This window comes from Eumetopias jubatus, unplaced genomic scaffold (assembly GCF_037043125.1).
Source record: "Eumetopias jubatus isolate StellerSeaLion01/CBP00866 unplaced genomic scaffold, mEumJub1_p1.0 scaffold_7, whole genome shotgun sequence".
NCBI classification, from domain to species: domain Eukaryota; kingdom Metazoa; phylum Chordata; class Mammalia; order Carnivora; family Otariidae; genus Eumetopias; species Eumetopias jubatus.
The window spans coordinates 98,674,046-98,818,224 of record NW_028274813.1 but is presented as its reverse complement, the minus strand read 5'-3'; the positions used below and the strand labels follow the sequence as shown (position 1 = coordinate 98,818,224).

At 42.1% G+C, this 144,179-nt stretch overlaps 1 protein-coding gene across 3 annotated transcripts; it reads left to right on the top strand.

Moving 5' to 3' along the window:
- The first annotated feature begins 32,278 nt into the window (after window positions 1-32,278).
- On the top strand, window positions 32,279-124,656 carry ALDH1A2 (aldehyde dehydrogenase 1 family member A2). 3 transcript variants are annotated; one of them, XM_028100351.2, is made up of 13 exons: window positions 32,279-32,556; window positions 70,136-70,240; window positions 70,427-70,567; window positions 73,439-73,568; window positions 85,754-85,815; window positions 88,052-88,180; window positions 88,307-88,420; window positions 110,532-110,634; window positions 112,525-112,709; window positions 114,075-114,239; window positions 114,873-115,030; window positions 115,354-115,428; window positions 122,810-124,656. In XM_028100351.2, the coding sequence occupies exons 1-13, from the start codon at window positions 32,302-32,304 to the stop codon at window positions 122,880-122,882; spliced, it is 1,695 nt and encodes a 564-aa protein (XP_027956152.1). In that variant the 5' UTR covers window positions 32,279-32,301; the 3' UTR covers window positions 122,883-124,656. The 3 variants fall into 3 exon arrangements, with proteins under 3 accessions (XP_027956152.1, XP_027956153.1, XP_027956154.1); XM_028100352.2 differs by lacking the exon at window positions 122,810-124,656 and adding an exon at window positions 115,690-118,087; XM_028100353.2 differs by lacking the exon at window positions 32,279-32,556 and adding an exon at window positions 32,705-33,078.
- The last annotated feature ends 19,523 nt before the right edge of the window (window positions 124,657-144,179 follow it).

Here is a 144,179-nt window from a genome sequence, read left to right as displayed (position 1 = left end):
TGCATCCATAATACATGTACACAGAGCCATCAGCACCACCCATCCTAATTGGCTTCTCTATCTCCTTTATTAAACTGGGAGCTCTTTGATAGTAGAAGCTACAACTTACTTCTCCTGATAGCTAACTTTTTCTTAGGACCCTGGCACAAAATTTAGCTCATTTAAAGTAGCTGCAACAACATAGCTTTTATCTTCCCAATTCACCACATAAAAGCAGAGAGAATGACTGGACAGCAAAACCAAAAGTCCATGATCAACAATTATAGCAAAAATAAGTGACAAAGCCTTCCCACAACTTCCAAAATATAAAGAGGAGGGAACAAACCACCAATATCTACAAAACATGAGTTCTATTGACTTCTTCTGCAGAGGGGAAATCATACCAGACTTTTTGACAACAAAAAAAAGTGTCTAAACTTATTATTGGGTTCAACCTTTCAGGCTGATGAGTTTTGAGATTTTCAATTAGCATTCTAATGAGTTTCTTAAAAGAAGGCTTTTAAAAAATCACTTTATTTCCATACAAATCAAAACCACAATGAGATACCACCTCACACCAGTCAAAATGGCTAAAATTAACAAGACAGGAAACAACAAATGTTGGCAAGGATGCAGAGAAAGGGGAACTCTCTTACAACATATTACTGTCATTTACAACTTTGAAAAATGCCCACTGTTGCAAAAAGAACTTGCCAGCACATGTTTTGAGTCTCTCATATCATACTTTTAATTATCTTAAAGAATGTAAACCTTTCACATTTCTAGCCCTCACTTTTATTTTTGGTTCCTTCTTTAATTCCTGAAATGGAATGAGTGAGTATGCCAGGGCCCAGAGAGTTAAGAGGATTAGAAGAAACACAGTGGTCCTAATAAAAAACAAAACAACAACAAAACCCATTTCAAATTCCAAATCAAGAAGAGCAAGCCCATGCCAATTTAATGTATGCACATCCAAATTCTTATTTTTGGCCAAGACCTATGTTCATACACCTGGTAGGAAATTCCAACTCTGACCCAAGAAACTTAAGTTTCTAAACTGTTTATATTGGTCTCTATTAAGTAACTACCCAAATATCATCAACAAAGAGAGAAAGACAACTAATTCAATTGAGTAGAACTGATTTCAAGGTCCTGAAACACATAGATTTATAGCACAAACAAATAATGAGACAAATAGACAAGTCCTTAAAATGGAACCATGTTTGGAGACTAAACCAAAGGCCAACAACCTCTCTCCAGCATGAACTGAAAGAGAAGAGGAAGTGAATTAGGAACTGACAAAATTAAAGTGTCTGCAGAGGAAAATTGTCGCCAGAGTCCGAGGAACTGCCCAGGTGTATTCTGGAGAAAAGAAGAACAGAGTGGGACATGATAACTGTCTTTGAATGTATAAAGGGATTTGATATGGAAGACAAAGCAGATGGCTCCAGAGGCAGGACTAGGATCAAGGGGTGGAATTAATAAGGAGGCATATTTGAATTCCCTTAGGAATGGAACATTGATTTGTTCATACCATGCCTGTCTTGGGCTTAATGGCAAAGATGTGTGACTTGACCCATTTAGGAGTCACAGAAGGGTCTGTGACCCTTTGCGGTGGGTTTGGAGGCAGCTTGCTCTTGTTACCTTCATCACCACTTCCTCCCTAGCACTACAGGTGCCCCAAAGCTCTGTCTCCTGCTGCTGCCACCGCTGTGAGTGGAGGCACTTCTTTGCCATCATTTCCTTGGGGACTCTGCTTCTCACGAGCTAGGGTAGAGTTCTCCCCCAAGGAAATACAACTCTTGACCAATTTGAGACTGTTCAGCCTTTGAATGACCTGAGGGCGACTGCTGGTTTCAACTCGAGGAAAGCCAAAGGTCAGCCCTTGCTTAATCTAGTCCTGTATAATAAATAATTAGCAAAAATTTCTCTACAATATCTGATATTTGAATGCCACCCTTTGTAAGTTTCTAGTGCTGGTTTATTTTATAATATTTATATCCCGTTGACCATCAAGGATCCAATCACTATCTTACCAGGAGTTCATATTACTTATCTTTGAGTCTTGTTGCCCAACATATAACCAGTCTCTCAGGCCTATAAATGCTGAGTGAATGAATGAAGGCTACAGGCAAATATGAGGTGCAAACGGGTAAAGAAGAAATGAAAGGTAATGTGGGTACTCACTTTCCACTATTTATCTTTGTTTCATGGTCCTGTTTTTGTAAAAATTCCACTCACCCTTAGAGATGTAGGTTTGTTTGCCTTTTTTTTTTTTTTTTTAATGAGAGGGAACTTCTAAATTTTTTTCAAGCAGGTAAGTGACTAGACTGAAAAGGACACTTTGATGGAAATCCATTAAATACTCACTCAGTGGTAAGGACTGGAAGTGAACTTATATGCCATGGGTCAGCTCAGGGAACATAAAGATAGTCTAGCTTCTGCTTAGATGAAGCACCTGGAGGGAGTAGGTGGCAGCACTTTGATTCACATACCTTCCAAACAGAGGCCCTGGCCTGCTTAATGCTTGGCTTTCTTCTGAAATGCAGTGGGCACCAGCTCTCTCCCTACCTTCCCTAGGCTGCTGTATATTTAGAGTAATAAAGAGAAAAGATGAAAATTTAAAATTCTTTATTCTTCCTTTATCTCCGTACAACATAGCTCATCTTAAAAGTTTGGACAGGGGCGTCTGGGTGGCTCAGTCGTTAAGTGTCTGCCTTCGGCTCAGGTCATAATCCCAGGGTCCCGGGATGGAGCCCTGCATCGGGCTCCCTGCTCAGTGGGAAGCCTGTTTCTCCCTCTCCCACTCCCTCTGCTTGTGTTCCCTCTCTCACTGTGTCTCTCTCTGTCAAATAAATAAATAAAATCTTTAAAAATAAATAAATAAAGTTTGGACAAATATAGCCAACTTTAAGGATACATTAATAGAAAGCAAAATAAAATCATCAGGCATATGAGAAGATTCTCCTCTTAAAAAAATCATTTTATGCAATAGGAGCAAATGTCTTCTTATAAAAAAATTAGTTTCTTATTTTAAAAAAAAATAGATAACTTTGGATAATTTCTAATTCATGATTTCAAGATGACCTAAGAGCAAAAGGAGGAATTTCTGAGATCAAGAAATAAATGCACAGAGATGAAAACTTAAAAACCACAGTGGAAGACTTCCAGGTGAACCTGGCGGACTGAAGTAAGATCACTTTTTCCTCCCCCAATTCCTTAGGAAATTAACTAAAAATAAAGGGTCAAAGATTCGTGAGCAGCAACCAGTCAAGGAAGGAGTACAACACTCAACAAACGGTACTGAAGAAAACATGGAGAATATGAGTGTGAGGCAGTCCAGTGTGGGTGTAACCTGGCCCCCACCTCTCGGAGGCCCAGTGAAGGGAGAAGGTGAGTGAACTCAACCCTGAGGATCCTCACGAATAGTCTCCAATTTGTAAGGAGGATACTGACAAATCAGGAACCTTCGTAAAAGCAAAGCAAAAACCCTAAAAGCAGATGCTCTACCCTGTCACCACGGAACCCTAGCAAAAGTTGGAGGGACTGGAGGACTTACCATCATCAGGGGCATGCTGCTGGGTTTGGCGGGGGTCAGTTGGCATCCACAGAAGTGGTGCTCCCCGCTGACCAGGAGGATGGGCCCTGGTGGATGATGTGTGCGTTCATTTCCCATAGCTGCTGTAGCAAATTACCACAAATGTAATGGCTTGAAACAACATAAATTTATTATATTACAGTTCTGGAGATCAGAAGTCTTAAGCTATTCAGAGTGAATCAAAAAGAAACAAACAAGCCAAAAAAAAAAAAAAAAGAGGGGAAGAGATTAAAGCAATTAGAGAGAAGGAAACAGAGGAGACAATCCAACATAAGGATACTTGCTATCTCTATTAGAAAGCCCGAAAAATAAGACAGAAAAAAAAGAGTTCTCAGAGAACATTTTAAGTATCTCTAAAGTAAATGAAAAATTGAATCTTCGAATTGAAAAGACAAACCATACATACCAGTAAAAATAATACAGAATGATAAATAAGGGCATTTCTAGTTGATGAGGAGAGAATTCTTCAAGCAAACAGGCAGAAAATGAGACCTATATTTATATACACAACACACATATCCAATTAGTTGTTTATATAAGGTATAAATATCTTAAGTCTAAAATATCATGTAGTGGTTGAACCTTCTGGGAGCATCCATGTGAGGAAATAGAAGACTTCAGGGGTTGAAGTCACATGGTTTTTACTTTTGATGGTTTGAGGGAATTTGTAGGTTAGCAAGTTTTTATAACTATGTAGTTATTTTTACCCGGAGAGGGACAGCATGGCCTTGATAAGTGCATGTAATATGTGAACCCTCATATAACCTAGGTAGGTATGACTTTGGCCTACACAGATTCAGTTTAGCTTCAGCCTGGTTGGAACAAGGATTAGGTTATCAGGAACTACATCATTAACTCCAGGAAAATTTTACCTCAAAATAGGCAGAGCTTCAAGGTACAGGTGTTTTAGGCATTGGTTTATGGAACAATTTTCATTGCTTTTATTTGGTTTATCAGCAAAGTTAGCAACCATGACTTTAGACTGTAAAGATAGCTAGGCCCATTCTACTTGGGCTACAAAGCATTAACATGTGAGTTTCTCACCAGGCCGAGTTAGGAAGAACCAGATAAGCCCCTTTGTGTTTGAGCTGTTGCTAGGGCCAAGAGAAGTAATGGTGAATGAATTAGCTTTTTAGAATTACAAAGTTTGTTCAGAGGCTAAGGTGCTCTCAGGTTGGCCCTGGTTTTGTTTGTTTTGTCAGCTATGACCATGGTTTGAGATCTGGTTTCTTCTACAAAATTGTCCATCATTTAATTGTATTCATGAACAAATCAAAAAGAATAGAAGCTTTTATTATAAAGAGACTATGGTATTCTTCTTGTGCTCCAGAAGAGAAATTTCTTCATGATATTATTACAAACATAAAAGTGAAGGAGAAAATAGAAAAGGTCTATATCCAGAATATTGTTTTTGGGAATAAATTATGCTTAGGAAATGAAGAAGATATTGCTTGAAAGGACTAGATATGGATGCAGGTTTTGTGGGGAGTGAAGATATACAATTTGGGTGTTTTCTTTAAGAAAAAGAATACAACATTTTAAATGCCAAATTAATGACTCAACGTTCTTAACTTTAAATGGAATCCAACTTATCAGTCTTTTGTGTGTGTGTGTGTGTGTGTGTGTGTGTGTGTGTGTGTGTGTGTGTGTGTGTTTACATCTTGTTTAAAAAAATCCTTCCCAAATCCTAAGGTCATGAAGATACTCTTCTATATAATCTTCTTAGAGAATTCTAATTTTGCCTTTTATATTAGATTTTTAATCATCTAGTACTGATTTTTCTGTATGGTGTCAGGTAGAAATCTAACTTCATTTTTCCTCATTTGGATCGGTAACTGTTTCAGCCCCATTTGTTTAAAAAGTCTTTCTTTTTCCCCACTGCCCTGTAGTGATAGATCTGTTTCTGGGCTCATATTCATTCCAGTAGTCTATTTCTTTATCTCTGAACAACTGTCACACTAGCTTAATTAGTATAGCTTTATTATAAATCTTGGTACATGGTAGCGCAAGTTCTCCCAACTTGTTCATTTTTAAGAGTATCTTTGATCTCCTGGGTATTTTGTATTTCCATATACCTTTTAGACCCAGTCTGTTAAGTTCCATGAAAATTTCTACTGGGATTTTTATTGGAATTGCATTGCGTATATTAATCATGTGGGCCAAACTGGCATATTTACAATATTAAGTCTTTTAAACCATGAACATTAAATATCTCTTGTTTATATAAGTGTGATGCTAATATTAGATAAAAACCAGTTTCTCTTTGGTATTTGCCAGATGATTTTTGACTTTGTGTTTTTTTTTTTATAACTATTGATTGTTTTTCAACAATTCTGGAAAAATTCTCAGCCTCGTGGCTCTTCAAATACTGACTCTTCCCAGTTCTATTATTCTTCTCTGAAACTCCAATAACACATTCATTAGTCCTTCACAATCTAGCCTCTGTGGATCTTTACCTCCTTCATATTTTCCATCCTTTTATCTCCTTGAACTATATTCTGGAAATTTTCTTTGATACTATCTTCAAGTTCACTAGCTCTCTCTTGAACTATGTCTAATCTTTTCTTTAATATCAAATTTAAAATTTTTACTTTCAATCATATTTTTATTTTCTAGAATTTCTATTTGGCTCTTTTTTTTTCAAGTCTTCTTCATTGTTTTTATAGTCTCCTGTATATGTTAAAATCTTCTTTTTACCTCCTAAAGCATGTTAAACATATTTTTAATACATATTGAGAATGAATTTTCTATTTTTTGCTAATTCCAATATCTGAAGTCTTTACAGCTCTAATTATACTATATATTGTTTCTGCTGGCTTTTTCTCATAACTTATTTTCTTGTGTTCTATGATTTTAACTATGACTTCATAAGTGGAAATTTTTTGAGACCTAGGCTAAACTTTTGTTCCCTCAGGAAGGATTTGTGCTTACTTATGCAGGTTGCTGGGAGGATTATCTTTCCAGGCTCGTTTTATTTTTACTTCACAACGATACTTATATTTATATTTTTGAAACAATCTCAAATTTACAGAAAGTTGCAAGAATTATACAAAGAACTACATCCCTGAACTCTTTGTAAGTAAGTTGCCAAGTGATGTTCCATTGCTTCCATTTACCCTAGTGTTGCCTACACACAAGGACATTCTCCCACATACACGTGATACAACCATCAAAATCAGGAGGTTAACATTGATATATTACTATTACCTAATCCTCAGACCCCATTCATGTCTCAGCAATTGTCCCAATAATGTCTTTTATAACAGAAGAAGCCAGTCTAGAATCATGTGTCACATCTAGTTATCACACTAATTCTTCAGTCTCCTTCAATTAGGAAGGGTTCCTCAGTTTTTCTGGACTGTCTTGATCTTGACACTTTTAATCATGACAGAACAATTTACTTTGTAGAATGTCCCATAACTCGGATTTGTATGATGCGTCTTTGTGATTAGACAGAGAGAACACAACAAACCAGGCAAGATTCTGGGACTGAGAGTAGAAAATAAGCTCAAGAACTAAGGTAAAAGGTAAGCCCCGGCCCAAAAGAATGGTTTTCCTTAGAAATAACTAATATTAATGAGATGACTTTAAAAAAATTAGATGTTGAGGCTGAGTAGGGGGAAGTTGAAGCAGTCATGTCCCATGGCCTTACTCCGTCGGGCCAAATATTTAAAAGGCAAGTCTCCTTCCACTTCCTCTTCACCCACTCACTTCAACTCCCACCATTTCAGAGAAGAAATTCCCCTTTAAAGGTCACCAATGAACTTTTAATCATCAAATTCTAAGGTCACCAATGAACTTTTAATCATCAAATTCTATAGCCTTACTATTTATTCTCCTTGACCTTCCTGTAGAAAGTGATACAATGGACCACTTCCTTCATCATTTTTTTTCTTAAACAGCTAGACTGAGATATAACTCACATACCATACAATTCATTCAAATAAAGTATACAATCCAATAGCTCTTAATATGTTCACAGAGTTGTGTATTGATCATCACAATCCATTTTAGAACACTTCATTACCCCCAAAAGAAACCCCACTCTCTGGAGTTGTCACCCTCCAATCCTTCCACCTGCCCCCAAGGCCTAGGCGGTTGCTTTCTGCCTCTATGGATTTGTCTATTTTAGACAATTTATATAAATAAAATGTCATATGTAGTCCTTTGTGACTGGCTTAGCATGTTTTCAAGGTTCATTCATATTGTAATGTGTAACAGTCCTTCATTCCTTTTTATGATTGAACAATATGCCATTGTACGGTTATACCACATGTGTTTATCCATCCATTAGTTGACGAACATTTGATTTGTTTCCATTTTTGGCTATTTTGAATAATGGTGCTTCTCTTCATCTTAAAACTCTTCCTTCTTGGGGCACCTGGGTGGTTCTGTCATTAATTGTCTGCCTTTAGCTCAGGTCATGATCCCAGGGTCCTGAGATCGAGCCTTGCATCAGGCTCCCTGCTCTGCGGGAAACCTGTTTCTCCCTCTCCCACTCCCCCTGCTTGTGTTCCCTCTCTCGCTGTCTCTCTCTGTCAAATAAATAAATAAAATCTTAATAAAAAAAACAACTCTTCCTTCTTTTGGCTTTGACACCACTGTAGTCATAGTACTTTAATGGGTTTTCTGTTACCTTCTGAAGAAGGAAGGAAGAAAGGAAGAGGGAGAGAGAGAGAGAAAGAAAGGAAAGAAAGAAAGAAAGAAAGAAAGAAAAAAAGAAAGAAAGAAAGAAAGAAAGAAAGAAGGAAGGAAGGAAGGAAGGAAGGAAGGAAGGAAAGAAAGAAAGAAAGAAAGAAAGAAAGAAAGAAAGAAAGAAAGAAAGAAAGAAAGAAAGAAAGAAAAAGAAAGAAAGAAAGAAAGAAAAAGAAATGGATTTGTTTTTCTGTCTCAATCTCTGCTCATCTCTTTTTAAGATTTATTTGTTTATTTTTAGAGAGAGACCATGAGTAGGGGACAGGGCAGAGGGAGAGGGAGGAGGAGAGAAGCAGACTCCCCACTGAGCACAGAGCCTGATGGGGGGCTCAATCTCATGACCCATGAGATCATGACCTGAGCCAAAATCAAAAGTTAGACACTTAATGGACTGAGCCACCCAGGTGCCCCTCTGCCTATCTTTTTAACTGGAGGCAAACCATATCCAATGATTTCAAGCCTGGATTTTTATTTTTAAAAAAGATTTTATTTATTTATTTGTCAGAGAGAGAGAGACAGCACAAACAGGGTGAGCGGCAGGCAGAGGGAAAAGCAGGATCCCTGCTGAGCAAGGAGTCTGAAGCAGGACTTGATCCCAGGACCCTCGGATCATGACCTGAGCTGAAGGCAGACACCCAACCAACTGAGCCAACCAGGCATCCCCAAGCCTGGATTTTTAGATGCTTTTTCATATGTTCCATTCCTGCCAAAGCCACCATTTTACATCTTTCAAGGACCAAATAAAACCTTCCAAATCTTCACAGTTCATCTCAAATGCCACCAAAAAATTTCCCATAACCTTTCTAAACTAAATTTATGCATGCTTTGTTTTTGCCACTCTTACAACACATACTTTACATTATAAATATGTGTGTTTTCACTATGTTCCCTAACAAACTTAGTCTTTGAGGGCAGAAACTAAGTCTTATCTTGTAGCCCCTTGCAAACTCGACTTATTCAAAGTAGGGCTAGATAAATATTTATTTGTGAATCTACTTGAAGGAAATCATGTGATTGACTCAATATTTCCAAAAACTATCTAGACAATTGGGGGAGAGCTATTTTGGCATTCTCAATTATCCAGAATCCAAAACTTCAGTTATTTTAATTAAGGGCATGACCATAGAGAAGATAATTATTGTTTTCTGACTAATTCCTATCATATATTTTTTAAAGGTTTTACTTATTTATTTATTTGAGAAAGAGAGAGAAACCATGAGTGGTGGGAGGAGCAGAGGGAGAGGGACAAGCAGACTCCAGGCTGAGTGTGGAACCCATCATGGGGCTCGATCCCAGGTTCCTGAAATTATGACCTGAGGTGAAATCAAGAATTGGATGCTCAAAAGACTGAGCCATGCAGGCACCCCTTCCTATCATATTTAGAGACAATGACTCATTTTTTTTAAATGTAGTGTCACTCAACACTAACTAAACCTCTAATTATTTATGTATTTGAAGTGAATGGTGAGTGACTTACAAGAGTAGTTGATTCACTAGAGTTAGGGGCATCATAGTTTCTAAAACAGTGCTAGATCATAGTCTTTTATATATAAAAAAAATAAACAACAACAAAACAATACAACCATATTCAATGGCAATGTAAGCTAACAGAATTCTGTGGTGAAATGAATAGAACTACCACCATGTTCACTGTATGTCTGGGTCTGTGGCAGAGGAAGACTTTTGAGACTGATGGTAAAATAGCGAAACAGACATCATTAGTCATTCTCAAAAGACTGCTAACTCTGCACCCTTTATGAAGCATTCTTGTCTATAAAATTTGGACATGAACATAATCAAGCCTCTAGATCCAACCACCAGTTTACAGGAAATGCAGGAGATAGGGAAACAACTTAAATAACACCATGAATCCAGAACAACAGCTGAATCCAGAATGTAGATAATTCTATAACACAAATAACATCTTTGTTTTTAACAAGTCAGTGGCATAAAGTAAAAAAATACAAGAAATTTGGGACTATTTAAAAAAAAAGAAACTTCAGAGATATTATAAATGCAGTATGTGGGTCTTGTCTGAATCCTTATTCCAACAAATTGACTAAAAACAGTCACTTTAAGATAATCAAGAACATTTGCATATTGACCAGATTATAGATGATATTAAGGAATCACTCTTAATCCCATTAGGTGTACTAATGGTATGGGGGTAAGTTAGAGATGCATGCTAAAGTATTTACATGTAACAGAACAGAACGTGTTGAGAAATGGGTAAAAGGAGTTTGACAAACTGTTGACATGTGTTGAACAGTGGGTAATGGGTACATTGGGTTTGCTAGAATTCTCCTTTTCCTTCTGTGTATGTTTGAAGATTTTCATAATAAAAAGATTTTTTTTAAAGATTTTATTTATTGATTTGAGAGAGAGAGAATGAGAGATAGCGAGCACAAGAGGGAAGAGGGTCAGAGGGAGAAGCAGACTCCCTGCTGAGCAGGGAGCCCGATGTGGGACTCGATGCCGGGGTTCCAGGATCATGACCTGAGCCGAAGGCAGTCGCTTAACCAACTGAGCCACCCAGGCGCCCATAATAAAAAGATTTTTAAAAAATTCCTAATACAGCAGATGTGGATTTAATGAAGGTATGCCATGTACTTTCTATAGGTAAGGGCCTGTACTAGGTGTAACACTTTTATAAGTTATACCTTATGTAATTCTCAGTATAACCCTGAGAGAGGTATTCCTCTCCTGATTTTATATATGAGGAAGCAGAGGCTCAGAGAGAGTAAAGAATGACTAGGCCTCCCAGGGTTGGTAAACAGCAGATTCAGAATGCAAATCCAGATCCTTTGACTGCAAATCCAAAACTCTCATAGCTAAAAACACAGCTATTTCATTATCTTATCAATAATTTTAACATGAGTTTTAGCCACATAAATTAAACTGATCATTATTTTATGTTATTTATCTTTTAAAAAGATTTTATTTATTTATTTGAGAGAGAGAGAGAGAACAGGAGCAGAGGGAGAGGGAGAAGTAGACTCCCCGCTAAGCAGGGAACCCTACACAGGGCTCAATCACAGCATCCTGAGATCATGACCTGAGCTGAAGGCAGATGCTTAACAAACTGATGTTTTATGTTATTTGTGATGGGAAGACAGAGCACAAGAGAAGATTATGGAAAAATTCAAAAGTTCATTTTTTTCTTATAAGGGAATAAATTATTTTTTGTAGAAATTTTATCTTATTTTATTTTTTAAGATTTTATTTATTTATTTGACGGAGAGACAGAGAGAGCACGCACACGAGCCGGGGGAGGAGCAGAGGCAGAGGAAGAAGCAGACTCCCCACAGAGCAGGGAGCCTGACCGGACACAGGGTTCAATCCAGGACCCTGGGATCATGACCTGAGCCCAAGGCAGACGTTTAACTGACTGAGCCACCCAGGTGCCCCTAAGGGCATAAAATCTTAAAAAGAAGGTGAGGAAGTGTTGAGTATTACTGATCAAAGGGGAAATCTACTTTAGGAGAAGGAGAACAAGAAGGAGAGACAGCAATGCATTCTGGGAAAACGGGAAATCAGACAAGATAGTTCTGGAGATCGCTGATACTGAACTGCACTGACTCTATTCCCCATTGCCCTGGTTGTGCCTCCCTCTCCTTATGTTAATGATATTTTATTGAGAAAAACCACTTGCAAATGAGCAACAGCATGATTAGAGCTATTTGATTATGCCCATCCATGCAGGAGCATGTCCCTCCACTTCAACCTCCCAGTGCCTCCAGGGCTGACTGATCGAGGAGATGTGAACCTAGTTTTCTTGCCCTGTCAACACATGCTTAGCTGCTCCCTCCAACCTCCCTCCTTTCTTTCTGTTCCAGTCTTCTACTGACTGCCTCCTTGAAAAAGCCAAGTTACAGCTATTTTCAAGTTCAATGGTCAAAAACTTTTGAAGTAAACCCAGGGAAAATACTCTGATTGATCTTGGCATTTTCCGGTAGATCCACTTTCTGGGTCCCACCTGGTTCTATATCATGTAAGTAAAACAGCACCTGGCAGGTCAATGACAAGTCAAAGAGGGGGCTCTCCGGTGTGGCTTTACTTCTCACTTACCTTCCCAGCAATCCAGCTGAATGCCCAAAAGGATTTTTTACAAGCTGTCACACTTCAACCAGCAGTCTATGCAGGTCTCCAACTGCCAGGGACAATATCTTTGGGAAATTCTGGGGATTTACATAATACTAGTAAGAGACCACAGCTCCTACCCAGTAGACAGGTTAACATAAAATAATCTAAATAGACACGCGATGCCTCCCCATCCCTGTCCCATTCCCATGTTGAAGTCCTAACCAACCTCCCCCTCAGAGTGTAACCATATTTGGAGATAAGGCCTTTTTAGAGTTGATAAAGTTAAAATGAGAAACTAATCTAATCCGACTGGTGTCCTTATAAGAAGAGGAAATTTGGACACACAAAGACATACCGGAGATGTGCTCACATGGAGAGAAGACCATATGAAGAGGCAGCCAGTGGGCAGCTACCTTCAAGCCAGGGAGAGAGACTTCAGAAAAAAAGCAAACCTCCTGGCACCTTGATCTTGGACTTCAGCCTCCAGAACTGTGAGAAAATACATTTCTATGTGTAAGCCATCCAGTCGATGGCATTTTGTTATGGTAGCCCTAGTAAACTAAAGCAGGTCATCACCTATTGTTTGTGTCTAGATACCATGATGACTGAAGAGAGAGAATTTTTTCAAGTTCCAGACAATGGGATTCTTAAATTTTGGTTGGAAAATTAGACTGTGAAAGAAAAAAAAACACAAAAAACCCAGCTATCTACATATTCACACATAACCACACATATATGTGTGCTACTAAATTGCTAAACTGATTCCATACTGATTCCTTTGGGTTCCTGGAATTGTAATAATAATAATAATAATAATAATGTTTAAATAGCATTTACTATGTTCCAGGCAATGTTCTAAGAACTTTATTTACATTAATTCATTTAACACTGACCGCAAACTCACACAATACACACTGTTATTATCTACATTTTGAAGGTGAAGTAAATTAAGGCACAAGGAGGTTAAATAATTCCTCAAGGTCACAGAACTAACAAGGGGCAGAATTAGGATCTGAATCCAAACAGTTGGCTCCAGTTTTTAAGCACCAGAACTGTCTGCAAATTCTCACAATGGAATGGAAAGTGACTGAGTGCTCACACAGGGCTAGTGAAAACCACCCCATATTAAAAGGCTTAGCAGCCCAGATCTGAACATCCAGCCATATGGGTACAACCTGTCAGTTTGTCACTGTGTGGATAAATACAAATTAAGTGATCATAACCGACAAAAGCAGTTTGCCTTTCTTTGACAGCCGTTGTAAAGATATGACCTTAGTCCATACTTTCTGGTACAGTGAAAAGCATTTTGAATTTGAAAACTAAAATACCTAGCGTCAGGGCTCTACTTTATCACTGAGAGCCATTTAACCTTGAGCATGTCGCCTAACTTAGGATCAGGAAAGTTTTCCTAACTATAAAGTAGAGATAAAATACTACTTTGCGGACTTAGTGCGAGGATTGAGTAAGGTCATGAATATGAAATATCCTAGCAGAAAGAAATTGCTCAATAGGGGAATTCTGAAAAAGTTGAAACAAAAATTGTTAACAAAATGAATATAATTGCACAACAGTTCACGTAAGATATTATTGCCAACTACTTCTAGATAAATTTAGAGATGAGTCTAATATTTAGCAGGAAGAATGAAGCATAAATGAAGTGCAAGAAAAATTTTAATTCGTTTTATTTTTGGCCTGTATTGCTTTTCTAAATATCTCTGAGATTTTACATTCTACAATATATACTTGGCAACTGGCAATGGTTAAAGAGTCTTTCTTTAAGCGGTGAATGATATTATACAGTGAACACTATATGACCAAATCATATATATTAAAAAACACATCGTTACTCCTTAAGTATTCACAGTCATCTTTGGTGTCAAAATAGTACTCAATAGTATAAATCATTTAAGTGTCTGGATTATCATTATTTCACTCATCTATATTGAAAAAGCCAGGCTCTCCTTTCCTAACACTTGAGATCCTCTTTCCCCTAAACATGTCCTCCCATGCCCCCTACAGACCTCCAGGACTAACGTCTCCTCTGAACCCAGATGCCCAGGAGCTAGAGGCAACAGAAACTCTAGATTAGAAGACAGGCACCATGACCTTCATACTTGGAGAGAAAGCAAGGAGAAGATACCAGCTAGGAGGAGTGTGCTATTGACCACCAGACATCATTAGGAAGGAATGAGGGCACCATGAAAATACACTCTAAAAGTCTAGGATCTGGATATAAGAAAGGAGAGAAAATGGCTGGGATCAGGGAGAGAGAAAGAGAATCAGTTCAAGCATTTTGCTGTCTTACTGACTGTCGCCATTTGGGTACATAGAGAGCTCCTAAACCGAACTAAAATTAAGAAAGTTTGCCTAGAAGATCGAAAATGCTTTCCTGCCCTACCATTCCCTCTGGACTGGATAACTGTAATAGCCACCTACCTGTTTCCCCAGCCTCTAAACCACCCCTTCCCCATTATCCTATTTCCATATCACACCAGGGCTATCTTTCTCATTTGCAATTCTTAACGCCACCTCCTTGATGAAAACACCTTCACTGGCTTAAAACCCAAGTGGCTTAAAATTATAATAATCATTTATTGTCTCTCAGGGTCACCGTGGATAGAAATTCAGGCAGAATATAGCAGGGATGATTTGTTACTGCTTTGCAATGTCTGGGGCCCTGCCAGAAGACTCACTGTCCAGAGTCATCTGAAGGCCCGTTCATCCCACATCTGGGGCCTAGCTGGGACCAGGAGCCAGAACACCCACACTTGGCTTCTCCATTTGACCTGGCCTTCCTCACACATGCTGACTTCTAAAGACAAGGGTCCAGAAAGAGAGGGAGGGAGGCAGGAGGAGAGGGAAAGAAGGAGGGAGGGAAGGCGGGTGGGGTGGAAGCCACCTTGTCTTCTATGAACTAGCCTTAGAAACCTTGGAAGTCATGCAACATCACTCCTGCCACATGCTATTGGTCAGGGAGGTTTTAAAGGTAGCCCAGGTTCTAGGAGAGGGAACTGAGATCTCACCTCTGGCTGGTGGATTATAGATCCTGTGGGATGGGATATGTATTGGTGAAGTCATTTTGAAAAATGATATCACTTGAAAAATACAGTCTTCCACATGGTAGACCCTTCACCTCCCACCTACCCTTTCAGCACCACTTCCTTCTACTCCTTGCCACTCACTCTACACTTTCCATACTGACCTTCTGTTTTGCTTAGTTTTTCCCTTTGAACATGACAAACCTTTCCACGCTACTGTACCCTTGTGTATGCTGTTCCTTATCCTCGGAATGTCCTTCCTTCTCCATGTTAACTCCCTAGTAAAAACCTTCCCACGCTTCAAGTCCAAATTCAAGTGTAGCATCTCTGCCCAGCCTCCTTGTCTCAGCCCAGGGAGGGTTAATTATTCTGTTCCCTAGGATCCTATGTGTGTTAAACTTTTCTCTGTCTTACAGTATTATCTGGCTGACTTTTCATCCTCACCAGACTGTGAGCAAGTCAAAGAAGAAGACCAAGCCCTGGTATTTATTATTATTATTTGCATATTTCCCTGTTCTCTTCTGGTTGCCAAATATTCAAGACGGGGCTTACATAACACAAAGTCCCCACTCATTAAATGTAAGTTGAATGGCTGAAGAAAACTTTAAGGCAAACTTTGGAAAAAAATACCATTTCAAGGGCAAGGTGGCTTCCTTGACCTTCTGGTACGATTATTTTTTTCTACTTCTACTGCTGCCTGAAATAATTTACTTTTTTCACCTTAGAGCGATAAAGAGAGAGAAAGCTGGATAGTACAAATGCCTGGTGAAAGCAAAACACTGCCTCAGTCAAAGTATGGCTGATGACAACACAGCCATTTCTATGTATCTAGAGAAGAAAGGGTTGAGAACAAGTACTCACTGACGGGATGAAGAGGTGAGGACACTAACAAGCCAGGAAAGAGAGCAAAAAGGGAAGGCTAGAAACACTAGCGACAAATTCTGCTGCACTTGTAATTCTGCCTTCAGTCAACTCTTGCTCACTTTCAGCTGTCTCTGAACAACTAAAAGCTGGGGGCAAGAGTATCATGTGTTCAGCCTCTCTCCTGCTCTTCTTCTCCCTTCTCCAGCCCCTGCTGCCCAAGAGTTGCTGCTGTTGTGGCTCCACAGGGCTGATGGCAGTGGGAGATCCTACCTGCCAGCACTGCACACTCCCAGGAGCCTCAAGGTGGACCTTAGATTAGGCTCTGGCATGGGCACTTTGGTGACATGATAATGAGGTGTGCAGTGTCATTCACAACTCTCCTGCTTTTGTGCCCCTCCATTCTGGAATATGGCCTATCCTCATCTGTTGTAAAAGGTGGTGGGCTCTTTCACTGTTTCCCCAAACCACCTGAAGATAAGAATGCTCTGGGAGAGTTCCAATTGTTCAAACACTCCCCCCCCACTCCACCCCCCCCCACACACACACACTCACACACACACTCCTGGACCCTTCCTTGGGAGACCGATCCAGTGGGCCTGGGAGGACCCTGTGAGTCTAATATATACATGAGTGATGAGGGGAGTTTAGGAAAGCACAGACGAGATGACCTCAAGTTCTCTTGTTAGGTTTGAATACTTCTCTCACACATGGTTATACAGTTAACCCTCCAAAGTCACAACTCTGATCAGCTAAGGCCACATCAAGGAGTTTGGGCTTCATCCCGTAGGCACTGGAAAGCCACTATGCAGAAGAGTGGCATGATCATAGTTGAGATGTCGAAAGGCTACTCTATCAGCTGCGTGAAGGGTGGTACAAGACCAGAAGCAGTAAGGACAAAATTATTATACGAGCCCAGACATCCTCTTCTCCTATCAGTGGCTCAGAGCATTCCCGCTTCCCACATCCTACAGGAAATGGCCTGGTATCACTTAACTTTAACTGAAATTCATTCTTGTCAGTGTAGAACTTTGCAGAGCTACCTATGCTATTCAAGAGATGGGGAGGAGCAGGACCAAAGCAGTAGCCTAGAGGTGGAGAGAAAGGGCAGGAGAACGGTACTGAGCTAGAAGATACAGAAATTGGTGAGGAGAGGGTTAACACAGAGACCAGCCTGTACCTTGCAAGGTATTGCAGTCAGTGAGGTGGGAGTGACTCTTACCCCCTTCTTAGCAACACCTCCAGGCATCAAACAACCCTTTCCTTTTCATCACCTTGCCTCCCCCTCCTGTGACCCTAGGAATTTCCCTCATATCGGGGAATCCTTTGATTTGTGCATAGACCTTTTGGACTTTTTCTGCTTTTGCCTAGCTATTTACAATATTGAATGGCAATAACTTATACATCACACTTCTCTAGGATTTGCTATCATCTATCTAACCCAGGTAATATCCTCATGTAAAGAGGTGTGTGTGTGTGTGTGAGAGAGAGAGAGAGAGGAGAGAGAGGAGAGAGAGGAGAGAGAGACAGAGACAGAGACAGACAGAGACAGAGACAAAGAAAGAGGTATTTTACTTTAGCTCCCTGTTCTACTAAATTGATTTCTTAGCTTATCATCTAGGTATGTCCTTACCATTGGTCTACAGATATGTTACACTTTTCCAAAATTTGCTCCAGTCTTTCTGCCACCATACTAGTCTTGCCTATGTGCCCTACCAGGTAGGTACAGCTCAAATGCCATCTTCTGGTTCCCATGGAGACGTAACAACTTTCTCTTCTGATCTCTGTAGCACTGCACACCTGTTAGAGCACCACTACGCTCCCTGCTGGCTTGAACACAGAGCTTTCATCTGAGTCAACAGCTTATGCATCTTTATAGCCCTGAGTTCCTAACAGTGCTGTAGTTATTTTTGTTGGATTATGAATATGTAATGTAATAATCATATTTCACATATACCATAACTTGTTTAGCTCAACCATTTCCTAATTCTCTATTCCACAGTTTTGAAAGTGGCTTTGTAACATAGAAAATTGGCATTGTTTTCCTTTGTAGTTTAAATAAAATGCTGACCTCCTAATACAAACTTCGACACTTTCTCATGAGGATATACTCACGTTAGCATAAACATTTTCTCCTGGGGGAAGCAGGCGACGTTCAATGGCTAAAGCATAGTGAGTAAGGGAATATTCACAAATAGAAGATAGGTTTCTTGAATCCTGATCCAGTGCCCTTTCCATATTGAAATAAGGTAGAAACAAACAAAAATTTATCATGAAAATAAACACCAAAATTAAAAGCTTTTGCACAGCAAAGGAAACCATCAATGAAACAACAATGCAACCTAACAAATGGGAGAAGATATTTGCAAATGATATATCCAAAAGGGATTACTATCCAGAATACATAAAGAATTTATAAAACTCAACACCAAAAAACTACCAAATAATCTGATTTTAAAATGGGCAGAGGATTTGAATAGACATTTTTCCAAAGAAGACATAAAGATAGCCAACAGACAAATGTAAAGATGCTCAATGTCACTAATCAACAAGGAAATGTAAATCAAAACCACAATGAAATATCACTGCACATTTGTAGTATGGTTAATATTGGTTTTGATGAATGGTTAATATTAAAAAGACAAGAAATAACAAATGTTGACAAGGACATGGAAAATAGGGAACCTTTTTGCACTGCTGGTGGGAATGTAAATTGATACAACCAGTATGGAAAACAGGATGGAGGTTCCTCAAAAGATTAAAAATAGAAATACCATATGAAATATGGTAAATTAAATAAGTAAGACAGAAAAGGCAAATACCATATAATTTTACTTACATGTGGAATCTAAAAAACAAGAATAAACAACAACAGCAACACACCAACAGACTCAAATACAAAGAACAAACTGATGGTTACTGGAGGGTGATTGGTAGGGGGGTAGGAGAAATAAGTGATGGGGATTAAGAGATAAAAGCTTCCAGTTATAAAATAAATAAGTAACGGAGATGAGAAGTACAGCATGGGGAATATAGAAAAAAAGAAAAAAATTATCATGAGATAGAGAAAACTTCAGTAACAATTCAATCTGTTAACAACACATGAAAACCACTTGTGACTAAAAAGGCAGTTAACATATTCAGTTCAAATTCAAACAATGTTTCTGGAAATACTTTACATGCTTTTTCAGAGAAAACTTTAAAAATATGCAAGGGCATTATCACAGGATAGTCAACAAAAGAAAACAGTTGTCAATTAGCCGAGGGTCTCTGAGAAGTCATGGGGAATCAGGACACAAAAAAACATCAATCTCTTAAGCCCCTAGAGAAAAGCAGCTCCTTATATGTGGGCCCACCCCTAACATAAGTGGGGTCCAGATAAAGAGGACAAATGGAGACCCAAATACCATACGTTTAAATATTTTATAATTTTTAACTAAACTTACCAATTGTTAAATATATTGTTCTTTTCTGCTTTAACAAATAGAACTTCATGATGGCAACATTATCAAATATGTAAAGCTATACTTTTTATTTGACTGAGTGTCAGCAAAATATCAAGGCTACTGAACTTCATTATCAGTAGCTCTCTAGATCCAACCATGTTGTCACAAATGGCAAGATCTCGTTCTTTTTTATGGCTGGGTAATATTCCATTGTATATATACTACATATTCTTTATCCATTCATCTATTGATAGGTACTTGGGTTGTTTCCATATCTTGGCTATTATAATTAATACTGCAGTAAACATAGACATATTGTACATGTCTTAGTGTTCTGTTGACATGCCAGCAATGTGTGGGTAACTAATGAAATAAAGACTTGCATGGTTTTAAATTATATATGTATTCCACAGAATGCAAAATGCAGCTTTTGCCCTTTGTTTCATCAAAATCACTATATTGTTATAACCAAGATTTTCACATAATTTGATGATATTGATAGTAATGATTTAAAGTTTAAGAAGGAATTATATTTGAAGTATACAATTTTTTTTTAAAGATTTTATTTATTTGACAGAGACAGAGACAGCGAGAGAGGGAACACAAGCAGGGGGAGTGGGAGAGGGAGAAGCAGGTTTCGCGCCGAGCAGGGAGCCTGACGCAGGGCTCGATCCCAGGATCCTGGGACCATGACCTGAGCCGAAGGCAGCCGCTTAATGACTAAGCCACCCAGGTGCTCCTGAAGTGTACAAATTTGACTATATTTCATCAGACATATGAGTTAAATAAAAATAGAAACAGTAAAATATTTCTCATAGATGCTTTCAAAAGTTATTTTTTCTAAACTATTTAAAATTTTCTATTAAAAAGGCAAAATAGAAATTAATGAGTATCGGGCGCCTGGGTGGCTCAGTTGGTTAAGCGACTGCCTTCGGCTCAGGTCATGGTCCCGGAGTCCCGGGATCGAGTCCCACATCGGGCTCCTGGCTCAGCGAGGAGCCTGCTTCTCCCTCTGACCCTCCCCCGTCTCATGTACTCTCTCTCTCTCATTCTCGCTCTCTCAAATAAATAAATAAATCTTTAAAAAAAAAAAGAAATTAATGAGTATCAAACTTAAATAAAATTACCCAGTTTTTAAAAATATAATTACATCTCATAAAATATTTTTATTAAAATAAAACTATTAGACTCAACATAATAAAGGCCATATATGAAAAACCCACAGCTAACATCGTACTCAATGGGGAAAAACTGAGAGCTTTTCCTGTAAGGTCAGGAACAAGACAAAGATGTCCATTCTCACCATTTTATTCAACATAGTACTGGAAGTCCTAGCCACAGCAATCAGACAACAAAAATAAATAAAAGGCATCCAAATTTGTAAGGAAGAAGTGAAACTTTCACAGTTTGCAGATGACATGATACTATATACGCAAAACCCTAAAGACTCCACCAAAAAACTACTAGAACTGATAATGAATTCAGTAAGGTCACAGGATACAAAAATCAATGTGCAGAAATCTGTTGCATTTCCTACTGGGTATTTACCCCAAAGATACAAATGTAAGGATCCGAAGGGGTACATGCACCCCGATGTTTATAGCAGCAATGTCCACAATAACCAAACTGCGGAAAGAGCCAAGATGCCCATCGACAGATGAATGGATAAAGAAGATGTGGTATATACATACAATGGAATATTATGCAGCCATCAAAAGGAATGAAATCTTGCCATTTGCAATGACGTGGATGGAACTGGAGGGTGTTATGCTGAGCAAAATATGTCAATCAGAGAAAGACATGTATCATATGACTTCACTGATATGAGGAATTCTTAATCTCAGGAAACAAACTGAGGGTTGCTGGAGTGGTGGGGGGTGGGAGGGATGGGGTGGCTGGGTGATAGACATTGGGGAGGGTATGTGCTATGGTGAGCGCTGTGAATTGTGCAAGACTGTTGAATCACAGATCTGCACCTCTGAAACAAATAATACATTATATGTTAAAAAAAAGGAAGAAGAAGATAGCAGGAGGGGAAGAATGAAGGGAGGGAAATCAGGGGGGAGATGGACCATGAGAGACGATGGACTCTGAAAAACAAACTGAGGGTTCTAGAGGGGAGGGGGGTGGGGGGATGGGTTAGCCTGGTGATGGGTATTAAAGAGTTCTGCATGGAGCACTGGGTGTTATATGCAAACAACGAATCATGGAACACTACATCAAAAACTCATGATGTAATGTATGGTGATTAACATAACATAATAATAAAAAAATCAGAAATCTGTTGCATTTCTATACATTAATAATGAAGTGGTAGAAAGAGAAATTAAGAAAACAATCCCATTTACAATTGCACCAAAAATAATAAAATACCTAAGAATAAACCCAACCAAAATGGTGAAAGATCTGTAATTTAATTTTATAAAACATCGATGAAAGAAATGGAAGATGATACAAAGAAATGAAAAGACATTCCATGCTTGTGGGTTGGAAGAACAAATATTGTTAAAATGTTTATACTACCCAAAGCAATCTACACATTTAATTCAATCCTTAACAAAATACCAACACCATTTTTCACAGTACTAGAACAAAAAAATCCTAAAATTTATATGGAACCACAAAAGACCCTGAATAACCAAAGCAATTTTGAAAAAGAAAAGTAAACCTAGAGGTATCACAATTCCAGATTTCAGGTTATATTACAAAGCTATAGTAATCAAAACAGTGTGTACTGACACAAAAAATAGACACCTAGATCACTGGAACAGAATACAACACCCAGAAATAAACCCACAATTATATGGTCAATTAATCTTTGACAAAGCAGAAAGAACATCCAGTGGGAAACAGACAGTCTCTTTACCAAATGGTGTTGGGAAAACTGGACAGCAATGTGCAAAAGAATGAAACTGGAAAATAATGCTACATGGAAAATAAGGAAATGGACCACTGTCTTACACCATACACAAAAATAAATTCAAAATGGATTAAAGACCTAAATGTGAGACCTGAAACCATAAAAATCTTAGAAGAGAGCACAGGCAGTAACATCTCTGACATCATCTGTAGCAACATTTTTCTAGATATGTCTCCTTCCTTAGGCAAGGGAAATAAAAGCAAAAAGAAACTATTGGGACTACATCAAAATAAAAAGCTTCTTTTTTAAAGATTTCATTTATTTATTTGAGAGAGAAAGCGAGCGAGAGAGAGAAAGCATGGCGGGGGGGCGGTTTGGGGAGGAGAGGTAGAAACAGACTCCCTGCTGAGCAGGGAGCCCGATGTAGGGCTCCAACCCAGGGCTCCGGAATCAGGGCCTGAGCCAAAGGCAAGTGCTTAAATGACTGAGCCATACAGACACCCAAAATAAAAAGCTTCTGTACAACTAGGGAAATAATCAACAAAACTAAAAGACAACCTATGGAATGGGAGATATTTACAAATGACATATTCCATAAAGGGTTAGTATCCGAAATCTATATGGAACTTATAAAACTCAACACCCCAAAAAAACAAATAATCCAGTTAAAAAATGGACAGAAGAAATTAATAGACATTTCTCCAGAGAAGACATAGAGATGACCAACAGACAAATGAAAAGATGCTCACCATCATTCATCATCAGGGAAATGCAAATTAAAACTACAATGAGCTATCATCTCACATCTAGCAGAATCGCTAAGATCAAAAACACAAGAAACAACAAGTGTTGGTGAGGTTGTGGAGAAAAAAGAATTCTCTTGCACTGTTGGTGGGATTGCAAACTGGTGTAGCCACTGTGGAATGTATGGAGTTTCCTCAAAGGGTAAAAATAGAACTACCCTACGATCCAGTAATCACATTACTGGATATTTACCCAAAAAATACAAAAACACCAATTTAAAGGGATACATGTACCTCTATGTTTATAACAGCATTATTTACAATAGTCAAATTATGGAAGCAGTCCAAGTGTCCATCGATAGATGAATGGGTAAAGAAAATGTGGTATATCTGCAATGGAATATTATTCAGCCATAAAAAAGAATGAAATCTTGCCATTTGCAATGACATGGATGGAGCTAGGAAATAAGAAATAAGTTAAGTGAAATAAGTCAGAGAAAGACAAATACCATATGACTTCACTCCTATGTGGAATTTAATAAATGAAACAAATGAACAAAGGAGGAAAAAAAGAGAGAGACAAACCAGAAAACAGACTCTTAACTATAGAGAACAAACTGATGGTTACCAGAGGGGAGATGGCGGGTGGTTGGGTGAAACAGGTGATGGGGATGAAGGAGTACACTTACGATGAGCACTGGGTATCGTATGGAAGTGTGAATCACTACATTGTGCACCTGAAACTAGTATGACACTATGTTAACTATACTGGGATTAAAAATTAAAAAATAAAACTATTTGAAATTCTAGAGTTTAATCTACATCTGGTTGCCAAGATAATCAATATCACACTTAATGCATGTTATGTCTAGACGTACATACATACATGTTTTAGAGTATTATAAATTGTTTAATATTGCAAAATATTCCTCAGTTAATGCCTGCAACTGATAAGAATACCATGTTAATGTGTGACTACCACAAAAATCATCTATTGGAATATGAAGAGAAGCAAGAAAATGGACACTTGGCATTCTCGGGCAACAATGCTCCCACTCCGAAAGCCTGTTGCATTCATGCTATCTGAGACACTACTCATTTGTCCTTTCCCTTTACCTCCACGCGTGCACTGCTCAGACCCTCCCTGTGTGCTCGAGGACAATGCTTCACACACTCATCTTCCAGCCCTCATGCTGTCTTTTGTCTTCAGGACACAAGACAAGAGATGAGGAAGAGAATTCCCTTGGGGCCTGAACTGTGTTAGTGGTGACAGTGGGTGTTTAGGGCTGACTAGCACCAAAAGTCAGATCTCGAATGACCGAGGTGCCTGGGTATTTTTATTAAATTGGCTCTTTTTGTATTTGTAACTTCAGGGCACTCGATAGCGACATCCCTCTGACTCAGGTATTGCTTATGTGTTCTCCTTCCAGCCCCCCTGAGCAGACCAGGGGCCTTTTCTCTTTTTCTGTTTTCCTCTTCGTCTTCTACTGGGAACAGCAAGGGGAAGATTTACTCACGCACGCACTGTTTTTCAGGCACCGAAGAGGATAAGCCACCTTTGAAATGCAGTAAATCTTGTGGGCCTGGGTCTATGTGTTGTCAATTATAGAGATTTTTTTCTTATGAGGATCAAATTATTAATTCCTTGAGGTGTGACCAGACCTTATAGTTTTCTTTGTCATACCCCCAGGGAGTCTGGCCAGTGCTAGGCACGTAAGAGGCCATCGGTAATAGACATAAGGAATATTGCAGTAATTCATTTTAAAAATATTTGACAAATGTGCACTTGATACTATAGCAAGGATATTGGGACTGTGCACTTCTATCATGGAAAGTAAGAAATGTGGTCTTTTCATATTTCAGGTGTCGGCTTGAATGTAAGGAGTCTAAAATGAAAAAAGAAAAAAAGACTTAAAAAGCCCCAGTATGGTAGCATGCATGTATCCTGAAATACCCTTACTGTCACATTGTAGACACAAGTCCAAAGTCACTTGTTTAATTCTTGCTCTGATGTGGGACCAGGGATTTCTGATTATTTTCCTCACAATCTTGCCACCTCTAAAAAGAGTCTTTCACACGAATTCTAGCTCTCGGCCACCTTTCCTGAAACTCATGGCTTTTTCATGATTACTAAAAATGTCTATTTTTTTCATAGAAAAATAAAAAAAACAATTTCAATAATTGAAAATATTGTGGAAATTCATTTTAGGTCTCTGAATTATCTAGATTCCAAATATAACTGATTACTGAAATATCCAGTTCCCAAGGTAATGTCTGGTCATATCTTTAAATCTATAAAGTCACATGAGTTTGGAATGATGCTAAAGTATATTACAGCAAATTAAAGATTTTGTTTCATTTGTGATATTAATTTTTCCATTGGGTTTATTTTCTTAAGCATTTTTCATGAAAAAAATGCATGTTAGAAAAACCTCAATAATTTATTTTTTTTAAAGATTTTATTTATTTATTTGACAGAGAGAGAGACAGCAAGAGAAGGAACACAAGCAGGGGGAGTGGGAGAGGGACAAGCAGGCTCTCCGCCGAGCAGGGAGCCCGATGCGGGGCTCGGTCCCAGGACCCTGGGATCATGACCTGAGCCAAAGGTGGACGCTTAACGACTGAGCCACCCAGGTGCCCCAAAACCTCAATAATTTAAAGTGAAAATCTAGACCTGTACCAGTTTCATATCGAAAAGGGTCTGCGGAGGTGTATTCTTTTGCAGTTCCGATTCTCATATTTCTCTAGAAAGGCAGTTATCTCTGGACAATATATTGTCTTTCCTATGTTAGCAGGCCCCTAAAACTCCTTACGGGCATTACAGTATGTAGAAATGCAAAAACTGAAAGTTCACGCTGTTTTAGTTCTATAACAGATTTTTCTTTTTTCATAGCAGAAAAGTTTGTGTCCTTTCAACTAGCAAGCAGATGTTGCCCTCGTGCTGCCTCCATATTCATTAGCCCATAATGAATCTATTAATTGAATATGTAAGTTTGGCTAATTAGATGTAAGACATTTCTTCAGATTTAAAGGGTAATAATAAAAAATTTAAACTGCAACACCAGATCGAGCATTTAAGAGTTGATAAATGTGAACTGGAAAGTGCACAATTCCAATATAAATTAGTTAATTGCCTCTGCTAATTTAGGTGAACTACATTAGCAGAAAGGTCAATCCATTTGAGGCTTGATGTGTTTTTCAAATAGTAAATTAAAAATAGCAAATCAAAGAACTCTACAGAGTAGGAAGCATGGAATCTACTTTTCTAACCCAGAGGTTGCAGAGTGGACTCAGGTAAGTCCACGGAGTTAACCTTCTGTGGATTAATCAGTGATTTTTAAAATAGGTTGTGTCTTACAGACACCAGGAAGCTTTGTTAAAAATAGCAGTGCCTTCGGCCCTACCTGAGACTAACCGAAGTCTTCGGAGGTGGAACCAGGCCTCCATATTTTTTAAGGCTCCCGACATGATTATATTGGAAGCTGAGTTGAAAACCATTGGGCCAGTCCATGAATGTCTGATTTCCCCATCTAAGCAGGAGTAAGGTGGCAGTATCAATCCATAGTAGGTATGTAAGCAGTAGAAACATGACCTAATGTAGTACTTAATGCTTTCTTTTCTTCCTAAGCAAGGAAAAAATTCAGCTGCCCTTGGTCCCTCTACCTTCTCTTCTAGCTAGGTCTGTACCAAAAGGTCTTACTCTTGAGAACATTTAACTTGGATTTGGGAAGTGGGAGGAATCTCAGCTCGGAGTATTTGCTTCTGGGAATTGTGATTTTACAAACAGCTCACCTCTCCAATCACATTAGCTGGCTTTACACTAAAAGATGTCAAAGGAGTTCTTTCTTGGGCCACGTTTTGGGAGATGCTGTCTTTACCACTTGTGTGTCGTATGCTCCCCATAGCTCCTAGAAGAGCGTGAGGCCCATGGAGAGGCCGGCAAAGGGATTTGCCAACAGGCTGTGCCCTGCCTGCCACGGCCTTTCGCTTTCATTGTGCACCGCATCTTCTGACTTCTTTCCTGTCTCATTCGGCCCTTGAATAGCTTCACGTCCGCAGCCCCTGTCATCCCACACGCTTCTTTTTTCTTCTTCGGAGATTCCATGGCAATGCTTGGCTCCTAATGTACTGTCGGGGAATGGTTGTTCAGTCAGAGCTCTGTGACCGGTAGAGGGAGGACAGAGTCTATGTTTAGCATTGGTAGTCAGGGAGTCACAGACGCCCTGAAAGGGGGAAGCAGGAGACCTGTCCTCTGCAGTTTGGGGCAGGATGTCCACATTGGATGTCAGTGTCCCAGCTCTGAATGCCTCCCAGTTTTGCCCTGTGTCTTTCAGAGCTTGAACTGTGTGGTTGAGAAGAAAGAAGCGGCATTCCCCCTCTGTTGTCAAGACGTCTAAAGTGAGAAGATTTTCAGAGGCTCGTTCCAGCATGTAAAAGAGAGAGACGACTGTCCAATGAGCCTCGTCTTCTTGTGAACATGGATATGGATCCTTGCCTCAAATAGCACCAAAGTTTATGTGACCATTCCATATGAAGAAAGACCCTTTGGATGACTGACCGCCTAAGAGCAGAAGGACTTGGGGAAGGAGCTTATGTTTCAGAATGAAGAGCCCTAAAGTAAGTAGCAGCAGTTAAGAGTTACATGTAGATGTGAAGAATTCTAAAAGTGAAAGGAAAACTGCAAATTAAGGAACATGAAAGGAAAACAGAAAAGCAAACTTAACTTAGTTACATGCCAAAGGAGTTCTTTTTTTTTTTTTTTTTTTTTAGTAACCCTTCCTCACCCACCATGATAAAAATAGTTGCTCCCAATTTGAGACACACTCATGTGACTGGCTCAGGGATGCTCCGGACTACTGTGTGAGCAGGACTGTAGGGGTCTGAGCACTTTACTTTCTGTGCTAAACTCGGCGAATAAACACTATCGTTCTTTTCCTAAAAGTCAAAAGCTTTTTTTTAAAGCTTTTTAAATGAAAATCCCTCTCCTAAATTAACTGTAGTTTGAAATTTGTCTGCATTCTGAGATCTTTTCCCATCTCCAGCTTAATTCAAATGAAAACGGTAACATCTCCAAACAGTAGCAGATAAAATACACTAAATCCAAACTATTGCCTTTTGACATTTCGCGTTCGTTTGCACATACATGCCGTCAACTGCAGGGGGCGCTAATGCCCTGTTCCTCAGGCCTGGCAGAGAAGGTTGCGTAGCTGGGATTGTAATTTCTCCCTGTGCCTGTTAAGTGTGACTATTGATAAGTGCTGAGCTCATCCCTGCCCCTAGATTGAAGCCTCTAAAACATATATGAGGTGGAACTGGGCTTTACAACAAAGACAAGTCTAGTTTCCACTTTTAAAATAGTCTCTCGGGGCTCCCAAAAGGTAGAGGATATATTTTAAAAGGAAAGAACGGTGTTTTGTATCAAAACATTATTTCTGGAGTCATAACCAATTAGGAATCTAATCCCTGCAACCATAAATACCCCCCTTTTCATAGAATACAGTGACCAGAGGCCACACTGGGGTATGAGGGACTTAATATGAAGAGAATTTTTATGGTTAATAAACGCCACAATCTCAGCCTCTTTTCTTCTAGATGTTGGAAGAGGACAATTAAATGAGTGTTTAGATCCCAAATAAAAAGTTAATATTCACGTTAAATAAAAATATAAGTGAATTTGTTTTATAGAATGTGAATTTGTTTCAGAATGGGTCCAAAACACTTCATTAAGCATTTCTGGATAAAAACATGTAACACTCTCTATAAGCTTTTGTTAATAAATTAAATACCATCTTTCTATAAATATACTTTGCATTAAGCTTTCCTGTTAGAGTTTTCAGGAAACATTTTAAATGAAGTAGCTGAGCATATCCCGTTTGAGATGAATGAGATCATTAGGAAACACTTATATCTGAAATAAGCACTGAGATCATTCTGCATACAACCCAAGGGCCCTAATTTTTTAAATATTTCAAACAATGTCCTCCTTTTAAATCATTAGACTTAGAGACATTTAAGGAACTGATTCAATTAACCCGGAAGAGAGAAATGCTATAATGTGTGATTTATTTTTGCAGATAAATTAAAATGCAAGTGTATCTGTTAGAAAAGGTGGGCTGTCAGCATGGTTACTAATGGGAACAGGAAGGCAATTAAGCAGGGCCACCTGAGGCTGAAATAGCCCCTGAACATGGAAGCTTGAAGTGCAAGCTGGAGATTGTTGTTGTCAAAACCAAAAGTGTTTCTTGGTTAGGAGGAACAGTTTCCTTCATTGATTTTCTAAAGCATGTTTCTCAATTTGTTCCTCCATAACTACAAACTAAAAATAAGCCCAGACTGCTATGGTTTCATACCTTAAAAAAAAAAAAAACCTAACTTCACATAAAGCCTTAAAATTACAACTTTGCATTCTATTATTTAGGTGAGGAAATATGAGGCAAGAATTTATTTTTCTCCTCTACAACCCCAGGATATTGGCTCCACCAGGCCTAATAAATTATTTTCACAAGGAAATAGAGCATGCTGTAGCTTGTGTTCCCTTGTGCAGGGGGTTTTATAAACAAGATGTATCCTAAACAATAAATAATCGCAGATGGGAGAGGGTGGGAGAAGGAAACATTATAAGGGTGGGGGAAAAAAATGTTCCTTCACCAAATCATGGAAAAGAGTGAATTTCAAAATGCTAGAAATCTGAAGGGAAGATGGCCACTTTAACCACGGTGAAATCTATAGAGGAAATGAGAAAATAATAGAAAAGAGTAAAAGAAAGAGAAGCAAAGGAAAGACTAAGAATGTGAGAAGAGAGGTTCCAGCAGCCTTACGAGTAAGTAGCAGCAGAATAAGTCCTACGAACAGAAACGAAGAAAACGTACACTGAAGACGTCGTTATAATTCAATGCTCTTTCCTGCTCAATCTTGTCCCCCATCTTGAATCGGACCAAAAAAAAAAAAAAAAAATGCACTAGACCTTTTGGAGCTGTTTATGAGGAGAAGCTCAGAGATTCTCATTTCCTTGCTTGGAGAAGAGGGAATCTCTTTACTTGCTCTATGTCACTGTGTAACAGATGCTAATGATTCCATCACACTGCTCCTTCCCTGGGAGAAGATTTTCCAGCCATGGTGCTAGAACTGGAGTTAGCAAGCAAGAGGTGGGTCAAGCGGGGACAACTCTGTCTTATGCTTGGAGAAGAATACAGCTCAGTGGTTTCCAGTTTGTGAGAGCCTTTCCTGACAATATTCATTTATCAGTCTAATTTACACAGATTTCCTTTTTCTCCTGCTCAGAATTTTTTGATGGCTTCTCAGTGTCTCAAGAATTAAGGTCCTTACAACCTGAGTCAACTGCCTTGCCAGGCTCATCCTCTGCCCCTCCAGTTCCATTAATGCCCCCCCCTTGCATTTCTAGGCCTGTGCTCTTGTGGACTCTACTGCCTACTCTGTCCTCTCCTCCCCTGTGGACGCCTCACCTCTCCTTTTGAGGCCCAGCTCAAAGGCCAGCGATCCCAGAGAGCTGGCCTCTTCCTTAGTGGAGCCCCAGATCATTCGGTTGATGCTCTGTTGCAACTTTTCCCCACAGCCCCTCATAGTCAGCGATCTATCTCCCTGTGGGGAGAGGATTCCAGCTCGCTGATGGTAAGGGCTATCCACCTTGTTTGTAACCCAGCCTCCAGTACTGCGCCTCGCAAAACATGTTGGCAGAATTGTTCCCGGAGCGCCAGTGATTCTTTCTCCCTTGCTACTCTCTTCTCCCTCTCTCCCCAACTAACTCTGCGACTTTATTTTTTTTTATCCCTCAATTATATCTCCAACTCTCCAAGGCTTTAAAAAAAAAAAACAAAACCACCCCTATCTCATGAACATAGACTGTTACTAGAACACAATTTTTGGCCACAGTGATCCTCTTGTGAATTGAGATCTTTCTATTGCCTAAAGCTGAGGTAATTCACTCAGGTAACCTTGGGTAGTTACTTTGGGTTCTGAGAGGCTGGAATTTATTTCTACAGACCTAATACTAAAATGCAATATTTCTGTCTATTTCTACTGTTGGTTAGTATCCAGGCACTGAGTGTTAGGCATTTTTAATTAGGGAAAGTATCTACGGCAAGATCTCTTCTGGCTGATCCTTAACATCCGAAGAAATGAGGTTGTAAGGGCTCTGAATACGACATTAAAGATAAGAATCAGTAGGCCCCTGTCAATCTTACACTGGGAGAGAGGGGGAGACATGACCTATTAAGGTCTTTTTTTTTTTAAGATTTTATTTCTTTATTTGAGAGAGAGAGAATGAGAGATAGACAGCACAAGAGGGAAGAGGGTCAGAGGGAGAAGCAGACTTGGTTAAGCGACTGCCTTTGGCTCAGGTCATGGTCCTGGAGTCCCCGGATCGAGTCCCGCATCGGGCTCCCTGCTCAGCGGGGAGTCTGCTTCTCCCTCTATTAAGGTCTTTTTATCTGAAGCCCAGATTTGGCCCACCCAGCCCAAAGTCCATTCTGGGATGGGATCTCTGAGTCCTGGACATAAACGTATATGCTGATCCCTAGGATCCCACAAACTAGAAGAAGGCCTGTTGGAGCTACGTAAACACCTAAATTAGGGGGGTATAGATATGGAAACTCAACCCCAAAGGGGCAGCCATGTGAGGAGCCCCATGTCTGGCGGGATGACAGCTGTTGGCGTGAAAAACAACAGAAAAGCTAATCAAGTATATCGTTGTGTTATTTGGGGGCGAGGAGTTAAGCGCTGGAACGGTGGATCCAAGAAGAAAGATAGAGGGGCCAATGAAACATGCAACTCCCAAGAGCCTATAAGGACCAATACCCCACATCCTGGGGCGCAGCCGGTCCCAGCCAGCAGAGGGCAGCACTTGGGCGGGAGAAGCCGGGCGAGGGCGGCCTTGCGGGCATACTTAATCTTGAGTGTGGGGCGAAGGACTCGCACTCATCACTACCGGTTCCGGACCCTGCGGCCGGGGGCGCACCTCGGGCTCGTTTGTGGGCAGTGGATGTGTGCGGGGCCGCCTGCCCGAGAAAGGAGAGCGAAGGGCGCCCCCTGGGTCTCCGGGGAAGAGGGGGAACGCGCTTTCGGCGGGCCCCGGAACGCGGGTGGGAGGGGCTCCAGACGCGCCCCACCAGTGGCCGAGCCCGCTCCTTGCCCCAAGAGCCGCCCTCCGCACCCCGGAAGCTTCCTCCGCCGACACCGCGTTAGCCCCCGCTCGCTCTGCCTCTGGGGCCACGACCCGCGCGCGACATTCGCCAAGGTGCGCCCCCGGCCGCCGCCGCCCGTGCCGGAGCGAGGCCGCTCCCGCTCTCCGAGCCCCGCGCGGCCGCGGCGCGGGTTCCGGCTCTGGCCGTCGAGGCCTGCGGCGGCAGCGGGGTGGGCGTGGGTCTGTGCCGGCGGCCGGGCTCTCGCCGGCCGCACTTGACCGTGGGCGCCGAGCGAACGGGCCGCGCGGCGCGGGCGGCGGGCTTTATGCAAATCGGGGCTGCGCCCGGGCGTCCTAGGTAGGATGGACCAGCCCCCCGCGCCTCGGCCCTCACGTCCAATAAGAAAAGCCCCAGCTTGACACCTGCCTATATACAGGCGAGCGCGCCCCCGGCCCGCGGACCGCGCGCACAGCCCGCACAGCCCACGCCGCGGGCGAGCGAGACCTCGGCCCGCCACCATGACTTCCAGTAAGATCGAGATGCCCGGCGAGGTGAAGGCCGACCCCGCTGCCCTCATGGCGTCCCTGCACCTCTTGCCATCGCCCACGCCCAACCTCGAAATAAAGTACACCAAGGTAAGCGGCCGGCGAGGACCTGCCGTCCGCCGAGGCTTTCTAGAACCTTCCTTCCTGTCCATGATCTGTCAGGGGGCGAGGATGGCGTGTCGGCCTCAGGGGCCGGGATGGCCGGGGCCAGCCTGTCATCCCCGCGCGGCAGAGGGACGCCCCGTCCTCGGGCTTGGGGCATCCGAAGCCCTGCCGGGGTCTCGGGACGCCTTAGAGACTCTCCCCAACCTGAAAGCGCGGCGCCGGGGGTCGCGGTCAACGGCTCCTTACCCCTGCCGCGTCTGCCGCTGCCTTCTGATCCGATTCTCGCGGTCCGGACTGCCGCGGGCAAGGCGTCGGCACCGCTTCGACTCCTCGAGTGGGGAGGAAGGGTTCCCGCCAGGTGGGCCATGCAGCCCGGCCGCTTTCCCCGGCGGCCCTGCGCCTTCAGGGGCCGCTGGGCTGTGCGTCCCGCTCGGTCCTCAGAAGCCCGCGCGTGCGGAGCGGCTTTCCCGGAGGAACTGACCGGGCGCGCGGCGCTCCGGCCGCCTTTGCAGATGGCGCGGAAACCTGGCTGCTGGCGACCGGCAGCTCCAGTATCGGCATTTCGTTCGAATGTTGTAGGCAGTGGCAGCTCTCCTGGAAAACTCGCAAACTCTCTAAATGTGTGCAAATTAACGGGCTCGCTCTCGGACGGAAAAGAAATTATTTTTATAACGAACTCTGACATCTTGGGTTTGCCAAGCAGGATTTTTTGTTGCTGTTGCACCACATAAAAAAGAATATGCGTTCGCTACCTTAATGTAAATTGAATTTACTTTTCTATGAATTCCACATAGAAAAATACATTAATTAGACACACGGGGGGTGATTATAACATTATAGCATGGGGGGCGGAGGGAGATAGATGGGATTTAAAGTCATGTTCTCTGGAGTTCATTTTACAGTTCTCTTGTTTGATTTTCTATCCTTTCAGTTGATTTCTACCCCAAATTTCTCCCGATTAACTTAAACACACACTGCGCGCACACAATAGGGTTAAAGTTGTTTTCCATCATGCTTATTACAAGATAAACTAAATTTGTTGAGAAGTAAATTGTTTGGTTTTGGCTTAATGGTTGAAAGAAATTTTTTAAAAATCCGAATATTGAAATTTTACTTGTGTTAGTTTTAGAATACAAATCAAGGTGATTCGTGTTCTGAACGCCCGATTTATGATGGGTTTGATGTACCTGTTAGCTTTTTTAGATGGTGTGACAAATTTTTGAAAGCGATTTTAATGGGAGGTCGTTAGTGGTTACAGCCATTTAGACAGTTTGCATAACAATAGTGCCAATGTGGGGGCACAAATCTGGGTTTGGGAACGAGCCGGGAAAGTATACAGCATAAACGTTTTGTTTTATGAGGGTCCCTAACCTCTTCAGCCTCTCTTTAAAGGTCTTAAGTTCCAAGATCTCCCCGTGAGACAGGAGCGAACTCTCATATTTGGGAGGGTTCGAGTTTAGTCTTAACTTTTGTTTGGATTTTCCTCCCAGTCCCGGAAAGGAGTTTTAGGTATGCAGTAGGTATCCCAGAATTTAATTTGGAAGCTCTTCCAGTTTTCTTTTTTTCCAACTACCCCCGCTCTCTTTTTCTCTTGTTCTCCCCCAGTAGGAAAGACAACTGATTTATAGCTAATTGAAGCCTTTAATGTGGAGTCTTTTAGCTCCGGAGAGACTTTTATCCAGTATCCACTTTCCCACTTATTACAAAGAAAAACAATCAGAAATGAAATAATGGACTGTAACTTGACTCTTTAATTTGTGGGGAGGAGGCACCTTATTTTTGGCTTGACAAACAACCCTTATAAACATTGAGTAATGCTAATCTAAAGGCAAGCTCTTTTCACAGAACCTTGTTAAATCAGGTATCTGTGAACATTCCCAGCAGCTTTCCTTCTCAGCTTTTTAGCGAGGCTTCTAAATTTTCTGAGACAAGCCTCATGGGCGAGCAACTTTTTTAACGTGAAGAGCAGTGCTGTGTTGGTAGCTGAGGGTAGTGGGTAATGATTTTTTACTTAAAAGGAAAGTAAGATTAGTGGAAAGTTTTCTAAAGATTCACTTATGATCAGAAGGGAGGGGTATTGGTAATTTGAAACAGAAGAATGAAAAAGGTAGAATGGACAGTTCGTCATTTAGAACAGTAGTACCACATTCATCAGGAATTTTAATTTAAAAGAGTAATGGCTTAGAAATTATGCTGGAGGGCTTGTTGAATAACACTTAAGAAACAAATACGGCGTTTGTGTCACAAAGTGGTACAAGATAAACAAGACGGATCCTTCGTCATTTTTGTCTTCTTAAACGAATACATCTTTAGGGAAGGATATTACGACAGGATTTTTAAATGTGTTTTGGGGACCAACATGAAGTCACTACCTACGTGTAAATGGTTAGATTATGAGAATTTCAAGTAGCATGCATTCAGAAAAGTTTGCATTTGTGATCTTGTATTGTCCTGTATTTTTTCGCCATTCTTCTTCTAAAAGTATTTGGCACTTTTTATAAATGGTGGAATGGGGGAGATCATCAGAAATAAAAGTTACACCTTTGTCAAAGGTCCAGTGAAAATACTCCAGAATTACGGTTTGGTCTCCGTGGATGCTGAAAGGGCTAACGCTGTGCTCCTATATTGACTTTCACGCAGTTATATTTAGTTTTAAAAAGAAGCCTATCTCTCTGAAGTTCTAATACCCATTTTAGACTAAGGATCAATGGCAGTACCATCTTTGGTATGTCTAATTTTATTTCCTTAATGCAGTGAACTAGATCCCAAATTTTAAAAATGATTGCTTACTAAGGAATATGGTTGTTGTTCTTTTCAAAGACTGCGTTAGTCAAGAAAGAGCGCTAAGTCCACCCACAAGAAGTAGCAGGGGGACCACTTTGAGGCCAAGAGAATGCGTGCTCTCTTGCTCGTATCCTGAGAAGACTGCTTATCAGCGATCGCAGGAACCTGATTGCTTTTAGCTGTGTTTTTATGAATTAAAGCTTTTCAGAATTGTTTCTTTTTCATCAGTCTGGTTTTTAAACCTTCGTTAAGGCTGAATATATTGTAGGAGTTCACACATTGTAAAATCAAGGCTGGCACTTTACTGACTGCCCCTAACTGCAGGGGAGATTTCTTCCAGATTCCCAGAAGGTCTTTGGAATCTTTCGGTCTTTATCTCACCCTACCTTCTCTATTGTCTCTATCATCTCTTCTGGCTCCAGTGCTTCCTCCCCGTTGCACACACACACACACACACACACACACACACACGCATTGTGCGGTCTCTGTGTTGAGCATTTTTTCAGTGACCCTTTATGCCTATAACTAACAGTAACATAAGGGGTTGTATTTTCTTCCAGCAGCTGATGCTGTGGGGAGTGAGAACAGAGGGAGGAAGGGAACATTTATGGAGTACTGACTTACTAAACTAGAAGAGAAAAAATAAAAGACAGTCAACTGAAAATCAGAGCTAATGTGTGTTGGGTAACTACTATTTATTTATTTATTCATTTAAAAACTTTTTATTGAACATCTGCTGTTTTCTGGGGTCAACTTCAATTCGGTCCAAAGGCTGTTTGAGTGGCCATCGAGTATTGTTAGTATTCCTAACAACAGTGCTCTCCCTTCTGCTAGTTGGGCATTTGCCTTCCAGGAGCTTAGGGTCTTATTAGAAAGATTGAGTGCCAAAAATTAATCGTCAGCATGGCAATAGGTCAGTCGATCAATGTAATAACAATGGTGATAATAAAATATATAGTGCCACTTAAATTGTTTATGGGGCCTAATGGTTTATTTAGCACTTTCTTGTGTATCTTATTTGATCCTTGCAAAACCTTTTGAAGGAGAGAGAATAGGAAGAGTTAGAAATAATTGATAAGGAAGACCTTGGCCTTGACCTTTAAAAAACTGCTGGAACTTGCTTCACCATATACTTTGTTTTTCCTAACAGTCACATAGTTGTTTTTTATTTTTGTTTTGTTTTGGCTTGGTTTTTTGAGAGAAAGAGTTTAAGTCTTTATTCTTTGTGTTGCTTCTATTGCAAACATGGGGCGAACATGTACTGGTCAACTCCTTTTCAGAAGCTGCTACATCTGTGGCTTTTGGTTCCCTGACTTTAAATTACTATTTCTGATGTGCCTTTGAGTTGTTGTCGTTGTTGTTGTTAGGTCTAGGGCCAGATTCTTGCCTATCCCAGGGATCATTTCTTAAAAGATGGTGTGGGTCTAGTTGTTTCCAAACCTCTAATCAAGATTGTCTTGATCATAAATTGTGAATCACACCTCCATGTTTATATTATAGGAACCTCAGATTTTCAAAGAATACATTTTCATAATTGTATAGCTTTTTGATGTTTGTGTCATCTCCATTTAAACTAGAGAAGCTAACCATTTTAATTGTAGGTCTTGATTTGGATAACTCTCCTAGGGTTCTAATGCCTTCTACTGTACAGGCTTTATGGAATCATCATTTACTAAGACAATTCTGTCTTCCACTTCTATAAAATGAGGAATGATAGTTTTTCTATTTGAGGTTAGAAGATTCTCCGAGGAGGCTGTTCTGTGAGGTCTGATTTCCTTGTAGCAAGGCTGAAGAGAAGCCAGGCATGTGTAATACGTTCTCTGTTGCATTACCCAAGCCCGGTGATCAAACCGTGACCAGATCAAAAACATCTCAAATACCAGTGTATGCAGTTCTGTCTCAAGTCTTTCTCCACTGGATAATGAAATAGAAATACTGATGTATATTTTTGTCTTTTTTAGTTATCTTAGTAACAGCTTGCAGTAGTTAGCAAACTACAGACTATCTGCCTGATTTTGTAAATAAAGATTTATTGGAACACAGCCACACCCATTCAACTGCATATTAGCTGGAGCTACTTTTGGACTACAATGGTAGAGCCAAGTAGTCGCAACAGAAATCATATGGCCTACAATTTAGAAAAAGCTTGGTCGGACATGTCCTTATTAGCTGTGTGGGCAGTCAACATGTAGACAGCACACAGGGCCAGCTGTGCCTTGAGGCTTCAGAGATGCAATGGTAAACAAGGTATGGATGCTGTCTCCTGTTGAGGAGTTTCTTCACTGAGTGTCAATTCCTACATCGGCCAAATGTGAGATAATAGTAGCTACCTTTCGGGGTTGTTGTCAGGGCTAAATGAACAACTGGGTGAAAGTACATAGAATGGCAATCAGCCAAAGGCTAACTCCATTTTCATTTTTACGTTTGGAGCTATGGATGAACCACGGCCCATTTTTAGAAAGATCAGAATTGTACAGTCAATAAAGTTTTGTGAAACAGGCCATTATGTACTATTTTAATTAGTCGTAAGAGTTTAATATTCTGGGTAGCTATGGATCCCTTATATGTTTACACTGGATTTTCATCAAATGAGATCCCTTGGAGGCTTCCTTACCAAGGTCTTCTCTTTATTAAGAAGTCACTAAATCAAATAATTTCCCAGCCAGTATTTTAATAATCAAATTAGATATCTGACATTTGTGCCAAAATTCGGCATTAATGTGCCTCAGGACACCCACGTGGCTGGCCCTGAGTGTCAGATGGCAAACAACCATTTCTGGCATTTTAAGTAGTTTGGGCAAAGATGTTGCCAAGTCTTTGGCACATAAATCTGGGAGGTATAGCAGTGTTTGAGGACATTCCCAGAAGTTTTATATAAATATATATATATATATATATATACTTCATAGAAGTGGGAAGGTATTTTAGTTCATGTAATTTAAAACTAAAGAGACTTTCACTGGTCCTGACTGCCCAGTTTTGGGGCACTTCACCTTCCAGAAAGTAAAACCACCATGCAGTGACTATTTTGAAAGCCCTTCTAGCATTTCACTAATTTCTTTATTCGCTGTGACAGATCATTTCAAAGCCAGTCATGTCCCCCCAAACACCAAAAATGATTGCCATAATTTAACTTTGGATAATTTTTTTAAAGATTTTATGTATTTATTTTGAGAGAGAGAGAGAAAACGGGGGTGAGAGGCAGAGGGAAAGAGAGAATCTCAAGCAGATTTCATGCTGAGCGTGGAGCCGGACACAGGGCTCACTCTCACGACCCTGAGATCATGATGTCAGCCGAAATCAGGAGTCAGATGCTTAACCGACTGAACCACCCAGGCACCCCACTTTGGATAATTTTTAATTGCCTTTTCAGATATATCTTTGAGCTCCATTCCATTTTACCTTTCAGATATATGAGATTATCCAAGTTGAGAATTTCTTACCTCTGGCATTCCTCCATTGCTCCTTTGTTGGCCTTTAAGATGAAGTAATGTTTAAAATGTTTCCCTTCAAAATCTTAACTCTTAATGAGTTTATTTACAGCGTGTCTCTGTTGTGTCACATGATTTGGAAATACTTCCAACCTTTGAAAATTCCAGTTGGAATAATAATTGGGTGCTTTCACCACCTAGACTTCTGCTGGGCTCTCAACAAAATTTCCCTGGGGCTAAACACGGGGGTTTATTGACCTCTGTAGAATGTGGTTAAAAATTAGAATGTCTGTGAGTGAACATTCTAATTTTTATTATCGAAGGAAGCTTTCTTCTTACTTCAGTTCAGCTCTGTTACCTCCAGAAGTATGGAGCTGCTGTTTTCCTTTCCTCATCACGAGCTGACCTTTGGCGAGCCAGCGGAGCAGTTGCTTTAGCCCTAGACCTCTGGAAAGATAAAACCTATTGTCCAGCTAGAACTGGACACACCTGTCTCTTATTTGCAAAGAATTTAGGATATCAGGGGTACCCAAACACTTTCTAGTCTTGATTATAAAATATAGGGGGGAAATTTCAAAATAATTAAAGATTATATTTTTATACATTTTCTTGTACATTTTTTCATTCCTCTAGCCTATATCTTCTGATTTCAAGTCTAATGATTCTTAGGGTTTTTTTGTCCCAGGTCATTCCTAGGGATTTCTTAAAGATGAAACTTAGTCAAAAAATGGTATAAATTGGGTGGCTCTTCCCACAGGTATAATGGAAACTACCTCCAGGTAAGTGGATCTTACAAAATATTGTAGATTTAAGTAAACCAAGTAACAGGCAAAAATAACCTCATTCTTTTCCCAGTCCTCACAACCAGTACATACACCCAGTCTATGGGCTGATATGTGTGTAATGAGGGGGTGTTTATGGTGGGAAGGAAAAGGGGACATAAGAAGACCTTGCCTGATAAGACAAAATTATGAAGTGTCTATAGAAATCTACAGAGAATAACTTAAAGTCTTACTTGCCTAGGTGTGAAAATTGGAGTTTTGCCCAGAATCCTTTTTTGAGAGGAGATCAGGAATCAGTATGACTGGTTAAATTCCTGAGCAAACCCGAAACCAGTGAGTTCTGGTTTCGCATCTGTGTTTTAGAATCTGATACCCAACATACCAATATAACTTGATTTTCACAGGGAAGGGTATCTCACTGTAGTATCTTGAGGTCATTTTTAACTACAGCTAGAGCTACCCTTTTGCTTACCTGAATTTATTAATTTGTTTATTCATTTGACATTTATTTGGGCCACTTGTGTACAAAGCACTGTTAGTCACTGTCTGGCATGAAAAGATCTACAGATGTGGGCCCTGCCCTGAAGGGGCTGGATAGGATTCCCACTTGGATGTGGGGTGAGAACATGCGCACAAATAACTATGGTGTGTAAAAGAAGATGCAGATGCTTGAGATGAATGCACTTGAAGCACCATGAGCATTCAGAAAGGAGAGAGATGCTTCAGGCTCCGCAAACCAACAGCACACTGTATTGTTAGACCTACTTAACAGGAAACGAAATGTTTCAGTCATACAGAAGATTATAGAGAATAATGTAACAAACATGTTGTGCCCCTGTACCCAGATTTGTTAGTTCTTAACATTTGGCAATATTTGCTGCTCTTTTTTTTTTTTTAAAGAAATACATTGAAACTCCACCTATGACCTTCCACTCTTCTCTTTTCTTCCTCTTTCCTTCCTCAGAGACATTTATCTTTCCCATAGGTTTATGTATCTGTATATCTATATGTATTCATAAACAATATGTACTCTTGTTTTGCATGCTAATTTTTTATATAAATGGTACCGTGCTACAATTTGCTTTGTTTGCATAGCATATTTTCAAGATTCCTCCATGTTATTGGATGTATTTGTGATTCATTCATCATCATTCATTCATTGTCAGATCCCATTCTTTGAACATATTACAATTTTTCATCAATTCTACTAGTGACATTTAAAGTACTTCCAGCATTTTGCTATTATAGTAATGCTGCATTAAATATTCCTAAGCATATCTCCTTAGGTGCCTGGGTGAGAGGTTTTTCTAGGATGTATACTGAGAAGTGATACTGCTGGCTCGTGGGGTATGTGGATCTACATCTTAATTAGGGTTTGCAAATTTCTGTCCAACACCGTTACGCTAGTTCCCACTGCCACCAGCAGTCTATCAGCGTCCCTGCTACTCTCCGTCCTCACCTCTACCTGGAGTTCTCGTACTTCTTAAATTTGGCCAGTCTGTGTGAAGTGATATCTCACTGCCGTTTTAATTTGCATTGTGTTGATTTCTTGTGAGGCTTAGTATCTTTCCATATGTTTATTGGCCATTTGGCTGTCCTCCTTTGTGACTTAGCTAGTATATCATTTGCTCATTTCTGTTTGTGTATGTGTGTATTTTTACTGACTTGTAGCAGTTTTTATGTACTTGGGATTATAAGTTTTTGACAGCTTCATACCATGTGAAAATTTTCTGCCTCCTTGTGTTTTTTCTTCCTCCTCCTCCTTTTTAAGTGTAATGTCATATGGTTTTAAATGCAAAGAGAGAGGAATATTTTTATCTTTCCTCTTTTTTAAAAAATTGTATTTATTTATTTGACAGAGAGGTAGAGCCAGAGAGCACAAGCGGGGGGAATGGCAGAGGCAGAGGGAGAAGCAGGCTCCCCTCTGAGCAGGGAGCCCGATGTGAGGCTCGATCCCAGGACCCTGGGATCATGACCTGAGCTGAAGGCAGACACTTAACCTACTGAACCACCCAGGCGCCCCTATCTGTTCTTTATGTTTAGTGCTTTTGGTGTCTTTTTAAAGAAATCCATCCTTATTCCGAGTTTTTCAAGATACTCTTTTATATAGTCTTCTGAAAGTTTACTTTTATTATTAAAGAATTTATCTTTCTCATTATGTCTTAATCCACCTCTAACTGGTATCTTTATATGTGTAAGAACACAGGTAAATCTTAAGGACAAAAGATGTAACATATAGGAAAATCAAATGATATTAATGTGTAAAGAATTCAGAATTGTAGTCTGTGTAATTTTGGAACGGGATTAGGAGGTTCAGAATGTGTGGTTTTTCTCTAAGCCTGGTCTTTTCCGTAATGGGAAAATATCAGAAATTAGTCCTACTTCGGTGGATGATTTTAAGTACATGTTGGTTTCCCTAAACTAAGAACAGTAGTGCATTCTATAAACCTACATTTAAGGAGTCATTGTATAAAACTTTAGGATAATATGATCATTATAAGTTTTTCATGTCAAGACTTATTTCTCTACCTTTCTTATATTACCTAGAACAGAATAAGTGCTCAAATACTAGCTACTGTTGTTGTCTCTCCCTCTCCCTCTATCTTTCTCTCTCTCTCTCTCTCTCTCTCTCTCTCACACACACACACACACACACACACACACACACACACACACCACTCAGTTTTTGAAGGAGCGTTACCAGTTAAATAGGTAAGTTCTTCACTGTGTGCTATTTGTTTATAGGACTGGAGAAAAACTAGAGGGATGACAACTAATATAATGTGAGAAAGAATTTTGATATACCTTTTTGTTGAATAACTAATTCAGTAGGGTGCTTCATCCTGTGAGTTTAGAGAATTTAAATTATTCCTTAGCACCAAGCTCGAAAATAACATTACTTTGTATCTCATTAATGTTTTAACTCATTGTGTTTTAAACTTTTGTGTTTGGATTTCATAAGTTATTGAATCTGTGCATGTGTACCTCTAGCTCTAAAGAAGCTACTGAGGAAGAATGAAATTCTCCAACCTTAAAACTGAATCTGGCCCTTTTGTGCATATTGCTCATGTAATACCTGCCAGAGTTGGCCCCACACTTATTTTTTTAGGATGAACCTATATTCTCTGAATGCCTATATTAACTTGTTTGCCCTACTCCTAAATTGTACAATTTTTGCCTTGTATGATTATAGTTTTCTGTGTAACTCCTTACTCCTAAACTGTAGTAGATTATAAACTCTTATTCATTTTAGTATTTCTGAAGCATCTAGCTCAGTGCCTTACAAGGAAGTGAATACTTGTTATATTTTATTGGCATTACGGGCTACTAATAGTTCTTTTTAATATTAATACAAAAATTTTCAAAATGCTTTTCACATATGATTACATTTAATAATTGCAGCAGTCCCATGATGTGGATGTTATATTAATCTTCTCACTTTATAAGTGAGAAAATCAAGCCTATGAAAGTTAAATAAATTCTCCAGGCTTGATAGCTAGTAGGTGGCAATTCCAGGACTCAGTCTTCTTCCTTCTCTGCTCATAACAACAGGAGTAAGCACGATTTGAACTGTGAGCCTAAAGCTCTGCTGAGTATTGTATAGGACAATCCTAAACCCAGTTCTTTGACTACAAATCCTGTTGCAAAACGTAATTATAGTAGGTATTGTAGCTACCATTAGCAACAATTTCAACTTCACATAAGGATGAGAGTGTTCAATTTAAAAAAAACAACAAGAACACAATAAAGGATTGATATAATCAACACGCACGTAGGTGTGACTCTTTAGGCTATGGTAAAGAACTGTGTTTTTGGATTCCCACTGGCTGGGTAGCCGCATACTGCCCTTAATAAGTCCTGTTTTTTTGGTTTTTTGTTTTTTTCATTCAACAAGTGCTTTTCTTTGTTATGGTTCTTCAGATCTACTTGGGAGTGAGTCTGAGACCACTGAAAATGAATATATTTCACATTCTTTCTAGTGCTTCCTCTCTCTCCATAGGCCATCATTTTGTGTAACTTGACTATAACCTGTGTGGGAGAAACACTTCGCAGAAAGAGTCGGGTGGATATGTTGCACCTTGCCTTTTATGAGCCATCGTTTCTCACAAGGCTTAACCACATTAGATTCGTCTGTTGCATGCAGCCTCAGTGGAGATGCAGAACAGAGAAATAGTGGGCCCCAGACATTCATGCAGTATCTGTACTTTAACAGAGCTTCAGTGCCAGGAGGGTGGTAGTTGGGAGGATGATTAATGTTTTATTGTGAATGGCTCAAAAATCCTACCTAAGGAATCTGCTGACAAGTTGTCTCCTTGAAGCCAGATCTGATAGTCTTCAGATTCCTCGGTCTTCTCTTTTAGAGAAGTGTACCTCTTTAGAGAAGTACCTCTCCTTCTCAGTCAGAGGTACTCCTCACCTTTTCCACCTTCTACTCTTCTCTTCCCTGAGTATTGTTTGCTTCTCTTCCACCTCCCTAAGTATTTCTGTCAGGCAGGCCTTTGATGACATGACCTTCATTCCTTGATCAGATTCATTTACCTGTTTTCATAAAATGTCTAGTTCTGCCTGGGAACCTTTGTAGTCAGCTCTCCCAGCTGTTGGCCCGAACGGTCCTTTGGGAGACCAGAAGCAATGAACCTGGAATAACCACATTTGACTTCAATGAGCTCTCCTGAGACTTTAGTAATTACTTAATGGATTGAATTGGTGACACACACTATTCCAGATAACAGCCTGGGTTGCATTAAATTAACCTTCACAAATGGGTATTTATTGGTGTACTCTTAAAAGACTACATGTGTTGGCTGTAATTGTTCTTCCGTGTTTCTCCATGCTGATAGGTATTTGTACTGAGTGAAAAATTTCTCAGATTAGAGCCTGGGTGGTAGTTCTAGCCATTTAGTGATGTGTGTCATTGTGTTCAGCACATTGAGCATAAATCCTGTCTTGTAAACAGCAGGGAAACTAATGAGGTTTGCCCACATTCTGGTATCATTACCAGGAATTCCAACAGAGAAAAAGAGAAGGCTTGGAAAAGAAGTACACAAATCAGCGATTTCTGGAACTCTTGATGATCTGAATTAAGGAGAGAGATTATTGCTCAACATTGAGTGTAGACGTGTATGTACAAATGCGGGTACATAAACTACATTTAGCTAAAAAAAAAAAAGAAACCGAACATTTTGCTTTTAGTGAACATTTGCGAAGTCACCAACTTAGTTGTATAGAGAGTTAACGAGGGGCTTATTTATGAGTGTTTCTAATTGTGAGTGGTATCAAGGGGGGCGGCTATTGAAATAATGCAGCTGTTTAATTGATAGCCCACTCTTTGCTTTCTCAGGGCTCTTCATCATTTCAGCCAACTAAAGTTTCATACTAATTTGAGTCTTACAATTCTTGGAATGATTTGGCTGTTATCTTTATAATAAATAGCTTCTGAACTTGTTGGAAGAAACCTTTCAAATGTGATTTTTTTTTAGGTTGGTTTCAGATCTTTATTTTTATCATTACTGTTGAATAACTTGTCTGTTTGATAATGCCAAAGCAAGGGATCCAATTATTGCTTAATGCCTAGACTAGTTTTCTTCCTGGATTTAAATTTTCATAAAAGCTGGTTATCACGATGGTCTTGGCACAAAGTATGGTCCACACATCTTTGTGTTAGGATGAATGAGTAAAGGAATGAGTCCTAGAAAAGAAAATTGTCTGATTTCATTTGCATACTTACTGATAGACAAAATGCCAGGACCCGAAAGTGAATTCCAGGTAGAGTGTTTTGAAATGAATAGCTCTCTTCTGAGAGCAAGAGCGAGAGCGACAGACAGACACACACATACACATACACACACGCACGCACACACACACACGATGAAAAACTACCCCCTTCAGTCCCACTCACCTACCTCTTCCTTTGAAATAGAAAATCTGTAGGGTGTATTGTAGAGTAGTGAAAGAGTCAGAAGACTGGTCCCAGATCTGCCACTGATGTATGCTTTTTAGTGTACATGTAGGCACAGAATACAAATTCGTGGAATTAATGAATGAACAGATTGTTTGATAACTTACTGAGTACTTTCTTCTATATTGGCTCTAGGGATATGAAAATGCTTTGTGATTCTGAGTTAGTTACTTAAATTCCCTGGATATCAGTTTTATTACTTATAAAATGATAGGGCAGAATGAGATGCTTACTTGTTAACCCATCTACTTACAAAAATCACTGGATTGGAAGAGCTGTAAGGTTTCTTGACCCCCATCCTGACTCTTCAGAACTCTTTCATTTCCTGGGCCCAAACCTGGGATTAGGATCAGAAGGAAAATACTGAACTTCTTTATATGTCTTCCTTGCAGTCTTTCTGGGATCCCACATTTTGGGTCAAAGCAGTGTTTCACATACTTTCCCAAGGATGTCCTTATCATTACTGGAGAGCAGTCCACAGAAATCTGGTAATGATTCTCTTTATGTGAATGAGCGATTTAGCCGTTCATAAAGATCCACCAGAAATAGAAAATGTTGTGTTTGTTAAAGACTTACAGTACTAGAAATTTGAGAGCAGTGACTCCCAAGAGAATTCCTTCTTTAAATCTTAGGGAAAGTGGATGTGAGTACCCGGTCATGGTGGTAGAAAGAAAAGGTTTGTTGGCATTTTTCCTCCAGCCATTCTCGGCAGTTTTTCTGTCAGCCTAAGCTCATGAAAACCACGGTGGGTCGGGCAAACTCCATGACGAGGATGCTTGTCGGGAGCCTTCGGCTTTTCACTTGAGTCTAATAGAGACTTAGCACTTTGCAGGTCAGTGCCACTGCTATTTGTCTCTGACCTAAGAGATCTGGAGTTCTTCACATCAAAACCACATCTTGCTGAGCAGAGATCAAACGTAGGAAGGTAAGGATTCTGCCAGTGATTTATCATGCCAGGGAGAGCGATCAGGCCATATGGGGCCACTGCAAATGAAGTTGACATTCCGGCAGTTTCTCATAGAATGTCTCACATGTAGGTATGGCTAGTTTTTCTTGCAGAGGAATTCCGGGTCAAGTGGCAGCTTTTGGTGGCATTTCTTAGCCAGACTTACCTCGAGCATGAGGTTATTTCAAAATCTAGTCCTCGCAAGATTTTTCTAATATTTTGTTTAAATGGCAAATAGGGATTTCTTGCTCAGATATTTGAAGGTTAATTTGAGCTTTTCATTTTATGTCTCCTTTCCTTTTCCCTTTCTGGAGAAGGTGCCTATTTTAAAAAGGAAGAAAGAAAAAAACGAAAAATTAAGGTGATTTGAGGTCTGCAAAAAAAACCCCCTTTCTTCCTAAATATTAGATGTGACTTTAGGGTAATGAAATTGACTGTGTAGACTATGCACAAATGGACTAACTAGTTCATCATCACATTTTATTAACTCAGGGGTCTTAGGAATGAATTGTTACAAATATTATCCATCCAATTCTGGGGTAGATGAAGACATCACACAGACCTTTTTGCATATTTGTAATGGAGGAGAGGGAGGAAGAATTTAATCTTTTACAACATAGATAGAATTATGTTTGAAACCATTTGCTAAGATGTGAGTCAAGGGCAATAATTTTGATTTTAATTGAAAGAAAAAATCCAAAAATCCCTCTCCTCATCTAACTATATAAACAGATACATGAAAATGATCATGCTATATAAAATTCAGCTTGCTTTTTGTTTACTGTCACAAGCAGTGAGTTTAGTCTCCTGTGGAGAAATCACTCATTTCTTGTTTCAAAGACCTCTTCAACCTTAGGATATTCACTGGGGTGTTTCAGCTTCTATTTGCACAGGATGTTTGCTTTGTAACATAAATGAAAGATATTGGCATTTAAATGTAGTAGTTCATGACATGAAGTTTTAATTCAACAGAGATACCGGTTGGCCCTTTTGTGTTTTACTTTTTCATAATGAGAAAAATTATCATAAATGAATGGGCTTTGGTGGTTAGAAGTAAGTCTCATCCTGTAGTCAAAATTCACTTGATTTCCCAGGTATCTGTTTATCTGTTCATAAAATGGGGAGTATTATTCTGATTGAGGAAGTACTTCCAACTCTGTAAGGAGCAAGTTTAAATATAATAATGAAATAACAAGATGGAATTTCTCCCAGTTTCCCCTTGGCATTCTTGGAGCGTGTACAACATCCATGAAAACCTGGTAGGGTTGCCAGATAAAATATACAGCATCTAGTTAAATTTGAATTTTAGGTAAATAATGAATACTTTATAAATATAAGAATGCCCCATGATTTGCCAGTGACTGGGGACATATTATACTGAAATTTAATTGTTTTTCTGAGATTCATATTTTACTGTGCATCTTGTATTTTCATTTGCTAAAACTGGCAAACCTAAACCGTTATGCAGATGGTTTGTGATTTTTATCTGTGACCGGCAAATTAACATCACTTTAATGTAAAATTAATTGGCAATAAGAATCAAAGACTCAAGGAATCCTTAAAAATTTTTGCACTAGAATAATGAAGAGTGTAGTAGAAAGACTTTTCTTTTTAATCCCTAGCAATACTAGAGAATAAATAGGGCAGCTAGGCCCATTGTAAAGACAGCTTAATCTCCTAAATGAATTGCTCCAACCTTTTAATTCAAAATCATACAAACAAAAACATTGAGATAAGCTGGGTGCTTTTTCAAATGGGGACCCCTGTGGCTTTGAAAATAAACACTTCAGCCTCCTTCCCCCCAACACCTACACCCACAGTCACTAGCCTTTCTGATGTCTGCCATTTGCAAATGAACAGGCTGAATTCTGAGAAAGACAGAAGACTAATTAAACCTAGGGAAGATAGGCAAAGGAACATTTGCTTCCAAGCAGAAGACAAAAGAAATCATGTTGCATTCCGCTCTCTCAAGACTGACAGGAGGGCATTAAAGCCCTTTGCTGAATTTCCTCTTCTCAGAGCTCGTTTCCCACACCACTGCTCGGACCCTCTCAGGGCCCAGCAACCCTGGTATGCCAGAACCAGCCTGCTTTGGCCTGTCTTCCTGGGAGGGTCAGAGGAGGGGAGCAATCAGAAACTCCCAGAGACCAGTTCATATGTTGGATGGCCTTCACCATCTTTACCTTCTTGCCCCATCTTTTTGCCCTGTTCGTCTCTGATGGTTTGTCAAAGGGGATTCAGTTACTAGTAATGGGGAGAAGAATAAACGAATGAGTACGCAAACAAACACAGAACAAGCAGTAACTAGCTTTTTAAGAGCACTAATAAATTGCCTTGGATTGGCTGTTTACATTCAGAATCTGCATCCGTTAAAAGTGTGGGTGCGCACTACTCCAGACTTTTCGGTAGTCCCAGTAATTCTTATATCCACTGGATGAGGTGGTTTTATTATTAGCTTGTGTGGCTAAAGTCACCATTTTGAATCTCTGTACAGATGAGAAGATTGAGCCACAGAAAGTTTAAACGGCATACTCAAGTCACACCATCTAGTAATCTTTCTACACATAGGAAGTATATATATATATATATAGTATGACAGCAATGGGGAGGCAGAATTTGATTTTAGGACACCTTTGTCCATTTTTGTGGTTGAAGAATACCAAAAGGACATCCATGATAGTCAACCTAGGTTCTAGTCAAACCAGTCATATGATAAGGGACTGGGAATATTAAGACTGTTTTGGTCTGTGGTAGAAATATCCTGCCATGCCCCTTGGAATCCTGAGTCAAATGGAACATTAGGTCTTCCTTGATCTGGATCACAGGTCCCTGGAATTACCCCAGAGCCCTTTAATCTGAACGATCCAGGCAGCCTCCTTTGGGGAAGAGGCCAGCCACCCCACCCCTTACCTCACCTCCCAGTTCATTCAGATCTAGCCTTGTCCCCTGAAGGCTGCCCAAACAGAACTGTCTTCTGGGAACATGACTAATGAATGACCTTTTGTCTCTGGACTCTCATCAGTGTCCTTTCACTTTCAGAAATAGACCTTGAGGTTAGATGGATATGGGAAAAGCCGGGTGGATCTTTGCTACCTAGAACTGCTAAGGTCATAACTTATTTCTGTTTACAACACTAACACAAGTCATGTAACCATTGCACATTAGTGTAATGTGCTGGGCATACAACCTTCATTTTTAAATACTCTGACACAATCACTGTGGATTAATAGTTAAAAGCTGTTTTTAAATGTTGCCCCTCATTTCTCAGTTCTTTTGACCTTGTGCTATATGCATACTTGGGAAGTCTAGTTTGCAGTCTTTTCTAGTGAAGACTTTTCCCTTTTCCTGCCTTTCAGCCTAAGACTCAGGATAAGTGGGGTTCAGAGCATAAAATATCGGGTCCATTATTTAAAACAGTTAATTGATTTAAAATTAAAATTGATAATCTGTCCTTGTCAAAGCAAGCTTTGTAGAACCATGCTTTTGCCAGTAAGAGATTACACCTATTGAACCAAGTCCACGTCTCTATAATATCAAAACACTGACTTTAAAGTGAAAAATGCAATCAATCATCTAAGTGTGTTTTCCTATAGAATGCCATTTGGGTGTTTTTTCACTTTTTAGCCAGATGTTTTGGCGTGAAGCAAAGCAAAGAATGGAAATCAACAGAATCACTTTTGCTGTAACTACCTAGTTAGTTCAACAGGAGGGTTCTTTCCTCCCATAAGTGATCCGAGCATTTTCTTCATTCCTTTACCTTATATAGGTAGCCTCTTCATAAGAAGTAAAATAAGATGGGGCTATTTTTCATCAAACTTAAAAGTAACCTTTTTACCTTTGATTATGGTATTCAAAGGCTACCAGCTTTGCAGAGTAGCGCCCTGAGTGAGCGTCATACGATTCTTTATTACAAGAGAAATTTAATTTTGCCCAGTTGAGTGGTAGTGCTGTGTGTTCTGTGTTGTCCACAGAGCTCTTTAAGGTACAGTACGTCAGTAGAAACAATAGAGCGGTCACGTCAAAGGAGATAACGAACATATGACAAGTTCTTAAACTACTCCTTTGTACTGCTTAATTAAAGGTAATTGAAATTTTTTCTCTAGCTAGATCTGTCTGGTTATTGATTTGCTATCTGGTACTCTCCTTTGATGAGCCAAAAGCAGTTTAAGTGGCAAGCTGAGTAAAATTCAACTCTCCAAGGCACAATTTACTCAGGGTTTCATACAAATCATTTGAAGCATTTACTATTAAAAAAACAAAACATTTTATTGCGGAAATAAAACATGGCAGCTTTATGTCAAAGATTCATTGAGGATGGGAAATTATTTACACCTAACTCCTATTAATGCCTGCCGCTTTGGAATTCCGTGGAGGTTTCGATTCCCCAGTTAGAAAATTCATGGCAGCTTCTCTATATTGTCACAGCCGCGTGGCTTTGGGCTGAAAAGTGTGGCAAACCTGATTTTTTCTCTATTATCTTCCCACTGCAGAAGTGGCCAAGTGATGTGGCTTGGCTTTCGTGGCTAAATTCACTGTTTTGAATCTCTATCCAGGTAACTACTGAGATTAATAAAAACAACGTAAAGCCACTTTTAGGCGAATTGGATCCCTGTGGACAGCCAATCTGAATTCTTTATCCCATCTTCATTTCTTTCCATGGTAATAGGATTTATTACATCTTTTGAACACTGACTGCATGTTAAGTGCTATGTTAGAGTACGGGGGAAACCAAACGAAGCCAAGAGAGCTTTTTTCAAGGAACTTAGAGAAGGAAGAAACTTCACCTTAGCCAGCTAAGCCTTAGGCACATTCACATTTTATCTCACTTAATTGTACGACAGCCCTGCAAGGTAGAGGGGCCTTATTTCTGTTGTTACAGAGGAGGGAACAAAGCTCAAAAAGTTTGAGAGTCTATTTAAGATGGCTCAAGATTGCCTAAGTGGTAAAAGACAGACTGGTATTTATTTACATGGGGATCTTTTAGCTGTAGTACCTCCACTCTGGTTGGTTCTACAAGGACGATAAAGGAATACGTGCAAAATTAATCACCTCAGTCTTCAGTGGATTTCCTTATTTTTCTGCTCTGTTTTACATATGAACACAGCCCTCATAACACTTTACCATCCTGAATGAATACGTTAAACAACATCAGTCTCTACACTTGTCTTGGGGAGAAAGACTTTCATGTTGCTTTGTTATCCTGATGGTCTCATTTGAAAAAAAATAAAATGTATAAACCAACCCAGTCACCTTGAGTTGGCTTTCAAAAAGCCCTTACTGTTTCAATCCAGAAACACAACTGTATACTCCATTCTTATTTTGGACCATCCCTCTTGGACCCTGAGATACTTGTTCCTTTCAGATTTGGAAAGGACACTTCTGTTCGGCAGAAGACTTTGTTGCAGTAGAGTGTTGTACTTGTTAGAGTTCTTGAACACATTCCATCAGGAAGGGGATAACATTTCTGAGATGGGGAAATATATGACGTTTCCTGCCCAGAATCTAGGATACCATGAAATATTTACAGGAGGAAATTATACTTACAGATTTTTTTCTTCCCCAAATGCCTGTGTAGAGTGTCCCTAACAAAGTGTCATTATGAATTTTTACTTTAATTCCCTTAACTTGGAGAAGGAACCTTGAGCCAAACAGCTGTGACCATTTTATAAAGACTTTGGCATTTGATGCCCTTTTCTTATTCAGCCTTGGATACCTAGATTCTACAGAGAAAGGAACAGATGAAAAAATAATCACTTTGATGCAGTGAAATTGTTACCAGCTCCTAAATCAGTCAAGGTTGGTCATTCCTGCTGATCCAAAACCAGCTCTCCTGTGGGAAGTCATTTAGGATGGTTTTGAAGGACCCATCCTGGGCCCTCAAACATAGCCCCGTAGTTGTAAGAGCACGAAACTGTTCTTTAATAAGCCCAAGAAATAATTTCCTACCTTCAGATCACAGTAGTCAGGCTTTGCCTGTCCTCTGACAGAAATTCATGGTTCTACACTTGGGGGGGGGGGAATTGCAGAAAATATCCCAGGACCTCATCTTTAAGCATAATCACATTAGGAATGGAAATCACCACTGCTCCCCAAACACATTTTGCTTTCAAGAAAGGAAATGAAAAATTATTTTGCTGTCACTTGCGTTGGTTGTGTTGAAGGAAAAAGGGACTCAAGCAAAATTCCTTGTGCTGAGTAATTGTTAAGAGACATTGTGAACAAAATGCAGTGAGAATTTCTCCTATAACCCGGGCAACCATCACATCTGCTTTCCAAAGGAACATCAGCGAAGATTAAATTTAGAGAAGGCAGTAGGATGGGAATCAGGATATGGGGGTTCCAGTCCCTCTTTTGCCACTGGCCGGGTGTGTTACCTTGGGCAAGTCATTGGACTCCTTTTGAGACGTTTACTTAGTAACATTTCTCATTTGGGTGGATTATATCTAAGACCCCTTCCAGCTTTGTGAATCTACCTCTTCCTAACCAGAGCAGCCTCCACTCACTATATTTAGGCCAAGAAAAAGATCTGCATTCATTGGTGCATTTTAAAATCGTGCTTTAATAAGATTTGGCTGGTAAAGTATCATCGTGGCATACCTCATAGTTTCACAACAAGACACTAAACCCAGTGCTTTGGGGGAGGTGGGCAGTTTCCAGTTGTGCTCGTTGTTGACCTTGCATACGTTTTAAAATGTCTGTTGTGGGACTCTTTTCCACCTAAATTTCCCTTTTTCAGAATGGTGTCTTTCTAGTACATCAGTTCCTTGTTCAAGTACTAGACATAATTGGAAAAGGAAACCGCAGTTTCTGAACCCAGAGGATGGACTTTGCATGGGCACAGAGATATGTTGTTGAAATGGTTATAGAAACATCAACATGCGGGGTGCTTGGGTGGCTCAGTTGTTAAGCGTCTGCCTTCAGCTCAGGTCATGATCCCAGGGTCCTGGGATCGAGCCCTGCATCGGGCTCCCTGCTCCGTGGGAAGCCTGCTTCTCCCTCTCCCATTCCCTCTGCTTGTGTTCCCTCTCTCGCTGTGTCTCTCTCTCTGTCAAAATAAATAAATAGAATCTTAAAAAAAAAAAGAAATATCAACATGCACTTGGAGAAGGAGCAAGACAAGGCTATGGTGTCACAGAACTTCCTATAAACTATTGAGCGCCTACTAGTGGCCATGCGTGTTGGATACCCAGTACCTCAGATGAACCGAGTCGCTAGAACTTGTAAGCCATTAGGGAAGACATCTTCCATTCAGGTGGCACTAGCTTGTTAACATGCCATGTTGAGGGCGCCTGGGTGGCTCAGTTGGTTAAGCGACTGCCTTCGGCTCAGGTCATGATCCTGGAGTCCCGGGATCGAGTCCCGCATCGGGCTTCCTGCTCAGCAGGGAGTCTGCTTTTCCCTCTGACCCTCTTCCCTCTCGTGCTCTCTATCTCTCATTCTCTCTCTCTCTCTCAAAAAAAAAAAAAAAAAAAACTTAAAAAAAAAAACATGCCATGTTGAAAAGTATTCAGAAGTTTAACTGGAAGATACTGTGATCAGTTATCAATCTATCAAGGGGCTGCACAGAAGACCTTATCACAAGTGCCCTAGGTTAGCCTGTCTTCAGTGACCAGGAATGATACTGTTATAGACACAGGAACTGAGGGCTCGGGGAGCTGGGAGACTTGCCGGACAGTTAGTGTGAAACAGAGCAGAACACTAGCACTCTACCTCTGCCTCCTTCTTTTGCTGCAGAAGAAAATAAGACCGTTAAAGTGATGTCCCCTTATAAAGAAACCCCTCGGCGTAGTCTGTTTGAATAACCAACCCCACTGTATACTCGGTAGTGGTCAGACAGGGACACTGCAACTCCAATGTGACTTTCCAGGTTGTAGATCACTTAGGCGAGCTCGGGTGTCATTATCCAGGGCCTCAGAGGAAAGGGGTTCCTTCTGAACCACTTTTCTCTTAAAGAGGTTTCACAAGGTACTGTGGCTCTGCCGTCTTTTTAGGTAAGTAAATAACTCCATTATCTCGGTATCGCAGTGTCTTCCCAGAACCATGTGCTGGATGAAAACTGATTGTCATAGCCTCAATCCAGACAAGAAGAAGTAGGAAGTATCTAGTGTTAGTGGGATAGTATTCAGTGTCGAGCAGGGGCTTGATTCTCTGGGTGGGTGAAAATGGTTCTAGGAGTCCAAGGATCTGGCTCCTGGAATTAAAACACACATGGTTTTGGTTTTGGTTGAAAGAAAGCATTCGCTTCTTAGGGATTACAAATACATCTAAACATTTGTTGAGCAACTACCTTTTCACTGTCCCCTTTCTAGATCCTGGAGATACAAAAACAAAGATGACCTACTAACATGGTATTTGTCCTTAAGGAGCAAACAGTCTAGGGAGGCACATGGGTAAAGTATGACCGGATGATACAACACACAGGCAGAAGTGAGAGAACCAGCCGTTAGCTCTGAAGGGATTTGGGAAAGGCTTTCTCAAGTATTTGAACTGAGTTTTGAAGGATGACTACAACCCTAATGTTGTGTCAGGTAAAGAAGGGAGGGAAGAACAGCAGGCTCAAAGGTCCTCACTCATAACAATTTATAGCATGTTTGGTGTGATTTCAGTAGAGGGGGGTATGGGGGGGACTTAGATCCACAGTTTTATATCAGTGTGCTCCTCAGTGTAGGGCACACTACGCGCAAGTTTTCTTGTTTTCTCCACGGGCACTCATTCCACTCTGTATCTAGATACAGACATATCCTTGATGGGAAGCACGGTGTTACTTTGCCACGAGCTGTTTTTCACTTACAGCAATGGTATCCTGCTGTAGATGTTATTCCAGCTTAGATACTTGGTGAGGGATGGCCAGAGATGAAACCAGAGAGGCTGGTTGGGACCAGATTAGGAAGGAACCTACCCCTTGGGAAGAAACATGCGTATTTACTTTGGAACAGTACAGGCATCCCCTGGAAGCTCATGCAGCAGCAAAGGAAACTGCTCCGGGGCACTTGTCCGGGTCCAGGGCTGAGGGATGATGGTGCCAGATTGTGTAGGTTTCGAGTCCCAGTTCCACTGCATGCCTAGCTCTGGTGAGCTCCTCTATATCTCTGATCTTCAGCTTCCTCCTCTATAAAACAGGGATAATGATAATGCCTACCACATGTGACCATTTTGAGGATTAAATGAGTTAATACATGGAAAGTGTCTAGAATGGTGCCTGGAACATAGTAAGCACTCACATGTTAACTTTAATTATCATTCTCTTGATTGGTTGGGTTTTCGATCCTGACTTTACAGGCAATGTTCTAATTATATTCTTTCTGTTGCTTTTGGCCTAACCCAATATAGATCTTTAACTTAAAGTTACAGTTTAGCAGAGACGGTGGGGGGCGGGGGCGGGGGGGGGGGGGACCAGTAATGTCAAGAGGAATGGAAAAGCTCTGTAGTTAGCATTTAGAGACCTACGGTCAAGTTTTTGCCCTGTAAATTATTTGTAGTATAAACTTGCACAGGTAACCCGAGCCTTCATTTACACATCTGGAAAGAAAATACCTACATCACAGGTTTGTGAAATAGTGAAAATGCTCGGTATACCATGGGCATCTAGTAATGTTACTAATTTGCATTTTTCATTGACTGTGCATTACGCACGTACTTTGGGTTAAAACAAATTCCTCTCCCAGATTCTCTCTCTCTGCAGGTAGTTTTCCTCTTCACAGTGTAGTGAGGCGTGTGCTGATGGGCTCTGTTTGCACTGCTCTTGAAGAAGGACTTCTTCATCAGATAGCCCTGTCTTTTCAACCGTGGATTCACAGAGCCAGAGCTTTTCCTGATGAAGCCCGGGTCCTGTCCTCCACAAGGATGTTCTCCTGGCTTCTGTCAGGCGGGTGTGGCTCTTCGGTGGGGTTTCTCTGAGGCGCACAAATGACCGGTCTAGCATTTCACAGAATTAGAATATGAAGTATATTATCTTTGAAGCACATTCAGAGTGGGAGTTCCACAAATACTTGTGAACATTGTTGTCGCATCTTGTTACTGTGACGGTCTTTCCCTCTACAGAGTAAGAACACGTACTCCAAGGGCAGGCACTGATTCTTACTTCTTTCTGTCTCCCCACCCCGTGCCTAGCAGAGAGCCTAACGTGTGGTAGGTGCGGAGCGAATGATGGCGGCTAGAGGAAGAGTTAAGGATTTGAAGGGAGACAGAAGATGCGCTGCTTCCCCTTCCCATGCAGCTCTTTGCTGCCCTTCTCTTCCCTCTCTCTTTCCAGCTCCTCCCTCCCCATAACCAGTGCTGTGACTCACTTCCTAGCCTTAATTCCCCCTTTTGGAAGATAATACACTATTTCTTTCATGTCCTCTCTTCACAAAAATGAAAGGTGACACATCTTCGTTATAAAGAAATGGCCCCAGCCACTTCTGGAAAAACTCTCATGGTTAATCAGTTACTTTTAATTTAAATATATATGCTTAATGCTGAATTACACTGTAAAACTCCTGGGCTGATTTATGGTCTCGGTCTGCCTTAATTAACATCGATTCTCGGGGAATAGTAAATGGGAATGGCCTTCAATTGAGGTTGAACAATGAACTCTCTGGGTGTTGTCCAATTTGTAACATGATTTACATGGAAGCAAGCCCTTCCTCTCCCAGGGTTATCCCTTTTTCATCTGGTGTGTGGGACAGGTTATATATAATCCATAGATAGGAACATTTGCTGTCAAATACTCCGGCTGATTTAGAGCTGGGCCACAAAATGGTCACGATTAATAAAGAAGGAGAAAAAACCTAATCTGAGGCTTTGCAGGGATTCCAGGTTCTCGCTATGTGTCATCGCTTGTCCAGTCTGTGGCGTTTTTACGAAGTGGCCATAATGAAAGTCAGATTAAATGCACAGGATATATACATTTAATCAACAGCCATCAGGAGTCTGTGGTGCTGGAAGAGTTATAAGAGCCCTGTGAATGCAAATTTATTGCAGAAGAATCCGAGGGGTGGGGGAATGAGTGTCTGCTGAATGGTACTACCTGACACGGGACACCAAAAAACCTTCCAGAGTGAGTGATTTAAGCGTAAGGTTTGGCTTGTAAAGCTGCCAGCTGCTGGGTTTCAAAACTTGAAACATTTCCAAAACATTGGATGAGGCACTTTATATGTGCACTAGAGTAAATACTCTGGTTTTACTGCCAATTTAAATGTGCTCAGTTTACAGTAATGAGCTTGTATAGGCATTACCGTGTTTATAGAAAGTGGGACAGGAAGAAATGAACATTAACCATTACCAGTAGCAATTCCCATTGCCTTCTACCACAACGCTGACGGCAAGAAAAGTTTCTTCTAGGTTGGGAATATGTCACAACTGACATTGGTGTGTACTTGGCCTTAATGCCGTGTTGCTTCAACAGAGTAACAAATGCCGTAACCCAACGTGACTCTGATAAGGCCGTTCAGACCAGTTGGCTGTTTCTTACTACTTTTCCTAAAACAGATGTCAAGAGCCTTCTCAATACGGGAATCATGGAGCAGTAGAGTAGGTAGGACTGATTGTATATAATTGAGTTTGTTTTAGCCAAGTCTGTTCTCTACAAGTGAATCAGTCATGGGAGTGATTTTTTTTTCCTCTCTTTAAAAAATTATTTGGGTGTGTTTTGATGTGCTCCATGGAAGCAGTGCCTTTGTCTTTTGGGATGACTGGCACCGGAACCCCTTTAGCCGTCTTGTACTCTTGGGATCTTGGACTGGAGACAGGAAGACATATTTAGCCTGAAAGACATAATTTGCTCAGCCTGGGAAAGGAAGAAAATCTAGAAATCGAAGGAGACCCTAGCAGGCACAATGCCTAGAAGAGAGTAGGTGCTTCGTAAAAACTGTTGAGGGAGATAAGGGAAGGGAAGGAGGGATGGGAGAGTGTTAATAGGAAGAGAGCCTGGAAACCCGTGTCTTAAGAGACTTAGCCTCAGGAGTTCAGCTGTGTTTAGACTAGACTTTTTATAACAAAATTGTCCCTACTGATTGCCTGGCACTCCTTGTCTTTATTTCTGCGTTTGTTTGCATGGCTTCTGAGAAACTTTTGGCCCAAGTACACATACTTAGGATAGCAGGATTATGCTACCCAAGAATACCACACTTCCCCTACAGTGTAATCCCTTCTCCATTGTGTGGGCTACTAGCAAAATGCAGACGTTGACCCAAACCACGAACATGATCCGTGTCTGCAGAGAGCAGGATTCTGATGACACAAGTCTGTGGCTATCACATTGTTCTCCTGCCACGGGCTGTGTATGTTTTCTGGCTGGTCTGGCTTTAATGCTTTTGCTAACTGTGTTTTCACAGCAAAAAAGGAAAGAAAGCTAGTTATCCAGTATTGAATAGTTCAAAATATCCAATACTGGAATATTCATAGGAGATGAGCTCTAGCTCTACTTTCCCTCTCCTACCCTCACCTTTTCCCTCTACTCCCCATTTCTCTTTCTCTTTGGTTCCTTTCTCTGTTCATCATTTCCCAGTAGGAAATCCGTAAGGCTTATTTTTCATAGTCTTTAAAATACAGCTGTATTTAAAAAAAAAATTGTTTTCAACACTGTTTTTTCAGTATTTATTTTCTTTATCTTTTCAGTCTCTTCTTATTTCCTCTGCCATATTTTTCATGCCTTTTTTTCTTCCATTTCTTTTATATTTTCTTTTATTTTGTTATGTTAGCCACCATACGTTGCATCGTTAGTTTGTGTTGTAGTGTTCCATGATTCATTGTTTGCGTATAATACCCAGTGCTCCATGCAATACGTGCACTCCTTAATACCCATCACCAGGCTAACCCATCCCCCCTCCCCTCTAGAACCCTCAGTGTGTTTCTCAGAGTCCGTAGTCTCTCATGGTTCATCTCCCCCTCTGATTTCCCGAACCCCTTCATTTTTCCCTTCCTACAATCTTCTTTTTTTTTTTTTCAACATATAATGTATTATTTGTTTCAGAGGTACAGGTCTGTGATTTTCATGCCTTTTAATCACAGCTCTTTCTAAATATTTCAACTTAAAACATTTAAAAGAATCTTTTCTCATGTCTCCCTTCTGTCTGTGACTGTGACTAGCTTGATGAGTCTCTGGCCTAGGTACTCGGTGGGTCTTTGTGGTTTGGGGGCCCTGCTTGCCAGAAGGCACCCTGCTTCCTCTGAACTCAGTCCTCCAGCAGAGGCTGGGGCTGGGACCCCAGGGCCGCTCAACTGCTGGAGTTGCTGGCAGGGGCCAGGGACCCCTGGAGGGAAGGAGAGCAGCTTGACTTCGATTTCTTCCTTCTCTGTCACCCTCCTTAAACCAGCGCATCAGATCATCTTCAAAGAGGAACTGTGAAGTCAAGGAGGAGGGACTGATCAGGCCAGCCACATCGTTTTATTAGGGATAGAGTTTCTTTTTTCTCCTTTATCTGTTCCCTACCCTGGGTTGTCCTCCCTCATTATTTCTTGTTTTCCTGAAGTGTTCTCCTAACATATCAGCCCGCACCGCTATCTCCCTTCTCTCAGGCGAGCTCCTGCCATGGTTATCTCGACCATTCATCTGGGCACTAAATCATAGAGTAGTGCATTATTTAGCTTTTCGGAAAGTAATTTTGTCTTTGAATCATGATTATAAGCCCCAGGACAGCAGAGAGCAGGGTACATATCATCTGTGGGTTTTCAGTAGTACCTCCAAACAACTCAGTGTTTAGAATAGGCTTTTTTTTTTTTTTAAAGATTTAACATTAGGCAATCTCCACACCCAGCATGGGGCTCGAACCCACAATCCCAAGATCAAGAGTTGCATGCTCCATTGACTGAGCCTGCCAGGCACCCTTAGAATAGGCTTTTAATAAACATTTGGCATTTTTTTCTATAAACTCAAATTTCTGTTCAGCTGTTCCTTTCTTAGTTCCAACTCAAATTTTTCTTTTTTTCTATCAAACCTGTTTCTACAGAGGAGGGTTGGGAGGGCGAGAGTTTTGTAGGTCCCTCAATTTTGTGAACTGGTTACATTGCACCTGAGAGCCTTAATTCTTCTTTAGACTATTCCTTAGGTTATTATTTTTAAATTCACATAATTTAAAAGGTTAATAGCTGCTCCCCAGTATTTCCACTTCTAGCATTCAAGTAAATTGTATACTCTAAAGGGACCTTCTGTCACAGTGCAACTAGATCTTGCATGAACTAATGTGTGTGTATAAATATATGCATTTAAATTTCATTTTCCAATGATTTGTTGATAATATATTGATCTCGGTGCTTGGGACTTTGCCAAATTATACCTTCAGTATTTTTTTTTGTAGATTTTTTAGGAATTTCTATATAGACAATCATGTCTGAAAAACAAGACAATATTACTTTTTAAGCCTTTTTTGCCTTTCATTTCTTTTTCTTGCTTTATTACATGGTATAACATGAAATATTATTACAATATGAAATCAAAATAACTATCTGTGCATACATTAATTTTAATGCAGTAATTAGTTGAAAGAACATTGATCTTAAAATGAATTGGGAGCAGAAGGAAAATGCAAAAGCTTTCTATAAAATCAAATGCTAATATCAGCTCTAATAGATGAAATAGATGACTTCAATAGCCCTATATTTATTAAAGAAATTGAATTTATAGCTACAAAACAAAACAAAAACCTTCTCACAAAGAAAACTCCAAGCCCAGATACCTTTACTGCTGAATTCAAAGTAACAGTACTTCTACACAGACTCTTCCAGAAAATCGAAGAGAAGAGAATACTTTCCATTTTACTCTTTGAGACCAGCATTACTCAGATACCAATACCAAAGACATGTTTAAAAATACAGAAATTCTTCAAATCTCAACACCTGTTAAATTGGCACCCACACCTGAGATACTCATCACTTGTTGCCTGCCCCTCCACAGTCCTTTTGAAAAGAAATTGTCCTGACCAAGGACTTGGCCCTTTAATGGCCTCAAACTATACTACGTGACCTTCTTCTTCCTGGTTTCATGTATTTGGACCCAGGGAGTGTCATTTAATTTACATCTGGAGGCACTTGAAAAAAAATGTGCTGCAACCAATCAGATGCTCTTCTCAGGAGCTTGACCTAAGAGACACACCAAAAAGGAGTAGTTGATGGTGGAAGCTGAGGATGGAACTCTTATTGGTTAACCGTAGATGGGCCCTAAAAATTTAAGAAATTGAATTAGTAATTAATAGCCTTTCAAAAAAAAGAGCACTGGTCCAGATGGTTTCATTGGTGACTTCTACCAAACATATCAATTCTCTGCAATTTTTTTTTCCAGAAAATAGAAGCAAAAGGAACACTTCCTAACTCATTTTATATGGCCAGCATTACTCTAATACCTAAACCAGATAAGACATTTACAGGAAAGTAAAACTACAGACCAATACCTCTTATTAACATAAATGCAAAAACCCTAAAGAATACCGGCGCATAAAATCCAACAATATGTTATACACCACAACAATGTAGATTTATTCCAGGTATACAAGACTGGTTCCTAATTCAAAAATCATTTACTAGAATTTGTCACATCAACAGGCTAATGAAAAAAATCATGTGATAGTATCTATACATTTAGAATTAGCTTTTGACAAAATCTAACACCCATTCATGGCAAAAACTCTCAACAAACTAAAAATAACCTCAACTCAGTGATAAACACTATAGCTAACATCGTGCCTAATGATGAGAAATTAGATGCTCTCTGTCTATGACTGGGAACAAGAAACTCCCTTTTGCCACTCCTGTGCAACATTGCGCTGGAAGTCCTAGCTAATACAATTAGACCAGAAAAGGAAATAAAATGGGAAAGAAGAAATAAAACTGTCTAGGTAGAAAATCCCTAAGAATTCACCAAAAATGAAACCCAGAAAAATAAAAAACCCTTCTGGAACTAATAAATGATTGCAAGATATAAGGTTAATGTACAAAAGTCATTTGCTTTTCTATGTCTCAGCAATGAATAATTGGAATTTGAAATAAAAAACACAATACCTTTACATTACCACAAAAAAAAGAAATACTTAGGTATAAGTCTAACAAAATATATATAAGAATTTTATAAGGAAAACTCTGATGAAATTAATCTAAGGAGAGCGAGATAAATGGAAAGATATTCCATGGATTGGAAGACTCAATATTTTTAAGATGTCAGTTCTTTCCAGTTTGTTTTGTAGATTCATGCAGTCTCCATCAAAATCCTGGTAAGTTATTTTGTTGATATCAACAAACTAATTCTAAGATTATATAGAGAGGTGAAAAGACCCAACAATATTGAAGGAAAAGAAAAAAGTTGTAAGGGTCGCCTGGGTGGCTCAGTCATTGAGCGTCTGCCTTCGGCTCAGGTCATGATCCCAGGGTCCTGGGATCAAGCCCCACATCGGGCTCCCTGCTCCGCGGGAAGCCTGCTTCTCCCTCTCCCTCTCCCCCTGCTTGTGTTCCCTCTCTTGCTGTCTCTCTTTCTCTCTCTCTCTGTCAAATAAATCTTTAAAAAAGAGAAAAGTTGTAGGACCTACAGTACCTAACTTCAGGACTTATTGTGAGGCTATAGTAATCAAGACAGTGTGCTGTTGGCAGAAGAACAGACAAATAGATTAATGGAATAGAGTAGAGAGCCCCAAAATAAGTACACGTAAATATAGTCAACTGATCTTTGACAAAGGAGCAAAGGCAATAATGGATAAAGAATAGTCTTTTTGACAAATTGTACTGGAAAAACTAGACATTCACATGCAAAAAATGAATCTGGACACTCACTTTACACCTTTCACAAAAATTAACTCAAAACTGATCATAGACCTACATGTAAAATGTAAAACTATAAAACTCCTAAAAGATAACATAGGAGAAAATATAGATGGCCTTGAGTTTGGCAATGAGTTTTTAGATACAACACCAAAAGCATAATCCATGAAAGAAAAAACTGATATATTGGGCTTCCCTAAAAATGAATTTTTTTATCCACTAAGACACTGTGAAAGAGAATGAAAAGACAAGCCACAAACTGGGAGAAAATATTTGCAAAACTCTGATGAAGGACTTGTATCCAAAATATACAAACAACTCTCAAAATTCAATGCTAAGACAAGAAAACAACTCAAACAATGGGTAAAAGATCTGACACCTCACCAGAGAAGATATACAGACAGCAAATGAGCATATGAAACAATTTTCAGCATCATATGTCATTAGGGAATTTCAAACTCGGACAACAAGATGCTGCTACACACACATCAGAATGGCTAAAATCCAAAAAAACTGATGATACCAAATGTTGATGAGGATGTGAGGCAACAAGAGCTCTCATTCATTGCAGGTGGGAACGCAAAATGGCACACTCACTTTTGGAAGACAGTTTGACAGTTTCTTACAGATCTAAGAGTAAGATCTTACTATGTGATCCAGCAATCACACTCCTAGGCATTTACTCAAATCAGTTGAAACTTTATGTTCATACAAAAACCTGCACATAATAGCAATTTTATTCATAATTTCCCCACACTAGATGCAATCAAAATATCCTTTAACATGTGAATAGATAAACTGTGGAACATCCATACAATGGAATATGACTCAGCCTTAAAAAAATCTTACAAGCCATGAAAAAAATATGAAGGAAACTTAAATGCAGATTGCTAAGTGAAAAAAGCCAGTTTGAAGAGGCTACCTGCTGTATGATTCCAATTATGTGACATTCTGGAAAAGGTAAATTGATGGAGACAGTAAAAAAAAAAAAAAGGTGAGTGTTTATCAGGGGTTTATGAAGAGGATGAGATGAGTTGATGGAGCACAAGATTTTTAGGGCAGTGAAGAAACTATTCTGTATTATACTGCAATGGTGGATACATGATACTATGTTTTTTCAAAACCCATAAAAGTATACAACACAAAGAGTAAAGCCTAATGTAAACTGTAGACTTTAGTTAATAATGTATCAATACTAGTCCGTAAATTGTGACAAATGCACTACTCTTAAGATACTAAAAAGATATTAAAGATATCTTTTAGATATTAAAAAGAGAAGAAACTGAGGAGGGGGATAGGGACATATGGGACATCTCTGTACTGCATGCTCAGTTTTCTACAAACTCAAAACTGTCCTAAAAATTAAAGTATTAGTTTTTAAAACCAAAACAACATGTCCAGGCAGATTTGAAAAAGAACAAAGCAGAACTTTTAGAAATAAAAACACAGACATTGAAATTAGCAGATTAGATCCAGGTAAAGAGAACTGGATAACAGACTGAAGAAACAGCCCAATTGCAACACAAAGAAAAAAGGAGATGAATGGAAATAATGAAGCATTTTTCAGTAGAAGATCGAATGAGTGAATAAATTAAGCTATGCACATACGTGTACCCGTGTAACCTGCACAGTCACCTATCTACATATGTGTAAACATACACATTGGAATACAAAGAAAGCATTAAAAAATGTCTGTAGAATATTGTTAAGTTTTTAAAAGCAAGTTGTCCAGCTCATAGAGATGTGATCTTGTTTTATAAAATTATATATATGTATAGGGCTTAGAGATATGACTGTGTGAACTTTGGCTATCTGTGGATGATGAAATTTGAGGTGTTTTTTTTTACTTCTCTGTGTTTTTTTGTATAGTTTGAATTGTTTAGAAGAATATATCCCATACTGACAAAAACAATAAAGCTATTTTTACATAAAATATTTTAAAAGAGGGGGGATGGAAAATATGAGTAGATAATGGACATTGAGGGTGGACTACAAAGGTGTAACACTTGGAATTCCAGAAGGAAAGAGTAAAGAGAAGGATATTTAAGGAAATGATGATAATGATTAAGAATACTCCAGAACGTATGAGACAGATTTTTCACACACACTGTGAGCACAGTGATTAATGACTGAGATAAAGAAATTGATTCCTTGGACATATTGTGATGAAACTTAAAAACACCAAGGCAAAGACAAGATCTAAAAAGCAACCAGACAGAAAAGGCAAATCATAAACAGGAAGTTATAATCAGAGACTTACAGCAGACTTCTTATAAACACCATTGCAAGATAGAAAATATTGGAATAATAAATATACTCAAAATATTGTGAGAAAGTATTTGCCTCTAGAATTGTGTAACCTTCTTGGGATATCTTTTGAAAATGAGGGTGCAATAAAAATATATTCAGAATTGAGACTTTATTCCCAATAAATCTTGACTAAATGAAATTCTAAGGAATCATGAGAATGAAATTTTTAAAAAAAATCTTAAATATGAGAAATTGTTTTCTGTACAGAATAATAATTTTATAATAAACCCTTGGAGGAGAGCAATTAGATTTAGTGTTCCAAAGCTATTATAATTGTTTGGGAGGCATGTTAAGATATATATTAACTTTAAACTTCAAGTTGTTAAATATGCATGATAAAATATCATGGGTGACCCATGAGAGAATAGAAATACAGTATACAACTTCCAAACCAATAATGAGGAAACTGAATTGTAAAACCAACATCAGTAGTTAGTCAACTAAAAAAAGAGGCACAATAAAACAGGAAGTAAACTAAGTAAGACAGATTGAAAGTATCTAGTCCAAATATCACACAGTATATAACACAATATATGATTACAATAAATACAAATGTATTAAACTTGCCAGTTAAAAGATAGAGATTTTTATATTGACTAAAATAAAATCTAGCCATACATCATCTAAAGAGACACAGCAAAATAATAAAGACATAGTTGAGAGTAAAAGGATGGGGAAAGATCTATCAGGGAAATACTACAGAAATACAGAAAAGCTTAGGTAGCTTTACTAATATTAAACAAAATAGGCTATAAGGCACAAAGCTTTATTAGTAATGAAGAGGACCACTTCATATTGATAAATGGTTCTGTTTTACCAGATTTAATAGTTAATGCACTTATATTCACTAATAAAATAACCTAAAATTTAGAAAGATAAAAATGATGACCCTAAGGGATATATTGACAAATCCACCACCAAAGCAAGAGATCTCGACACAGCTTTCTAATTATTGTTAGGACAAGCAGATAAAATGTCAATAACAATTAATTTGTCCTGTTACTGGTGATGTTAACATTGATCGCTTGATTAAGGTGCCATCTGCCAAGTTTCTCTAACATAAAGTTCCTGTTTTTCCTTTGTAATTAATAAGTATCTTGAGGGTGAGACTACAAAAACATCCAGTCTTCCATTATACTTTTATCCACTGATTTTACCATCCATTGATGATTTTTGCCTCCAGCAATTACTGTGGTATTTGACACGTGGTGATTATCTAATTCCATCATTCCTTCACAGCTATTAGTTGGAATTCTGTGAAGCAGAGCTTTACCTTATCCCCCACTTTACATATTCATTAAAAATTTGTATCATTATGGGTGCCTCTTTAATTCTATGGGTGATAATCCATTGCTATCATTATTTATTTTGTTGCTTAAATTATCCCAGTATTGGTCATTGGGAGCCCCTTCACATCAGCTCCTCCTGTGTCTTTTTGGTATGTCTCCACAGGTTTTTGAGTATGTACTTGATTTCCAGCACCACTAAAGGATGATGAGGTAGTTGTGATGTATTTATTTATTCATTTCTGGAAAGTTCCATAATTTTTTGTGTTCTTTTTTAGCATGGTTGGAAATAAATGATGAGTGATAATGGGATGATGCCTAGGATGATGAAAGAGCAAAATGTTTCAAGATACAGGGAAAGATCACTAAGGTCATATAATGTATCTTAAATTGATAAGATGATCCCATGTATCTAAATGAAAACAGTAAGAGAATGAGTGAGTTTTATCCTGCTAAACAATAAGTAATTTTTCTCTTTGATCTTTGGAAGACCTCTAAGAATCAATAAAAGTCATGAAATATCAATTCTTACACGTAGTTAGAACTGCTCAGTACCAAAGCTAAAAACTAAAATTGGACTAAAAAGGTTAGGTTTCATTCAAATAGTGAATAAAGAGAATAAGCAATATTGGCAAGACCCCTCTTCCTTAAGCCTGACAGTGCACTAGAAGTGAATGAAACTGATCTTTCAGTTTTTTCCCTTTGTTTCCTTGGAGATCATACTGTGTTTCAAAGGAATATGCAAATCTGATGAGCTGGGAACTGTTAGGAAGTTTGTTAAGCTGAGTGGAAGGAGAACTAGACCAGGAGCCCAAGAACTATGGATCTCATTCAGGCTTGGACACTAACTAGTTGTGTTTCTTTGTTCTGAGCAATCCTGCAAACTCTGATGTAGTGGAGAGAGTGGTGGACTGACTCAGAGCCACAACGAGAACCTGCTTCGTCAGACTCTTAACCTCCCATCCTCTCAACTTTCTCATCTTTAGTAGATAATAAAATCCTGCCATTAGGGTTGTTGCGAATATTTAATGAATTACTAGACACTGGAAGACCCTGGGCAGCTGGAACTACTAGTCATTTTTGCCTGTCCTATGTCTAGAAGTATCAGTATTGCTTGAATAAATGAATACATTACATTAAGTGTGTGTATAAATTGTACGTTTAAAATGTTATGCAATTACAAGGTCATTGTGTTTATGCTTGTTACATATGAATTAAGTACTTATGCAATTTTAAGCTTTTTTTCCCCTTTATCTTAAAAAGCCTTCAGGGGGTGCCTGGGTGGCTCAGTCAGTTGAGCATCCGACTCTTTGATTTCCACTCAGGTCATGATCTCAGGGTCCTGGGATTGAGCCCTGCATCAGGCTCCCTGTTCAGTGTGAAGTCTGCTTAAGATTTGCCCTCTCTTGGGACTCTGGGGAGGCTCAATCAGTTAAGCATCTGCTTTTGGCTCAGGTCATGATCCCAGGGTCCTGGGATTGAGTCCTGCATCCCCTGTAGGGCTCGTTGCCCAGTGGGGAGCCGGCTTCTCCCTCTGCCTGCCACTCCCCCTGCTTGTGCATGTGAGCTCTTGATCTCTCTCTCTCTCTGACAAATAAATAAATAAAATTAAAAAAAAAAGATTGTCCCTCTCCCTCTGCCCCTCCCCCCTCTTGCCCTAAAATAAATAAATAAATAAAATCTTTAAAAAAAAATCTCAGGAAAAGAAGGCTCCTTCAACACAGGCTCATTGTTTTATCAAATCAAGGAAAAATAAAGCTTTGGAATAATCTAGAACTTGATATTTAAAATTGTAGATATATCCTCATTAGCAGCATCTGTGACTAATAAAATGGCAGAAAATAACAAATCATTGTGTTTATTTTAAACTGACTGATGGCTAATAAGTTCAGAAATTTTCATTGTCAGGCTATAAATTTTGTAGAGTGAAATATCTTTGTGTATTCTTTGAGCTTCCATAGTCCAAAAATATTTTTTTGGATTTCCCTCTTTAATATCAATTAAAATTTTTACATTTCTTTGCCTATATTTTCTCTTCCTTCAGCTCATTTCTTACAAATCTTCTGAGATATTAACTTGAATAATTTTTTAAATTGTTAGTCTCTGCCATTTTAATAGAATCTCCATTTCCTTTATAAGGAAACCAAGGGTCTTAAGAAATCCTTGAGAGACCAGTTTGAAAGACGGGACTTTTCCCTTTGCTGAGCTGGGTAGTCTACCCAGGAAAGGGAAAGAAATCTAACTTGGATTTACACACGTAACTTGTTTAACTCACTGACGAGTCTGCTCAAAGTCATGGCTCAGTTCGGGATCTGACTATAAATTAAGTGAATGCTTACTGATTCCAGCACCCTTCAAGTTCCACTGTGAAGGTACTTATGCCTCTGACAGAGGAACTAGGATCTAAAGTTTGATGACTATCAGTTTGTTCTATGATTTACTCCTTTTGGATATTGGCCAGTTTGGACAATCAGTAAATATTTTCTACAGCCTCCGTGTATTGTTTGTATGTGTGTGACACTCTGTCCTTCCATCTTTGTTTGACTCTCACTGGTTGGCAGGTTTACTCAAGGTAAGAACTACATTTCAATTTGGATAACCTTGAGGTAAGAATAGCATGGAAGAAATGCCTGAATTCCGGGAGAGTCTGGACTGCATACTATTTGAGGGTCTCTTGCACTGCTTCAAATTCTATACTTCGCTTATAGGCCAGCAAACACAGAGAACAAATATTACTACCATGGTACTTCCATAATACTTGGCCCTTGGTTGGCTTCCTATCACCCGTCTCACCGATCCCCATCTGTTGTCTGCTCCCTTAGATTTTTATTAACAACGAGTGGCAGAACTCAGAGAGCGGGAGAGCATTCCCTGTCTATAATCCAGCCACAGGAGAGCAGGTGTGTGAAGTCCAAGAAGCAGACAAGGTATGTCCTTCTTAGCAAAATGTTCCCTATGAAGTAACTGCCTTCAGACAACGGAGCACTAAGCTTATGCTCTTTAGACACCAGCGCTGACATTTGTTCGTCACCTTTTCCCTGAAAGCAGGTGGTTCTTCCTTTATTTGGAGTGTGATGTCTCCTCAGTTGTGCCTCTTCCTCTCTCTCAAACAGGCAGACATAGACAAAGCTGTGCAGGCGGCCCGCCTGGCTTTCTCTCTTGGTTCAGTGTGGAGAAGGATGGATGCTTCCGAAAGAGGTCATCTGTTGGATAAACTTGCGGACTTGGTGGAACGAGACAGGGCAGTTCTTGCAGTAAGTAGCCTAAAAAAACACATTAAGTCTTTACTCTAAATTTACCATTCCACTGAAATGCAGATTCCTTAGTCTTTCCAAAAACGTGATGTGAAGCCAACTTGGGGAACAAGTTGAGGAGTCCCTAATACACAGGAAAAATGAGAGGGGTAAGCTTTTGGGATCAGATGGGGAAGTGCAAGACCAGTTGAGAGTCTCTTCTTACCGAATTTTGAAGAACAAAACCATAGCCGCCCATGACTGGTAAGGACCTCCCTACCTTCCTTCCCAACCGTATCCCATCCTCGACAAGCAACACAAAACAAAAACAGGTAAACAGCAGGAAAGTCACCATGAAGCCTGTAGAAAAGCAATCCCAAATGATTCATTTGAGAATCAAATAAGATTTTTTTACCTCCCCAGAGTTAACCTCTCCTGACTAAGTAGAGTCCTTCAGAAGCAGAGGGCCTCTCATACACGTCTGCTTTCTTTGTTCTTCTGCCACTTTCTAGAACCAGTAAAAAGGAGAGATAGCCCGGGACAGCAACGTTCTTTTCACTAAAGCGTTTTCTCACCTGAGGAACTTCCTCTCTCTTAGTGGTTCCTGTGTTTGTTTTTGCTCTTTTTAAAATCAAAGTCGATTTCTTAGAGAATATAAACTGCCTGGAAACCAGAACCATTTGGGACTCACTGTGTCGTACACCGGGGATCTCCACCTCGATCACCCACAGGCGATCCATTAATGTTGTGGACCTCCTTGTGTAGTCAGGCATTCGAGTTACGAATGCTGTATCCTCCCCTCTGCACAGGAAAGCAGGGCACGGTTGAGCTTGCTCTGGGCGAGGGGGGCACGAGTGTCCTTCTTCACTGTCCCATCCACCATGGCTCTTCCCTCCAACCGTCCCCTTCAGGGATCTGTTCCCAGGACGGGAACACAAATGAATCCCGGAACTCTGTATGTAACATTTACTTTTCTATAAAAACATTTTCTAATCTGGTACTTCAAGGAAAACTGTCCCAATGAGGTGTTTACGCGTTTTGTGAAAAAGGCGTTCCATGGTGACGTAGCTCCTTCTCAGATATTCCCAAGACACCGAGCATATGAGAGACCCTGAAAAGCCCTGCTGACTGTTTCTCACACTTAAACTTAAGCCTCAACACTATTTTTTGTCTAATCTGTCAATATTGTGCAAAACTGAATTCTTCGGAACACTTGGGGGGTATGCCGGTCTAGATGCTTATCTTTTCACTGGATTATAATTTCTTTGCGAGTGAAAACTGTGTTTTACTTCTTTTTTTGTAATCCCAGCACAGTTCCTTGCACATAAAGGTTGGGCGGGAGGGGAGCACATTGATGGTCTGTGTTTGTTTCATTGAGTGAAATCTACACAGTATTTACCACATTCCACTAACAGTGTGTACTAGATAATGATATAGTTCATTTCTGCAGTTATATTTTCATGTCATAAAATTCAAATGCCATCCTTTTTCTGACGTTCTGTCTCACTGTGATCCATTCCTTTTTGCCCTTACACCTAAATGAGATTTCTCCTTTTAAACACTCCCGAGCCATAGGAGGAGTAAGTTTTAAGAGATAGCCTCTGGAATATAGAGGAGCTCCTGACCAGAGAGCAAAGTTAATACCTCATCCAAGTACACATAATTAATTGAAAATAAACACAGGTGAATTTGGCTGGTGTCAGCAGCTCATTGGGACCATATAGGTGGCCCAAATTCTGGTTATTGACTCTGCTTCACTCAGTGCTGTGTAGAGTTTGGCCGTGTGCTGGCTGCATGGAGAACGTAGTGCCCATCTCACGAGTATATAAACATCCTAAAAAGTATGGGGAAATAATTTGATTCCCTTTGATAAAGAGGAAACAATACACAGTGATAATGTGATCTTTTAAAAAGAGTCCCATCTTCTACACATAGTAAGTGGGTAAATTGCACCATAAGTAATTGTATTTTTATGTCATCGAAAGGAGAATATTTCCATTTTACTTTTGTCAGCACTCAAGTCGTTCTTACACCAGTATGTTATAAAATGTGCTTACAGAGAAGGACGTGAGATTATAAACATATGTATTTGCTTATTTAATTTGTTAAACTTGTAACACTTTTGATATTTCTCAAGTTGAAATACTCTTTTCTCATTTCAGTGTGTCCATTTGGATTTTTTAGTTGTTGCTACAGGTTTCAGCAGTTTACAGAATATGTCATTCAAACAGTAACGTTTATAATCTAGAACTGCTCAATATGTCTATTTTTATTAAATGGACCAGATACTTCCCTATTAATAGGTAATGGTTGTTAACATAAATATTTACAAAAAACCAGCCCTGAAGTTGTTAGAGTGTGAGCTTCCCTAGAGGAGATCTTGTTTATTTGATAGTAATAAATAAACTCGCTGTGCACTGTAGATATTCCATTTCTCAGCAGGGGTCTTGGCAGCAGTGGAAAACGTTTTATATTCTCATCAGTCACATAAAAGCCCATGTCCCCGCTTCTCTTTATAGAATCAGATTACTGGTGTAGACTCCAAAAAATCCCCACGCAGCTCTGATCATTAATATAACAGAAGCTGGTTTGACAGGCAGAACATTTCTTTATCATCAGTTGAAGAAACGTCACGTTTACGTGTTATTGCGGTAGTGGTTCCTGGGGACACCCAGGCACAAGAACATGTGCATGAGTAGTCATTGTGGCTTTCCTAGAAGCTAAACTAAACTGGCGGTGCTAAAAATCTGTTTATTTGGGAAGTCAGAGTTGACCAGGTATGCATCATTATTCATATTCATTCATAGTCTCTCTCTTCTTTTTTTTTTTCTTCTGCTCCAGAAATTATTTAGTGTATCACTTAGAAAGCTCTCTTCATTTCTGTTCCTACAGACCATGGAATCCCTAAATGGTGGCAAACCGTTCCTGCAAGCTTTTTACGTGGATTTGCAGGGGGTCATCAAAACCCTTCGGTATTACGCAGGCTGGGCTGATAAAATTCACGGGATGACCATTCCTGTAGGTACGTGAAATTTGAGTACGTTGAAAGGGAAACGTGAAGCTCCACCAGAAACACACTTTCACCATCAAACACAAACGGCAGTCACAGAGCAGACGTGAGCACACTCACAGCAGCTGGAACTGAAGAGCCGAACAGAGCACATCACTAACTCTGACAGCATCCCTGTTTCTGTGTGTGGACAGTCCCCACATAAGTGCAGTGGCAAGCCACATCCATGCAGCACTCAGCTAAGGCGCAGGTGGTCTTGTCAGCCGCTAAGTGCTCAGCACTGCGCTCCGTCAGGCGCTGGGGGTGCGGACAGGTGTCGGACGTGGGGAAGTCAGGGAAAATTCCACGAGCGTTAAAACCTGGACCTTCCCCTCCTGAAACATGAGATCTATGTGTTTGGAAGAAAGTACTCTAAAATGTTAACAATTGTCTCTTAGTGGTGAGCTGGTGGATAATTTATTTCTCTTTTTTATACTTGGCTGTATTTTTTATAATGAGCATGAATCACTTTTACAGTCTGTAAAAACAGCAACCATCCTTTCTTTTAAGATCCAGGTTAGGCGACAAAACCCACAACAGAAACAAAGACCTCTATGGGAGAGTTACAATGAGCTGCTGAGTCGTGTGGCTTGGCCTTCAGCGCTGTAGTCCTGTAAAGGGGAGGGAGGTGTCCAAACTGAGTTCGTCAGTGGACAGGTCCCGACCTGCACAGCACTTGCCAGCGATAGCCAATACCAGACTGAGACTTCACAGCAACCCCAACGGGGAAGGCAGTGTTATTAGCATCCTCATTGACAGAGGAAGAAACTGAGGCCTAGTGAAGCTAAGTAGTTTTCCTGATTGGCCGGCAAGTAAGTTGTAGAGCCGAAATTCTGACATTAGAGTCTGGCGAATCACTGCACCAGCTGATCCATTTTAGATTCTGGGAGGAAGGTACCACGAGAGGAGAAAGAGTGGCTGAAGGAGACAGGAGGATGTCGGTAGCGGTGAACAGACGGAAGGAAAGGAAACGTGTTCCTTGAGGACCTTCCGGTGGCTGCCAAGTGCTGTGCCAGGTACTCTCCCTTTGTGCTCCGGAGAACAGCCCCGCTGTCCGTGGGCACGCTAGGAGCGGAAAGTAGGCCGGCCCTTCCTAGGCCAGGTGTTGCTTTACCCGAGAAGGGGCGGCTGGCTGGCAGTGCTGATGGACGGCGTGGAGCGGTGCTTCTCAAGCTTTGATGCATGTTGTGTGTATCGCTTGGGATCTTCCTCCAGCGCAGTTTCTGCCGGGAGAGACCTGGGGTGGGGCCCAAGGTTCTGCCCTCCTCACCAGCTGCTAGCTGCTGCCTGTGCTGGGGCTTCTCTGCATTGAGCAGGAAGGAGAGGATCCAGAGACCCGCCCCAGCCGAGTGGCTGTTGTGACCCTTCTTCATTCAGGCATGGGGCAAGAAGAGAAGTTGCAGTGAGAGTGGAGGAGGGACAGAGGTGAGACTTCAAAGGTCTGTTTTAAAATTAGCCCCATGAATGACAGCAGCATGCACAACATTAATCTGTAGGAAATGCGTTTGTAGTAAGAGGCGTTCTTCCTGGTCATCCAGAGGTTTTCCTTGTTCAGCAAACTCAGGATGGAGAAGATGGCTCCTTGGGAATGTCAGGCTCTCAGTGCTGTCCTGGCTCCGAGGATTTTACAGAAGCCCTGCTCTCTAGCATCACTGGCGGGATTTAGGAATGGCCTGAGCAGAGCAGGGTTACTGTGTGGTACGAGCATACTTGTCGGAGGGCCTGAGAATGAAAAGCTTTGCTAAAAACAGAACAGTGTCAGCCTTTTTAGGTTGGCTTCTCCTTTGTCAGTGCAGAAAGGTAAATAAAACAAGACCAGGACCAAAGGCCCCGGGTTTTTTGCCCCCCCACCCCCCACCCCGTCATTTCACTATTAAAACAAATATGTTTTGGGCATTTAAATATCTTTTTCTTATGATTTATAAACATTTTAAGAAATAGGATGAAACAGAAGGCTGGACACATAGGTTTGGTTTGGCCTAACCACGTCTTAGTGTTTTTTGCTTTCTTAGAGGAGAGAAGACCCTGAGTCGATAAAGATTTCCTGGAGTCTCTGATGTTTGATGCTTATTTTACTTTATCTGGCAAGAGGTGGTTGGTGCACAGACCTCACTGTTTTCATCTGTTGCTCTTTGGAGATCCTGAGGACGTTGACGTAGGAGTTAGAAATACAGGGCTTGGAAAAGGCTGTCATGGGAGTCTCTCTCACCTTTACGCACAAACTGGTGTGCAGCCCGTGAAGGAGAAAAGTGAGGCACTCTCTTAAATCCTAAGTAATGTTTAGTTTCCCTAATTTTTCTTAAAGTGCATTTAGAGGGATACCAGGTGAGGGACGCTCCAGAGTCAGGAGGCTAGGCAGTGCTCCTCAGAGGTTGGGGATTTGAGATGGAAGAGCTCTCACTGTGGTACCTCCCACAGATGAGGGAAGGCTGGAGGCAGACGGAGGAGGCAGGTACAGTGGCTCTTGCCCGTAGGCTACTGAGAATTCAGCTCCTCCGCCCCTCTGCCTAGTTCAGTGCTTAGGGACTCTAGCTGGACTGAACAGTGGGGAGGGGGGTTAGGCAAAGGTCAAGGAAAGGGGGTGTCATTATTATTCACTTATTTATTCTCAGATGTGTTCAGTCAGTCCCTTTGTGTTTGTCATTTGTAACTCCGCAACATAACATCAGCTTCATTTTGTCCCTGCATTCTTGGCTTTTCCCACTGAAATCTGGAATATAAGAAGGTTATTAGTCTTTAATGAGGCGGTCTTTATTGTGTTACATACATTTCTTTGTGAAATACCCTAATTTTACATTTGGAATTACAATATAAAGGAATAATGTAGTTTATATGTGCATAGTACTTGATTGTGTAAAATGCTCTTCGCCCACAGGACCTGTGTGATTCTGTGTGTGATCCTGTGAAGTAGGTTGGGTTTTAAAAGGTATTGTACCCATTTTACAGATAAGAAAATGAGACAGCAAGGGTTTAGCGTCTTGAACACGGTTACATGGCTAGTAAATGGCAGGCCTGAGATTCAAGCCCAAGTCTCTTTCTGCCTAAGCCATCGTAGACCCTCTTCTTATGGAGACTGGTTCAGCAGCACAGAAAGATGAAGAGGCCAGTCACCCTGGTGACGTCTTTAATCCTCTGCAGGTTTTTAGATCAACAGACTTTTGATTCCTGTTGTCCGTGGCAGTTATGTTCTCTAAAGTTGGCTTGGACACTAAATCAGCAAATACCAAACTATTGCTTCTAGAGGAAAGACAGGGATGAAAGGTTCAGTTCTGTCTGGTCACCCATAAAAAGTAAACTGGAAAGTTTTTTTTTTTTATTTCAAAATATAAGATCACTTTCTTTTCACTGAAGGACAACCTATGGTTCATCCAAGCTTAGTACCCAAAGAGAGTAGGAAGAATGATGCTATTGTCTCTTTCACTCCTTCCCATTTAGGGAGGCAGGGCGATCTGCCCTGTAATGGAAAGAGCTCTTCCTTCATCTCCTCTCCCAGGCATCAACTTCAGCCTCTCAGTCATTCATTCTTTCCTTCATGCATTCATTCACTCGACAGGTTTTTTGTTTTGTTGTGTTTTGTCTCTTTCTGAGCACCTGCTATGTTTCCTGTCCAATGTAAAGCACTGGAGATACAAAGGTGAGTAAGTAAGATGGTCAAAGAACAGTAAAGAAAACAAGGTAGACAAGCAATTGCAATATAGTGTGGCTTATTCAGATATGGAAGCACGAAGTTCGATGGGATGCGGTAGGAGAGGTCTCTCACCGGGTGTTAAGGCTTCCTGGAGAAGGCAGTGGGATGTACAAGATGGTCGCTGAAGGGCAGTTCAGTGAAGATGGAGGGAGGGCCATCACGGGTGGGGACAGCAGCCTGTGCAGAGCACGGAGGGAGGACGGTGTGGTGTGGCGGTGGGTCTGACGGCGTAGCCGGGCCGAGAAGCCGGCGGGGCTCTGGGGCTTGGTAAAGCATGCTACAGGCTGTATTCCAAAGCCGTGGTGAGTCACTGAAGTCTTTTAAATAGACAAATGCCTTGATCAAAATTGCATTTTACAGAGAGCATTTGATTGTATAATCGATATTTGGAGCAAGGACCTGCTCTTTCCCCATCCCCCGAACCGTAGCCTCCCTTTAGAATATTTGAGACGAAGAGAGACAGGTTATGGCATGAGCACTTTGAACCTTCCACTGCGCAACTGTTTCTCCCTCTGGATCGAGAGCCTCTCCCAGCCCTCCCCATTCCCTCTCCCGCAAGGCCCACAGTCAGACACTATCACGGAGTCATGCAATATCAGTGTGATTCACAAGGGTCTCAGTGTTGTTCACTTGACAACACTGGTTTTTATTTCCTGCCATGCTATTCAATGGAGCTATTCTTTCTGACTCTAAATCCTACGCTTTGACCCTTTTACTATGGCACCACCTAATTATGCTGATAAATAACAATCATTACTGTGATGTATTGATCACTTTGTGCCCATTATAGTATCTCTAATCTCATAGCAACCCTGCAGAGGGATTATTATTTTCCCCATTTTGATTATTTTTAACCTATATCAAGATCCTCTGTTTCTTTTCATGTCCACAGACTCCTTGGGATGGAGGTAGAATCCAAGTTTGTTTAGAGTTTACTGAGGGAGAAATGGAGGTTAATCGATTTGCATGACTTAAGGTTTTTCTCTGTAACAAGTGTTGATTTTATTGATTTTGTGATATGTAAGCAGGGAAAATGTCCATGCTTTAAGCTGAATTCTGACATGAAAATGGCCTTATGATACATTAGCATATAGCAAAGGCTGAAAAATCTACCCAGATCATGTGTAATTATTTATCCATTACACCCCCTTTCAGATTTACCTTTTAAATTAAAGAATAGGTTAAAAACGTGCAGACATTGACTCATACCATAAGGCATTGCCTTCAAGAGTTCAATCTAGTTTAGTGTTGTTGACTGAGAGTGCTCATGGTGAGGTCTTTGTTCACTCAGACTGAGAGTGAGGAGCTGTTTGCTCAGCCCACCTATAGAGAACCCAGGGTCCTTCGTAGGACCTGAATTGCTGGTTACAGGAGGTTGTGAAGTCTGCTTCAGACCTCTTTGAGAAGTTAGGGTTAAAAAAGACCTGAGGGATCCCAAGGCCAGTCTACTCATTTTTCAGACAAAGAAACGAAGGTCAAGAAGTCACTTTTTTCCAAGAGCACATGATGGAGTAGTGGTGGAGCTAAGAGAGAGCTTCCTGACTCAGGAACATGTGATCTCACCTCTGAGAAGCTACTAGCAGACTCCGGGGAAGAGCAGTGTAAGCACCATCATATGCTAACGTCAAGTCTCAGTGTTTGTATAGGCCTTTATGGGGTTTATTGTTATAGCTGTAAATGTTCAGTGAGGTCTGTCCAGTGTCAGAATACGTAGGTATTTGCTAGGGGACATAATGGAATAACTCAGTGTAGCTGGTCTAATTGTTGAATACTGGGGTCATCACAAGGATTACTAACTCCTCGAAACACAGACTAGAGATTCCCTTCACTGAATTGTGTTACAGATTTTTATGCTATTAAATAAACTCACTTTTAATGAGTATACAAAATTTGCTGTAGTTCTTGAAATACTCTTTGTATTGTAATTGGAAGCTATTTCTGGAGGTTCATGTTAGATAAATTTCTCCTCGATTTCTGGCACATTTTAGATTTTTCTGATTTTATTGACGTATTGTTTAAACATACTCAAGTTCATGTAGAGACTGTGCCAATGGCCAATATTCCTATGAGAATAAAAATCCTGTAAAAAAAAATATTTCAAGCAACAATAAAATTTGCCTTAAGAAGTAAAGGTAACTCTGAAGGAATAATTCACATAATGAAATTGTGCTAATTAACTACATAGTTGCTGTTTCTCCTGTGTAGTTTGACAAGTTCCCATCAAAGAACATAGAACAGTGGCTTAACATTTCCCAAATGCAGAAGAAGCTTACTCTGTTACTCATTTCTAGGGGTCAAAGGCTTTTCTCAGTATAATTCTAGAAATGCCTCCATCTACACACAGTCAATAAAGTTTGATCCATAGGTTAACCAGATTCATGATATAATGTATTTAATTGTAAGATTTTTATGTTCTTCCTGAGTTGTAAAAATTCAAATATAAAAACACATCAGAGAAGTTGTCTCTGGGTAGATCTTAAACTCCTTTCAAGAGCAGTATCTATTACCCTATATTTTTTACTTTTTTGAGTGAAAGAGAAAAGAGGCTGAGAGATAAATTTCCTACACGTGTGATTTTGTATTTCTGGTTTGGTATCTCATCTCTTTTAATTTTCTCCACCATAGTTATGATCTAACTTGTTGGCTCAGAATTTGGAATCCAGAATATTTTTTCTGGTATTCTCATCAAATACAGTCCTTCCTTGCTGAGTCTGAACTCTCAATATCTCATATTTGGTAAGAAGACCTAAGATCATCATAGCCTTAAAACAGAGTATCTGAGTTTGGGTGGAGATTTTTTTCTTTTCCCTTTTCTTTTTCTTTCTTTTTTTCTTTTAGAGGGAGGTGGTGCAGAGGGAGAGGGAGAGGGAGGATTTTAAGCAGGCTTCATGCCCAGCGTGGAGCCCAACACAGGGCTCAATCTCACAACCTTGAGATCATGACCTGACCTGAAATCAGGAGTCCAACCCTTAACCGACTGAGACACCCAGGAGCCCCCCAATTTTTTTCTATATCCAGCTGAAGCACTCTATAGCACAAAGCTAGAGAAATGAAGGGAACACCCTTTAAGTCATCTTGCCATATATAGAGAACATTGTTAACATAAAAGGTGGGAAAATGGACTGTAAGTTTCTCTTAGGCAGAGAAAAGTACTCATTATGTAGCATCTTAGGTATATGAGAGAGAGAGAAGTAACACTGTTACCCCTTGGAGTTGACTCTGCTTCCATGAAGAGGTGAGAGGCACTCAGTCCCGGGTGCCCCATCTGAGGGGAGGAGGTATTGCTCTGCAGTGTTCCCTTTATTTCTTAGATACTGGAGTTTATGTGAGTTCTCTGTGTCCACATAAAAAATCCTCAAAGAATCATCTTCACTCTTCACAAAAGGGTTATCATTTTTCCCCCTTTGCACTCCTAGACATCATACTCTGATTCTGTGGTTTGTGATATCCAGCTAAATCCAACCTAGTCACAGAATAGTCTTTAATAATATTTCAAAGGGCAATGAACTTGAAGTCTGATGACTCAGGTTCAAATCCAGAAGCACAGTTTAACCAGGTTAAGTCACTTTAGGCTTAACCTCTCTGTGCCATTTTTTTCTCTACTTACAAAATACTGATAACTGTTGCCCTACTTTTTTATAGAGTTGTTTTGAGCTTGAAATGAGATAATGTGAAAATAGTTTGTTAAGCTCTATAGAAAGACACGTTTTTGGCCTTATTTTAGTATTTGTAAAATACTAAAAAGATTGATCAGATTCTCCTACACTTGAACTCCTTTAGGCAGATCAGTAGAGTCATCAGAGAGGCAAACAGTAAAATAGACAGGAAGTCAGCAGCTGTAAAGCAGCTGTAGGTCCTCATGATACCCAGGGACGCCCTTTGCTCTTCCGGTTCCTCTGCACCTCACTACTCAGAGCGTGGTCCATAGATCAGAAGTACCACGATTGCCTGGGAATGTGGAGAAATGCAGACTCTCGGGTCCTGCCCCAGACTCACTGATTCAAAACCTGCATTTTAAAATGCAAGCTCTCCAGGTGCTTCATATACACGTTTCCGTTTGAGAATCACAGTACATACCACATGGCACTGGAGCATGTTAGATTATTCTAAACAGTAAAGTAGTGAACATTCCTCATTTTAATTATTAGGTTTGAAGAAAATATTGCTAGCTCATGAAACCCGTTGTTCCATAGAGTTTTTTAAGGTGAGACTAACAAGTAGCTCTTTACATATTTTTAAAAAATGATTTAACAAATTATTAAGTAACAGAGTAAGTAATGTACTTGGACGCGGTGAAAATGATGAAGGTGGCCTTTGGGTAATGTTAGCGGAGCAGCTGGGTGGGATTCCGAGCAGGGTCAGAGTAGCTTGAAGGACCTCTATGGTGCCCACGTTAGCCCTAGCCAAGGGTACACGTAGAAGGCATAGCTCTTATGTTTGCCTGGCACCCCAGTCAGACTCGGGGTGCCCGGGATCATCTCCCACTAACCAATCAGATGAGAATACAGACTGAGCTCAAGGTCAGGGCCCCTTTATCTCTTTCACACAGCATTCTTTGGGGGAAGAGTTCAAGCACCAAAATACCCTTTATTTCTTCATTTCCTGCTTAGAGGAGCTGTAGAGATAGAAGATTCTTCAGTCCATTCTTTATACCAGCCTTCAGCTAAGTGTCAAATCTGTGGACAGTTCATCCAAGGAAGTTTTAATTCCCCATAACTCAGTTTCTCTTGGGACAGAATTATGGAGTCATTGTGAGGTCAGCCTTGTAAGATTCTGCCTACATTTTGTTTCTCTTTCATTTCTTCAGGAACTTTGAAAATTATACAAGTAATACAACTAAATTCTTGAGCCATTAGAATATAGAGGGGGACATGCTTCATCTGAACTGCTCCAGCTTCCCTGCATGTGCTGCCACAGTAAACGCCCATGGTGGTCTTCAGTCCAGATTCCCATCTTTTTCTCAGCCCGTTTGCACCCCTTCTTGACATGATACTCTGATTCTGTCATCTGTGATGATCCACCTGGAGCCGTCACCTTAGCCAAGTTACAGTTGAGTTGGGAAGGATTTCCGTGCATATGAAACTATCTAACCTTTTGATCAGAGTTATTGCTCCTTATGAAAAACCTTCCGGGAAGAAGAGCCTGACATCCCATTTATATCTTCCACACACACACACACACACAAAGTAAAGCAATAAAAGGTATTGATATTTAAAACAAAACAACGTTTTCAGAGATTGTAAGCTGAAAAAGGACAGTAACTTGTACTTTTGTAAAGAACAGTATCTGTGAGGGGTGCCTAGTTAAGCAGTCGTTAAGCGTCTGCCTTCCTAGGATGGAGGCCCGCGTCGGGCTTTATGCTCAGCAAGAAGCCTGCTTCTCCCTTTCCCACTCCCTCTGCTTGTGTTCCCTCTTACTGTCTCTCTCTGTGTCAAAAAAAAAAAAAATCTTTAAAAGAATGGTATCTATGAAAATTCTTGAGTTGTCTGCATACAAAGCTAAGATAGTTGACTTGATTTTTAAAGTATTACTCAGACTTCTTATTGTCATCCTATGGACAGTTTCCACTGGGCTACTTTTGTTTTAATGGAGATATATGCTAAAATAATTCCCTTCCTACAGTTGTTGAATGCTGCCTGTTTCCCAATTTCTTCCATTTAAAGCGTTGTCATAAAACAAATTTGGAGACGGGCAGCGCAGATCAGGAAAAGACTTTGCAAGTACACATGACAAAGACCTAATTTCCTTAATGTATGTATGTAAGAGTTCTTCAAATGACTAAAAAGTTGAATAACCCAACAACAAGAGGGCAAAAGATAAAAATTTGAAGAAAATAATTGAAAATGGCCAGTAAACACGAGAAGATATTCACACCATGTATCTATAATGAAACACAAATCATAATAAGTTGTCATTTTCCACCTGTCCAGTTGACTGAAATTAAAATGTTCGAAAAGCCCCAGTGTTGAAGGTTGGGAAAAAATACCATGTTGTTGTTGGAATTCTAAATTGTATAACTTTTCTGAAGGATGATTTGGCAGTATTTATCAAAATGTGAAATGCCCATACACTTTGACCGTGAAATTCCACAGATATGCAAAGATAATGTGAAATGATCATGTTTAAAGCATTATTCATAATAGCTTAAACTGAAAGCAATGTCTGTGTCCCTCGGGACAGTTTATAGTAATTACAAGTATTGAACCAGTGGAATAGCATTCAGCAGTTCAAAAAATGTGTAAGCTGTATCTGAAAAAAAAGTGGGAAAAAATATAGAAGACTGTGAATAGTATGATCACATTAATATTTTTTAAAAAGCTGGGGGGAGAAATAAAAGGGTGCTACACATACCTGTATGTGAAAAAAAAAGTTCTTTGAAAAGATGCACCAGCAACAGATAGCTGTGAATTCTGGCAAGAGGTCCAGGAGGGAGAGAGACCTTTAATTATTTTAAAATGCCTAATTTTGAACTTAATTAAAACAGTTCTGTGTATAAAGAGGAGGGGTTTAGTTGAGAGACAATGATAAACAATCATATCCTTTCTCTTCCCCTAACCCGCGACACTCCTCCTGTCCCTACTTCTTCATCCTTAAGAGTAACGCTCTTCAGGAGAATTAGCTGAGGGTCTTCACTTTCCCTGGGGACAGCTTTTGTGATAGAAAACAAATATGAGTGCCAAAGCGTTGGCAGTTGAGGGAAAAACAAAGACTTTGTCCAGTACTGGCATTGTAGTGCCATATGCTAAGAACAAGCCATTATTTGGTTATCTCAATTAGCCATTTAAAATAATTCAGATAAAACATGATATACATATTATCATATCATATATAGGAGTATTATTCAGCCATCAAAGAGAATGAAATCTTGCCATTTGCAATGACGTGGGTGGAGCTAGAGAGTATTATGCTAAGTGCAATAAGCCAGTCAGAGAAAGACAAATACCATATGATCTCACTCTTATGTGGAATTTAAGAAACAAAACATGAACGTATGGGAAGGGGGAAAAGAAAAAAAGGAGACAGGGAAATAAGCCATAAGTGACTCTTAATGACAGAACAAACTCAGGGTTGATGGAGGGAGGAGGGTGGGGGAGGGGCTAGATGGGAGATGGGGGCACTTGTTATGAGCACTGGGTGTCGCACATAAGTGATGAATCACTGAATTCCACTCCAGAAACCAATATCGCACTATATGTTAACTAACAAAATTTAAATTAAAAAAAATAATAATGCATTGACACAGAATCTATCACACATCATTGATGGCTGTACAAGTTGATACAGTATCTAGGGAGGTCAGGTCAAAAAGGTTTATTACTATTTTTTTAAGATTTTATTTATTTATTTGAGAGAGAGAATGAGAGAGAGCACGAGAGGGAAGAGGGTCAGAGGGAGAAGCAGACCCCCTGCTGAGCAGGGAGCCCGATGCGGGACTCGATCCCGGCACTCCAGGATCATGACCTGAGCCGAAGGCAGTCGCTTAACCAACTGAGCCACCCAGGCGCCCAGTTTATTACTATTTAATATGAACATATGCTTTCATTCAGCAACTCCACCTCAAGGAAGTGATCAGAAATATATGTGTACAGGTACATAAAGATGAAATAATTCATTGCAACATTGTTTGCATTAGCAAAACACTGGAAACAATCTAAATTTTCATTAATAATAGACTGTTTCAATAAATAATGCATCTATAAAAAAATTAAAAAATAAAATCAGATAAACATAATGGTATTTTCCTAAAGAAAAATTTGGTTTGGATTTCCTGGGTAATTATTCCTATTATTATTATGCCTATTGCTCCTATAGGGAAAATAAGATTATTAAATCGTCCTTATTTCCCTGGCTAATTTGAGGGTAGAGTCTTTGGGGTTTTGATGGAATCTTTTTTGACGTGGACTTTTGCCTTCTTGAAAGAGGCCCAGACATGTCTCTGTTCCCCTTGTGCCCGGAAGGTGTGTTTTGATGCCTGGATTCAGTTATAAAAAAGGATCTTAACTGTACTATTCACCTTTCCTAGTTGCCTACCATTTAAAATTTACCCAGTAGCATTTTACGTAGTTTTTTTTTGAATACTTCATAAAGTTATTTAAAATATTGAGGTACATTGAAGTATCATTTTAGCACTTTAACATAAAATTTAGTATTTACAATTTTCCAGTTCCCAGCCCCTCTCCTCCCATCACCAGTCCCCTGCCCCCACCTCCCCGGAAGACTGCTTCTCCTGTCATAAACTTGTCCTTCATTTCACCTTCAAGGCCCCTCATCAGTACTCTGGGTGTCCAGGAGCCGTATCTGGAGACACCCTGTGCCTAGTGATAAGCTCTTCTACCAGCTTTCCTACACAGCTGAATAGGATGTTTTCTCAACTTTATTTCTGGTTTTTCCATCGCCACCCAGATTCTCCCTCTACATTTTTTTCTTCTCATCCCAATTCTCTGGTGGTGACCATGGGCATTTCTTTCAGATGGAGATTATTTTACTTTTACCAGACACGAACCCATTGGAGTGTGTGGACAGATCATCCCGGTGAGTGAATCTCCTCACGTCTCCTATTTATTTTCATTTGAATCAGTTCTCTTAAAGATACATAAAACATGGACCTCAACGAGGTATGCTTTCCATTACAGGGGGCAAAAAACTGAGCTCATGTTGTTGACATATCTTTAACAGCCTCCCCGCAAATGCTTATTTGAACAGGTTAATAGGGTTTCGGCTCCGTTACCAGGAGTTGAGTTCTCAAGCCATGGAATTCTCATATTAAAATAAGCAAAGCAAAGCAAAGCCCAGTGTATTAATAACCTGCCCTTGGTTATGGATGTCCGTTCTGCTTATGGAAAATTAATGCTTTGTTATATTTGCTTGTTTATTTTTTAGAACTATGACTCACCATCTTTCCAGGCATATTATTTTATATGGTCTTTTAATCCCATTCTTTCCCGCTGTTTCTTTTCACAAGAATCTAGATAGAAGACTCTACGGAAGACACAGCAGTACAATTAACGTCACAGTCATAATTGAAACCATGCCGGGCTGTTGTATGTCTTGTAAAGGGAAATAGATGTAGTGCTTAGTGTTTGGATTGGAACATTAAACATTGTCTTTTTTTCCCCCTCTCTCATACACAGCCTTGGCACTGTATAAAACATCATCGAATCTTCCAACAGTACTAGCTAATCATTCTGGCAGGGATTTCAGGAGAGGCTCAAATTCAACTCTTGCGGTAGAGACAAGAAGTGTTCTCTTTCCAAAATATAGGAGGAAGTCATCTTTGGTTTTGTGGGGGGCAGAGATTTTTGAGAGGTATTAGTATTTTTTTTAAGTGATCTGCAAGCTGTGGGTTTCTGTGAAATTTACTAGAGAATGAAACAGAAAATGAGAAGTTGGGTTAAGTTCTGCCACTCCTAACCCATCTAGGGAAATCCCCCGTGGATCGGGCTGGGGTGAGGTCTGTCACCTCCATTGCGGGAACCCAAACCTGCTCTTCTCGCCCTTCTCCAGAGGCAAGCTCGGAGCTCCAGTTTTCACTGACAACACAAGAACCACTTGTCAGCCAGCTCCGGCTCAATTACCGCACTCCAAGATTTATATACTGTAGATGGAATTAAAACATCGCTGTGGACTCCCAAGTTTATAAACAACCAAGGGGAAAAGAAATTGGGTGTTTGGTGAAGGCAAGACACTTGTATATTTTTGCAAGCTTGCCAGTGCCAGTGAGAATCTTTCAAGGGTGGCCGCTGAGATGCTTCAGGCTGAAACACATTATGGTCAAGGGCTGAAGCCAGGGGACCAGGATTTCTGTTTTCTTTCTTAATGAAATTATTGATGACACCTGATGGCACCAAGGTTCATCCCTGTGCCTGTGACAGTACAAGCTTAATATCCTTTTTAAGAATCAGTTTAAATAAACCATCTTGGGCCCCAAATTCAGATACTCCCCTATATTTCTCAGCCTCCCATTCATTTATTTTGCAACGGAAAGGAGACAAATGAAAATTTTTGCATACTCATCAGTCGATGCGGTTTCTTTTTCGTCATCGGGTGCTTTGTGACAATACGTGTATATGAAGAAAAGGCACTCCCTTCAAGTACATGTTGACTTAACAGCCGGAGTTTTCTTTTCCAGCCCTTCCACCCCGAAGAGCTCTCTCAAACCTGTCTGAAGCTGCTGGTGTAAAATCACACATGCAAGAAAAAGTCTTTGTACACAGGAACTTACTGGACCCAAAGTCTAATTTTATTTTTTTTAAAGATTTTATTTATTTATTTGACAGAGACACAGCAAGAGAGGGAACACAGCAGGGGGAGTGGGAGAGGGAGAAGCAGGCTTCCTGCTGAGCAGGGAGCCCAATGTAGGGCTTGATCCCAGGACCCTGGGATCACGACCTGAGCCGAAGGCGGACGCTTAACCGACTGAGCCACCCAGGCACCCCCCAAAGTCTAATTTTAAAAACAGACAAAATGACAAAAATGAAAAACCAAAACAAAACAAAGAAAAAACAAAAACTCCCTTTTCACCCTGAGATTTCCTTTGGTGGGGCATTGGGATATAGTATTTTGCCGAATGGAGACAAAAGGGGAGATTTTCAAGGCCAGTCCTCTTCTCTTCTTAATGAAGTAATTAAAATACCCAAACATCTATACTCTGTGGTGAGACAAGATTTATGTAGAGGCCTTGTCTGAGAAATCCCAGCAGTCACAGCTTGAAAACAGAGTCATAGAGCAATATTTTTTCATTTATCCACCTTGAGTTTTTCCCTTTCAGTGGAACTTCCCCCTGCTGATGTTTGCTTGGAAAATTGCTCCGGCTCTTTGCTGTGGTAATACAGTAGTTATCAAGCCAGCAGAACAAACCCCGCTCAGCGCGCTCTACATGGGAGCCCTCATCAAGGAGGTAAGGGAAACCGGCTTTAGGAGTGGCTCGCACTGCCCTTATACCTGGGGCCTACTGGAGCATATCCGATTTAATGTGCTTCATCAGCTTTCACAAGCCACATTTCCTCCAATTCTGTTTTGTCAGGCTGGCTTTCCACCGGGAGTCATCAATATTTTGCCAGGATACGGGCCAACGGCTGGGGCAGCAATAGCTTCTCACATTGGCATAGACAAGATTGCGTTCACAGGGTCAACTGAGGTAGGTACCTGAGAAGCCGTGGGTTGAGGAACAGTCCTGCAAATGAAGAGAGGGTTTGAAAGAAAACAGAATGTGTTACCTATCGCGGTGGGACACCGCAAGAGCAGTGAGTACCCAAGCCCTCATAGGGCGGCATATTGTCATAGCTAGAACACTCGCGAATGTCAAAGTCAAGTTGTGCATTGACCTTTCGACGGCACGGATCTTGGAGTGTTTTTCGGGATGTCATCTGTGGAAAACCTGTCCCAGAAAACAAAAAAAACACCCTCTTACGTTTTGAAATAGAAGGAACACTTCCCAGAGGCAAAAGGAAACAAATGAAATCTATCCCAGAAGCTGGGGTTCTAAACACTTTTCCGAGTCAAGGACATCAATGGCAGAAGCAGGTTAAGAAGCTGGAAATCCAAACTGATCTCTAGTAGAGATTAAAATGGAAACTCAGCTCTCTCTCCTCACTGTTTCACCAGATCCTGTAGATGCAGTTGGCATCTTACTATGCCCATGAGCCATAAGGGATGAGAAAGAGCGGGGGTCAGCAAACGTTCCCGGGAAAAGGCCAGAGAGTAAATATTGGAGATCTTGCAGGTACTGTCGTTTCTGCTGCGACACTCCACTCTGCCCTTGTGAAGCAGGAAGCGGCAGCCATAGGTAACGTACAAGCTAAGCATGGCCACAGGCCCATCGAGCTTTGTTTATAGAGACTGAAATCTGAATTTCATATAATTTTACACATCCCAAATTACTAACTTTCTTTTGATTCTCCCCCTCCCAATCATTTAAAACCACGAAAACGGTTTTTAGTTTGCAGGCCATACTAAAATAGACAGCAGGCCAAATTTGGCTCATGGGCCATAGTTTATTGACCCTTGATAAAGAGTCATAAGTCTGCTTAGAAAATTTATTCTGAAATGTTACTCTAAATGTCTTGGATTCAGGTAACAGAGATGATAAAAAAAGAAAGTCTGATTATTGTTTCAAGTAGAACTTCACCGATGACCTCCCTGTTGAAGGAAGGATGTTTGCAGATCAAGAACAGTGCTGCCTCACAGAAATACAATGAGCAACACTTGTAATTTAAAATTTGCTGTTAGCCACATTAAAAAAGTTTTGAAACAAGTGAAATTAATTTTAACATTTTATTTAATCCAGTATTTCCAAAATATTATCATTTCAACTCAGGATCAATATAACAAGTCATTGTCACAGTGTTTTGCATTCTCTTTTCAATACAAAGTTTTTGAAATCTGGCCTGTAGATTGCATTTGCGGCACGTGTCAGTGCAGACCAGCCCCTTTGTGAGTCGCTACAGCCGCACGTGGCTAGTGACTCCCACACGGGATGGCCTGTGCGGAAGGGCTTGACTGTATCAGTGGATGCATTTAATGATACTTGGTTAAATGGACTCAGGTAAAAATGTTTCATAAGAGACTGGTTAATAAACCTGAGTGTTAATTTATAGTTAGAGATTCTTGAGCTTTATGTTTATAGTTAATCTTGTTTCCAAACCTCTTATTCTAGTTGTACTTGTTATAGGAATTTGCAGTTTTAATGAAATATGTAAACCAAAATGTGGGCGTGAAAGGAAATTATAGTTCCTATTTAAACTAAGTCTAGTGCTTTGAAAAGATTTGCTAAGGGCTAGATGCCTTAAAAACTGCAATCAACGAGGAGTGGGCAAGACAATTATAAGAACGTGGGGGAAAATATAAAGCTAGATAGAATGTGCACCTGGCTCGCTTTGCAAATATTTTTAAGTCTTCACTCCACTTTAAAGAAACTGAAAGCAGAAATCTTAAACAGTATTTTAGGGGGATGGTTTCATCAGAAAGGAAAGGTAAACCCATAATTAAAGAAAAGTCCTTGGTTCTATATCCAAAGAGTAGAGAATGAATGTACATATTTTTTAAATTAAAATGAAATATTTAAGGATCTTTCCCTGCTTTAACCTTTTTTTAAATTAGCCAGTCATGGGGCGCCTGGGTGATTCGGTTAAGCATTCAACTCTTGATTTCGGCTCAGGTCACCATCTCAGGGTCGTGAGATCAAGCTCTGCGTCTGGCTCCACGCTAGGCATGGAGCCTGCTTAAGATTTTCTCTCTCCCTCTGCCCCTCCCCCCACTTGCATGCATGCTCTCTCTCTCTCAAAATAAATCAATTAGTCAGTGGTCCAGATTGAGCCAGTTAAGGGCTTTCTACTGTATAATATTTTTTTAATAAAAATGAGATCATATATAAAATGAGATATAGCACCTTATATGTCAGTACTTACAGATCCCCTTCATTCATTTTCATAGGTGAATAGCATACTCTTGCATCAGTGTATCATAGTTCAATTAAACACTTGGGCTATTTCGATAGTTTGGGGATAATGCTGCTATAAACATCGGGGTGCATGTATCTCTTCAAATCAGTATTTTTTTATTCTGTGGGTAAATACCCAGTAGTGCAGTTGCTGGCTTACAGTGTAGTTCTATTTTTAACCTTTTAAGGAACCTTCATACTGTTCTCCAGAGTGGCTGCACCAGCTTGCATCCCTACCAACAGTGTAGGAGGGCTCCCCTTTCTCCGCATCCTGGCCAACACCTGTTGTTTCCTGTGTTGTTGATTTTACCCACTCTGACTGGTGTGAGGTGGTATCTCATTGTAGTTTTGATTTGTATTTCCCTGATGATCAGTGATGTTGACTAGGTTTATTTTTTTATAAGTGAGTGTTCAGTTACTCCAACACCATTTATTAAACAATCTATCTTTTTGCAGCTAATTTGAATACAACATTAACATATGATAAATTTCCATATATACATGTCTCTGTTTTAGGACTCACAATTTTATTTGTCTATTCTTTCACTAGTACCAGATTACTTCAATTACTAGGTTTTAAAAGATGTTGCAGTAGGGGCTCTTGGGTGGCTCAGTTGGTTAAGTGTCCAACTCTTGGTTTCGGCTCAGGTCATGATCTCAGGGTCCTGGGATCCAGCCCCACCTTGGGCTTCCCACTCAGTGGGGAGTCTGCTTCCCCTTTCTCTTTCCCCCTGCCCCTCATGCACTCTCTCTCTTTTTCTCTCTACAATAAATAAATCTTTAAAAGAAAGATGTTGCAATATGTCAGACAAGATACCCTCTTATTTGGTTTTTCAAAACCTTTTAGCTATTCTTGCCCATCCTTTCAGATAAAATTTCACATTGATTCTCTAAACACTTTGCCTTCCTCCCAAAAACTCTCATTGGAATTTTGACTGGTGTTACATTATCTGTCTGTACTAAATTGAGGGTGAGCGCTTTCTGTACAAGATTGACTTCTCATCTAGGAGCACCATGCACATCTTTTTGTTTATGTGTCAGTCACGTTGGTTTTTAAAGTCACAATGTCATGTATTGGCAAGCTGTATTGATGGATGACCCAATCTTAAAGGCTGGACAAGAAGTGGCGTAGTGAGGGGCAGCTGGGTGGCTCAGCCGTTTAAGCATCTGCCTTCATCATGCCTCAGGTCATGATCCCAGGGTTCTGGGATCGAGCCCCACATGTAGTGAGCTTGCTGCTCAGCAGGGAGTCTGCTTCTTTCTCTCTCCCTCTGCCTCTCTGCCTTCTACCTCTCTCTCTCAAATAAATAAAATCTTTAAAAAGGGGAGGGGACCTGGGTGGCTCAGTTGTTTAAGTGTCTGTCTTCGGCTCAAGTAATGATCCCAGGGTCCTGGGATCGAGCCCCTAGTTGGGCTTCCTGCTCAGCAGGGAGCCTGCTTCTTCCTCTCTCTGCCTGCCACTTCCCTTGCTTGGTCTCTGTCTCACTCTCTCTCTCTTTCTCTGTCAAATAAATAAATAAAATCTTAAAAAAAAAAAAGAAGGGGTATAGTGAATCAGTAAGAACATAAGCACTTGTTTCTGGGCTGCTTGGGTTCAAATCTCTTGTCTTGCCTTTTTTTTTTTTTCAACTTTTTAAAAGACTTCATTGAAGTATAATGCACATACAATAAAATACCTAATACCAGATGTATACAAAATTACTCATATAATCATTGCCCAAATAAAGATACAGAACACTTCCATACCCTAAAAAGATGTTTCATGCCTCTTTGTGTGTAATACCCTTGGCCCCAGGCAACCACTGATCCTTTTTCTATTTTTGTCTATTCTAGAATTTTATGTAAATGGAGTAATGCAATACATACTCTCCTGTGTTGGTGGTTTTTATTTTTTTTGGTTGTTGTTTAATATTAAAGAATTATTGATATCATTGGGTGTAAATCTCTCATCCTGATGTTTATTTTCTACTTGTTCCATCTTTTTTGTTCCTTTATTCCTCCTTTTTCTGCCTTCTTTTGGGATGAAGTGAGTACTCCATTTTAACTTCTGTTTAGGATTATTAGCTCTACCTCTTTTTAAAGTGGTTGCTTTAGTAATTACAATATGCATCTCAATCACAGTCTATCATTAAATAGTGTTGTTACTTCATATATAATGACCGTACGACAGAATTCTTCCACTTTTCATCCCATCCTTTATGCTGTTGCCCTCTCATTTGCTCCTGTGTATGTTATTTACTCTTTTTGGTAAGTCAGCTATCTTTTAAAAAAATTTAAAGTGAGAAAACAGTTATTTTGTGTTTACTCACAGACTTGCCATTTCCGGCCCTCTTCTTTTTTTTTTTGGTGTAGACCCAAGTGTCTTTCGGATACCATTTTCCCTCTGTGTTACCATCTTTCTTGAACGTTTCTTAGAGTGCAGGTTATGAGTGGCAAACTCTCTTGGCTTTTGTCTGAAAATGGCTTTATTTTGTTTTCTTTTTTAAATTATTTTTTTTCTGAATTCAGAATTCTGATTTGACAGTTTTTATTTTTGTTTTATTTTACTTTCAGCGCTTTATAAAGATGCCATTCTGTTGTTTCCTGACTTGCACTGTTTCTCATGAGAACTTAGCAGTCATTATTTTTGTTTTACTGAATGTAAAGTTTTTTTCTCTGTATACTTTTGAGAGATTCTCTTTTCACTGTTTTCAATAATTTGATTCTTATGTGCTTCGGTGTAGTTTTCTTTCTTTTTTGTTTTTCTTTTCCTAATTGAGGTTCATTGAAAACTTTTAGATCTATGAGTCTATAGCTGGATCTGTAAATTTATAGTTTTCATCAAATTTGGAAAACTTTGACCATTTCTTTCAAATATATATATTTATTTAGTTTAGTTATATATATATATGCATATATATATATATTTGGTTGGTTGGTTTATATATATATGTTTGGTTGGTTATATATACATATGTATATATATATATATATATATATATATAGTTGTTTGGTTGGTTTTCATGTCTGTTAATTTTGGAAAGGATTGTTACCATGTGGATTTTGTTGTCTTTCTTTAAAGAGTGCTGGGTTTGTTTGTTTTTGACAAATGGTTAAGTCACTTGCAGGACAGCTTGACCCTTTTGACACTGACTTTTAAGCTTTGTTGGGACTAGTTTATTTTTTACTAAATACTAAAATTTACTAAGATTACAAAGATTCTTCCAAAGCTTCAACTGAATGCTCCCAGTGTTTAACCAGGTCTTTCCACTCTGGCCAGTCTGAACTCAAAGGTCTCCCAGCCCTGTATGAGCTCTGGGGATTATCAGCATACAGATGACCTGGTCTTTGTTCTTTATCCGGTCTCGTGAAGTCTCACCCTATGTATTCCCAGCTTAGCATTCAGCCAGAGACTCAAGGGGACCCCCGTGCCAATTTTTGGACCTCATTCTTCCCTCTGGTACTAAGCCCCTCACCTTTTAGCCACTAAAGCCTCTATAAACTCCGATCTTTTTCATCAACTTAGTGAGACCACTCTGTTCTACTTTGGCCTCCCCATCCCATGCTGCAGTGAAGGAAGTCTTTTGGCAAAAAGGTCTTCCCTTAATTCGTTTCTCTCACCTCTGGGATCACAGTCCCTTACTGCCCGGTGGCCAGTTTGAAGAAAGCTGTCTCACATACTTTTCTAGTTGTTTACAGTGGGAAGACAGGTTCAGGGCCATTACTCCATTATGACCAGAAGCAGGGCTCTGTGGCATCTTTTGGTTACTTTTGATACTATTCTTTGATTTCTTCCCTTAGATCTCAGGCAGATCACTTATCCTCATAGTTTGTCCTTGTCCTCATTGCCTCAAATTGGATGGATGGGTGTCAGTGAGGTTATAAATTTATTTACTTTCTGGCCGTATATGCAGATTTTGGGGTGGCATTCTCTTTGGAGTCTATCTTAGGCATTCTTCTCACTACCTCAAGTAGTATCTGATGTGTAGTCAACTTGCATTATAAATATTTCTTAGCCCCATAAAAGAGGAAGGACTGCAATTGAGGGGGAAACAAAGCTTAATCTCAGAGCTAGAAGGGGATGATGATGCTATGCTCAGCCCAAGGGTAGCTACCACCTGCCACCATACAACACTATCACAATATCATTAGTTCAAAGTATTTAAGTTTAAATGAAAAGCTACGTCATTCAAAGACAACATTTAAGAAAAAGATAGTCCTACATCTTGAGTCCACAGTTGTTCATATTCACAACTGGGAGAAATGTAGGCCTATCTTCCTCTTCTCTTGGGGGAAAATGAAATGGCGGTGATATGGGGACCAAGGGACACAAAGACCTTTGGAGGACAGTAACCCCAGCTATGAGGACTCTTGTGAGGAATGTGCTGCTCGATACTGGCAGACCATCAACAAATACTGAAATCCACTCAGTTCTCAGAATCTTCCCCAAGCCTGATATGAAGGACCAGCACTTTCAAAAAGCTTAATACGTGTTTTGCTGGGATGTAAAATGGGAGATTAGGTTTCCCCGTTTGCCTCTCAAAAGCAAAGATAGTTTCCATTCTTCTGTCGTTTCAGACAGCTCTACTTTCAACAGGAATTGACGCTCCAGAACTGTAGATTTTATGCTAAATCAGTGTGTATCCTTAACAGTCCCTTCTGGAAGTGAAAAACCTTTTAGAGATGGGGGGGGGGGAGACAAAAACCCAGCCTAAGAACCTAAATCATGCCAGATGGGACATATCAAGAAGTTGGTGTGTGTTTGATTTCCTTGTGCCCCGAACACTTCGTAGAGCAAACCAACACTGGACAGCAGATGTTCAGTGACTGCTAAACACGGAATCCCAGCGTTCTAGTGGAAGAATTTCCACTAGATGCAAAGATGTGCCAGAGTTAGGTAAAATATTAGGTTTTACCCTATAGCTATTTCTCATAAATCATCTTTCTACTCCTTAGATTATGTTACTCTCCCCTATATTCAGGCCAGGTTAATCTCCATCTGCAAAGCTATCCAGTGACTTAACATAGCCAAAGTTAATCACTGAGCCAAACCATTAGTAATCAATCCAATCAGTCTCATGATAACAAAGACCTCCTCATAGAATCTTATGTTAGTTTAGGAATTTTAGAGCTTTAATGTCGTTCAGCTTGAGTTAATTTCTTTCAATCCTTTATTGAGAGCCTCTTAAAGGGAAATAAAGTACTCCTCTTCTTTTGCTAAATGAAAGCTTGAAAGAACACTGCGTCACACCACCGCGCTTTGCCTCTTTAGACAAACCAGAGGGGGGTAAAAAAAAAAAAAACAGAGGAAATCACTTTTTCGGTAAGAAATTCCAAGCAGTGTCTTCAAGTCACACTAGAAGCAATCAAGATTAAATAAGATATGTCAGATCCATATCGGAAAACTAGACATAATTTCAGCCTCTATAATGGTGGTGTGGGTTTGTTCACAGTACAGGTGATTATTTTATCCTTCCAGTCCTCAGATGCCTACCTCTAAATAAGGGATGAAAGTATCTAATTCATGGATCTGAAGATATAATAAGCTAATATATGTAACATGTTTAGGACAGAGTCTGTTTTTTAGTAACGTACCAGTAAATATTAGCTGTCATTGTTTTCTATTTATTTTTAAATGAAATTTATAGAATAATTTATGCTTGGGGAAATGGGGTAGAATAGAAGGGGGCTGGATTCAACCAACCTGGGATCAAATCCCAAATCTGCTGTGTGACCTTTGGCAAATTATTTACTCCTTCTGACCTCTCGTTTCTTCATCTATCAAGAGGGGCTATGAATAACTCCTAATTCCTGCTGTCCTCTGGCAGTTTTACTTTCCGTTTGTTTGTTTTAGGGCTTTTATACATAGTTTACAAATATTTTTGTCTTCTAATGAATGTGGGGGTGTTTTTGTTTTTGCTGTTCTTTTTTACTTTTTTGAAAGATCGCCCAGGTACTTTCTTGGATAAGCTGATTTTAAGTCCTTTTTTTTTTTTTAAGTGGAATAGTGACCTTCACTTAGAGAGCGTGCTAGAAGAGGACACTTGGTACCTATTTAAGGAACTTGCGTATGATTCCACTATGGCCTAGTGTGGGGACCACTCCCACAACCTGTGTTTGCCAGAACCGAATCCCAGAGCAGGGAGAATTTCTTTGCAGCAAAGTGTAATGGGTTACCATGTTTTCCAGTAGTTCTTCAAAGACCCCCCTCACCTACAGGGATTGGGGATGGGGAGTGCTGGCCGAGGGTGGAGGGGCTTGTTTAAATGCAGATTCCTGGGCACCACCCAAGAGCCTCTAAGTCAGAACAACTGGAAACGAGGCCCAGGAATTCTCATTTTAATAAGCTCTTCTAGTGATTCTTAGGTTCACTAGCTTTTAGGAATCACTAGCTTATACATAATTTGACTGGTTGGCTCATACTCCAGAACATGTTCCTGGGTCCGTTTAAAAAAACAACTACAAGTCTGAGTTTGTTAACCTGTGCCAGAGGGAACATTTTTGTGAACTGACACCTGCCACTCACGGTGTCCGCTCTGTCCATAAGTTCATTCCAGGGATCCTCTCTCTTCTAAGCACCAGCAGGGGTGCTTAGACGGAACACGGGGGTACTCCTTGCCACAGGCACGGGTTCTGCAGTGATTATATTTCTCTGAAGAAGCTGTCACTCACACAGTGCCCTTGTAACGTTCTCAGGCTCTTCTTATTTCCATAAGCTACACCTCAGGAGCAAGAACCACAGCATGTCCTCTGCCACTTCTCCGTCTGTGTTTAGCTAATGACACCTCTCTCCTTCCTGCTCCCCAGATCCTGGAGCAGCCCTGGAGCCCCGAAGGGCCCAGATGGCCTTGCCAACTGCCCAAGAGGGAGGACTTTGATAATCTTAGAACTCAGTCCCGTCATCCGGTAACCATTGGGACTCCCCACGGCGTGCTGGGCCTTGGTAAAGATGCTCTTAAGTCACTTCTTGTTTGACAGATGACCTTGGGGTTCCTCTGGCACACAGAGCCAAAGATCACCCGGGTTCTTCATGAGCTTCCTCCTCCCTCTCTTTGCTAGTCCTTCTGGGCCTCAGGCCCATTCCCCAGAGGCTTCTCCAGGCTGAGCACAGCTCCAAGATCATGGCATCATCCTGTATCCCCCTGCAGACGTTGTTCAAGGGAGCCCAGAGAATCAGCTGATGAATTCAGAGAAAATTTTACACTCCAGGCTTAGCCAGTCAGATTTTCTTCTTACAAGCAATTTTTGTTGCCCTTTTCTGCATAAAATCACTATTCCTAAGGGAAGGTACAAGGTTCATTTCAGTCGTAACTATTGGTTTCTGAACTTGGAAATTAACCACCATTTCCCACTCCCAACTCTTCCATCCTATAAGACCATCAGTACAAAAGATTTTTCACCTGGAGTAACTTAATTGGCTGGTTTAATTTTTAATTTATCAATATGAAATAATCCAGTGAGGGAGTCCACACAGTATTGTCATTTAGAGTATTTCCTTGAAATAGTTCACTGTAATTATTGACCTCTTTTTTGAGCTTTAGACTTCTGCTTTCTAACTGCAGAGTGGACACGTCTACCTGGAGGGCCAGACTCCTCCAGGTCACGGACAGGTCGGTTCATGACCTGGCCCCGCACCTTCCCCTTTGTCCAGCCTTCCCAGACCACTTGCATACCCCACAAGTGCTATGCCTTTCCGTTCCTGACCTTGTCCCTTGCCCTTGCCGCTTCTGCTGCCGGAGCACCCTCCTCTCTGTTACCTGCCCCGTGAGCCCTTGGTGCTGTGGTTCTGTTCTCCTGTCCATGCGGGTAAATGGAACTGGTCTGCTTCTCTAGTGAGTGTGGTGCTTCGCTCTTACTGAGACTGGTTATCTCGAAGGTTGCCTCTTTCTAGTTCTAATCATAATTCCTTCTTTCGTCCTCTGATCTGTTATTTTCATCACCTTTGCCTTTCTTGTAAGTTTCTTTTTTTCTCCTCACTTCTTCTCTCTCCCTCTCAAGCTCAAATTATCTTAAAATTTAGTTGATTTATTCCTAATGCGTTTGACTTTAATTAAAACCATCAAATCGTATTTTAAATGGTCAAGTAGATTCAATATAATTTCCCCAACAACAGTCCAGAAAGGACAACAAGCAGATGTATGGCATAATTGCTCTAATAAAGTAACAATTTCATTGTTTAATGTATCTTTGTTGACAGTTTTACTGGGCTATAACTGATATACAATAAATTGCACATAAATGTACACTTTGATATGTCTTGACATACGTATCTACCTGTGAAACCCTCACCACATTCAGATAGCAAATACGTCCATCACCCTTGGAAGTTTCCTGCTGGGCTTTGTCATCTCTCTCCTCCTTCTTTCCATTCCCTTCCCATTCCCAGGCACTGATACGCTCTTTGCCATTGCAGATTGTTTGCATTGCCCTTTTGGAATTTCATATAAATTGAAACACACTGTATATACTCTTCTGTCTGGCTGTACTAACTCACACAGTAATTTTGGTGAAATCCATCCTTGTTGTGTATCTCAGTAATTCATTCCTTCTTGTTGCTGAGCCATATTCCATTTTATGGATATATCACAATTTGTTCATCCATTCAGCTATTGGAGGACATTTAGGTTGTTTCTAGTTTGGAACTACTATCAGTAAAATTTCCTATGAACATTCATGTGCAAGTCTTTGTGCATCTGTGTCGTGTGTGTTTGTGTGTGTGTGTTTTTCCTTTACTATTGGACAAATACCTAGAAATGGAATGGCTAGATCATATGGCAGGTTAAGAAGCTGCCAAACTATTTTCCAAAGTGGTTGTACCATCTTACATTCCTCCCAACAATGTATAAAATTTCCAACTCCCCTACATCCAGCATTTAGTATGGTTGGTCTTTTTAATTTTAGCCATTCTAATAAATCTATAGTATTATCTCAACATAGTGTTTTTTAAAGTGTATGTGTGTATATAGTATATATATAGCTTGGGAACTTTTGACTATGCACCACATTTATTTAAAATTTTTTTTAAATTATAGAAGCCCATTTGAAAACATTTTGCTACAAATTTATTTCATAAATATATAATTAATGCCAAATTCCACCTGATTATTCATTAGCTTCCTGAGTCTGTTTTCTATGACATGTGGGGAGAGTGACACCTACTTTACAAAGTGGTTGTGAGTGTTAAACTAGACAACATCTACAGAAGATCCTGTTAACACATTTACCCCATTACTGGCTTACAAGTGATTCTTCTGGACTGTGAGTTGAAATCAGACATTGTACATATTAATTACCCTTAACAGTGTTTGAAATTAGGTAATAATCAGTCCAAACTTTATCATGAGATAGATCAACAAACATACCATGTGCCATAATTGAAAGTGGGTTCCTTCAGTTTTAAAAAAAAATTTTTATTAAAATATTTTTTAGGTGATCTTGGTGCATCACTTGGGTCCTTTCCCCTTATTCTTAGGATCCTATCACCTGTGCATGTGTGTGCATTATAGATAGGTAGTTGCTTTTATGTGGTGTTTCCATTGCACGTTTTTTACTTTTGGATTCTGGCCCTCCTCCCTGTAATGTTAGTTTCTGAAGCAGAGGAGCTAAAACACTGAGTGCACACATATTGACAGCTGTGGTCCTAGAAGAGAATAAAGCACTTGCTTTGCAGATGGAGAACCTGAAAGACAGGCTGTTTCCCATACTTACTGTTTTTATGTTAGCCCCCATTTTAAGAATTCAATTTATTTAAACTAAAACAAAAACAATTCACCCTTTTCTCCTACTCCCCACCCCCTGCCTCTGGCAACCACCAGTTTTGTCTCTGTATCTATGAACTTGTTTTAGATACACATAGCTGATTTTTCTCTCTCTAGATAGGCATGCATACACACACACACACACACACACACACACACACATAAAATATATTTATTTTAGATTCTGCGTGTAAGAGAACTCATACAGTATTTTTCTCTCTCTGATTTATTTCACTTAACATAATGCCCTTGAGTTTCATCCATGTTGTCACAGAGCACAAGAGTTTAGTATTTTTTATGGCTGAATAATATTCCATTGCGTACTTATAGCCACAGTTTCTTTATCCAGTAATTCATTGATGGACACAGGTTTTTTTCCATATCTTGGCTATAGTAAATAATGCTGCAGTGGATATGAGGGTGCAGATATATCTTTTCGAATTAGTGTTTTTGTTTTCTTCATCTAGATAAGTACCCAGAAGTGGGATTGTTGGATCATACAGTAGTTCTGTCTTTAACTTTTTTAGGAACCTCCATACTACTTTTCATAATGGTTGCGCCAATTTATATTCCCACCAAGATTGCCTAAGGGTTCCCTTTTCTCCGTGTCCTTGCCAACACTTGTTATTTCTGGTATTTTTGATTCTAGCCATTTTGACAGGTGTGAGGTGATACCTCACTGTGGATTTGATATGGATTTCCCTGCTGATAAGTGATGTTGAGCATCTTTTCATGTGTGTGTTCGTCATCTGTATGTCTTCTTTGATGAAGTGTGTTTTAATCTTTGTCCATTTTTTACTGTTCTGTTGTTTTATTGTTGAATTTTAAAAATTCTTTGTGTATTCTGGATACAAGCCCATTGTGCCCTGCAAATATTTTCTCCTAGTCTGTGGATTATCTTTTCGTTCTCTTAACAGTGTCTTTTGCAGAGCCGAAGTTCTTAATTTTCATGACATCCAATTTATCGATTCTTTAATTTTTTAATTTTCTGGATCAAGCTTTTGGTGTCATGCCTAAGGAATTCTCGCCTAGCTTATTATCACAAAGATTTTCTCTTATGTTTCCTTCTAGAAATTTTATAGTTTCAGGTTTTAACATTTAGGTCTGTGATCTGTTTTTGGTTAATTTTTGTGCATGTTGTAAGGTGAGGAACTAAGTTCTTTTTTAAAAAAATGTTGATAATAAGAGTTCCAGCACCAGTTATTGAAAAGATGTTTTTTTTTCCTACTGAATTGGCTTTCTGCCTTTCCCTTTGTGTTTTAGATGTCCATATTTGTATGGGTCTTTTTCTAGATTCTGTTCTGTTCCACTGATCCATGTGTCTGTCCCTTCACCAATACCACACTATTTTTTTTTATTACTGCAGCTTTATATAACAGGAAATTCTTTATCTTAACGGGAGAACATTAAAAACTAAATATGTAATCTTCAGAGATGCAGATCTTCAATGGAGGGACCTGAGAGAGAGAGAAGGGAAAATTTGAGAAAAAGAATGAGGCGGAAGGTGACCCTGTGAAGAGTTTTGCTCTTAGGAATACTCACAACAGTGAGCTAGCCTATTGCATGTGCATAGAGCAAATTTCACTGACATTTTGTGACGCAGTCTCTATTTGATATTTCTGTCTCTAGAGAGGCTTGCATTCACTTGGAGGGGAACCACTTCTGTGGCCTTGGGAATATCTCCTAGTTTCTTCTCTGGAACGGTATCATTAACAGACAATGGAAGACCTGAGGGAGAAGCATCTGTCTAGAATATGGAAGCCAACTTATAATTACCCATGTTAATAGGGGTGGGTAGAGAATTTTCACAGGCAAATCAGATGAGCCCACAATTCCCAGACCCACTTTAAGCTTGCTCTCATCAGGTTTTTTACTTCTTTATCCATCTATTCTCATTTAACTTTGTAGGCTTCTTGGGAAATTGTATAGATTCTTCCAGAGGGAACATGTCACTTAAATATGGATTTGAACATGGCTCCTGGTGTGATTACCCTAGGGAGAGGGGACTTACTGGGACATCACGGAATGTCTGCAGCAGTAATGAGAAGCTTATTTGAGGTGGCTGCTTTCCATTTTACTTTAGCAAAAGGGAGTTACGCAGATTAAAGATGGGATTAATTTTTCCTTATACAGCGAAATACATAAGCAATGCATGTAAATATTTACCAAGTGTGTTTTAAAGGGCTCTTATAAACACAGAGTCAATAAACAACTTCAACCAAGTGCAGGAAAGCAGTTTGCACTTTGCTTGGTGTGGTGTTTTCTTTATTCAGTTAGATGAACAAACCATGATTTCATCATTAGTCAACAAGATAGTCGAGAGACCATCAAAGCAAACTACAGGAGAGTCCAGACTGATTCATGCCAAACAAATATTTGTAGCTAACAGCTGTATTAGCACTGAGTCGGATTCACGCAGCCAGGGTCGTCCTCTCACTTCCTAAGCGGGAGGAGTGTTATGTCATACGGTGCAGACACCCTTGCTGCTGCTGGAGGCGGGGATTGGAGCATCTCTCTCTCTCTCTGTCTCTCATAGCCGCGCCACCTCTTTGTTAGGTGGGGAGAAGCAGCCTGCTAGAATTTTAGCTATTTTTTATAAAAAGCTAATGGGCCCCTTCCTAAGGGTGTATGAGTCCGCGTGTAAACCATCCGGCACGTGAATCAAAAATACCAGTTTGATGGGTCAAAGCCATTGGATATACAGGCTTTAAATTCTTTTTTTCCTTTTCTTAACACTTAAATCAAAACTCGAGTACTGGAGAATAAGAAAAAGTCTGCTATGGCCTCTGCATGCTAGCCGAGATCATTTATTTATTCTGCAGTGGGTCCCTCTCCTTGGAGCTCGGGATGATAATAGGTCCCAAGATGCCCAGCTCTTTATTTAGTTCACCTGGTGAGTGGGAAGTGTCATACCATTGACTTGAGTACTCCAGGAGTCTTCCTATCAAAGCAAACCAAAAAATCAAAATCTTGCCTTTTTTATTTATTTTGAAATAGAGAGGGAAGGTCCTATGCAGTTAACAAAAGGATGCTAAGTGTACCAGACAGCCGATCTGGACTGTATGTTAGCTGTGGAGAGTGTGTTTGGTTGATGGGATTTTTATCCTAGCAGAGGGGACCTTATCCCCAGCAGGGCATCTGGAGCAGAGAAGCAGGAACCGCAGAGAGAAACTGTAATGGGGCAGGAAGAACCAGGCCTGGCTCCACAGGAGCCTGTCAGCAAGTCATTTCTGGACCTCTCTGAGTCTCTTTTTTTTTTTTCCCAACTATAAAACGGGGGTAATTTTGCCTCACTGAAACAACATGAAGATTAAATATGTTTGTGAGAACAAACAGCACAGAATATGTGCTCAGCAAACAGTAACGTTGCACAACTAGAAAGGAGAAGCAATGATGCAAGGTGAGAGACCGGTGTGGGAGAGGTGCCCGTAAAGATTCGTGAATCTCCTGGTTCTTAACCCTAGCAGCACATTAGAATTTCTGGGGAGGAGGCATCTGGGCGGCATAGTCAGTTAAGCATCTGACTCTTGGTTTTGGCTCAGCTCATGATCTCGGTGTCATAAGATCGAGCCCCGCATCAGGCATCAGGCGCCACACTCAGCGAGGAGTTTGTTAGAGATTTTCTCTCCCTCTCCCTCTGCCCCTTCCTGCTTATGCTCTCTCCCTCTCTCTCTCTCTCAAATAAATAAATCTTTAAAAAAACTTTTAAAAATAATCCAGAGTAAAACAATCAGAATCTCTGGAGGGAGAGCCCAGACGTAGAAAAGTTTTTAAGCCCCTCAGGAACTGTGTGGCCAGTAGTAGATGAAGTCATCCCCCTCATTAAAAAGAGGAAATTGAAGCCAAAGATAAGGACAGGGAGGCCCAAGATTATTCTGTTAGTTGTAGCAAAATACAACTACCTTGGACATAGGCATCCTGTATTCCAATCTCTCACTTGTTTCCCTAAAGCCCTCATGGTCTGATTTCCAGAGACCTTAAGAGCAGGTGTCATGTTCTGGTGCAGTTGCCCAACAAATCTTCCATATGCATGTCAGATAGACAGACAGACAGAGGGTCTCTCTACTCACAAATTCAGTCTAGAAGACAACTATTTAACAAGAACGGGGTGAGAGTTTTTCTTGGATCAGAGGATCAGACCTGTAGGGAGCGTGGGTCTGGAAAGCTAGCTTCACAGAGGAAGTAGCAGAAGTAGGTCTGGAAAAATGAGTTTATCAGTGAGCAAGGGGAAGAAAGGCCTTTTAGGCAGATGGAACAGCTTGTACAAAGACAGAGAGGCATGTTCCAGGAAAGGCAAGTGGTTTCGTGTGGCTGGAGGGGCAGGTGTGCACTGGGGGGTGTGGGTAGGTAGCGGCCATATTGGCTTTCATAATCTGAATTTGACAAAGTTTGGGGAAATTGCTGTTACACTGAGATTAAAGGAACTGCTTAAATATCTTGGTCCTTTTACTTTCTGGTGGAAATCTGAACAGATTGATTTGGGCTATTATTTCTAGATATTTCAGGAAGACAAGAAATATCCAATTATGCATATTTGCAGCATTCCTGTTTCCATCATAGTCAACCAGTAAGCCCAACAATGAAAAATAAGAAAGGAGAGGAGGGAAAAAGCATAGAGTCAATCTGTTTGAGGTTTAAGAAATGAAAATATATTCCAAAAAGCAGGCATTTTCAACCAGTTTACGGAGGTGTTTCTGTTTTTTTTTAAAAAGGTAGCATATCTCTGAGAAAGAATCCACCCTTATTAATAGGTGTGATTAACTAATTAATAAAAAGAAATATTTCTAAGAAAGAACTATCCTAATATAACAATTCAGTAATTAATAAAAAATTTTACCTAACTTCAGAAATTCTTTTCAGGGAGCAACAGCCTTAAATGAAGAGCAAAGAGCACATGGGAAGGCCTTTCATGTGTGTTTTTTTTTTTGTTTTTTTTTTGTTTTTGTCCTGTATAACAAATCCTTTCTCTGACAAAGCACCAAATTGCCTTTCCTGCCTCTGCTGCATTGCCACGAACCTGGTCTGGTCCATTGTGGCTCTTCCAGGGATACTCCTCATACCAATCTTGAAGCCTATTCAAAACAAGGATGGGAGTCAGAGTTGCTCTGTGCCAACGTTCCTGCTGAGAGCAAGCCCAGTTCCATTATGTGTGGGGGAGCCCCCCTTCGCACCCTTGTGCCTGTTTGGGGTACACAGATACAGCTGACTACGGGGAATGCAAAGTTAAGAAACCACATGGCGGGAACGCTATCACTTTTTCATAATGAGCTCTGTGCAGGAAACTAAAAAAAGAAAAAATCAGGTTCTATCATTCAGGGCAGCTGGGTACTTGTATGAAAAGCTACTTCTGCTCCATAAGCAAGAAGAACGCAGAAGAATTGTGGACAGACTCTCAGAACGAGCAGGCGCTCCAGGAGCCCCATCTGTCTTTTTAAAGTCTTCTAACTAACTCGAGTACCACAGACATTAACTGCTTGGCTTGTGCCTTCATTCTGCACGTGAAGAAACTGAGGTTCAAGGAGCCAGAGTGGCTTTCCCACATTGCAGTTGGAGTTAGGAGCCAAGCCACAGTTTGGAGTACCTGGGTCTCCTGCCTCCCGTGGGCCAAACTGTAGTCCCTAAACCTGAATGTGCTTATAATTAGCCAGGTTGTCAGCAATAAGACAGGAGATGTTGCCTGTTTTATCAGAATAGGACTTGGCTTTATGAATCCATCCCTATTGACTTGACTTTTAACCCCTCACAAGGCCTGTGTGTCTTGCAACCCCATTTGTCTCTCCATGCTCTTCTGCCTTCTAACCGAGTGGCATGTATCCCCAAGGAATGCCCCACTCACAGCTTTCCTGTCTTGGAAGGGCCACTTAAGCCCAGGCCTTTGTGTAGTGCCTGTATTTCATTCTTTCTGAACTTGTCTAACTCCATAGATTGTAATTCTGGAACCCTCTGTATGGGGTTTGTACAAGTAGTATTTTAGGCTAGTTTGCATAGGACCTATCATATTTTGTAAGCAGGCATGGAGTCAGTTCTCACTTGAACTCTTTGTTTTTAAACATTACTCTGCCCTATTAAGAATCTCCTGCTTTGGAGCCGTATCTGTTCTCCTTTCCATCATCTCTTTTCCTGTCTTGGTAGTGATCATGAGGAGTGCCTCCCATTTGGGGTCATTTAACCTCTGTCCAGTCACAGAGAAAATTCATGAGCAATAGTACATTCTCCAAAGTCCAGTTCTGTGCATAAGGACCAGAGTGCTCTGACTCTGGCTTATGACAAAATACTGCGGAGCCCTAATCCCATCTGCTCAGATCTAATACTACATCTGACCCAGGTTTTTCTCCAAGTGGACCTCAAAGCTTCACTTACTGAGCACCTGCTAGGTTTATAATGCAGTCCTCTTAGCTGCGAGTGCCCTCCGGGTACAGGACTGTGCCCAGCATTGCACCTGACACGAAGTAGGAGAACCAGCATGTTGAATGAAGGGGATCAGTGAAAACTGGGTTTTTCTCACTGTCCAGTCCCGAGGCCGGTCCAGATGGGAATGGTTCTCCCGTGGCCTCATACATCCAGTTGTTTCTTTCTTTCTTTCTTTTTTTTAATTTTGGCTATCCTGTTTTATTTTATTTTTTTAAGGATTTTATTTATTTATTTGACAGAGAGAGAGAGACAGCGAGAGCAGGAACACAAGCAGGGGGAGTGGGAGAGGGAGAAGCAGGCTTCCCGCCGAGCAGGGAGCCTGATGCGGGGCTCGATCCCAGGACCCTGGAATCAAGACCTGAGCTGAAGGCAGATGCTTAACCACTGAGCCGCCCAGGCGCCCCCATCCAGTTGTTTCTTGAGGCTGAGCAGCAACTTGACCTTCTTCCAAAGATGAAGAGGAAAGGCATTATTCATCTGAGACTTGCCTTGCAATGTGTAGCACAAATTTGGTTTCTAAGGAAAGACTGGCAAAGCACTGACACCAGAAAAATTATTCTTAGGTATTCTCTGATGACCATAGACCGAGTGAGGTTTTTGTATAGTTACCATAGCCATGAAAATAGTCACCAGACAACATTCCTAGTGGCAAAAAACACCAATCCCTAGAACTTCTTTGATTAATGTCAGGGAGTAGGGCTGACAGAACCGTGATACTGGCTGGGCCAACACTCCCTTTACCAGCCCCAGACATTTACTCAGTGTCTTACTCTGTGTGAAACCTGTGATTTCTCCATGCCTTTGCTTGTTTCTTGTTTCTGTCGCTCTGAAGGCCAACTGCTAGTTTTGCAACTGATGGTGTTTGACCATCATCTGTATCTTCAAAAGGGGATATTCCTACTCACTTTGAAATCAATTTGGAGTTCAGGGCCAAGGTTTTGGTGGTGTGTGGCTCACTATTGGTGCTCAGTAAATATAGAAAGGAAGGCAGACAGGGCAGGAAGTAGAGAGGAAGGGAGGGGCATAGAGCGAGTGACCCACCCCTGGCCCCTGGAATCAGTCTTCCTGGGCTCGCGACGGGCTCTACCAGCCACCTGCCGGGTAACCTGGGAACGTCCATTGGCTTCCAGCTCTTGGTCGCCTTTACCATGAGATAGTACCTACTATGAAGGGTTTTTACGAGACTTAGATGAGCTCATACATGCCAATGTCTGACACAGAACGACTCAGCAAATGTTAGTTTTTTTATTATAATTAATAATAAGTTCATGAATTCCAGTGGTTGCCTTTTTTTGAGAAAGCACTTGCCTGTTTATCTTCCTGGACTTTAAGATGAGTCACCGTCAGTGAATATGGATTCCTCAGGGCAAAGAGAGCCAAGAACCCGAGAATTCCTCAGGAGAACGGGCGGTCGTGGGGGACAGCCTGGTTAGGGACTCCCCATGGCGCTGTCCCAGCTGCCCTTGCGAGGTTTCACGCTTGAGATCTGAGGCTTCAGTCATAACTTTCACCTGACTGCTGTTCTCTTGCCACAAGAGAGAGCCAGATTCTCCTTTCCGTCATATACATGTAATTTCTTCCTGAACAAGAGGGAGAGAGAGCATGTCTGCCTGAGAACAGGGCCTTTATTAGCCTGTCTTTCCAGGGAGTTTAGCTTGAGGTAGAAGACAGACAAGACAAGCTGGCAAGGCGGGCGAAGGACCATCTGGCTGGGGGGCTGTTGCCCACCCAGTAATCTTTAGGGCCGCATGTTAGTATTTTTCAACCTCCTGGAAGCTAGCGTTGTCCTACAAACTAAGAAACTCTCTAATTCTAGCTCTTTCAGAGACATCACTGTCTTTCCCCCACAGGTTTCCTCAGAATGAAAGGATATTTTCTACATTTTTTTTTTTTTTGCCATGAGGGAGAGTAATAATAAAAACATAAAAGCATTTAATCCAGTGAATGAATAATATTAGAGGCTGAGGGAAGTGAGCATTTCCCCAATATTTTCCTGAAGCAATTGATATGCATAGGCAGTTTGAGGGAAGATGGGGAGACCTGCTTTGGAAAGTCTAGCTGCAGTAACTCCTTTTACAATCAGCTCCATTTCTCTGCATTGAACAAGGAAGAAGAGGGGCCCCAGCTTCTCCTGCCTGTGTGTAGTTACCATGTGTGGGTACTTACTCTGTACCAGACTGGGTTTTAAGTCCCAAGTACCTTCACTTAATCCTCAGGACAACTGGATTCTGAGGTAGATACTATTTTTAGCCCCATTTACAGAGGAGGGAACCAGAGGCTCAGAGAAATTAATTTCCCAAGGTCAAACAGTTGGTAAGTGATAAAATCAGTAAAACTTCCAGGCTCCAGAGCCTTTTCTCTCAAGTGTAGTCATGGTTGAGTACACTGCCTGAGGAGTTATTAGCCCTACTTGAGGATCTCAAGGGGCAGGAGGGGCTGAAATGTAGCATTTCTCTTCTCCAGGCTTTTAAAATCTTTTATTTTCTGTAGGATTCCAGGCAAAAGTCACATTTTTCATCTCAACAAGAGCAAACTGCCCATATGGGCTCTATGGAGACTTGGCATTTTCCATAATGGAACCTCTACCCCATAGTAGAGTAGCACTCTGTTACAGCTCAGGTTCTCTGGAAGCAGTTGCTGAGACAGAGTTTGCCATGCTGATTATTTATGAGGGATCCCTGCTGAAGGGAAGTGGGCACAAGGGGAAACTGAACTGCAATGCAGGCCTGGTAGCTTCCGCCAACAACAGGCAGCATGATGGCACATAGATGGTCCTTTGGAGCTGTCCTGTGGTGAGCTGAAAGTGAGGATCTTCATACCCCTGCCACCAGTGGATAGGCCACCCAGGGGAAGGGGATCCTCTTGGGCAAGGACACGCTCTTCATCTGAGGCCAACTGGCAACATTTCTACTCACCGAGGTAATCAATGTGTTCTTCCTCGAAGGGAGGCTGTAGGTGGTACATTCCTGTTTCCATTTGGATACTTTCAATTTCATTAGAAACACGACTTCACACAGTGGTAAATGCTATCTCCAACCTAGCTTCTTGTTTGCTTGGCTTCTAAGTAAATAGGCATTGCACACACATGAACCTCAGCTGTCTGGACTCCTTTTACTTACAGAACTAGGCAGAGGCAAAGGTGTAACATCTGTATTTTCTTTGAACCACCTGATTAAAGTCATACCTGGCAGTTTTGTAAATCCATGAAGAGTTTCTTTTACATTCATCATGTCTTTCATGTGGAACCAGTTGGCTTTTTTTTTTTTTTTTTGAGACCAGAGTCCAGAGCTAAAAGCCACAGTACAGTGGTAGAAAACCTCCAGTCACATTTTGCTTGCCAGTTGCCTTTAAAAAAATCTTTCAATGATTAAGTTTCCAGATTAAATCCCTTTTCAGTGCTCTTTCCATCATGAAACTAAAGCAGTCTTCCAATTCACTTCCAGTTCACTTCCAATTAGACATTAAACTGCATGCCAACTGACTTTGTATCTTGTCCACCCAAGGTGACCAAGTTGACCACAGGAGCTGTTCCTGCATTGTCCATGGGGCTGGTTTGCCTTGCAGGATCCATCCGTGCTGCCTCCCACCACTGCCTACAGTTGGCTTTGGCCACTGACTGTCTCAGCTGCAAGGTGTGCAAAACCTCCCTCCATTTCTTTCAGGTTGGAAAGCTTATCCAAGAAGCAGCTGGAAGAAGTAACTTGAAGCGAGTAACTCTGGAACTTGGAGGGAAAAGCCCCAATATTATTTTTGCTGATGCTGATTGTAAGTCAACTACAGATCTCCTCCATGTCCCGGTACACTGCCCCTCGGTGCTCTCTTGTATCTCCACTTTTGACAGGACACTAAGAAAAAGATCTGTGAGGCTAAGAAGTTTCAAGTAGAAGAACCTGGACCCTTCCTCCTAGGGAGAAACTAGTTTAGTATTGGGGAAGAGCACTTGCCAGTTGATAGCTGAACAGAGTGTTTTCTAGACCCTCCTGAACGGCTTTGACTCTGTGGCGCTGCAGGCCAGGGTAGAAGAGAAGAAAGCCAGCTTTGTGCTGTGTAGTGGAAAGAGCAATGGTCTAAGCCTCTCAAAACCAGAAATATCTTCTCTCTGCCTGGATTCAAGAAATCTGAAACTTCTCAGAGGTGTCTGGTGGCTTTGTAAATCATTAAAAAAAATTCTAGTTCACTATCCCTGCCAGCATTTTCCCAAACCCACAACCCCTCCTCTGTTTAGTACCCCCATCCTCTGCTGCTTCCATGACTTTGAGCCACAATGTCGACGCGCTTTGGTCAGGTGCTTACACCATGGAGGTAGGACCCTATGGTGGCGTGGAGCAGTAATCTAGGAAACCCCATGTCTCCAGGCTGGATGCCCTCTAGGCCATTCTGCATCGGTGTGGTCCTTCTGTTTTGAAAAGCTTTCCAGGGCATAAAAATTCAAAAGCTCTTTCGGTCCCTCTTTCTCTTCCTCCCATCCCACCAGACAGAGCTGCTTTCCCTTTCACCACTGGGAGGTCAGAAAACAGCGGATTGCTTGCCTTTCACCCCCAGCTTGGAGGCCATGAAGAATCCAGCATCAGCTTCCTGCTGGTTGTCAGAAGGATCAGAACTGTCACACCTAAATTTCTCTTGGGGAGTAGGTCCTCCATTGACATGACTGATTGATGAGTGACTGATTGATTCAGTCAGTCATTTAGCAACTAGCACACACCGTATTTGCGTGTAAGCTCTGAGATGAAAGAGTTATTTGCTGCTATACAATTCCAGTAAATGTAGAGAAAACTTGGTGTCTTTCAAGAAGATCCATTTCTGTTACAGTTTAATTCACCATAATACTAATTAAACATACAGCTACAAGGTTCTATAGATCAAGGGTTGCAAGTTGGCAGTCCCTAGACCCAACGCAGGGCATACATATGTTTAATTGTCAAAACGTCACACAGCACTTTAAAAAATAAAAACTGCACATTAAAAATCCTGATTTCAGGGGTGCCTGGGTGGCTCAGTTGGTTAAGCGACTGCCTTCAGCTCAGGTCATGATCCCAGGGTCCTGGGATCGAGTCCCACATCAAGCTCCCTGCTCAATGGGGAGCCCGCTTCTCCCTCTCCCACTCCCCCTGCTTGTCTTCCCTCTCTCGCTGTCTCTCTCTCTGTCAAATAAATAAATAAAATTAAAAAAAAAGAAAAAAATCCTTATTTCTATTTTTTCTTAAAATCGGAATCTGGCAACCAGAGGCTTACATTCATGCATAGCAACAGCCAAATGCAGTGGCTTTCCTTCTGAGTCTCCGTCAGATTGTTTTCCTGGCTGGCCGATTGATACCACTACATTATCTGCCTGGCCCCTTGGCACATGGAGCTTGAGACTCCGTTCTAGATGGTTGTGGTGCAGGCCCTCATTCTACAGAAGAAGAACGAGACTCAAAGAAGTGAAGTTGTCCAAGTTCAAGGTCACGTAGCAAGTCACGTCAGGATCTAGTCAGAACTTGAACTAAACTGTGTTCTCAAGCCAGTGCTCTCCCCTGTGCTGCCTCCTCGCGGTTAATGCTGTACGGTGAGCGCGGCAATTAGACCCGGGGCTCTGGCAGAGGGAGGGGAGGGGGCTGCATGGACGGGCCCTCCGTGGGTGAACCGTGCTGAGGACACGGCTGTCTCCTCTTGCAGTGGACTACGCTGTGGAGCAGGCCCACCAGGGAGTGTTCTTCAACCAGGGCCAGTGCTGCACCGCCGGGTCTCGCATCTTTGTGGAGGAGTCCATCTATGAGGAGTTTGTGAGAAGAAGCGTGGAGCGGGCCAAGAGGCGCATCGTGGGGAGTCCCTTTGATCCCACCACGGAGCAGGGACCCCAGGTAGAGAAATCATAAACATTCCCTTTCTTAATGCCGGGCGAGCACCGGACATTCTAGTGGGACCCCAGAAACAGAGTCCTTTTCCCGCCTCCTCCTTGCTCTGCCACCTCGGCTTCGCGGCTGGAATTGGAGCTGGTGAGGCATTGCTTATTCCTCAGGCTTCCCTCTCCCTTTCGAAATGTTCTCTCGGAAACATTAAGAGATTAAAGTTGCGTCAAGGATACTTTGAACTCTGGGGGTAAGTGGGAGTCTCTTAGCTCTAAGGAAGGACCTGAGCATGACAAGATGGAGGTTGACCTGAGAACCCAGTCCCAGTCCTCACCAGTGGCCTTCAAGACATCCCTGCAAATGCCACGGTCAAGGGGAGTAGGTATCTCTCTTTCTCAGAAGCCCTGTATCCTTTCATCCGTGGCTAAGGAATCTCTCCGCCAACCTGGCCTACTTGTGGCTTGTAATGTGTAGGGAATAGAGGGCTGTCTACTTGTCCCCCTACTGTATGGTTGTCTCTTACTCTGTAGGCTTCATGCAGTGCGGTGGGGAGGGCCACAAAAGTCCCACACTATCTGGCTCTGCACGTTCTCCACAATCATCAAGGTGTATTTCCGGATAGAATTCTGGTCGAATCTTAAACTGTAGATAGAGTCTGGGAATTTTTAAAGGATACTTGGATCAGATTGCATCTGGATCTCTAGCATATAGGTCTTCCCGATAAGAAACAACATCTCCTAGATTTGGGGACCGTTTGAAAGATGACTGATGTTCTAGCCGAGTAATTCAAACTCAAGTGAATTTAGGTTTTTGTATTTACCATCATAATTGAATGATGACTATAACTTGGGGGGTGGGCAAGACTAACTGTATTTTACGGAGTAGGAAGCTGGTCCCTGCTCTTTATACTTAACCTTTTCCTCTAGAGGTGTAATAGGAGCTCCATTAAAAATAGACCCCAGTAGGATTTGAAGCACCATGGAGCTTACCGATTGTTTTCATCTTTTTAGTATCAGTTCAACTTGGTGAATTGTTCATTTGGTTATAGCGGTCAGTTTTTCCCCAATAGAAACCGCAAATAATCAATTAGCCAGTTTCTCCGTCATTTAGAAACATTGCCTAACTCTGCATCTGGTACTTCTGATTTGGCACTGTCATCCATGCAGTGCATTTAATGGAATTCTCAATATATTGGGTTAAACATACAAAGTCACCATTTTTTCAGAGAACAGTGGCTAAATGGCAGCAGTCCCCTATGACATGAGTAGATATAATGGAGCTTTGAAAAAAATCACAAGTGAGAGATCCTTGAGTACACACTTCTTTCTCTTTTCATAGAAGACTTTACATGGAGTCTTTAGGAAATTTCTCTTGCAGATTGATAAGAAACAGTACAACAAGATCCTGGAACTCATTCAGAGTGGCGTGGCTGAGGGTGCCAAGCTGGAATGTGGAGGCAAAGGGCTCGGCCGAAAGGGGTTTTTCATCGAGCCCACCGTGTTTTCCAACGTCACCGACGACATGCGCATTGCCAAAGAGGAGGTATCAAACATGGGGTTCAAGCGGAAGCCATGCCTTTCTTGGGATGGCTTCCAGAGCATTTCTTGTAGATGATATTCTAGCTCTGGCTCGTTATATTTGATACACATTCTGTAACAACACACATGGCTGTGCAAATCCCGCTTTCAAGAAAATGTTAAATCTAGAAGGCAAGCAAGTTAGATGGAGGCAGGTGACGTGCTCCTCGACTGCAATTGTTACTAGCCAAGTGGACAATCATAACAGCCAGTCATTGGCCTTAGTAGTATGCTAGTCACAGGTCAGTCCTTCAGATGTGGGTTACTAAGCTGTCCCCCGGGAAGGAGAAAGCATCCAAGCCACCTCACGTTTGTGCAGGATGGGGACCGGAGCACATCAGCCAGCAGTCGTTCTGAGGTCTGGAGCAGTGGCTGGGGAATCACGGAGAAGGCAGCATTGGTACAGACCATGGGATCGGGGGATGCCAGGGAGGATGGAGGAGAGGGGGCGTTAAATGAACTCTAAAGTTAGACTCACATAATCCTGTTCTGGCAAAGTTTGAGCTATTTTACAGTTCTGTGCTGCTAAACTTAAATGTCATTTAAATAATGAAGGCGGAGCAACAACCCCATGTTGGCTCACACTGTTTTGTTGCAGATCTTTGGCCCTGTTCAGGAAATTCTGAGGTTTAAGACTATGGATGAAGTTATCGAAAGAGCCAATAACTCAGACTTTGGACTTGTAGCAGCTGTCTTCACTAATGACATCAACAAGGCGCTCACGGTGTCTTCTGCAATGCAAGCTGGGACTGTTTGGTAAGATGAGTCAGCCTTATGGTTCTGGCCATAACGCACACCACTGGCGGTACTGTAGGGGCCTCATGATCTCTGGAGCGTGGGTCATAAGCATATCCTCCGGGGGGATGGGGAAGACGGAAGGCAACCAGCCTTCGCCCTGAAAAGGGATATACACTCCTTAATGGCTAGGGCAGGGGATCAAAGTCAATTTTAAATTCTAAGTATTTCATATGCAAAAAGGGGAATTAGAAAATAAAACTTTTAAAAGAAATACTATGCTGAGGGGACTACTTTTGTACAAGCAGAATTCACACTCACGGTACTATGTTTTTTTCTCTTAGGATCAATTGTTACAATGCCTTAAATGTCCAGAGCCCCTTTGGGGGATTCAAGATGTCTGGAAATGGGAGAGAAATGTAAGTGTCCAGAGTTGCTGGTGCCTGCAGAGAAACAGGGATTACAAATACCAGCCTAGAGGAGCAGGCACACAATTGTTTAATTCTCTTACTCTCATCCATTCATTCAGCAAACAGTTAGTTAAGCGTGTACTTCTATAAACGAAGCGCTGTGCTACATGTCACAAAGATGAATAGAACACCACTCCCTTCCCTTACGTGGGAATGGATAAAAATTAATGTGCCATCTATTTCATAAAATCAGGGCTGCTTTCTTGACAGAAGTGTGCCAAACCTCTTGCAAGTACAGAGGAAACAATCCATGGAATTTGCCTGATGGGGTCCAAGAAGACTTCACAGAACAAAAAACGTTTCAGTTTGTGAGGACCAGTCTTGCCATGTAGAGGGAATAGCAGGAACAGAGGCATGAAGGCACAACAAATACAGAACATCAGGGAGTTTGCTGTGTTTAAAACAGAGGTCACCACCTGCCAGCCCAAGGACAAATCTGGCCTGCAGAAATGTTTCACTTTGCCCCACATTTTAAAATCCTTAACTGGCATTCAAAAATGAAGAGGCTTTCCATAAAATCTGGATTTCTTGCTTATTTTCATTCCCCCGTGGCAAAATTGCTGCAGCTGTGAGCTCTAGAACTCGCCTTCTTCCCCACTGTTCTTACTGCTCCTGGGGCCTGAATATTGGTAGCCCTTCGTTTTTGCGCATGCCCAAGCCCCTCCCTTACATCACCTGCTCGGCCCCCGTAGGTTCTCTGAGGCTGGGACTGCAGAGTTTGGACGTAGGATGTCTGGAGGATGCTGAAGATACAAGTGGAAAGGTTGTTTTAAACCCAGTCTCTAGAGGGCTTGGCCACTCTGTGGGAGCTGAGGAGATACCAGAGGTTTTAAGGCCGAGCTTTCTGGCAGGTAGAGGATGTCCTGGCAAAGACTAGAGGAAGAAGATCAGTCACGAGGATTTTACAATTAACACTGATAGGTATCACTCATTAAATGCCCGCTCCGTGTGTGGCTTTATGGTAGCTTCTTTCCTAATGTCGTCTCATTTGATTTTCATGAGGACGGAGTGGAATCGATACACTTCCCCTCACGTCCCACATGGTTCGGGTGGAGAACTGGGGCTTGCACTAGCTAAGCAGCTTGCCCAGGTCACTCAGCCAGTAAGTGGCAGATGTGAGGTTGAACATAGGTTTCAGTGGCTCCCGTGATATGCAGCCAAGGAAGCAGGGAGGCCAGGTGCAGGGACTCTTCAGGGGCGGGATCAGAGCGGTGAAGGGCCCTCCTGTGAGGCAAAAGGACCTGAAAAATGGGACTGTAGCAGAGGAGAACTACACTCGAGGGGATGTTATTTGCCACCTTCATATATAAATGGATTTTTTGAGCGGCATTCAGAGTGTGAATGGTAGCCAGGGTCTTCCTGAGCTGACACGCACCCCGCCCCCCGCAACAAAAACAAAAAACATTTTCCCCTTGGGGCACCTGAGTGGTTTAGTCGGTTAAGCGTCCAACTCTTGATTTCAGTTCAGGTCATGATCTCAGGGTCATGAGATCGAGCCCCACATTGGGTTCCTCACTGAGTGTGGAGTCTGCTTGAGATTCTCTCTCTCTCTCCCTCTCCCTCTGCTCTCCCCAACCCCGCCCCTCCCTCCTGCCCCCCACTCACACTCTCTCTAAAAAAACAAAACCAAAAAATTTTCCCTCCTCTTGAAAGGAGCTGGTTCTGTGTTTCTTAAATCCTGTGACTCCCAAGGGGAAACATCCGTATGTCCATTGCCTCTGCCATTAACGAATGCATCCTTTTGTGAGCCAATGCCAGTTCATGATCAGTCTGCGGAAGTATTGAGTGTTTGTCCTGTGGGAGAAGATGTGGTTCATCAAAGCACTTGAGATTTTGCTGGATAAATGAATATACAACCCTGAAAGAATCAGAAGAATTCCAGAGAAGACCGTGAAGTCATAGAAGAGTTCAGGGATGGGGGAGATCATTGTGAGCTATAGAAGCCTGGAAAACCTTTAGGTAGGATCAAACCTAGGGATTTGAATTGGCCTTTAAAGGAGAGGAACATTTGGGTAGCTGGAGAGAGGGGAATAATTGGCAGGATTGGTAAGGAAGAGTGAGTAGCGGCAATTGTGGGAGAAACAAGTATGGTGTTGGGGACAAAGTCAGTGAACCTGTAAGACCAGTGCAGAGGATTTACATGCTTCAGATACTTCAGCTGGTAATTTCTAGCTCTTAGCCATTAAACTGAAAGTTAAGCATAGCGGTGAGGCTAAGAGCAGAATTTCTAGAATCACATGGCTTCAGATACGTATCCTGGCCCTGCCACTTAATACCTATGTAACCTTGGGGCGCCTGGGTGGCTCAGTCGTTAAGCGTCTGCCTTCGGCTCAGGTCATGATCCCAGGGTCCTGGGTTCGAGCCCCATATCGGGCTCCCTGCTCAGCGGGAAGCCTGCTTCTCCCTCTCTCACTCTCCGAGCTTGTGTTCCCTCTCTCGCTGTGTCTCTCTCTGTCAAATAAATAAAATCTTTAAAAAAAAAAAATACCTATGTAACCTTGGACAAATTACTTCATCTCACTAAGCCTCTGTTTCCTCATCTCTAAAATGGGAATAATTATAGTACCTACCCCAAAAGTTGCCGTGAGGATTAAATGGTAGGATTCAGTGTTCCAGATACCCAGCAGTGTCTGGCAAGCCTCCCGAAATGTTAGCTGCTATCGTCACTAGTGGTCAAGTAGATGAGTGTAATGTAGGTGATCCTCCTTTTTCCTAATAAATGTCTTACTTTGGAAGTGTGGCAGAATGTTTTCCCGAATTTCAGCTCGCATCATCAACTTCTGTTCTGTCCCTGGGTATGCTGGGAGAAATCGCTCTTGCTTGAGTCTTGCTTCTGGCCTTCAGTTTTTCCCACTTGCTTTACAGCAAGCAAACCAGAGGATACAGAAGCATTCTGGATCCTCTTTGCGCGGTTATCAGTATTTTTTCAGCTTTTATAAAGTCTTCGTGTACTCCAGCTATCACTTCCTAACCTGCATATGGCCTTCACTTTCTGCTCCCACTTTTCAGGATGCATGTAACTTGATATTCCGTGTTCTGCCTCTGTGTTTGTGCCTTCCTGGTCTCTGAAATGTTGGGACAACCCCTGGCTCTGGGAATGCTTCTCACGCCAACTGTTTTGTTACAGATCATTAAGAGGGTGAATCATGGGCATAAAATATAATAAATAATCGCTGGCTGATGGAGCTTGTCCCCGACCTGTCCTGGACCCTCAGCATGGACAGGATTCGGGCTTGTGACATTGTCCAAGTCCAGTCTACTCCCCTTAGAAAGCTTCCCCTTGCCTGGGAAGACGAGGAGACAAACTTGCCGGGAGACAGTTTGGCTGTGTCAGAACCACACAGAGAACAGTGGCCCAAGAGACTGAAAAGCAGCCTTTCTCGACTTATCTCGGTGCTGTAGTGATTTGGCCTTTGCAGTGCAGTTAAAAAATAATTAGGGAACAGTGCTCTTTGATGAGACTCACTTCATCTTGTCTAGATTATATGATTCTTTGTCCCTACTTGCTCCCCAAACATGTTTTTTCTTCCTTAAATGACCTAGAGTGGTCGCAAAGGCAAATAAAAGAACCTACTCTATCCTGGTCCCCCACTCTTCCTTGCTACTTACTGCAATCCCAGAAACTCCCCTTACCCTCCTCTGGACGGTACCTTTTATCTCCTGGCCTTGCAAACCCCATGTGGCTCTGGTCCCTGGCACCCCTTTTCCCACCTCTCAGAGGCACGGAGAAGTAGCACTTTCTGGAAACAAGCTCCAAGGCGGGCTGTGGGAGCACCGGAGTTCTCCCCCCAAAGAGCTCTGTGGAGGGCTGCTCTCTACAGGTTCCCTGACGGGCTGGCCTCTGATCCCCAGGGTCAGAGAGGGGGGCGGCTCACCTCAGGCCTGCCCTGCAGCCAGTTCCCCGTTTCATTCCTCCCGACCCCTCCCTTACTCCTCATTTAAGCTTCCCGAGACAAGCTATAAAATACATGTCACAAACTGAGCACATGGAAAGAAAGCTGTGAACCTCAGCATTGTAAAAACTAAGGACACTGGGTTTGAAGATGAGAAGCACTATTAGGATAATAAGGGCTTCCCAAGTTCGCATGCACATGCATGCATGCATGTGTGCTCATATTTAGGTGCAGAGCATGCCTGTGCACAGAAAGTCACCTGTGGGTCTGGGAGAAGGGCTTGCCAAACATTCTTGTCTGGGGACCCACTCACTCTCAGAGATTTGGTTTTAGTAAAGCTGGGCTAAGGCTGAGGATCTGCATTGTTAACAGGCTTCTGGAATGATTCGGCACAGGTGGTCTGGAGACCCTGCTCTGCGAAACGTTGCTGTAAGGCAAAGAAAAGAGCAGGGAAGTATACATCCTACATGGAAATCCCTCTTTGTCCTTTGAGTGATTTTCTACAATGACTGACTGAGAGGCACCCAAATCTAACATCTTACCTTGCCCGTGGAGTGCCAGGTTTGGTTCGTGGTAGGGAATATAACCCAGTCTGACTCAGAAGCAGGAACACAGGCGTCTGAGTGTGCCTCTGCCCGGACGCACTGTGGAGCTCTGCAGGCGACCGTACAGAGAGATCGGGGTGCAGCAGGAGCGGCGTGTCTGCGTTTGCACCATAGTGCCGTTCTCCCGTAACTGTGGGATTTAACTGGATTCAGTTAGATTGGAGAGAAAGCCCCCAGAATGAGATGGTGAAACAGCAGAAGAATCTAAACGTGGGGCCCTCAGAGACTTTCTAGCAGCGCTTCTCAAAGGGTGGCCCAAACAGCCACCTGCATCACAGTCTCCTGGGCTCCTCCCCAGACCTACCAGGGCAGAGTCTTTGGTGGGGATGGTCAGGAATCCACAATGTAAGCAAGCTCCGAGGGCGATCCTTACATTTCTTGATGCCTGAGAGATGCCCGGGCACCAGGAGGACGGGGTGGCTCGCCTAGTCTTCCAGCCAGTTAATGGCAGAGCTGAGTGGCCATACCTGCCTGCTGACCCCCAGCTCCAGGGTTGTTTTTATGACAGATTTGAGGCCACTCCTCATTCTCGGAGCGGGCTGTGTGCGGACCAGGGTGGCAGATGGCTGCCCGAGACACAGGGGAGGAGCTCCTCTAGCCCAGGATGATTTTCTATCACATAGCGCACCCAAAGATTACAAGAGCCAATCATCACACTCAAAAGCAATCATGCCACCACGCTTCTGAGTCTGTAGGCTTCCTTCTGCTTCTCACAACCAACTTGGAGATCTGAGTGGGAGGAGATGGTTCAGGGTCTGCCCCATGTGCGTGCGCAAGCCAGGAAACAAGAAGGGAGTAACCTCACTTCAAACGGGAGGCAGATGATGTCCGTGATGAAGAGACACTTTCAGAATTGCCCAAGGGCAGGAAAAAGTCCAGAAGGAGCCAGAGCTGGGCTGGCAATAGAGACTCAGGGCCTGGAAGGAGCTAATGAGGGGACCTCATACTGAGTGGGACAGTCCCAAATTGATTCTCATTCCCGGAAGCAAGATGGCCAGCATGGATAAGAGGGCAGCACACATGCCCTGGTCTCTCCCTGGCTGCCTCTGATGTCCCAGCGGGGAGGGCACGGGCATGACAACTCAGGTGACCTGGGTGCTCAGAGTTGCTGCTGGCAAAATAATCGGAGCCTTATGCAGGGCACGGGGTTCCTGGAAGGAAGCGGCGTGAATCCCTTACAGCAGGTCTTTGCCGTAAAGCCCAGTCACTGTAACATTGTATCTTTCATACATGACTGTTTGGGATCTTTTTTAAAGATTTATTTCTTTTTAGAGAGATTGGGGAAGGGGGAGAGGGAGAGGGATTCCCAAGCAGACTCTGCACTGAGTGTAGAGCCCGACACGGGGCTCGAGCTCACAACCCTGAGATCACGACCCTACCCGAAACCAAGAGTGGGCTGCTTAACCAACAGCGCCACCCAGGCGCCCCATATGTGACTTTTTTATTAATATTTTCTTACTCAAATAAATCTCTGTGTTCTTTTGTTTTTTCCTGGCAGAGGTGGTATATCCACCGGGTGGAACTGGGGAAGGGGGGATGGGAAAAAGCCCTCCCTCTGTCCCCCCCTTCCGCAAGTGCCGTCCGAGCCTGGAGCCGTGGGCTCTACACCAGGTTCGGCGGCGGGCAGGAAGCAGGAACAGGCAGCTACAGGTCCGCGGAGGGAGACGGCCTCTCTCCCGGGGACAGGTGACGGCTCTGTGCTGGCCGGCGCCCCAGGTGTTCTGTGAACACAGAGGAGGGAGGAGCTCCTCCCCGAGACAGCCAGGGAAAGCCTCACAGGCCAGTGACTTTAAAAAGAATAGAGGGGGGGAAAAGTTCAATTTTTAAAAGAGAAAATTAGGAGAATGTGCTTGACTTTACAATGAAATAAAGGGAAGGGGAAAAGGGCAACGGAAATGAGGTGAACTGAGGAGAGAGGACACAGAGGGGAAGGACGGGAGCTCGGCAGCCGCCGGCTGGGCTGCACCCCGGCCCCCTGAGGGCAGTGGCTGGAGACCGGCGCAGCGGGACCAGGGGGCCGGGAAGGGCAGCGTCCCCTGGCCCCTGCAGAGGCGGGGGACCCAGCTCCCACCCCATAAACGTTTACCCAGAGTCTTGGGGGGCCAGCTTACTGCCACTTCCTTTGAAGTCAGGTACTTGGATTTCCTCCCTCTTTCCCCTGACTGTGGGCCTGCGGGCAGCCCGTGTCAGGATTGTCTTTCAAGCACTGCTGGTGACCCGTGCTCTTCCCTGCCCAGGCCTTTGGGTGCCCGCTTCCGTTTGTTAAGTCTAAGGACCAGTGGAAAGGAATTTAGAACATCCAGGGGATCCCAGCCTAGAAATCTCAGGCTTTTCTTTCAGCTAAAGTGGACTAGGTATCTAGGACAGCGACTAGAACACAGAGACATCGGGGTGTCCGGTGGCAGGAGGAAAGCACAGCATTGTCCTCCAGAGCCATTGCTGTCCGTGGTAGAGACACGGCAGTAGGGGCCTGGGCCTGCTGCTGTCTGTGGTGCCCACCCAGGGGCACGGTCCAGGGTCTGTGTGACCACTGGCCCAGGCTAACACGCATGCGTGTTTCTCTGAGTAGTTGGGAATGCTGCCCCTTCCTGGGCCATACTGGGAAGACAGATTGGCCTTTGCCTTTAAGAAACGGTCACTGCTCATGACACGACAGCCCCCTCTGCTCCTCAGAGGAGGGCTGGGCTGTCCACTCATTGGACATTTCTACATGGAAACCCCCGGGCCTACTGTTAGCAGGTGCTAAACGGCCCCTTCTCGGGACTCTTGCCATCACTCACACCAGGCTGCCAGGGCCTTGGGTGTCTGACACAGCCTATTTCTGCCTTTCAGGGGGGAATTCGGCTTGCGAGAGTACTCCGAGGTGAAGACGGTGACAGTAAAGATCCCTCAGAAGAACTCCTAAGAAGGCCAAGGAGGAAGGTGGAGGCCAGCCCACAGGACCCTCCCTCTCTGCTCTCCCTGGGGGGCCCGGCTCTCAGGAATCCAAAGTTCATACCCAGTCCTTATTTAAAGATTTAAATAATGACATGTAGGCCAGGCCGGTCCCTGCATAATGAAAGCAGACCATGTGGGCATGGTTTCCTGGCACTCTGTAAGGGATCACCTTAACGATACCAAATATTGGGGAAAGTGGGATGACGGCAGGAGAGGTCGCTGTCGGGTACATCCAGTGTCTCTTTCTGGAGTGATGGGCTGATGCCTTTCGTCACAAGGAACTTTCCTCCTGAGGAAAGGTCATCTTTCCATTGTCTCCATTTTCCCTCTTCCAGGCTCTCTCTGCTCACTTCCCTCCCACCCCTCCCACCCCTCCAAGGAGATCTCAGCTGAGCTCATTTGGGGCAGATGTTTGGGCCGGGAACAATTTTCCAAGGTTTTGCAGCCAAATTACCATTTCATGTTATCCACTTCTTCAAAGCAAAACATGAAATGGCTTTAGTTAGAGCCAGACCAGACCGAAACTGCCAGGAGCTGGTACACTGCAGATGTAACGAGAACTAAGAACTCGGATGTTCCTGACCCAGTCTGGCTTTCGTACATCCATAAAAGACACGAGTGAAAGATCAGGAAGATGCAGATCCAGAGATGATCACATGTAGTTCACAGCTTCTGAGCTTGCCACTTGGTTTTAGGGTGTGTGGGTGTGCGTGTGTGTTTACTTCCTTCTGGGTGATTCTGGAATAAGGCAGGGGGAGGGGGAGTTGTTTTTCATAGACTGGTAAGATCTTTTTCCAAAGCTTCTCTTAACAATCAACCCTAAAATGAATTGAGTCGGCTCAAGAATTTGGTACCAGGTAATCCTGGGGGCCTTGCAGAAAGAAGTTCATTTCCCTACTGGCTGACAATTCTTAGGAAGTGAATTATCTCTGCAGTTGGACGCCACAGCTGCTTCTGCTCCCCAGGCCCCCTGCACCAACCCCACTCCTCCCAGTGCTCTGGGTGTTACTGCAGCCTCTCATGCCCTAAATGCACTGGCAGTAACCTTGGAAAATCCGGCCAAGCCTGGAGGTTCCATTTCCATTCTGAGTTGCAGTCTGCCATGATTGCCATGTTCCACCAGCGCCGCTCCCCCCGCCCCCTGCCCAGTGGCTCGTCCACACATGGTTTTCCCGACAGGCCTCCTGAGGGGGAGGCACAAAGCAGCCCCTCTCCCTCTCCCCCAGCCACACACTTCCTCTTCTGCTTTCCAGTGCATCCACTAGCTGATGGACAGTGTCGACTTCCTTTCCTCCTTCCCTTTTTCCAGTTGCTGAATCCAATCCAGTCTAACCTAGATGAAGATCATTTATTTAAAAGTACCAAACATAACCTAGAAGTACATGGAATATGGGCAACGCGTAGATAGCCTTCTGTATGTAATGGGTTTCTGCTTTCTAACACACCGGTTTTCTATTTAATGAGTCTCGTCTATTCATGATGTTTAAAAGAAATCTCCGTTTGCTGTTATTTACGAACGACAGTGCATTCAGTGGCCCGGTGCCTCTAGAGACGCCACGCTTCTGAGTTCTTCCATGTGAATGTCATGCTCTCCTCTTCTAGCGTGTGTCCAAGTGAACATACCCATTAACCAGCTAGTTTACCTTTCAACTGCAATATAGAATGTGAAAATGAAGATTTATTTCTTTTAATTTACTTAAAAAGAAACCTCTGTGCTAGCAATAAAGCATTTATATTGTGTACTCCTTGGGATTATGTGGCTGTGTTTATAAATCTTCACGTCATACTGAGTACACTTGGGTCCTTCTCTCAGCTGCTGGGTTTTTCAGCTGTGTTGTTTTCTCTGGTTACTGAGCAGGAGTCTGGGAGAGTATTTTTATAGAACACAATAAGCAACACCCTTGTTTTCTGACACTATTTAAAATTTGTGTACACATACTCTTTTATATGGCCAACAAGTAGAATCATGGATGAAATCTATGAAAAGACTGTTTTAGTTCAAAGTTGCCTCCCTGAAAGCTAAAACATGAAGGAGTGTTGAGGGCCTTGTCTTCAGAGTCATGTGCTACATGACAGCGCTCAAATCGCTGATGGCACTTGGCAGTAGCTTTATTTTTATTTACCGTGGTGAGATGAAGTCAAAAGCTGACAACCTGATGGACTATTTTTGCAGCTGCAAAAAAGAAGCTGTAAGTGGTGACTATTACCAGCCAGAGCTTGTTTGCTCTCTCCACGTTCTCAGAGTTGAACTTTTGGGGAGAGGTTTCCCCCCCTCCAGACCCGTACATCCTCTCCTTCAATGCCTGGAGTCTCCACCCATGTCCTGGTCCAGTGAGACAAAACAAAAACTGATGAGTTGGCCACAAAGAGAATCAGACTCAGGGCGGGACGTGTTGCTCTCTGACCGCTGATACCTCGTCCCTCGGAGGAACAAATTAAGCCTGGGGCACGGGGTCCCAGGGTCTGGGACGTACTCTGAAATAGAAGATGTGGGCTCCCTGTGATTCTATCTCATGTCCATTACCTTGAGCCACCAGGAAGAAAATGAGAATGAGATGGGCATAGAGTAATCATGGAAAGTCCTCTGGCAGGTGGCATTACAGAGCTCACGGATCACAGGAATCCAGAATAAGATAGTTATATTTGATGGTTCTTTAAAAGCATAAAGTTCTTTAAAGCATAAAGTCCCTCAAACCTCATCCCTTTATGGTACCAACATAAAGGCAAATGACAGCATTGCAAATGTCACTAATGAAACTAACACAGAGACACTCCCGTCATTTGCCATCAGCACCATACATCTGTGGTCTTTTTTCACTGTTAACCCCTGAGATTTCCATTATACCTTTTCCTCCAAAACGTGCTCAGTGCCTTCATATTGGTGATCTCATGCTTTTTCACTACCTTTTAGATAATAAAGGGCAAGAATATTATAACGTAGGGATTAAGGAACAGAAAGAAACCGTGAATGCACTGGACTGCACAATAAAACAGGAAGATGCCCAAGAAAAGAGGACAGTCTGAGAAGCTAGCAGAGGAGGTGGGTTTTGAACTGGGCTTGAGGATGGACTGTAATGCCAATAGGCAAGGGAGCAGGAAGCAGGCGCTCCGGGGAGACGGTCATCTGCCGGGGCCCTGAGGCAAGGCAGGGCTCGGTCACGTGATCATGAGATGGGACAGGCACCACGTGCCAGAGAGTGTTCAGAATGCCGATGGCCCCGGGGGTCAGCCAGAGCTCCCTGATACTGAAATAGAAAATGGGAGGGGGGGTCCCCAGTGGCTTGGGGATAGAAGAATGAGGAGGCAGCGTTTAGAGCTTACCATTCTGGAGCAGAATGGATGGCCGGAGAAGCAGACTGATGGGGGGATGGGTTTGGGGTGATCCTGGCATGGTCATGGGATGGAGAGGAGGGAACCAAATCAGTGGGGAGGTCACCAGAACTCGGTGAGTGAATATGAAAGAATGAAAAGTAAATGAGTATGTTTTCAAGCCTGGTTGAGAAGGAAATGGCAATGCCATGGCCACAGAAGTGGAACCAAGAAGCTGAACACAGGGAACAGAGTTTTAGGGAGAAATCTTGACGTCCAGCTTTGGACCTGTCATTTGGCGGGTGACGAAGGGATATCCGGACAGACCCGCAGGCAGTTGGAGGTAAGAGATTGGAACCTGGCTCCGGTGACTGGACTGGGACACGAACATAAGGGTGATGGCTGTCTGTACAGAGAACACAAGAATAAAAACAAAACCTGGGCCAAGGAGGAGGAGGAGCCGCGTGAAAGAAATGAAGGCGGTAGGTAGGCAGAGAGCTGGGAGGAAACCCTGTCAGAGGCATACCCCAGAAACCCAGGGCAGTGAGCTCAAAAAGGACAGGCAGCTGAGAGGTTGAAAGGACCTCTCGGGATGGTTTGAGGAGCCCTGCATTAGGGGATTTTGAATTTCCAGAGCCCCATGGAAAGAGAGGACGTGAGCTCCCTGTCTTAAGTTAGAAGAAACTTGAGCTGGATTAGCTGGCGGAGGTCAAGAGGAGGAAACAGGCCTCGGAATAAGCGTGACAATGTGGGTAGAATTGGGGAAGGTGCAGAGAGGAGGCATAGCAGGACTGCTGGGGAAAATCTCCAGGCCCTTTTACTGCCCTATCGGCTGCATTTTCTGCGGGGGCAGAATGGAAAGACTCACTGCCAGTTACATGTACTTACACAGTCACTTCTTAGTTTTTCTAGCTGGTTTTTTTTATTGTTGTTGACTAACATCCCCCAAATATTTAAAGTCAACCACAATGCTTCAACTATAACAGGAATAATAGAAACAACAACAACAGCATCACATGAATTAAAAAACAGGATGGGAAAAGAAGAAAACAAAGGTGGGAAGCTAATGAATGCAGACCAAACGAGGCTGGAAAATACACATTCCACGAAGTCCTGGCACTGTTCTCGGGGGTCACCGCCAGCCGGTCAGGGAAGAGCCGGCACTGCCAACCAGGGACCCTAAGAAGCCACCCTCCTCCTCCGTCCCCTTCTCTTCCTTTCCCTCCCTCCAGCAAGGTTTCTGACGCCAGGCGCTGGCATGGATGCGGGAGCTCAAAGTGGGCCGGGCATGGCTCCTGCCCTGGGGAAGCTCGCAGGCCAAGGCCGCTGCTCCCTGTTGGGGGGGCCCCGTGCTTTGCTCTCGCTGTAACTCCTTGCCGGGCACATGCATCCAGCTGATGTAAGGGTCCTGTAGACCCTTTCCCACGTCCTCGGGGTGGTCATCCGGAGTGACAGCTCGGCTCACAGACACAGCTGACCAGCAGTGTGGCAAGAGTGAAAAGCACATTGCCCCAGAGGGTCCAGGAAGGGATGAGCACTGCTCACTTGGAGTGCCTTTACGAGTTGTGTGTCTTTGGGCAGGTCACCTCACTTCGGGGGGCCTCCCCTTTCTCTGTGGGATTGGGATGATCGTGCCTGCCCCGCCTACCTCGCAATGCGGTGTGGGATGAAAACCTCGTGGATGATCTATTTCTTCAGGTGCTCCAAGACGTCATGCCGCACACACAGCTCTGAACTACAAAAAGTCATCACAGGGTGACTCCGTTGCTTTGCCGATCGGTTCCTAAGACCCCAGAATCTGTCATTTCTCACCCAGGTTTGAGGCCATCCTTTAGACCCTAACTCTCTCGGATAGGACTCCTGACCTGGAGGCGGGCCACACGTGCATCCCTCGAGCCAGCTAGGGGCAAGCGATGAATGCAGCTCTGACCGTTCCCCCAGTTTCGGTCCTGTGTGTTCAACGCTTTGTTCAGAGCCCGCGTGGGGTGATTACGAGGCCTGCGGGCTCGGTGCCGCCTCGAGTATCTTACACAACTGCTCCTCGGTGGAGATGGCTGGGGACGAGAGCATGGGAAAGTCCACTCCAGAACCACATGAGCCCTCTTCCGAAACACGCATTGTCTCATTCTCACTTGGTTATTGGCCGGATGAAAAAGAAGATCAGCTTGCCATGTAGCCTTTGATGTGAAACTGCTTAGATAATGTTTCCTTTGGCCATTTATCTATGTAGCAAGGAGGAACCTGAAACCAGCCTGGCCTGGGCCCCCTTCCTGCTGGAGCAGGAGCTCCTCTTAATGGTTTCAAGGTCCTTGAGCCTTGCTTTTTGGGTTTGCTCCTCAAGAGCAGGTCCCATCCTTCCTCTCCTTCTCATGAAATAGACGTTACTTACCAGGTGGGCTTGAGTTGCCTCATCTCTTTTCCAGTGTGTTTTTCCCAGTCTGTTGTCAGAGATGTGCAGCAGGCTTCATATTTTATATTCTGAGCAGCGTAAAAAATATTCCAACCCCAAACACTCCTGAGCTGCAAGGAATAGAGACTCCTCCGGCCCCTACCCCATCGGGAGCCAAAGGCCTTGATTCCAGGACCCTGGGAAGACCTCTCGCTTTCCAGTTCCAAGCAGGTATGTCCAGTTTACGGAAGGATGACGTAGAACGTTTCCCAGTTCCTCTTGATTGGTGACCTAGAGTGGGAACTTTGAAAGATCCCCGTGAAGGTAGCCAAGTAGCAATGAACAAGACCCCATAGCTTGGCTAAACTCAAGGGAAGGGGCTGTTTGTTGAACAGCTGAGATCCCAGTCTCCATTTCCCAAGTTAGGTTCATTCATAAACAACACGGGATTTGAGTAAAATTGGATAAATTCCAGATGTCCCTTGTTAGTACCATTAGCTCCTCCTCCCTAGTGGCCCCAAGGGAGGTAGAATGCCCGCAAACACTCCCAGAGCCAGCAGCCATGTCCGCTCCCTCCCAGCCCTTAATTCTAGGTGCTAAAAGCAAGGCCGTGCCCTGCCTGCCAAGGGGAAGGTGGGCACAGGAGCTTGTCAGACAAAGGCTGGGGACCACGGGTGTGTGTGTGTGTACGGGTGTCCACCCATCACATGTCTACTCTTTTAAATTTAGATCTGATGCACTCTAATTCCAGGAATTGTCTTCGGTAACTGTTAGTAACAGTTATGCTAGTACCATAAAGAGCTTCGCCGATGGGCAAAGGAAGGGAATTCTAGAGTATTTTACTGCTCACTCGCTGTGCGCCCTTGGAAAATGAGTTAACCTCAGTTTCCTCACCTGGAAAATGGGGTAATAAAATTACCTACCTCACACAGTTGTCATGAGAGTGGAATAAGAAAATGTGTGTAAAATGCTTAATAATGTCTTGTAGGAGCTCAAAAAAATTGTAGCAATTAAAAAAATGAATTAACAAATCAGTATTCAGGAGAGCCATAGTCCCGTAGAGATGGTAAATTTCACGGTCCCTTGGGTTTGGTTTAGCACGTCCATGGCTTTGGGTTCCTATGCAGAAGCCAGGCACGAGGGCATGTACTATGGTAGCTTTAAGTGGTGGGATTAGAACCAGGAGCTTTGGTGAATGCAGGGAGGTTGGCAGGATATAATCATTTAAAATCTCGGTTCTGTGTCCAGTCAGTTCTGCTCCGCCTGCCCTGTCACTGAGATCTATTGATTTCCTAACACAGAAGATGTTGTCCTTGTTCCCATTTGTTTAAAAGAACAGGTATCAAGTCAGGGCAAGTTGGTGAAGGAGGCAAACAACTTAGAAGAGGCTTTTGCCAACTTTGCTGAATAAGTGTTGGCTATGTTACAACAATATTATTGTGGTTATGATTGCTACCCAGCTCAAGGAACCTGGTGGGGTTTTTGCCTAGGTGCGGGGGAGGGAATCACCTGTCTGTTTGAATGTTTACACTATAGCCAAGGTTCTCAGGAAGGTGATGGCAACACTTCTAGAAGAGTAACATTGTGGGAAGGCATCACCTCTCCCCAAAGCTACCAAGTATGACTCTGCACCTGGGCCCTTTCAGAGGACTGGGGGCTGCTCTGGCCCAGATGTTAAGAACAAGAACCTTCCCCCCAGCGGGGGCTTTGGTAAAATCAGCTAAGCCTTAACGGACTGCAAAGAACAAAACTGAAAAATGCCCAGAACACTTTTTTCGGCTGCCTGTTCGCTCCGTTTCATTCCCACAAGAAACTGTTATTCTTACAAATGAGTTATAAGAAGTAACAGTTCTTATAACTGCCCACAAGAAGAATTGATAACCTTAAAAACCTAGGGAAAATAAAACCACCCTGGAAACTCACTCAATCCCAAGGGCCATGATGACCCAGGATTCTGATTTGGGTATTTTTTTTTCTTTTCATTTCTCACTCAAAGATAACAAATAAACTAATGCGCAAAGCCACATACATATTGGAAACACTTGTCCTTTATTTTTTTTCCACTTACCCTCAGCGATATCAAGGACTTTGTAACAAATTAGCTTGTCAGGAATTCTTTTCAGGAAACTAAACCACAATTTTAGTCTTGTCTATTCAACACATTGTTCAGAAATGTTTGGGTAACCTTTAAAGCCCTACTCTAGGAGAGAAGTTCCCATACCCTCCAATTAAATTCTTTCCTATTTTAAAGGTCATTAAGACTTTGGAAGATGTGCTTGTACGTGAGCTTGAGTCACACATCCATGTGCTCAGCTGAGGCAGGAAGGTCCCCACAGCCACCAACTTGGGCTGGGCCAGGCTCTCGGTGGTCAGGAAGGAGAGTCTAGGCATGTTGGACAGAGCTACTCACTAGGGAGTGCTCACTGGTGGATGGACCTCCATCTGCGGCGGTGGATGCCAAGGTGTGAACAGATCTGAAGAGACGAGGGCGGAGGACTCACTCCATGGAAAGCCTGGGAAAAACCCTGAAGTACAGAGTTGTTCCTCAGTGCCCCAACCTGCCAGGTACGGCCCTCCCACCCCTATTTACAAGTCTGGTCATAGCAGGGACTTGAACAGATATTTGTACACCCGTGTTCACAGGTGTAGTCTGTCCACCCAATGGTATATTATCCAGCCTTAAAAAGGAAGGAAATTCTGACACCTGCTCCAAAGTGGATAAAAATTAAGGACATTATGCTAAGTGATAGAAGCAAGGCCCCAAAGAACAAATAATGCACGGTTCCACTTCTATGAGGCCTCTCGAATGGTCAAATCCATAAAGACAGAAAGCAGAGTGGGGGTGGCTGGGGTGGGGGGGGAGGAAATGGGAGTTATTATTTAATGGGTTCAAAGTTTCAGTTGGAAAGGATGAAATGTTCTGAAGATGGATGGTGGTGTTTATAACACAATAAAGGATATACTTAATGCCCCAGAATGATTCACTTAGACATGGTTAACATGGCACATTGTATGCCATGCATATTTTACCACAATAAGGAACAATCCTGCTCATGAAAAGATTGGATCAATCCATATGCACTCAGGGGTAAGAAGGCTGATGAGACTGTGAGGCTTACCTCTTGGGACGCTTGCATTTTAGCAGAGGCCTCAGATCAAGGCCTCTTATCCCAGCTATTAGAGGGGGACCTGTAAGAGAATGGAAAAAAAAAAAAAAAGCATCTCTTCTTGGCCATCCCTGTCTCAGACACAGACCTGGCTCTCCTCCCTCAGTAGGAGCAGAAATTCCTAGAGACCAGGCATGTTCATGCTAACAAACAGCTCCCTGTGCTGGGTCCCCTCCAACGCAAGCAGACTGTCTTCCATCTTTAATTTTTGTTTGCTTTCATTTTCTTTTGTGAACCCCAGCTTTCTCTTCTTCTTTCTTGTGACGAAGATGGAATTTGTACTGAATGGTCCCCTTTGCCACCGTACCTGATCCTGAAATGGCTAAGACCATGCTCCTGGTGCTCAGAGCTGCAAAATATTCAGTGTCACCAGGAACTGTTCTCCAAAGGGCCAATGGTATTTTCTGGTGCCTGTTGTTGAAAATACAGATTTCGCCAGAGAAGGAAGATTTAGACAGGGTGATATAATGGGATTTTAAGAGTTAAAGGGGACCTTTGAGATTATTCAGTCTAACACCTTCATTTCACAGATGTAGAAAATGAGCCAAAAAAGAGAAATGACTTCCACACAGTAAACCTTACAACCCAGATTTCAGGACTTCAGTCCGATGTTTTTTCTCCTCTGCCATGTGGGATAGAATTTTTGGAAACTTGTTACACTGAATCCCCCCTATTACTTTACAGAAGTAAAACATGGCCATTAATTGCAAATGTTTCCAGAAGGGTTCAAGCAGCGTCTTTTAATAGAACACGTTAGCCCATTAGTACCCACTAAACACATCATCACTCAGTTTACCAGATTAGCTTAAGGAAAGCAGGGTTTGGAGGGTGAGGGCTCTGAGACGAGGGAACTCTTTCTTGTGGAGAGAAGTGGAATCGGGGGGAAAGACACAGGGGCCTGCAGCGGGGTGAGGGCAAGGGTGTCATGGTTTGGAGACCTGGTTTTACTTGCTGTGCTGTGCTTCTAAGCAACAGGATGACTTGGCCCCATCCCTGCCCCTTTCAGAGCGAAGTTTTCTTATCTGTAACATAGAGGTCGTGGGTGAGGAGAGAAGAGGCGTCCTCAGGGACAGGGTTCCTTGAACCTGGCATCAGGGTCACTTTGGAGATTTGGTTAAAAGCACTGCCCCGTTGTTTCTTCTCTGGCTATTGTGATTCAATTGGACTGAGGTTCAGCTTGGAAATCTGGATGTGTGGTTCATGTGAATTGTTTTAGTTATTGCTGAATAGCTGTTTGCCTGTGTTAGGTTTAAATGTCCCGTCCCCAGCCCTTTTTCCAGAAGCAGACCCGTTACCGGTTTCTTGGTATCTCTCCAAAGATGCCATCGACATTGTTAACGTGTAGCCCCAGTGCTTGTGGTGCAGCGGGTCTCAAGACAGCCATGTGGGGGTTCTGCTCTAGAGTCTCCTTATCCTTGCAGATGAGGGAACTGAGGCCTAGGGCTGGTAGAACATCACGCCTCACAGAGCAATAGGGCGACTCGGGTACACGGTGCTCTTAGTTCTCTGCCTGGCATGTCCAAAGGCCCCAGCCTGTGTCTGCTGGCATCCTTGTCTTGCTGGCGGCCATTGCCTTCAGGGACTGGAGGGTTCCGGTGCGTCTCCTGTGGACGGGAGAGCTGAATTCTCCCCTGCCATGAAATCGGGCCCGGAAGGGCTTCTCCCTCACTCAGGCTCAACACCCGGCCAGGGCTCCAGGGGCGCTGGGAGCATGACTGTGGGGACCCCGGCGCTGCCCCAGAGGGAAGCTTGACCAGTAAGACCTGCCTCTCCTGGGTGCCCAGGAAGATGTGAGCCCCGCCGTGGGTACTGCCTCTTTCCCTCCTCTCCCTATTCTTGTGGCACCCCAAATTTAAGCATGGGGATGGTTTCCCAAACTGGACTGATTTCACATCTGAAAAACCTTCCCAGAAAAGGAGCTGGAAATCCTACAGACGAAAGCGCCTTCGTTGCTGACATTTGAGTCAGTAATGGCCTTCAAGATCTCCTAGTAATGGTCCCAGCAACGGTCATTTGCACAGACTCCTGCCCTTAGCTAATAAATAACACAGTGAAGCTTCACCAGGGGTCTGTTTCTGGACAAATTATCTTTTCAACACTAGGATCAGTTTACTTCATGGCTTGGTTGTTTCCTGTTTCTCAGCATCCAGTTCAGTCGGCCTGCCACGGAGCTGGTCTGAGGAGGGCTTTGTGTGCGAGCATACAGAATTCCTCTGCGGTCCCCGGCTCAGGGTTCCTGCGCTGGAGCCCGCGGGGCAGACTCTCGAGGCCTGAGGGCCCTGACTCGCAGGCCAGGCACCTGGGCCCCGCTCCTGGCTGGGTGCTGACTCCCCGCCTTTGGCCCGCTGCCTCACCCGGCAGGGTTGCCCTCCCGTCCCAGCTCTACCGGCTGGGAGAGGCCTGGCCCATCCTGTCTCGCAGGAGTGGCAGTGCAGGACCTGGAGGCCAGTGTTCTTCCAGGCATTGGGGCGGAGCACCTGTAGGGTTGATGGGCCGTCACCCCCAACCCCTGCCCAGCCGCACGTGTCCACCGCCCCTGCCCACCCTCCGCTGCTTCCTCTAGCAGCCCCAACTAACCCATCGGCTATGGCTCCCTGACTCCACAGGCAGGCTCCCTCTCCCCGGAACCCAGCCCGTTCCCCTGACTTCCCTTTTCCTTCTGTCCTTCCTTTATACTTGCAGCAGGAGGACCCCTCCCTGCCGGTGTGCTAGGCGCTGGAGTACTTAGTGCGTGAGGGGAGCTGGTCCTCTGGGGCTGCCCGTCTAAGGTGGGAGACGGAAGTGAATCCCTCACCCCAAAGTCACGGGGTAACAGCTGGATGGACCAGGAAGGAGAAAAGCTGCCATGAAAAGGTGGAGGAGCCAAGTGATCCATTTTGATAGGTGAACAGGGGCTAAGCTGAGTTTGGGGAGAGATTTTGCAGAGACGGTGACATTTGGGGTTTTTGTTGTTTTTTTTTTTAATACCTCCCTGCTTCCAAAGAGGATTTTAGAAGGATGAATATAGGGCAGGGGCCAGAGAGAGACCATTACGATTTATCATGTAGCCTACCACATATCAGACATTTTTTACTACATGGTACACTGCTAGAAGATTCAGAGGTATGTCCAAAGCCCAGAATCTTATTTAACCTCATACAGATTCTCTCTAGCACAGTGGCTTCTGGGGGCGGGGGGCGGGGGCGGGGGGGAAGGTGCAGATATAAGCAAGAAGAGAAAACCCAGAGTGCCCGGAATCAACCTCAAGGGGAGCACATCTGTCCGTCAAGCAGGAATAGATCCTAAGTGTATAGAAGCAAAGCAGAAGGTGTCTGCAGGGCCTTCAAGACTGATTTGGAAAGGCAGGGGAAGGTGACCAGGAATCCATGAGAGCAATGAAAATGATGGCTGGCTGCACCACTCTCAGAAATGCGAATGGACCTTGCAAGGGGCAGAGGGGCGGCGGGGGTCATGTTCTGGAAGAAGGGCTCTTAAAGAGAAACTCAACAACACAGTCTACTTCCCCTTTGCTCTGTGAGCCGAAGACACTGATTTTGATGAAGGCTTGCCAAGCGTGCCAGGCTGGCAAGTGGACTGACAGCTGCTCATCTGGAATTCAGGAGGAGCAGTGAGCAGAAAGGAAGTGGGATCTCCTCACACAGATCTCCACCCAGGTTCCAGGGTGGGGATGCACTGGTGGAAGCACGCTCCCATGGACACTGAAGAGCACAGGTCCTTCCATGGTGGCCACTTCAGGCAAGTAGGATTCTGCCTGCTATGGTCAGAACCTTTCACTTGGTCGAGCACCTCCACAAGCCAGGCACTGCATCGGGCTTGGGCATAGTGCCATGAATAAGACCTGGCTCTTGTCTTCAAAGCATTTGTGGCTGGATTTCTACTTCTGGGTCCTGCTTGCCTAATCGTCACACCAAATAACATTAATGGAAAATAGGGGAACTTACTAGTTGAACTCAAAAGTTTGTATTTGTTGTATAAGAATGACCCGATATTTAAAAAATAATCCTTGCATTTGGCCACATGGAGCTGTTTGAATAGACAAAGTCAAGAGTGGTTGTAAGACCGGGTCTGGACTTAGGCAGGCTTCAAATCCCGGTGCATTTATGTGTGACTTGTGGCAAGATGCTTATCTTTTGCATCTCATGTTCTACTCTGAAACTGAGGGTCAGAGTAACACATAATTTGCTGTATTCCAAGACTCAGTGGCAATGCGTGTCAAAGCCTAGGACATAGTAAGCATTCAATAGATCGGATTTTTTATTAAAAATGCCTCCAACAGACTAGGAGAATGTATTTGCAATATATGTAACAGACTAAGTATCAGTACCCAGAATGTGTAAAGAGCTCCTAGAAATCAATAAGAAAAAGACAAGCCAATTGAAAACTGGACAAATGATATGAATAAATAATTTACAGGAGAATAAATATAAAGGGCCACTTCAGTTTGTGTATGAAAAGGTCCTCATTCTCACTAATAATCACGACTGTGCGTGACAGGATACCATCAATACTGGTTAAAGATAATTGTGTGTAGCTGTACTGTAGAATAAACTACACTTACTGACTCCTTTCCATGTACCAGGAAGAGGGAAAACAATATGTTTTTAAACATAATGTGAATTGAAGAGAGCTGTGGGAGAACAATATATGAAGCTTGATGCCACGTAGATTAAGGCACACACACACACAAACATTCCATGTAAGTCCATGGTGCACATTAGGTTCACACCAAATGTCTATCCATGGTTGCCTCTGGGGAAGGGCTTGGCATAGGAATGGGGTTGTCACCAGGCACTTTAGCTTTGTCAGGAAAGTTTCCATTTCTTTTAAGAATGTGTTCATAGATTAGTTTAAGCAGATAAGTTCAGTGAGTACAAATTTAATGTATATCTAATTTATCTCAGCATAGGGTGTGGTTGAAACTACTGGCTCTGAACCCAGATGGCCTGGGTGCATACCCCGGCTCCACCGTGTGTATTTACCAAGTCGTATAACCTCTCTTGCCTTAGTTTTCCTTATCCTCCATATAAACATACTAGTAGTACTTGCCAAGGGTTGCTGTGAGGCTAGATGAGCTAACAGATGTAAAGCACTTAGAGCCTGACATGGGGAAAGGGTCAGTAATGTAGCTTTTCCTATCATGACCATGACCCTCTTCCCTACAATGGGTCAGTAAAAAGCATCCCATAGTGGAGTTGGGAAGGTCCATATTTAGCCTACAGTCATTCTACAGAGAAGGAAAGAAAGGCCAGACAACTTCAATGGCTTGTCCAAGCAACATAGCTAGTGAGTTTTACACTGGTTCCTAAGACTTAGTGCTCTAATAATAGAAAAATCAAATTCTCCAAGGCATAAAAACACTCAGACTCAGCTTCATTTCTGTGCCTGTAAAATGCGAACTTCTCTTCCTTTACACACTTACCACCAGACTTTCTTAGGAAAGGTACAGCTCCAGTAAAAGCCTAACTCATGGCATGAATATTTTGCTTGCGGGCAGAAGCAAATGGTGATTATGGTGATTTTCTTGTTCGCAATCAATGCTCCAAGGAAATAAATCACTCCCAACTAACATTTGCATTCCAGAGCACTTTCACATATTCTCTTATTTAGTCCCCAAGACCCTGTGAGGCCAGTGTCATCATTATCCCCGAATCACAGAGGAGGGGAGCTGAGACTCAAAGCTTAAGTAGAAGGCCCAAGAGTTTTTTTTTTTAATGTTTTTTATTTATTTATTCATAAGAGTCAGAGAAAGAGAGAGAGAGAGAGAGAGGCAGATTCAGAGGCAGAGAGAGAAGCAGGCTCCCCGCCTAGCAGGGAGCCCAATGCGGGACCCGATGCCAGGACCCTGGGATCATGACCTGAGCCGAAGGCAGACGCTCAACTGACATCTGAGCCACCCAGGAGCCCCCGGCCCAAGAGTTTTTAGAGAGGATTTAACTTGCTATACTACAGTGAAATGCAACTTTAAAATTAACTTAAAAAAAAAAAACAATGAAAAGTCTGGAATATTGTTTTTGTTTTTGTGGAGTTGGGATAGTCAGGTTCCTTAGGAGAACATATATTTTTTAGTTGCTGTACACATCTTAAATGTTCTCTAGCAGAACCATCTTCAAATTCCTTGACTTATTGACAGAGTGTGCATCCTGATGTTTGTTTCAGAAAATAGAGTTACCATTCCTATAGAAAAATGTTTCCACTCAAGCTATAGTCAAGGTCAAAAGTATCACTATGGAACAGCCATCAAGTTCCTAACTGTTACACCTTTATACTAGTTTGGGGTGGCAAATAAATATAACTTGATACAGAGAGCCAAGTAACCTTTTAAGAAAAGTTTCAAAAGCTCATCCAAACACCGGATGAACTATGCCTGGGGCTCCCCTTCCCAGGGTGCCATCTGTAGATAGGTCCAGAGTATCCGGAGGTGACATAGAAATATTAAAGAAAAATACTTCTCTCCGTGGGAGTCAGTGCTCATTGCCTCCAGAAAGAAGCCTTTGGGAACAAAGATGCTCAGCTTTCAAATGCCGAGCTTGGATCTGCAGAGATGTGTTGGTTGTCCATCTGGTCAGATCCACTGTCTATCCGAAAGTTTATGTGAATAGAGTGAAGCAATTAGAGTCAAGCGCTTAACTCTCGTCCACACAGTTAATCAGGAGAGACTTAGCAGGGTAGGACAGGCATGTCCAAGGAGACATAAACTGTTGATATAAATGAGAAGAAGGGGCTCAGAAAACAAAGAAGCTTCTGAGGGGAAAGTTCCTTTGTCTTGAAGAGAAAGAGTTGCCTTGGCTTCCCCCATGTCAAGGGTTGGGCCCGAGGGGAGAGTCCTGTGGGAAAAGGGAAACGCCATCTCCTGGGAAGGAGGACTGCTGGAGGATATTTTAATGAACTTCTACCTTTGAGTAGACAGGTGGTGACGTGCAAAATGCAAACAGTGCGACAAAGAAATGCAAATGGGATGCCTGTTTGCCCCGTGGAGCCCACCCGGGATGCACCGCTACCCAGGATGCTTGCTCTGAGGGTGATGGATGGAGCCCTGGCCTCCCCGCCCAGCCAGCTCTCAGACTCCCAGTGCCTCCTGGAGGACTGTGGGTGACCACATGCTCCCACTAGCATCTGAGCGCTTGTTATTCTGGTACAGATCTACCATCGTTTAACTGCAGTTGGGAGAGCGTTAAGGGCATACCCTCCTTTTGCAGCAGCTGAGCGTCTCTGGCAGTGTTGAGCACACACATCTGCACACAGGACTTATTTACTTCAACAGCTCTCCCCTAACTCCAGAGCTTGCAGATAAGGCCGGTGGATGTCAGGGCAATGGCTCTTCGAATGCCAAAAGATTTTTGAAACTCTCCGTCATAAAAAATACATTTGTATTAACACTCAGATACGTGTATAATAATAACCTGCGAGTGCCACCCACAAGAACTAACATTTTGAAAGCTTGTTTATGGAGTGAATCCCCTCTGGGGTCAGCAGAGAACCCACACATCGTTGTCATGGCTTGGACCCCAATACCAGGATAATGTCTGCCCGTCAGAGCAACCCTCACAGATAAATCGCTAGGAAGGAAAAGGAAAGAATATCATACCACAACCTTGAGGAATATTGTGCTAATGCAGCCCCTGAAAGAAACTTAAAAAAAATCAGGAAATGCACTATTGGTGGAATGCCTACTGAATTAGCAGCGAGAGGAAACTCAGATGGCAAGGTCTCCTATTGGGGGTCGGCTGTGCTGCCAATGTCCCCAGGACGGGGTGAAGTGGAGAGAAGCCTCCCCCTACTAACGTGTGGTGTGGGACTCATTCAGTACACCTCAGGCTTCAGATATCTGGGACCGGCACAAATGAGCCAGAAGAGGCAGCTTGCTGATGAGCAAGGAAGAGGGAAAGAGTAGGAAGGGAGAGGGAAACCAGAAAGACAGTGAGTGCCTACACCCCATTACAGCTGCTCTCTGCGGGAGTCCATGGGTGTCCTCAGAGTGCGAAGATAGACCTAGGAGCTGTTCTCTGATCTGAAGGACAAGTGGAGAACAAAGTGGTGACTGGACAGAGGGAATGAATCCTCAGGGGCACTGTTCTTGGCATCAGCCAAAGAGAAGGACAGACCATGTGCTGGCCATTCAGATACTTCCTTTGCCTTGAACACGGGACAGGAAAGGTGCCTCTTTTAAAAATTGCTGATTTCTTGAGACTGGGGAGAAACTGAAGATCCTGAAAATAGGACTGTGCCACGACAGAGTTCATTGTCAGCATTGAGGACACACATGTAAGCAGCACAACTGTTTCCTTTGGTCGAAGGGTCTTAATCTCTCATTCCCGGGTTAGCCATTCACGGTGGGAAAGCAAGGGCCACGCCATGTGTGCGTTATCAGGATCCCAGTGTTCCAAGCCGCTAACACGTCTGTGGCATGAGACAGGACACAACCGCTCGGGGCCTTGATGCCTCATCTGTAAACACAGGACTGGATAAGGGCCTCGCTAAAGCTCATTTCACCTTGGAGAACAATGCCTCTTAGATTTGTCTCATACAACTCTACATATAATAAATGTCTGGGGTAAGGGTGAAACTTGTAAGATTTGTTGAGGTTTTGAAATGGTCCCAACTCCTAGAGTCAATCTCCTGAACACTTGGATTCGTGCTACTTAATATTCTATATATAATTGTCTTTCCTCGGGTGAAATTCATTTTATAATAAGAAATCAAGGAACTATTAAAAAGCAGAAATACAAATCTCTATCTACCCATTCCAACTTATTTTTTAAAAGATTTATTCATTTATTCATTTATTTCTGAGAGAGAGAGAGAGAGAGAGAGAGAATGAGCTGGGGGGAGGGGCAGATGGAGAAGCAGGCTCCCCGCTGAGCAGGGACCCCCCCCCCCCCAATGTGGGGCCTGATCCCAGGATCCCGGGATCATAACCTGAGCCGAAAGCAGACACTTAACAGACTGAGCCACCCAGGCGCCCCTACCCATTTCAACTTATTACTGAAAGAAAAATGAAGATAAAGATTAGGCTACCTTTTTTCCAAAATTAAAGTACTTTCTCTGCCTAGATGGGAATAGTACATTAAGTTGGAATGATTTTTTTAAAACGATTTTTCCCATTTTTATGGATGAGATAATTTAAATGTTTAAGATATTCTTTAAAATCTGTTGTACATATCTGATGACAAAGAAGGACTTCTAAGATGCTTAAGGATTCAAATTGAAGGAAATGACTTGATGTCTGGTGGTCATACCTGCTGCATTGGACACAGCCATGCCCTGATAACCTGCTAGGTTTCTGCTTGATCCAACTTGCAGAATAAAAGGGTCCAGCCCTTACTTCTAAGGTAACTGCACCCCCATTCACCCTTGAGGCCTTTCCGCAGTGAGTTTATCCATCAGTCAGGCTCTGACCTGCAGCTTGCCCAACGGGCTGAAGTCTCTGGTTTCTGCTGACCTGGTAGATTAGGCCCTTGTATTTAGATGCATGGGCCAGATCGGTACCAGGTGAAAAGAAGATTCTAGCTTGAGAGACTCGATCCATCCCACCCTGATCTGAGAAAAACTTCAGGATTTGTGAGAGCAGAGGCTGCTGAGGGGTGGTTTTACTTAGACCATTCCAGTTCTCTTGCACAATAGAGTAACTCCAGAGTAATCTGTGACAAATCACTTACACATGAACAGGCTGTTAACTGAACCATGGACACCAAAGTCTAGCTCTCTGAGTGGCAAACACATTTTCATTTAGCCTGTGGCTCTTGCCATGGAACACCAGCAGGCAGGCCATCGCCACACACCTTCTGGGTCCCTGAACAGAGTGGCCACTTAGAGAATGACGAAGGTGTGACCTTAAGTTATACCTGTGCAAGCTAAGGGACGGCGTGGGGTGGATCCCAGACCCAACTTTGCATCAAAATCAGTTGGAGCTTTGCAAAAGTATAGGTCTCCAGGCTCCCCCCAGACACCTCAAGTCAGGATGGATCTGGGTGGCTCTGGGAATAGCACTTTTGAAAATCTCCTTTTGAGATCCATTTGCCACCTGCCCTCCACTAATTTTGGATTTGGTGTTTGGGAATCACTGAACCAGATAACTGTTGCTAGCATAGTAACTTCCCAGAAAATAAACTGGTTTTATCTAGAACTCTGGCTAAGCCCAAGAAATATTTCTAAGGAGAAGCTTTCTATGGAAGTTATTCATTTTAACTTGGCTGAAGTTGTTGCTGTCGCTTTTAACCACACACAATTTAATTCCCATTTGTAATCAGACTAGTAAAAATTAAAAGTGAAATCTATTTCTATTTTTAGATTATTATGTACGCTGGTTGGTGGGGAAAATTCAGAACAAATTTAGAACAGATACATATATATATATCAATGAATAGCAACTAGAACAATTAAAATGTCTATGACATTTTGGCTTTGGGGCTTTACACTTAATACACTTTACACTTAATTTAAGTGAATCTCCAAAATAGCTGTGGTTAACCCACTGAACTGGAATAGGTTTTCAGGAAAAAATAGCAGAAATATGTGTCTGCTCCCAGAGTTTATATTGTTTCTTTTTGATGAAAAGAATAGCTCTGAATTTTGCTCCTTTGGATAACACAGTGTTGTCAATGACATTCCAATCCTTTTCGTTAAACCAATGAGAAGAACAGAAGATGGGAGGTGTGGGGGCTCATTTCCCTGAATTAATTTGCTGGCAGAGATTTTGTTCAAACCTTGTGCTGAACCAAATTCTTTTCCAAGACTCTTCAGAGTTCAATAAAAGTGTTTGTCTGGATATAAACTTTAAAAAGCATTTTTTGCTTGCTTGCTTTAAGATAGTTTACATACCACCCACTTCCCCAGCTCAGGAAGAGTCAGAAATAGCCATACCACATCATGAGACATGAATACAATCTCTGTAGTTGTTGGAAAACTCATGAAAATTTGTAGAACACAGCCAGTGAACTGAGTGAAGAGGAAGAATCAACCATTTGCACAAACCCAACTCCCATCTTAGAGGGTCATTCATCCTTTCAGACAACTTCCCCCAAGTGCCTTTATGTGCCAGACACCAGGACAGGGGATTTATAGAGACTAATAAATAGTTCCCACCGGTAAGAAATCCTGAGGAAGAATTACAGGTGTCGAATAATTACAATACTATTGGATAATTTGAATACAGTGTCATCAAAATACACAGAAGGACAATTCATGAGTTGGACCTTGCAGGATGCATAGGAGTTTGCTGGATAAGGAAGGGAAGGACATCTTTCCCACCCCCCCAAATCTTAAAAGCACAGAGGAAATGTCATGCATGGTCAGTGGCCATGAGAGATGTAGAGCAGGCCTGAGAGATGTAGTTTGCCTGAGTCTGCAGGTCCTAGCAGGGTCTGGGTCATTGAGGGTAGTGACTTATGCTCAGAATTTAGATTTTATTTTTCAGGGGATGGTGTAGCCTTTGAAGAGTAAGATTTCTGAGGGCAGGATGAAGGAAAAAGATAAGACTTGAGGCATGGAGAGTAGGTAGAAACCCATGACAAAGTCAAGGTGAGTGCTGATTGGCACTTGAACCAAATCAGTAGTAACAGAGAGGAAGGAGAAAAGTCAGATGTGAGAGCTCTTTGGGGAATGCACTTGACAGTTTGGCTGGACGAGGATGACCAAATGGACTTCAGGCTAGGAAGTAAAAGGGAAAATAACTGAGCAAGGGTTGATTCTTCAACCTCTTGTCTTCTCTCCCCTGGCCACCACGTTGCCCTTGTTTTCTTAGATCCCGTTCCTGTTTTCTTGTTCCTACTTTTTTTACACTCTTCCATTAAGAAATGAAATATCCCAACCACCGTCCCAAGGGCCGCCATCACCAAAAACTGTCCTATACATTATAAGCGTTCGGACTACAAACAGAAGCTTGTGAGGCAGTGGGTCCCTGAGGCTCGTCATTTCTCAGCCATAGAAGTAAAAGCCATAAGCCCTGTTCTTTTCACATCTGTGCCTCACTCCAGTCTTATAACCACTCTTGTAGGAAAGACAAATTTTACTGTTCTCGTTTTAGGGAGATAGAAACTGAGGCTGAGTCCACGGCCCACTCTTGGGGAAGCAGGATTGAGCTGCCTAGGAAAGTGGTCCCAACGATCCCGGAGTGGTGTCCTACTGCCCCTGTGATGTTACGCCCGTGACATTAACTCTGAAAGTCTCAATTTCCTTCTCTGAAAATGGGGACCACAAAAGGACCTGCCTCCTGGGATCACTGCCCAGGCTAAAGGAAGTAAGGCACAGAAAGTGCTTGGCCCACACCTGTTGAAGTCTTAATCCATCTTGCTATTACTTCTACATCTTGCTGTTACTTCTAGCTCCAGAGTCCCTCTACCGTGGTGTCCCCCACTCCTGGGAGAGGAGACATTCTTTCAGAAAGCTGTAGTCTGCCACTGGA

What these genes read in the sequence shown, in the direction of transcription:
- ALDH1A2 (XM_028100351.2), top strand. Translation starts at nt 32,302, where the DNA reads ATGTGTGCGGGGCCGCCTGCCCGAGAAAGGAGAGCGAAGGGCGCCCCC. An exon ending in AAGTCCAAGAAGCAGACAAG is followed by an intron (nt 70,241 to 70,426) that starts GTATGTCCTTCT and finishes TCTCTCAAACAG; the next exon opens with GCAGACATAGACAAAGCTGT. An exon ending in TGCGCATTGCCAAAGAGGAG is followed by an intron (nt 114,240 to 114,872) that starts GTATCAAACATG and finishes GTTTTGTTGCAG; the next exon opens with ATCTTTGGCCCTGTTCAGGA.